Below are 144,179 nucleotides of genomic sequence, written 5' to 3' on the forward strand. Positions count from 1 at the left end.
TCAAATTACGGTTTAAAACGGTAATCTAGTACGGGGAAATTGCAGCCTGCGTTTGTTTCGAGTATAAACATTGTGCGTATGTTCTATTCTAGTAAACTTATCCCTATTTTTGTAAACATACATAATATTTTCATAAATATATTGCGAGGAAAAGGTAAGTATAATTTCCTTGAATTTATCTCTCAGAGATTACCTACATTTTAAATTATAGATTGCACTAATAGCCCTCTTCTGCAGTATGAAAATAGTTTCAACATCAGCAGCATGACCCCATAATAATAAGCCATATGTCAGCTGTGAAAGTAACTAAAATAGTCCAGCTGTATCGACATCAGTTACTGAGCAAATTTTTTTTAACCGCGTAAGCTACAGAACTAAGTCTCTTCGCCAATCCGTTAATATGAGGGGACCAGTGAAGTTTTGAATCCATGGTGATTCCAAGAAATACAGTTGTATCATCCAGATTTAATTCCTTATCATTTATAATTGGTCCAGTATCCATGGACGGCTGTATCCTGCCCGTATGCCTACTGTTACATAAAAAAAAATATAAAAAATGGGACACGGCCAGATTTGAGTACTTATTTAATGATTTTGTATGGAATTGTTTCTTAAATACCGACATTCTATGATATGATACCAAATATGAACAGAACACAAAAAATAAAATACTATCGCTTACATGCCACAAAACAAAAAAAAATAAGTCTAGAAATGAATATTTACGAATTCAATATTAACCTGAAATGTGCAAACTGAAATTAACTGGTAACTTATCAAGTACATTAAGAAATTAGTCCACAACTATAAAATCCAGTGAAAACACCTCTTATAATTAATTATTAATTACCCAGTCTTGCCTTCTTAGGAGATCCTTGGAACATAACACTGTGAACTAGAAACGTGCTCATAAAAGTGATAATTCTACAAATAGTATGATTGATAAGGTAAGTTTAATGATGGACAATGTAGACTTGATTTTTCTGTGGCTTCGTTCGTTATCTACTTCTAATTTATAGACGAATAACACATTTTTACTGAAATGTAATATGTCAACGATGAACGCCCGAAACTATCAATTTGAAGTATTCAGTAATATGTCTATGTAGGACGATGTTTTTTTTTTAATTTATGGCCTGGTAACAAGCCATTTAAACCAAGTCTTATTTTTGGACACTGATTTACACTTTTTTTTAAATGTAATTTTACATGCTATTCTAAACGACGAAGTTCTTCTACAAAACAATGGACGAATGTGCGTTTAATTGTGATTGGCCAAATAGACGTATGCCTATGATGTCGTTTGTCAACGCGTGAAAGACTGCTGTTGACCAATTACAATCAAACGGAGCTCTTAAATATATTAGTTTTCTATTTATTGTTAGGAAATTGTTTACGAAAACGAATTCGTGAGCCTGTTACTAATAGATAACTGAAAATACGTATAGAAAAACTTAAAAAAAAATATATATATATATAAATGTTGTGCACACGTGTATGTATTGTGATTTTTGTATGATTTGTGTATTTAAAAATAAATGAAAAATAAATCATCCGAAATGGTTTTAAAAATCTTGTGAAATAGTATTGTGGTAAAATGTGTGATGTTTAATATTAAACGTTTATTTTAAGTGGTATATAGAAGAGCCGTTAAAAAGGTAAGATAATGCGTAGTTCAAAGATGTAATATCATACAGTTAGACCTTAAAGGCGAAATATTCATAAACCTATTTACCATTAAAGAGAGGTTCAGTTTTTGTCTCATGGAATCTTGTGCGATCAATTATCTAGTTCGGGAGTGTAGTGTAGACCTGTTTGTTTTGATTTTATATAAAACGGTGAACATAATGTCAACAAAAGTCTTCTTATAATCATTTATTTAATAAGACTTTGTTGCATTAATAGTACATATATAATTAGATAAGATAATTATTTAGGAGGCAATGGGCGGTCTTATCGCTAACAAACGATCTCTGCTAGGTAACCCTGGTAAAGAAAAAGAAAGAACTAAGGGTAAAGTGCAAAAAGTGCATAAGAAAATTCATACCCGCCTTATACAATTACAAAACGAACGCATTAAAAAAAAGTTTTGTGGTAAGCATCAAAGCTTATAACGAACATTGAGTAAAACATTAAATACGTGTAATAGATTATAGAAAATCAAACAATTAAATTTGTGTCCCAATGTTGAACATTTTAAGACGCATTGTGGAACATATACACATATTACCCATACATTGTCTATGCTTGAAAACGAAATACTTTTCGAGGATTCCTACAAAAAATTAATACGTTATGTACTATTATTTTTGAGAAATTTACTTTTGCTCACAAATGCAAGAGGGATAAATAGCAGCTAATCAGCTTACGTAATAGTTGAACGGCCCCCTATGTCCATTGTACACGTAGTTTTATCCCAGCGTGTCGCTGGCGCCTTGCGGTGCTGAATCTAGATTGTACTAAGTGTGAGAAAAATGTCGTAACCCTCACCTAGTTTGTGACGCGGCCAGCCCTTATGTAGCTGACATGTCAAACGTCAAGTGTTGAGGAAAAATTTTAACGCAATTAGCTGGGGGCTTAGTCAAGATGCCTTAACAGTAGTGTATGTAGAAAGTCGAAAACAAAATTTGTATGAATGTTGAAATGTTTGAAAAAATTACAGTTCGTGTCGGCAAATTTAATTTTCACTTTCTATATACACCCCTGTTAAGGCATCTCAACTAAGCCCCTGGTCTTTTTGATGGCCAATCATATTTAATTATTCAAATCTCTCATTAACGAACGAAATCGTACGTCAGTAAATTAATTCATATGAAGTATGATTTTATTAATCGTGGCATTATCCCCATAAATTTTGTGGTTTGTTACTCAAGCTTTAATAATAAATACTGAGAATTGGACTCGTCTAAATAATGTATTACAATTATCCGTATTTTTATGGGTAATATTACGCCGTGCAAATTTTAACAAACCTTTCAATATACTGAGATTTTGGTAAACCTAGGGTTAGTTTCTTACGTTAATATAACTGAACAGTTTTTAAACGATTTAGGTGCATATTATATTGATAGATATTGATATATAATATATAAATAAAGCGAATGAGTCGGCGTCCACAAAACTGTATTAAGAGAGGCGTTGGAAAAAGCTGGTGGAAACACACATTCCGCTCAAGATATACCTCGACACAAACATGAGCTACCTGCTGCATATTATTTAATTTAAAATACAATTAAGCAATGCTTTTAATGAAGCATAACAGTATTGTCTAGTAAAAGGTAAATTCATTATTATAGTGGATTATAATAACCTTCGAGCTTTTGATAAGTCCATTCTCCAACATATAAAATTATAAGGCGGAGATAAACGTCGCCTTAACACCGAAAAGTATTTATTGGCTTAATGTCCAATAACCTAGATAGGGCAGAGAGGCGTCCACAGTCCATCGCGTTCTTGTCGAGGTCTTGAGCCTCGTATTTCACCTCGCTCCAAGTCTTTAAGGCTCTCTTTGCCTCATCTGCAACTGTATTACGCCAGGTTTTCTTGAGAAGGCCACGCTTCCGCTTTCCTTCGGGGTTCCAATCAAGCATCAGCTTGCAGATATAATTGGAATCTCTTCGGTGTGCCTATATATTCCATTTGCGTCGCTTGATCTACTAACTAATAGGTGTTTCTCAGAAGCGTTCCCAAAGTTGCTCGTTAGAATTTTTTCAGGCCAGTAGATACCCAGAATAGTAACCTTTCACGTGTGACACACAATAACAAAGGTTATGCATCCAAGAATCCAACCCTAGGACTCGGACTAGGGCCCTATCATAGTTATGGAGGTGGATAAGAAATGTAGTTCACAACACATGGCAAGCAGCTTTGTTGTTTTTCTTTCAATATTAAAAGTTTGTATTACTCAATAAGGACTATAATTCAATATTACTAAAATGGCCATCTACTTTACTTAATGAAGATTATAACAGTGATATTATAACCTTTCACTAACTTTGTTGTAGATATATATATATATATATATATATATATAAATATATGAATATTCTGGTTAATTACAAACATGTAACGAAACGTTGAGTTGCTAAATTCAAGGTGATAGAGTATAAAATTGCATGTGTCTAACTCGTTATTTATAAGATCTTACTTAGGGCGACTCTATATGTAATTTTTGTTTTCGTTTAAAAATCCCGGAGGTTTTTATCTAAAAAGGTTAGACAAGACGACCCGGGGCTGCGTTTGATTTTGATGCTACGAGTCCAATCACAAACTCGCGACACGTTCTGTTTGACAAATGACAATCGAAAGCATTGTTTCGTATTTTTTTCGCCATTGTTTTATGCTTGGGGATTAATTAAAAAAGTATAATGGATTGGTTCAAAGTTTCCAAGTTAATTACGTAATTCTGATGACTTAACAAATTGGTATATTGTTCCATAATACTTTTGTAAATACATCTTTAGAAATATGTAATTTTAAAATGGTCATAAAACGTGTTGAACAATAAACTATTTATGGTTACGTAAATGCCTTTATCTGTACAATATATTTTTTAATATTACTTTGTCTTAATTCAGTTTAATGTTTTGCACAATGTGACCACAGCCTAATGAACAAGATTAATTCGAAACATGTCACGACTATGTTTGTCCACCTGACATCGTCTTATAAGGAACAGTGAACGTGTGATTGGGGTAGCCTAGACCCGCTCATGACGTATTGTGCTAATATTCGATAGGTATAAGGTGCCCAGGTCGTGACTAAAAGACTATCCATCTATGAATGTAACTAAATTAATATTTGTTAACAATATGGCAGAATGATTACTTGAAATGATATATAAAGTCAGTGTGTAACAGCTCAATAATTTTTATCAAAACTTTTTTTAAAATTCTTTGATCGTTTTTTAATTTGCCTTTTAACCTCAATTTGACGATATTAACAAATTAAGTAATAGATAAACCAAAGACAATATATTTGATTTCTTATTGTTAATTGTACATGTACATTACATACATTTAGTGTACTCTTACTGTTTAATATAAAAAATTGCCGTATTGCAAATAATTATTTCTTACTAATAAGAATACCGTTTTTCCGATTTGCGAAAAAAGAAAAACGTCACATTATATACAATTACAAAAATTGTTCGTGGCATTATTGTCGATCATTGACTTGTGTTTACATAGCCGAATGTAACATAGCAGAATCCCTTTAGCATTTCGAAAGCCAAAAATCTCTCTATAAAAGGCATCGACCAGTCATCAACCGCCCAAAAAGGAAGAACACGAAAATTAAAGGCGTAAATTCACTCGTGTCGTTGAAACGTAATTAATTTCATATCGGTAGAAATTTTTGCATAATACCTCCTTCATTACTTCGACCATAGATTAAAACTTTTTTAATTAACAAGACAGCTTGTGACAGGCACAAAATCATTACCATAATCTTTGACCTCCTTAAAAACCGCGGATTAAATATCTTACTTTAATTATATTAGAATTTAAAAAAAAAAACTAATAATCATGTTAAAAATACTTTAACTTTAATAATTCTATGAATTTATTGTACGGTTTAGGTTTATTTAGTTAGTTTATTATCGTAATGATCTATAGTATCTTACGCAATTCATATTACATTGAAGTATACTATGAAGTTTCTAAAATACATTTTTTTTTCTCTAAAAATATGTCTAGTAGGTAGCTGTACTAGATTTAAATCGGACAAATATCTATTTAGTTTAACAACACAACGAAGGAATGTTTTAAATATAATTATAGATAACATTCTTTAAATCTAAAACTAAGACCTTAGTAAATAAAATGTAATAGGTAAAATATTATTAAGGTAAGGTTCCGAAGATACTGGCAGCGTTCCCTCTTTGAATAGGTAGACTAATAACCTATGAAATCGACTAACGTTACAATTACGCGCTTTTTTTAATTTAGTTGCGCGAGGATGACGCATTAAAAAATATACTTTACACGTATTTAATAAGTAGGTACCTACAATTAAACGAATTTATAAATTCGGTCAAAAGTTTTATTATTAAACACATAAATAAGAACAATTAAAATTTTAAGTGCGCAAGAACAACTTTGATATAGATCAAACCGAGCCATAATAGGCACAAAAGGTTTAAAATTGTCGTATTTGGATAAACAAAAATTAATGTCGCGTATTTAAGGTGAAAATCAAGTTAAAAGTGCATCCAAATATGGTAGTCACGTATTGTTGCCTCCAAAATCCCGGTACAGATGAAATCTCTTTGGAGTAACTGTCTGGCGCCGGTGTGCTTAATCACAGAGTGTTAAGACTTTGCGAATTATGGAAATTTTGAATTACTGGATTTCATAACAAGAATGTTATGAAATCATACTTAATGAGTGATATGATATATTGTTGACGTGAAAACATCTTTAGCTTTACTACCATACAGGAGCAATCCAAAATACGTAATGATAAAAAAATCAGGGCATACAGCTTGGCCATTATATTACTGGATAGCTGGAAGGATTAAGGAATTCATCGAAAGGGTAGAGCAATCAACGCGAAGCGCTGTCATTTTGAGGTTATTTTGTTGAGTATCGACTATCGACATTTGCAATTTGTATAACTTTTGACTCGGAGAATGTACAATGTTCGTTAAGCTTTAAGTATTACAATAATTATTTGTTTCCTTGCTTGTATATACTTAAATAAATATATATACGTACAAATTATGGCCGTGTCCGTGAAACAGCGAGTCCCACAAAATGTTTTTGCGTTATAGATTTGTTCTTAGTTGAATACTAATAATAACATGTGTATGTATATAATGTTCAATATATTTTTTAACGTAATGAATCTACTGTATCTACTAAATATTTTTATATGGAACTTATAATTATAGGCAGGCATTTGGTTTAATAAGCTACCTAGATATCATAAGAAAAATAATTCTTATATAAGTAAAATATGTTGTTAAATGTAAATTAATGGGAATTGTATTAAATTTACAATCTACTAGAAAATTTTCGAAGCGCGTTGACAATATTTCGTCCTAAGTTCGCATAAAAGTGGTCGCAAGATTCAGCATTATCGGGTCGTATGATTCACGCTGGGGTCAGGATATCCAGTTTGTGGCAAATGACTTGTACGTATTTCAACATATTACGCGTTAAATATGACCTTTCAGTATCAATTTTTACCCAGCGTAATGAGCGTGTCATTATATTTTGTCATTTACAAGAACGGACAAGGTATTTTGGTAAAGGTAAAAAAATAAAAATAGTTATATCTTGCCAGAAAACAAAATGTTTAACCCAAAGCCAAGCTGGTTTAATGAGTGTCGGGAATACATATTATAGGAGAAATAAAAGATTTTTTCAACACACACATACTTTATTATAAACAATTAAGAAATTAGCCAACAAATTAAGCGGACAGTGTGTTATATATAAAACTAGGCTGGCCATAAATACTGTTACATAAAAACCTTCTTTTTCTTCAACTTGTTAATTATTTTGAATTTGGAACACGTATATTATTTTAAAAACTTCTTTCGATTTTGCGCCATTTCACATTTTTTCGTGTATATTACCAAATATATAGAAAGAAAATAGAATTGCAGTGATCGCCTTGCACAAAGTGGGTATGGAGCGGTCGATCATATTCCAGACACTTCAAAAGCCGTATGTTCGTAGATCGGACTATGAATGGATACAACAACACTTCGCCTGTCGAAGACCAGGAAAGATCGAGTCGGCCGTGTGCTGTTAGAACTACAAAGGCTATTAATTCTGTTAAAGCCAAAATTCATCGAAACCCCATTAGGAAGCAAAAAATGTTAGCGCGTATTATAAATCAAGACCTGAAGCTCGGTGCTTATCGTTGATATAGGACATGCCCTAAATCAATAATTACAATTAAAGAGAGTGGACCGGGCACAAATCCTTCTGTCGGGATACGCAGGTCAAAAGCATATAAAATGTTTTTTTTTTTTAATTTCAAATTATTGTCAGTTTTAGAGGACATGGCCTGCTCCAAAACACACGGCGTCATTGAGTCTCTTAAAAAATCTTTCGAGCAAGCCGTGACGAAATGTCCCTTAGATACAGTGCATAAATCGATATACTCGTGGCCATAATAAAGGCCTGTACAAAAGCCAAAGTTGGCTATTTCGAATAGATTTATTTTTAATTTTTTGCTGTGACTTTAATAAATATGTAAGTATAAATTTTTAATAATATTACATTAGTTTTAAAAAATGGGTTTTCACTATACTAGGTATATGGGTTAGTAAACAAATAAATAAAAAAAACTTGGAGCTATTACGTCTTGGCCTTAGATTTTTGAATCTGTTTTGAGAGTATTCGTTCTTACTAATAGGCAAGAAGGAAAGCCTTCTGTGCCACTTGGGACTTTTGGATCTCATGCCGGTTTCACGATGTTTTCCTTCGCCATACGAGCGAGTATTAAATGCCCAAAGAGAAGTCCATTAGTGCAAAGCATGCTTAGTTTGTGATTTTTAATTGCGTTTTAGGTTAAGTTGCCGAGTTGAGACTAAGCGCGAAATATGACTCCCGTATGTCAAAATCGAATACTATCTCGACAACCACAGGTAAAAAAAAATACAGAACAGCCAAAAATGGCAGCTGCAGCCCATGGATACTGTTTTAGTGGGCGGATTAGCGGCCTTTAAAAAGAGGGGTTTGTTCTTTTCTTAAGTTTGGAGATCATTTTTGCCATGTAAGAAAACTGTAAGTCTATTCCACAGCTCGCAAGTTCGCAAAAATGCCTAGAGAAGCGGCTACGTCTCTATTCTGAGTATTTCCCCTTACCAACCCAACCACCAAGCATATTATGTCGAAAAGTAAACTCGGTTTTTTATTGGCATGTCCACAAAGGTAACATCATCATCTCTTTAAGTACTACCTGCAATAGACTGATCCACTTATAACTGTATGTTACGCTCCTCCAATAAATGTTAATTGGTATTCAATCCCATAGCTCATCCATCTTAGGCAATTCACTAAGGATCTCTGCCACTCTCTCACGATTAGCTACCATCTTTTAAAACTCTTTTGCACAAACATTTCTTAACCATATCCTATGCTGATCAATCGTGACTTGTGTAATTCTTGTATTTACTTTTCTTTTGTATTGCATCGCCATTCATGAATCCGTGAGATTAGCTTTTTAGTTTGTTTTATTCATATTTTTTTTTTGTATTACTTTAGATTAAGGTTCTATATTATATAACATTTGGTTATGCACTTTTTGCACTTTACTTTTTATTTTTTTAGTATTTCCCTTTCTAGGGTTACCAGGAGGTGATTGCTTGTTAACGATGAGGCCGCTAGTTGCCTCCCATATAATTTTTGCTTTGTTTTAATGCAACGAAGTGTGAATAAATAAAATAAATAAATCTACCCATTAGAGGGTTGCGTGACCATTGTTTCGTTGACCTCTGGACCAATTTAAAAAATAATGGCTACTTTAAACTCCTTAAACTCCAACTAGAGTTTGATAATTAAGACATTCTGTCTCGCACAATATAAAAACTATAACCATGAAAAGGTCTTTTACCTTTAATAGAAAAAAAACTATAATGCATGTATATATACCTATAAACAATTACTGTGATTTCCGAAGCGTAACAGACGTATATTTTATGACTCTAATCATTGTAATTAATACCGAAAAATATAATGTAGAATATTATATAACTTGACCAGTGCAATATTAAATTAGACAGACGGGGGTCATATGGGAGAATAGAAATACGATGTGGCATGTAAAGCTCATGGTAACAAATACCTCCTTAGTACGTTTTAATTCTCTGATTTAGATACTCCACACTAGTGATCCCCGTATTGTAGCATAGATGACAGACAGTTGTACTTGGTTCATTTTTAAAACAACATGAATAAATCTGATAGAAGAAAAAGTCTTAATGTTAAATTAAAAAAAAAATTATGATTAGCTTAACTGAGAGAATTGTAGTTGTGTAGCTGAGAGATGTTAAAGCTTGCTTGCGCTATCTGCGTCAAGTTTATTTGTAAATTAAACCATAAATTTCTTTGCTTTTAAGAGTATCAATCAACCTGCGGCAAATTAACATGTAATTAACATTTAGCAGAGCAAATCTAGAAAAAAAAAATTAAGGGTCATTGATCTAATTTTATACTAGAACCTGTCTTGCATTCGTTTCCATTTCATTTACAAAATCTTATAAATATTAAAGGCCTAGTGCAGTTACGGTTACAATATTCTCCTTTCATGTTTCATCTAAGCTAAGGACCTAAGGTATTTTTCCCTTAAAAGTTAGCCATCTCACTGTGAAGGTGAGAATCTAAGACAAATGTCGAAACAAGACGCGTTTTGTTTGATTGAGGTTAAACAAAAGGAAAGAGTTAACCAATCAAACGAAATGTCATCGTATCGTCTACACTTTACAAAGGCAATATATAATATATCAGACTATGTTTTTGGGTGAAGAGGAATTGGTCTTTCATTAATTATCTGAATTACTTATTGAGAAATGATAATTTCTCACTAAAAAAGGACGAACGCACTAGATTTTAGTCTGACATTTTGTGACTAATTACTATAATTAAATATTCATTAATTACCTACTCCTATAGTCCATGGCCCGGATTTTTTATAAAGATAAAAAATTTGCCCAAGGTGTTGTCAAACATCCAAACACGGTTCGTAATTAGAATTTGTCCATTTAAGTTTATGCATGCAAATTAGAATCTTCTTTACCGGCCAGCGTTTTTACATAATTTACCATGAATGTTGTTTACTTGAGTAATATGTAATTACCTGTACATGTACGATATATATAAAATTATCTTAAAGAGCAACAATTTAAATTGACAAATTCTCTGTTTTCTCTCCTCAATTTTATGTACATTGTCAATTTTGTATACTCGAAAGCATTAGCTTATGACGTCAACGAATACTTTTTACGCGGCAAACATTTTTTTATTGATTTTAGATAAGTTTTGGCTTAAAAGTCTCGTTACCAGGCCATAAAATCTCGAAGAGAAAAAAAACGCTTACTTTGCGTTCCCTACAAACACTTTGAACTATTTCTCGAAATTAAATAAATTAATAAGTTTAATATCCACATTAATAATATCCACATATTATTTCTATACTTTGTTATGTTTGTCGGCATGATTCAATTACCGACTAGTTAAGAAAACACTTTTTAAACGGATTGAAGCTATGTATTATTACTATAAACTTATAGTTATATACATAATTTTAAACTTAAATAATTATAAGTTTATAATAATAATACATATTCAATCCGTTTAAAAAGTGTTTTCTTCATGTGTAAGATCTATGTTTACAAAAGACAATACTATATCGACTAGTTTCTAGTTAAACCTAAAGAAATCAAAGGCTTACACATAAATGTTATGGTAGAGAAGAATTTAATTAAATCACTGCCGTTTCCAAGAAAAGTGTATAGAACTAATTGCCATTATGCCGACCATAATGGTAACAACAAATCTAAGATGTCACACATATGTGAAACGAGTTTGATTGAAAACGTAAGGTTTTTATCTTCTGCCAACAACTACACCGAGCTATGAAATCCTTTTGATAGACAATAATGGGACGTTATAAAAACAACATTATAGACGGTTACTTATTTTGTCCACATAAAAATGTATATATATATAATATTTATTATTGGTATATTTATTAATTCCTTTACTCATAGTTTACTATTATGTTTTATTTCTGCTAGTCTTAACAGCTCTTAATCATCAAAAATCGAACATACAAACTTTTAGATACACATTATGCTTTCATGCATTCGAAAAATTCACATAAAAACAAGTAATTTAAAGACAGGATTTCTACTAACAGTATATCATATTTCTTCAACTTTTAATGATGTGTTTAGTTCAGAAAATGCTTTTAAACGCATAACTAACTCGATTCGCTGTGTGATTTATTTTTTCTACACCTAATTAAACTGAGGTCCGTATGACATTCGTATATCGGGTACTAAGAGCAGAAGCATTTATTCAATGATACTGTTAAGTATATCAATAATTATGATAATCCAGTGGCAGCGATCAACTCAGATTGCAACAGTTTCATTGATTATTTTATTATTTACAGTTTTATATGATAGGATGTACTAGAGGCTATAGCAATTAAATAAAACTCTAAATAATACTTGAAAATTTTGTGTTTACTTGTATATGAGAAAAAAAATATAAGTTGACAAGGCTCATCAAAAGTAAAAAAACGTAATCAAATTCAAATGCAGAATATCATAGACAATTATAATTGGACAGCATCCCGACCTTCCATCATTATAAAAGTATTTATCACATAGTTTTCAAAGTCAAAAACAATGTAAAGTAAGATTCATGAACGCAATTGACGTACGGGAGTCATACTTAGCGCTAAGTCTAGAGAATCTTACAGTCAAACTTGGAGTTGTAAAAAGTAAATCAATACCTAAATTGATGTTTACCCATGGAGCTTTCAATTTCGTAGCTAAATTGCACTGTTGCTATAAATCTTTTAAAAACTAGTTTCACAAACAGAAAGTATTTATAAATTGAAAACAATTAGATAATTGCAAGAGCTATCTTTCCTGGTACACTAACGAAAACTGTGTCAGTGAGTTATACTGGTTGGTAGTAATTTTATGTACCTAAAAATAATAATAGACAATGTTGGAAAATGTTCTATGGTCAGTTCTCGGTGAAACAGTTGACACGGAATACGATCCCTTGCGTACAACAAAATTTCATATTAAATTAGTAGTTACTTTATATTAATAGACTATTTCGGTATTATTTATAAAAAAAAACTTTATCTTTAAGTAGCAAAATAAAATATAATTTTGCAATATTAATATTATTTAGCTCGCCAGCCGAAAATATACACTAGCTTTATGCTAAGATTAAAATGGTCAAAAATTGCAAACCATGTCGTAAATTACCAATAAAGTGATCAATCAATCAGCTATGAACATAAAACCGTCTATTTATCTACATCGTGAACGTTTAGACAGACTAGGCGCCATAAATGGAAAGGGTGCCACTTGCAAGGTTGAGTCATACTGGCAATAAAAATAATCGCTCCTCAACAAAATTGGGATTGATAGCGAGACATTTATTTGAACTTTGACCTATTAACTTTTACTTACTGGTTGAAGTAGGTAGATCATTTTCTATTAAATAATTATTATAGATTCTTTAGGTACGCATTTAATTCTCACTTAAATTGTATTGGATGATCTGGAGGAAAAGTAATGAAATAATTTATAACAACGCGAAACATATTTCGAACAAGAGAGTAACATAAAAAAGTAAATAACAACCGTTACTAAGCTCATATTAGATACGAAAAACATTTCCGGATTATACTATAGCTTTATAGGTTTACGTTTTACACATGTTCCAAAACCTATAAGAAAGAAACTGCATAAAAAGGCCAAAAAGTGTCTACAGATTGTGGGATCTTACATCAGACTGATGATAAGAGATGCTACGATTAATGAAAAATCTCTTAAATCTAGTCTTGAATAAGTATTTGTATTCCATTGACGAACGCCGAGAAACTAAAGAGATTTCTTTTCGAGAAGGTAATAAAACTGATGTGATCGATATGGTATACTTGAAAGAACATTTTCAAATAAAAAAATCGGTTAAGATTGAAATCGTTGAAATGGAAAATGATATAGAAGATTACCATGAAGCTGAAGGATTCTTTGAATTTGAATAAATCTGGTGGGTACGGTGATACTAACGAATGATAAAGCTTTTCGAGATCGATCATTAATTCATTAGACACTAGTAAATTCAACAATTTTGTTATTATTTATCGAGAGAGAAAGGTATCGACTGAAATGCAGTTAGCAGATTTTTTACTAGCAGTTTTTACTGGGCCAACATTAGAATGTTTATCATTAAAATAAATCTACAACGATAGGTGTTTCTCCTGTACTTTTTTCGTATTTAATTATACCTTAGCAACGGTTGTTATTTACTATTTGATGCTGTTACACTTGCGAAAACTCTCAGAGAAATCTGTTGTATGAAATAATGTTTGCCTTGTTATAAATTGTGTGTGTTATTGTTTATTTCCATCCAATCTACAGCTCACCTAATGCACAGCATAAAACATCCCTTTTCTCGTGTTAGATCATAAAATTTGTTTCTTTAAACAAACTTGTTTTATGTAAAATCTAACACTAGATAGTAGAAATGAAAACGGTCCTATGATTTTGAGTGTTAACTTCTTGATTGTAGAATAATATGCATATTCCAGTTGATTTTAGTCTGTGGACTTGTGGTTGAATCATAAATGTTGACAAAGGTGAATCGTGGTTATTTTCGCGTTAAAAATCGTTGCTTGCTCTTTACAATTTATAGTATTTATTTAATAAATTCATAATTATAATGATGTAATTTGGTTGGTCTTTTTAATACACCTAATACAATAATACATTCCACGTTTATTTAATTTATTATTATGGCCGGAACGCCGATCAAATTAGGATCTATTATAACCTTGTGTGTTGTATTATATGCAGTATATTATAAGCGAAATGATATTGGCGATGAAAGATTATCTCCCGTGAGAGAGTATCTTTTATTTTTGGAGAGAGAAAACGCAGTTGGCTCAGGAATAAGACAACCTAAAGTGGCACTTGGTTATGGAGCCTGCCACGATTTATTTGTAAATGCCACCTCATTCCTAAACTTCAGAGATTTAAAAGGAGCCCCAGAACATTTTAACGAAATTTCCACAAAGGACGAGTTTTTAAAAAGTTTTGCATATTTCTTTAAACATGGAGCAGCAGCAGAGTAAGTATTAACATAAAATATTATCCTTTATAATAATTGTTACAAATCTGTAGTAATGTCTCGTCAATGGAACATTATTGAAATTAAGTTGTCTCTCATACAGAGTTTAAGTATGTTCAGCTTGTTAATTGATATGCCATTAAATGATTACATTAGATTGAAATTTGTTTAATAAATATTTAAACTATTCCAGGCGTTTTATGTCAAATAGTGAATTGTATGATCAACTTGTGGAGCAAGCATTAAATTTACCAGATACAAGATGGGCAATTGGTGGAAATGCCCCTCTAATGGCCAGAAGATTTTTCATGGAAGGTTGGAAAGTATTACTTGCTGCGAAAATGAGTGATCAACTCAAAAAAAACATTCCCAAAGAAATAGAAATAGTGGGTGTTGATGAAAATGAGGAAATTAAAGATGATGTTCATATGATTTTGGAATATAAGGCAGATGAACAATTTGGTATCTATAAGTCACCAAGAGCAAACAGATATATAATGCATAATGATGAAAATAATCCTCTACTGAGCTCATTAGAAAAGCTTGGAGAACATTTAGGAAAATTTAAGCCAAGTTTACTTGTTATAAGTGGTCTACAAATGATGGACAATTTCCCGTTTAAAAAAGATGGAAGAGGTAATTTTATTAATACTCAAAGTAATATTTTTGCTATTGTCATAACTAAATTACCTCTTTGTTTTTTCAGATCTCAGAGCTGAAAGGCTTGACCTAGTCAAAGAACAAATTTTGTCACAGCCCCTAAATACATTATCTCATTTTGAAATGGCCAGTTATGTAGACTTGGAGCTTCTTACACATCTAACAACAAAAGTGTTACCTTATGTTGACTCTGTGGGGATGAATGAGCAAGAACTCTCAAATTTGTATAATGTTCTTGAATACGGAGAAGTTGTAGTTGTTGCAGATTCTAACCCAAGAGTAGCAACAGCTTTAGATCAAATGCGAAAAACATTCCACCTCATAAGAAAAAAGAACACAGAATATAATAGCAAAAGAAAATTAACCCGAATTCATGTACATACACTAGCATATCAAGCTATTCTAACAGTCAAAGGCTCAGACTGGAAGAGAACTCAAGCTGCAACTGCAAAAGCATCTCTAACAGCACACAGATATGTTTGCAACAACCAAAAAATATCTCTAGACAAATCAAAATTACTACTTGATGATAGTTTTTCCACCACAACTGACAATGATAATAATAGTAGAATATTCTTTGAACCAACAAAGCCTGTAGCTTGTTGGGAAGAAGAATTTGATACTACAAAAGTAGAGATTTGTGTTGCACCTGTACTTATTTGCACAGAGGCTCAGTTGACAGCTGGAGCTGGTGATAATATTTCAGCTGCAGGCCTTGTTTTACAAGTAGAAAAGTGAGGTTCACTGAAAAACTTAGTCATTAGTTTTAATTGGTTGTTGGTTCCCATTGAAATGTTAAATTATTAGTCATATATAATAAAATAGATGTTAACAGTAGTGAGCTTAGATGTGCCATGTGACAGTGTTCCTGTCCTATCAAACAATTGCAAGTACTATCCCTAAATACAGAAAATGTATGTAAATCATCAACTAGTACAATCTTAACCTCAATTTTATGAACCACAGTAAATATATTTTCAAATCATAAGGGCAATATCTATATGTTTGTATTTTAAACACAAACTTAGTTTTAACATCTTTTTTGTGGTTCTTTACTTAAATTATTTATAATTGTGTGAAAGAAGGTCATGGCTGCTCCTCCATTTTATTAAAATAAATATTCAATAACTTATAGTATCTATAAATTTGACTCTATTATTATTTTAAAAATTTTGTAATGTTTGGATCACAGTTGTAATTTTGAAATATTCTTATTGCTCTAAATACATTCCTTGTTGGTATATGATTTTTATTAACAAATCTGTTTATTTATGTATTTTTATTAAATCTTTATACATATGTAGGTGATTAGTATGTGTCGTCATGAAACAATAATTTGTTCTGAAAAGAACAGTTAATTGCGTTACCGTTAGGACAACTTTTTGCCGCGCCTCAATTTTATTGTCTACGCACCCTTCGCATCTTGGTACCACATGTTTACCACTAGTGGCCAGGTAGGATAATTTTTGTATATAAATCTACCGTTTTTAAAAATTAAACACATTCCACATTCCATCTTCACCTCTTCTCAACGAATTATTAGGAAGTTTTATTTTAACCAAACTAAACCAAACAACCTAAAGTAAAACTACCCTAAAGTGGTGACCCCGAGAAGAACACCAAGAAAATTGAAGATGACGAACACAGAAAATTCCGGTGCAGAGCGTCAAGTTTCATCACATCCGTCGAGCCAAGAAGTCTCCGGTATCTCACTGTCACTCCGTGTGCCACCTCCAGAACAACAACCAACCATCGACACCCTCATCGGTGAAATAAGAAGGTTGTTTTTGGAAGTCGCTGAGATACGAGCACAACCGCGCGACAACTACCGCAACAGTCGTTCTCGCTACCATTCACATTCACAATCACGCTCGCGGAACGCATCAACAAAGCGCAACGAAAACCGACGAGAGTCACAGATGGAAGATCGAAGCCGGAAAAAATCTCCAATGCCGTACTGCTATTACCATCATCGCTATGGTATGGACGCGAAGAAATGCGCACCACCATGCCCATGTTTCAAGCCCATAAACCAGTCGGAAAACTAAAAGTAACGCTGGCCGCGGCGGGAACCGGCGTTACCGAATCATCACACCGCCTTTTCGTTACCGACAGGGTAACGAAACTTACCTTTTTGGTCGACACAGGAGCCAATATCTCCGTGCTACCAAAGACTAAAGGCTCACGTGAAAAACCACTGCCATTTCAACTCTACGCCGCCAACAACACGGTCATTCCAACATACGGAGAGAAGTCACTCCAACTTGATCTTAACCTCCGAAGACCATACATATGGAAATTCGTCGTAGCAGATGTGTCTAAGGCAATCCTGGGAGCAGATTTCTTGCAGCACCACCACCTCATTGTCGATGTAAAAAACCGAAGATTGATCGACGGGAAAACAAAGCTGGTAACAAACGCTCAACTCAGTACAGCAGACATACCTACAGTTCGTAGTATTGACATTGAGCAAAATTACCACAGCATACTAGCAGATTTCCCAGGCACAACCAGAATCACTTCAATGAAGCTTAGTCCCAAACATTCCGTTGAACACTTCATTGAAACAAATGGACCGCCCCTTCACTGCAAGCCACGCCCCATTGCACCGCATCGTTACGAAATGGTCAGGAAGGAATTCCAAAACATGATCGATCAAGGGTTATGCAGACCAAGCAAAAGCCCTTGGGCATCACCTCTTCACGTCGTGCCAAAGAAGAATGGAGACCTACGCGTGTGTGGCGATTACCGAAGGCTCAACGCCATAACCAAGCCCGATCGGTATCCCATACCACGTATACGTGACTTCACATACCAACTCGCAGGGAAGAAAATTTTCTCCACACTCGACCTCAATCGCGCGTACCAACAACTGCCAGTCAGTGAGCAAGATGTGGAGAAAACCGCCATCATCCCACCTTTTGGTCTTTTCGAGTTTCCGCGCATGTGTCCTGGTCTAAAGAACGCCGGACAGACTTTCCAACGCTTTATTCACGAAGTACTGCGCGAACTCGACTTCGTATTTCCTTTCGTTGATGATCTACTCATAGCATCAATCGACGAGGAAGAGCACCGAAAACATCTACGCATCGTATTACAGCGACTAGAAGAATACGGCATCACCATCAACCCATCAAAATGTGTTTTCGGCCAGCCAACTGTGAAATTCCTCGGTCACCAAGTCACAGCGGAAGGAATACAGCCACCCCAAGAGAAGGTACAAGCTATTACAGACTTTCCAAAACCACAAACCGTAGAAGAACTACGACGTTTTCTCGGTATGATAAACTTTTACCGTGAAAATATCAAAGATGCCGCCACCATACAAGCGTCGTTAAATACCTACCTGCACAACGTCAAGAAGCGTGACAAAACTAAGATCGATTGGACCACTGAATCAACGCAAGCTTATGAAGCATGTAAAGAGAGCATAAAAAACGCCGCTTTACTTGCTCATCCGTCTCACCAGGCGACACTTGCTATATTCAGCGACGCTAGCGACAAAACAGCTGGTGCCGCACTCAACCAATTTATCAACAACTCATGGCAACCACTCGGCTATTTCTCGAAGAAATTCACCGACGCACAGACTCGCTACAGTACCTACGATCGAGAGCTACTCGCTATCTACATGGCTGTTAAACATTTCCGCAAAATGTTCGAGGGACGAGAAATAATTATATTTACCGACCACAAGCCGCTAACTTTCGCTTACACAAAAACAAATACAAACAGCGAATCACCGAGACGCACCCGACAGCTACTTTATATCAGCGAATTTACCACTGATATACGACACGTCAGTGGATCTCAAAATGCAGCCGCAGATGCATTATCACGTGTCGAAGCAATCACCTGTCCATCGCCGATTGACTACAATCTACTTGCAGAAGCTCAAGAGCGCGATAGCGATACCATTAAAGCACTCAGTCTACAGAGCAACTTATGTTTCAAGAAAGTCAACCTGCCCGTCTCAAATATCAAATTACACTGCGAAACTTCAACCTCACAGTTACGTCCGTACCTACCAGAAGAATACCGACGTACCGCATTCAACGCAGTACATAACGTTAGCCACCCTGGAATCAAGACTACGAGAAAATTAATTACGCAACGTTACTTTTGGCCCTCAATGAACGCAGACGTCGGCAAGTGGGCAAAAGTATGCCTACAGTGTCAGCGCGCCAAAATACAACGCCACACATCAAGTCAATTATGAATTTTTTCACCAACCGAACGATTCGAACACGTTCACATTGATATCGTTGGTCCGCTACCTACCGCGGCCAGCGGTCATCGATACCTCGTGACAATGATCGACAGAGCAACAAGATGGCCCGAAGCATACCCATTATGCGAAATATCAGCTGAAGACGTCGCCAAAGCGGTATACGAAGGTTGGATTTCCCGTTTCGGTTGTCCTGTAACAATAACAACGGACCAAGGACGCCAATTTGAAAGCAGAGTATTTGCATCTCTTTCTCGCTTACTAGGAATCGAAAAAACGCGTACAACTTCATACCACGCACAGTGTAACGGTATCATCGAACGATGGCACCGTGTCCTTAAAGCCGCATTAAAAGCAAGACTACAGACCGCAAGAAGCTGGATCAACGAGCTACCAACCGTCCTACTCGGATTACGCGCCGCTATGCGAAGTGACACCGGCGTAAGCGCCGCTCAGCTTACCTACGGTTGCAACATACGCTTACCCGGTGATTTCTTATCAACGACTCGCAATGACGTCATCATGGACTCTGGCTACATCGATCAGCTGCGCGACGCAATACGTAACCTGCAACCAATGCCGAGTCAACCACACAGCAACACAAAACCCATATTTGTACACCGCGACTTGCAAACATGTGAATACGTATTCGTACGCGTAGACGCCGTAAAGAAGCCATTACAAGCACCTTACGACGGACCCTATCGCGTGCTGAAACGAGACAGCAAGATATTCACACTGCAGTTACCTAACCGTGAAATGAATATCTCTATCGACAGACTCAAACCTGCCTACACTATCACCGAGCAAGATGTGCCTACTGATACAACCTCGAGTACCTGCAACAAGCAAATCACATCAAGTGCGAGCGAACTACATGAACCATCAAATAGCCTGAAACATCAAAATGACAACACCCTGAAACATCAAGATGACAACAACCTGAAACAACAAGACACTGGGAACACCTCAATACCTACAAGAACAACTCGCCGAGGCCGCGTTATACGCCTGCCGGTACGCTTCGCTAGAGGGGGAATCCTGTAGGTGATTAGTACGTGTCGTCATGAAACAATAATTTGTTCTGAAAAGAACAGTTAATTGCGTTACCGTTAGGACAACTTTTTGCCGCGCCTCAATTTTATTGTCTACGCACCCTTCGCATCTTGGTACCACATGTTTACCACTAGTGGCCAGGTAGGATAATTTTTGTATATAAATCTACAGTTTTTAAAAATTAAACACATTCCACATTCCATCTTCACCTCTTCTCAACGAATTATTAGGAAGTTTTATTTTAACCAAACTAAACCAAACAACCTAAAGTAAAACTACCCTAAACATACTTACGCTCCCCGCGTTCAAGTATTACGCCACGCAATTTTTGGAGATTCTTTATTATCTTTAAACAGATTTGGGGCTTACCTGGCAGAATATTTTAAATGCTATGGTGGATAAAGATATATAATTTGACAGTATAAAAATATATAGGATATACCTTGTCCAGCGATAGTAATATAATATTATTAATAATACAATATTATATTCAAAATAGCCACTTTTGGCTTTTACACAGGCCATTAATCTGTTTGGTCACGAAACTATGGATTTACGCACTGTTTCCAAGGCAAATTTCACCACTGATTGCTGCAAAGTTTTGTTAAGAGAATCAATGTCGTTTAGAGCAGACCATGTTCTCTAAAACTGACCATAAATTAAAGAGTTGAGGACAGGCCTGGATGAAGCCCAGTCTTCAGCTGTTAAAATTGTTCCGGTGGTTTCAAGTCAGGCTTGGGTAGTCGTGCCTTGTACAGAATCCTGCTGGAAAGACTACGGTATATTTAAAAAAAAATGTATTGCTGAGAGCTTTCACAACATGATCTAAGACTGTTTCTTAACACACTTTGGCTGAAGTTTTCACTCCGTTTTAACAAAAACATAGTTTAAGGGCTCCTTCATAAGACACCCCAAAACAACCCAACCAAACCATCACTGACGTAGGATGATAATTACATTATAGCTTTCCGAAATTCCGATCACCCTCGCAGCTTCTTTAGAACTGGGAGCGTAGACTTTATCATTTAGCTTCTATTGTAGTGTTCTTCAATCGTGAAAATGTTGTCATCGAATATTTCTATGCTTTTCCGGATTCGCGCGCAGGTACGTATGAGAGAGCATGTCCTGTATGTTTCAAATTCAAAATAATTAAAAAGTTGAAAGAAAAAATTAAGTTACAGATAATTCCTATGAAGTTTCTGCAACAAAATGTAATTCTTGGCAGTTAAGACACATTAATTAAAGCTAAAGAATTATCTTTTACCAACAAATTTGTCTGCCATAAAATTTAGTGAAACCTTCATCAGGTTTAGGTAAAATTTTCTAAAATAGATCTCGACTACTTAATCTTCAAAAACAATTATAGTCCTATCACTTGCTGTCTAATGAAGTTTGTAGAAAATTCAGAGAATGTTAGATATACATAATCAACTATATGATCCTTTTTACTTTACCAAACATACTATGTTAACAAAAACTACTAAATTACTTTTCTCGTTTCATTCTATAAGAATGTAATTCAATTAACGGTTAAACAATTTTACTGTCATATCTAGAAATCTGCTTTATTAAATTTAAAACACAAATAACTTTTCTGGAAGTTTATAAATAATTAAAAATATTATAAAATAACAATCTTTTATTTTAATTAAAAATACATAAGATTAAAGTTAAAATTTGTTTAGATTTTACTAGCTTTGTTGTTTAAGACAAGATTTATTAACAGAGTTTTTACAGCCGCATATTAGTTTTCAGTAAGCTTATTTTTCTTGGCAACTGGTTCCTCTGAAGAGTCTGGACGTGCAGCACCCTGGTAGCGATCATACAAGCCACTTCTAACAAACCTTTTTGCAACAGCGATATCAACTGTAGGCCTTTTATTTTTGTCTTTTACTGCTTGCCATTCTTCCATGACCATTTTAATTCGTACCAGCTCATATTTTATTGGATGCTGTGATGTATCCATACCATTTAACTTTAATTGTATCCAAAATAAGGTATTTAATGTTATAGTTACTATTAGATCTATGTCAATTTGAGATGGCAGTGGCATCGTATCATACTTTGCTCTTAACGGCAAAATATTTTCAAGTAATTGTTGTAACTCCATTAAACTCGTTTTAAGGCCCTCAAAATTTGTGACAAAGGCAATGTCAGAAGCCAGCTCACCATAATCGATGTTCCAATTAGTATTAATTGCGTTTCCAACATTAATTAGCATATTAGCATTTATTTTTTATTAATAGAAGTGTAGTAAAATACAAGCGATCACGTTTTGTTTATTCTACAAAATTATTGTAATACATAATTCATATATATTTGAAAGTTTGAACCACACTTCGGTTGTTTACGAAGTAAGTGACGGTTGACAATTGATATTTGACACTATGCGTGATCGAGTTCATTGATAATATTATATGCTAAAATTAATTTTCTAGTTCAGAAATTATCTAAATTTAACATAGGTTCTATGCTATTAAAAGTTCTAAAATTATCACCTCTATCATATCTAGAATGCGTTTAGGACATGTACACCTCATCTTTAACAAGAAGAAGAGTGTGAAGAAAATATTCACGACCTCGACAATATTTTCTTTTCCCAATATGACCACACCTCCTTTCTGTATTACTTACAATTACTACATGTTCCGTTTCCGACTAAAATCTTCTGCCTTTTGCTTTATCCTTTATTGTATTATGTATTATCTTCTTTCATAATCAATAATAATATTAAGATGCAGTATGTTTATGTACATATTTTGTTTTTAACTATCTTATCCCTTTGTTTCCATTTGATATCTTTGTTTATTTATTCTCGCGTGTAGTTTCCCAACCTACTATACGTGGAACTGGTATAAAGTTTATTAATTATTGCCATTATATTTTTAAAAAATAACATACTCATCCCACATTCAAAAGTAACGATGCTTACCAAAAATAGATGAAAATTGTTGTAATCATAAGTTATTTTATAGACAGCATTTAAGGCAATAGAACAACTAAATACAATAGTTAAAATCGACGGCGGTGTTTCAGCAATAAGTATGAGGATAGTTGGCGTTGCGATAAGTCTCGACTTTGAATCTTACCCTTAGTTATTAGAACTTAATTCATATTTGCAGACAAAATAAAATAATAATTTGAATTAAATGTTATTTATTTTCCACAAATGAAATTATAATTCAATAATTAGTGTACTTTTATGATTATTGTACATTGATAATACATTTCACTAACTTTTAAAACTTCAATATGCACGGAATTAATCATCTAAGTATTCAAAGGGTTCCGGAGGTTCAGGTTCCTTTTCTTCTTCGGTTTTTGGACCAAAGGCGGCAACTGGTTCAACAAGGGCTTGCTCACCATCACCGGTGTGGTTTAACATTACTATTCCACCAATAGTAACGTCTTTCAAGGGCGTAAAGCCGGATCCATCAACTACAGAAACTCCTTTGAGTTGTTGACGCACAACTCGAGCTGGATTGCTAAGGATTTCAAAGTTGGGTTCAGGTTCCTTCTTTTCCTTAGTCTCTTTCTCCTCTCCTTCTTTATCTTCTTTCTTAGTATCTTTCGAAGACGATGGCTCTTTGTCCGATTTTCCGTGAACTGTAATGTTAGGGTTAGGGGACTTGGATGGCTTCTTTTCTTCTTCATCTACATCCATTTTCGATGTTGATGATGACGTTAGGCTAGAAGAGGCATCAGAACCATGCGCGCGTCTTCTCGCTCTAGCAGCTGCAATACTCAGTACTGCAGTAGTAACTCTTTCTCGCTCTTCACGTTTCTTTTCTTCTAATGGCGCAGGATAGGCATATAGTGATGGTTTGGCATTGGACTTCAACTCAAGTAGTGGCATTTTTAAATCAGAGTTAAGTGCAATTAGACATGTTGGAGTAAATGCCAAGGACAAGCAATGGGCCAAAGGGAACCAGTACCAATATTGTGTAAAAACAAGCATGCCTACCACTGCAAGCATGTTCATATGACCTGTCCTGTTCTGTAGGGAAACCGTAACATTTCTACCGCCAGCATCTATAATACCTTGAGCTAGTATTGCTCCAAACTTTGCCATGACATCCTCATGTTTATTACTAATAACTTGAGCATAAAGCTGACGGAAGTAGGTTACTTTAGGGCATAAAGCTTCAGTCTGTTGGATCAGAATCATAGCTGAAGCAATAAGAGCCCCTTGTCGTACAAAGTTTACAGGGTCAAATTTCACCATTGGCTCTAGTAGACCAATGGCCTCCCTATTACCAGTTCCGGCACAAGCAATACCCAAAGCCATAGCTGCTCCATAACGGACATGGGGGTTGTATGATTCAGCTAATAGAGACACAACTGATGGACATTGTTCTGGTGTACGGAATAATAGGAATCCAAGAGCTGTGACAGCAGCACGACGAACATCATCGTTTACATCAGACACGGCAACATGAAGCAACGTGCGAATAGAGTCGTTATTGCCTGTACCACAGTAAGCAGTAGCTATAGTATAACAACCAGCACGGCGAAGTAAGGGATCTTTGTCACGTAACAACTGTTGAACAAGAGCGTCAGCTTCCTCAAGGCGACCATACATGGTAAAAGAAATGCCAACAGCTAAACCTCTTAAAATTTTCTCGTGCTGTGTTTCCTGGGCATAAGCAACCATATCTTCAATTGCTGCAGCATTCCTGGACCCCAACATGACCATACCCATAGCAATTCCAGCAGCCTCTCCAGTTACAGCATCATCTTGATATAAATTGAATTTAAGTTGTTCATACACATCTTGTCTATGAGTACCCATTGCAGCGAGTCCTAGTCCCAAACATCCCCCATGACGTACCATTTCATTTTGAGCATCTTTTAACTGAGTTAAAAGGTAGTCAATGATATTGGCACCATGATTAGCGTGAATTAAACCAAGAGCGTAAAGCCCACCACCCTCTGAATACCCAGATGAGGGTCCAGCCTCCTTTGGCAAATATGACTGCATCAATGCTAAAGACTCACCTTCGTGGCCTCTATGAATAACACCAAGAGACGCAGTGACTGTTAATTTTGCCCAATTAGTGGCTCTAGCAAGCCATTCCAAATTATCTCTTAAAAACTGATCACTTGTAGTTCCAGCGTGCATAAATGCATTGGCAATTACTGTTGCTGTGTGACAGATTGATACTCTTATTGCATCTTTTGTATTCTTTAATATCAGCATGTCCGCGTGATTGGAACGAATTAAGAACTGTAATTGTAGCCCTATAGATACTTCACCACCTAAAATTGATATTAATTTTTCGACCCTTTGTTGATGCTCTTTTTCTTCATCACTTAAGCTTTCCATATCTCTTTCTGGTTTTTTTGATTCTTCTGCTGGTGTTTGGTCTACTTCCATGGATGATTCTGGAAAGGGTCCACCTTGAGGTTGTGGCTTTCCACCAAGAGCGCTTGGTATTGGTGCCGTGACCCTGAGAGCTTGCAGTACTCTTCCTAAAAACTGTTGTGTAGCTGAGTCATATAGGTCAAAAGCAATTTGATATGCCATCAGAACTGATTCTTGAGGGCCATGGGTCAATTTGTCCAGAATTTCAGCAACAGAAAGAGGATCTTCTAAAAAGATTAAACATTGGCACATATTTACATAGTCAGGGATATTCAGGCCCCTGTAAAGTCCTACTAAAGATCTAAGAACTGTACTACGGAAACCTCGGTTCTGCAGAAGGCTCATAGCCACTTGAAAAGCGTACTGTAGCATTCCTGAAATAAAAAAAAAACAAATATCATTTATACATTTTCTATACTTCATTATATTGTATTCTTATTAATTAATAAGAAATCTATATAATAAATAATATATATATATAGTACTGTGTATTATATATACAGTAATATATATATATATATATATTGTGACACTTTTAGGCTATTACAAATAGTATAAACTGTATTTTTCTTGATTTAATGTGAAACTCAATTTAAAAAGTCACTCTTCCTCTCACTTTTCTTCAAAATCAGTCACTATTCCTTTAAGAAAATGCCTTTTCAAACATGCATTCTGTAATTATATTACCATACAATCTATAATCATAGTAGGACTCTTACCTGGTATATCATCAGATTTCATAATGGATTGTTCAAATATATCCATTCTTCGGGTTTCGAGTGCTAAACCTAGAGCTTGTCTATACTGTCCATCATCTAAGCATCTCTGGAACATACGATTGACAATAGCCTCCAATCTAGGATCTATCGTCTCTGTTGAACTATCAATGAAAATCGATTTACGCTTCTGTGTATAGAAGTCGATCGCTTTTGCAATCGTTGTATCTACATACTCGTTCCTAGCGTTAACATCGAAAAGATCACCAGCTCCTAGGGCATACGTAAGCGAGTCCTCAAACGCTCCTAAATGATAGTACACTTTACTAGCCACAAGCGCTGCTAACTGATGCTGGGAAAAAACCTTATCCTCGTGCAAGATTTCAATCTTCTCAATTGATTCAGATATTTCAGGCCAGAATTCGTCGACAATGGTGTCCAATCTTTTCAGTGCAAATTCCTTAACTTCATGCATCGGTTCATCGAGCAGGGATATGATCCCCGCTGCTGATGTGATGTTCATTTTTATTTTTTAAGTTGTTTTACAAACTTAATCACTGTAGCTTACTACCTAGCTTTTATTTTTATCGCTAATATTCACTATGCACAAAAGAGGACAAGCGAACACAAAATTTTCACAAAATACGATGTACGATGATTTGACAAATTCATGAGATCCAGTCATAGAGAAATAATATATACTGGGGATCCAGTATAGGAGATAATATCACAGATTATAAAACGCGTAAAGGACTACAATTTTGAAGTCAATAAAGGATGTAAGACTAAAACAGATAAGGAAGGCTGAAATATCTGCTCAAACCATAGGTTAGGTCTTATAAGTCTACAACATACTTTTGTGTTAGTAAATTTGGCCTACCTTTTATTTTCGGGTCTAAATTTTTTTTATTAACCGTGTGTAAATTACTTTTCTTGTAGATAAATTTTATTTTACTTATTCAATAGTCTACTAAAATGACGTTAATATAAACACTATACAATGACCAAAGATTTATTTTTAATTAAGTTCAGCAGGACCATTTTTCCAAAACCAAAGGTTTAATCACATATTATTACTGTGACGCTTAGGAAACTTGAAAGATTTAACACGTCGCATATATTTATGAGACGTCAACAAGGTATAAAATGTCAAATGACTGAAGTTAATCTACTCGAATTGTCAACGAGGAGTGTGTTGGAAGTTGGAACTTGAAAGTTGAAACATTTTGTCTGTGTTGAAACAGCTGCTCTTGTGTTAGCTCACTTTTTTAGTTAATTAATACAAAATGTTAGATTTATTTAGCATTTTTAGTAAAGGAGGTATAGTGCTTTGGTGTTTTCAAAGTACGAGTGAAATATTTTCACCGTCAGTGAACGCTTTAATAAGAAATGTAATCTTACAAGTAAGTACGCGTTCGCAAAGAAGCCTGCTTACGTTAATAGTATTTGGTGAAGGCCATCTTCTAATCTATTTAAGTTAATTATTTTCGATCATTAATCATTTACATATTGTTTCAGGAGCGTTCAGGGAATAATTCTTATAATCATAACTCACTTACACTACAGTACAAACTGGATAATGAATTTGAGTTGGTTTTTGTAGTCGCTTATCAAAAAATACTCCAACTATCATATGTGGATAAATTCCTGAATGATATCCACCTAGAGTTTAGAGATAAATACAAGAATGACTTACAAAGTGGACACTTGGCCACAGATTTTAATTTTAAAGCATCGTTTGATAATATACTCAGACAATGTGAACAATGGGGTAAGTGATTTAAACTATCATTACTTATCAATATATACCCTGTTGTATATTTGTGCAGCTATGTGTATTATATTGAATTTGTTACAAGTCATGTGTATATCTAATAAAATAGACCCAGATATAATATTAATTTCCAGGTAAAGTAAAATTCCATAGTATACTTGTATCATTGTTTAATAATAAAAACAGAGGTCCTAATTGTATAACATTTTAATTTTGACACCTATTTTAGCTAAGTCACAAGCAAAACTACCAAAACAGATGAGGACTTTTGAAGACTCATTTAAATCTAAAAAAACTGTTGCATCAATGATTGAAAGGAAGGGTGATGAGAAAAATAAGAAGACAGGTTTGTACAAGAATGAATAAACCTTCATACAAAATTTAACAAATATTATAATAACAAAAATTTGGTCTTATAGCATTGGATTTAAATTTCTTATATCGCTTAATGTGGCATGAGTTTCATGCCTTAGGTTTTAAAAATATATATAATTTAATGCATAGAGAGTAGTGTAAAACAGCTTCTAATATAGCGAGTAGGAACTCGGCCTCAGACCACTTTTGCTGTCACTGGTAGCTTTCCCTATTTCATATATATGTAAAAATTATCCATTCATTAAATGCATTCGTTGTTTCACTAGAAGTTTTCTCATGTAAATGCAACTTTGTATTTATATGATTCTTTAAACCATTAGATAATGTAAAAAAATCTGTTTTGAAAGCTTATAATTTACTATAGCAGAATTGATTTGATATTCAATTAATGGATTATCAAATGTTACATACATATTTTATTTGTTTTACAGTAAAAATAGTTGAAAATAAAAGCATAGCTAATGGTAAAGTGGAGGAGTTTGATTATGAAGATGATGTCATTGTAGCTAATCGAGCGAAGCTGGCGCAAAAACTTGCTTCTAAAGGAAAAAAGGATGTTAAGTAAGTAGATGGAAATTCACAATATATATTTGTTACATTTAAACAATAACAACTATGTTATTGTTTAAATAGTTGAAATGATATTAACATATATTTTATTCTAAATACAAAAAGAAATTTAATGTCAATTACATAATGCAAAGGCCTTATCAAGTTGAAAGAATTGTGAAAAAGTTCTCGAGTGTGTAACCTAATTTATAATACAAAAATGAAAGTAATTTTAAAACTAAACTAAATCAGTACAACTACAACAAGAGAGAAATATAATTTCGACGGCGATATATAGGAATACGATTGAGTTATAATTAAAGAAACATTGTTTACGCTATATCTAGTTTCTGAATCCCACTGTCATCTCGTGTCAAATCCCCATTCTTTTGGGTCCACCTAAGCACCTAGCTCCATCTCCAAATCGACCGGATTTCAGCGTGCTTTTTGTTGTGCATCCATCTTGGCGGTAGGCCCGCTGAAGTATTTCCCAACCAATTCGACTTAGGATCCTTCAAGAAAAGAGCGTACCAATTCGTAATAGACCGACAAGGCACTCGCGAGCTCTCTGGCATTGGGAGTGTCCTTGGGCGGTATCACTGAACATCAGGTGAGCCCCCTGCCCATTTGCCCCATGTTTTAAAAAAAAGCTATCTTAGTTCTCTTTTCTTGAAGGATCCTAAGTCGAATTGGTTGGGAAATACTTCAGCGGGCCTACCGCCAAGATGGATGCACAACAAAAAGCACGCTGAAATCCGGTCGATTTGGAGATGGAGCTAGGTGCTTAGGTGGACCCAAAAGAATGGGGATTTGACACGAGATGACAGTGGGATTCAGAAACTAGATATAGCGTAAACAATGTTTCTTTAATTATAACTCAATCGTATTCCTATATATCGCCGTCGAAATTATATTTCTCTCTTGTTGTAGTTGTACTGATTTAGTTTAGTTTTAACATTACTTTCATTTTTGTAATATAATTTAGGTTACACACTCGAGAACTTTTTCACAATTCTTTCAACTTGATAAGGCCTTTGCATTATGTAATTGAGATTAAATTTCTTTTTGTATTTGGAATAAAATATATGTTAATATCAATTCAACTATTTAAACAATAACATAGCCCATTGCCGTTTGAGCGTATACGCTCTTTTTACTATGTCGGTTACTTTAATTCTGCTACGAATCTTTTCATTTCTAAATTCGATCGCGTAGAGAAACACCGCAACCCTACCTCATTGAGCTTAAATAGAGACTTTAAATAGAACATGATAAAAGGACTGATAAAAATTTCGAAATTCCTCTTTTCATTGTAGAAAATCACCTAAAAGTCCAAAAGCAGTAGTGGAGAACCGTACGAAGAAGCCCCGTGTTTGGGAACTGGGTGGTGACTCCCGCGACCTTCCTACGTTGGACTTCAGCACTGACAAAGAGGGTGACGTTGAAGTTTCTGCCGACACACAGGTATAAAAATAACACTATTAACAGATAACAATAACTACTTTTTGTCCAATAGATAATACTAATTTAATATCCATTAATACGAGTTCTACCACGTTGAGCGGGTCAAAAGTTTTTATTTCTAAATGAGAAATAACTGGCCACTTCCATTAACATTTAAAAAAAACGATTGCGTAATTTTTATTAATTGTATTTTGATCGAGGTTTTGTGTTTTTCTTATAAAATTATACAATACAAATGTTTTATTTATTTAAGTAACTTTTGGATTTCTCTGGATTTCTCTGGATTTTTAAGGCCCCAAAGGTGTTGAACACCTTAATACAATAAAAATAAACATATACATTAAAAGTCGATTTGAAATTCCTTTCCGTTAATTTCTTTTTAATTTAACTAGATACATACTTTCCATTTAACATTTTGTCACGTTAACCATATTCTCTATTAATAAAAAAAATGGCGACGTCATTTGATTAATATAAACACCTCTATACTAACTAAAGAGGCATATATTTTGTAGAAATGATTACAAGATATTATTATAGTTGGTGGGTCAAATGACTGGTGCTATCCGTGATCTGGAGGTGGAATCTGATGATTCCAGCTCTGAGGAAGAGGAACAAGGAAAACCCAGCCCGAAGAAGACCGGTGGCATGTTCAGCATCTTCAAGGGTATGCATTCTTAAAATATTTGATGCAGCTGTGTTCAATATTACGAAATATAAACAAATACACCAAAAACCCTTTAATATATTTATGACCAGAAAACATTCACTTTTAAAGAAAAAAATTATTTAACCGGATTAAAGCTATTTGTATTATTATAAACTTATAATTATTTTACATAATTTTAAATTTAATTTTTCCGACGTTTCGGTGGTTTACAGCGTGCGTCGACGATGAAGTCTTTTAGTCGATACCAACTCCGGGGAAAAAAATACATATAACCCAACTATCTCTACAGCTGTGATACTTTTGACATTCAACACCTTTTGTGTTCAGTCACCGTGACCACGCACGCTGTAAAGCACGCGAAACGTCGGAAAAATTTAAATTGAAAATAATTATAAGTTTATAATAATACAAATAGCTTTAATCCGATTAAAAAAATGTTTTCTTTCAATGTGTAAAAGCTATGTTAACCAAAGACAATACAATACTATTCACGTTTAAATAAAATATATTGGCAACTTGATATATTGCTACGAACATAAACATTGCTATATTTAAAAAAAACATATATAGTTACAGTACGTTTTTACTACGCATTACTTTCGCAACAGGCTGACAGTATGAAAAATATAGTATCATTGCTAGCAATCATAGATTTTTTTTAATTATGACATTTATAATAAAAAATATAAGTCACATGACACAAAATGGCCACAGATAAATCGATTAGATGACGTAGCTTCTAAATAATGTTTTCGCCTTTCTAATCCTAATACTGTATTAGAGTTTAATTTCGTCTGACTGATTTTGATCGATGTTTTTTTGTAATTCTTAAGATAGTTAAAAATAACAATTTCTGTAGGTTCTATAGCCACCAATGAATAATCTGCAAGGTTTTTTTAATCTTGTCGGATAGCTTATCTTCAATAAAAATAAAGGAACATCAAGAAAATAAAAATATTTAAAATTAAATAAATAAATAAACCGAATACTAATTAATTGATGACTAATTAAATAAGTACCGATGTTTTATTTAAAACCCAGGTCTAGTGGGCTCTAAGGCTCTCAATGAGGAAACAATGCGTCCAGTATTGGACAAGATGCGTGATCACCTTATTGGGAAGAACGTAGCTGCGGACATTGCTAACAAGTTGTGTGATTCTGTAGCTACAAAGCTTGAAGGAAAGGTATTTAATAATATAAAAACTAACATAACATCAGCTATAACCTTTTTAGGTAGATGGGCCTCATATTTCTGTTTCATGAGCATTTCTCAATCTAAGAGGCAAGTAAGTAAGAAGAAATAATAATTCGTAAATAGAACCTTAAAAATTAAAATGTCAAATTAAATAATAACGTGTGTGACATGACATGACATCTGACATAATTTTTTGACGTTTGACGGTTGTGTTGACAGATCAGTTTCTCTGTATATCTATGCTTATTATACATAATTATTTAGAACTAGTTTGACAGGTACACCTTGAATAGTGAAAGGTAAGATACAGACAAGTTACGTGTAAAAAATGCCAATTTAGAATACAATTCAGAAACTTCTAGAGAGACCTTTAAAAAAAGCGTACCCATTTCTAAAAGGCCAGCAACGCACTAGCGACCCCTCTGGTATTTAGAGGAGTTATTTATTTATTTTATTCCTATACAAAAAGCCTGTATTACGTATTCAAGAGAGAATGCTTTGTTAGTGGTTCCAACGACCCATAGTTGTATACCGTTATTTCCAGGTCTTAGGTACATTTGACAGCGTGGCTAAAACAATAAAAGCGACTCTGACGGAGTCCCTGATGCAAATTTTGTCTCCGAAGCGGCGTGTGGACATCCTGCGGGACTGCCTCCACGCGAAGCAACAGGGAAGCCCGTACGTCATGTCTTTCTGTGGGGTGAGTGTTTCACTGAAAATTAATTAAATTATCAGTTATAAGGGTTGCCTGGAAGTGATGGCTAAACGGTTCAGCCGGTGAGTATTTTTTTTTAAATTTGCACAAATAAATAAAATCCGTTTATACAAATTGTATGGAAAATAATAACACTAAATCACGATACTATTGGTCTAAAATTTAAATCATACAAAAATATTATAATAAAATTTACCTATACTATAAATATAATTATAGATTAATTTCTGCAGCATTTTTAGACATCTAATTGTTTCGAGCTTGGGGATCGGATAGAAAACTATAGATAAATGAGGAATTTGTTTACACTATAATAGGAAATTACGCGCCAAAATGCACTATAATTACACACAGACAATACGGTCACTTCGCACTTTATCTCTTTGATGATAATCTCTCGGAATTGCAGTCGAAAGTCGAAACTGAATTCATTGGTCGCGTTTCGGCTCGCTTTAGTATCCCTGGGATTAATCTTGAACGATGTTCAAGAACTCTCTAGGCAGGATTGGTACTGAGTAGCGATTGCACGATTCTGGAATGTACGTACTCTTATCTCTTTCGCACATTGCTCCGTCCTTGTCGTACGGCGTTCAAGAAGGTTCTGATCGTCCTTCTCTCTCGCGTATCACTCCGTCCTTGTCCCAATTCGGTCTAGAATATTGCTTCATCAAAGGGGTAGACTTAGTCCTGAAAACGGGTTTCCTGAAAACTGTACCACTCCACTACACGTGTTCAGAAACTATGTACCTTAAAAATTGTTTCAGCCTTCTGAAAACGTCCCTAAATCAACGTAGCTAACTTATGAAAAAATCGAGAAACATTTCAGTCAACCCATCTTCGTCATAATATACTAATAATCAATGATGCTACAACCCTTGGTCTTGGCCTTGGATTTCTTTGTCTGAGATTGTGTCTTGTCTTGGATTGTGCGATGTTTTTTCATAGAGCCTAGTAGGTGTCTGACAGAATTTTTGGAAATCGTGTTCAAAGATTTTGTTGTTTGTATAAAATGCTTTTAATTAAAGTCATTATTAAAGATGACCGAACCTACGGTATTAGGAAAGATCTCACTCGGCTAACATCGCCGTAATTGATTTATGAGGTAATCTATTGTTCTAGGTTAACGGTGTGGGTAAATCCACGAATTTGGCAAAGATTTGCTTCTGGCTTATCGAAAACGATCTATCGGTTTTGATAGCCGCATGTGATACATTCCGAGCTGGTGCTGTTGAGCAACTGCGGACTCATATGAGACGGTTGCTGGCCTTGCACCCGCCGAGCGCGCATAACGAGAGATGCATGGTTCATTTGTATGAGAAGGGATATGGTGAGTCAACATATAAACGGAACGGAATAATGGAAGCTTCGATAAATATGATTTAGTTTAAGTAAGATAGAGGCAGTGATGCCGACTCCTAAATGTTTCCCCTAGGAGCAACTTCAAATACCCATAAATATCGATCGAAAACCCCCTATGTGTATTTGTTGTACACTTGGTTTGAGAGGTTATTTGATATATGCGATAAAATATATTTAAGTAGCATAAAATAGCTGTTATTTTTAGCAGCTTTTGATATTTGGTTTATTTTGTCAGTTGGGTATGAGTTTTAATATAAATTGTGTAATGGTGCGTTAAAAAAATCTTTCGAATTAACTGCAGAAAAATCCTCTTAAATAAATGTACCATCTAAATTCGGAGGGAGAACCTCTAAGTTGGTATCACTGAATAGAGGAGTGTAATGCCACAGACTAGAGAGAATAAAGGTAATAAAAAATGAATTAGTGACATTTTTCAGGCGCGAAATTTAAATTGACATTTAACAGGAACTCAAAAACTGGACCAATTTTAGTTCATCATTAGAATACTGTGTAACATTTTATTTAAAGACATTTATTTAAAAACATTTGTATTTCCGGGATATGCCTCTCATGTTCGTGGATCAAATTAATCTAAATTTATGCTTTCAATTCTGTATTGCGTAGTTTCTGAGTTGTTTTTTAACTTCCAACCTTATTTTTTTGTGTTTTTGTTTCGAAAATCTACTAGTGGTTTTCAGAAAAAATTGCAACTTTATATCACTCTGCAGTTATTTGTCTAAATTCTGTTTAAAACATGGTGAAATACGCATTTCACACTTCGAAAAGTTTTATAGTGCATTTGATTTACTGTTATAAAGCAAATACATTTGTCGTTTAACCCTACTAACACGAAATAGTTCGCTACGAATCGAACCGGGAACCTTTGATTGAAAGTAAACAATAAAAGTAGTAAATATATAATTTTGTTATATAAGAATGACACGTATTCATAAAAAATTTCAGGTAAAGACGCAGCTGGAATCGCCGCTGAAGCAATAAAGTATGCAGCAGATGCAAAAATTGACGTGGTTTTAATCGACACTGCTGGTCGTATGCAGGACAATGAGCCGCTCATGCGCGCTCTAGCCAAGCTCATAAAAGTCAATCAGCCAGATTTGGTTCTATTTGTGGGCGAGGCTCTTGTTGGGAATGAGGCGGTCGATCAGCTGGTTAAGTTTAACCAAGCGTTGGCGGACTATAGTTCGTCAGTTAACCCGCACGTGATCGATGGGATTGTCCTGACTAAATTCGATACGATTGACGATAAAGTTGGTGCGGCCATCTCCATGACGTACATAACGGGACAGCCGATAGTATTTGTTGGCACGGGACAGACGTATACAGATTTGAAGGCTTTGAACGCGACTGCTGTGGTACACGCGTTGATGAAGTAGATTTGGGACCGGTTTCTGGGATTTTGGTAGATTAAGTATTTTTTGTTGAAATCTGGTTGGTTGGTTTTTCAGTTGAGAACTTACTTAATACTTAGAGTCCTTCAAGAGCGTACCAATTATTAAAACGCCGGCAACGCACTTACGAGCCTTCCGGCAATGTCAGTGTCCATGGGTGACGGACATCACTTACAATCAGATGAGCCTGCCAGTTTTTCCCGTTATATAAAAAAAAATTGTTTATTGGTCGAAAATGTTTTGTATGTGTAGTGTTCTGTAAAAATGTTGTTTAATTATGGGCTATCACTAATTATTTTGACTTTTTTATTAGGAATTTATATCACTTCATTTGTCATCGTATTCTTGGGTATATTAAGTATTAAATCATTATATTTAGAACCGCCGAAATGATTTTCATATTTTTGTATGTTTTTTTTTATTCGATCACAAATTATGTAAGTATACTCTATTGTTGCTGGTAATGGATTTTATTATGTTAAATAAAAATTATTTTCCCATTATTTTGTTTTTTTTTGTTTTTTTTTTGACGTGACAACATCTGTTAAATCAATGAACGCCGGCTGCACGCACGAAAAAGCATCTCGGGACTCATTGTCCCGTTACGCTTATTGTCCTGTTGCGGTTATAGTCCCATTACTCATTACATTACTCTCTTCCATTCGACTTAAGTATACAATCATTTCATTAATGTTTTGATATGACGTTGTCACGTTAAACGTTCGTAAAGCGACTTTACAGACAACCATTTTTTATGATTTATTTCTACATAAAATCATTCGCTTATCATGGATTTTATTAGAGTAGAAGTGCCTTGTTATCATAGTGCAAGGCTATTAAAATGTTTAGCAAATTTTATATTGACGATTTTATTGGTTTGGTAACATTCCCTTTATACATTTCATAGAAAAAAATTCAGCGCTTACATATATTATGAAAACAATTAAAGTAAGTTGATGTTATCACTTTAACTAGGCTTCCACATTTATTTGGAATCGCTTTTAGGCAACACATAGTCGGTACTCTGTGCAGTGCTATTGTAACCAGGGCCATTTAGAGGTTTGGAGGCCTCGGGGCAAGAAAGGATTGGCCCCAATTTTTATTTCAAATAAAATGAAAAAAAATACCTGTCGATTTTTGATTTGATTGATTGAAATCAATAATTGATTGTGAAACCAAGTAGATTATTTTTCTATTTAACAAACCTATGAAAATATATCAAAAGAAAAGTTGTTTTCTAGTGTTTAATAGTCTGAATTAAAAACATTTTTTTCCGAAGTCTCTAATGTGGGTCTCTTTCGTGGAGGCCCCGGTTTCCTCCCCTAGATGCGGCCCTGGTCGTAACCTTGAGATCGCGACTGGGTGTTATTGTACCGGTGCTCTATAATCTTTGAAATTTCTTAATTATTTATTTTGATTGCAATTGGCAGCAAAACTATAGACAAAATTTGACAATCTTTTGTATTAATGTACGTTAACACTTGTATTGTTTGTATACATGTATATTTATATGTTTGGCTTAACAAATACATACTATATTCAGAATAGTAAATACAATTATTCCTCTTATAACACGGTAGATTTTTTCCATGTTATAGGAGTATTAAGAATATTAAAAAGTAATGTTATGGACGAAATAAATACGTTTAAAGCATTCTATGTACAGAAATATAACGTGTGCAATTCCCGTGTTAAATATGGGTACCGTGTTATAAATGGGTATACTGTAATACGAAATCAATGGAATCTATTTAATTGTAAATGTTTACTTATTAAAGTTTTGTACTAAGCCGATTCCAACTAAATCTAGTTTAGGACTGCAGTGAACAGATGAGTGAGATTCTGGAACTAGTTCTAAGTGTATATCGTGTTTAGTTACGCGCGTGCTTTGATAAAATTAATGTATATTAATAAAGATAATTCTGATATATTCATAGATTAAGGAACACAACGGACATCGACACCAATATTAATGTTTTTAAATCTATATTTCGATTTTGATTAAATTTTACATTAGCAATTATGTATTTATTACAATTTGTTATAAATAAAGAGTTTTATTTTACCTTTAACATCTCGGGGGATGGTTTATGGCTTTGATGTTCCACCTTTCCTTTAAAAAGTTATTTTATACAGACAAGAAATAGAACTTCGACTTGTGACACCACCTTTAATTACGGAGAACTAAGTTGGTTTTATAAAACGTTATGGCATTTTTTACAGTGCAATATGCATAATATTGTAACAGCCCAAGGAAATTATCATTAACTAAAACCGCTTTTTTATCATACAAACAAATTGAGCGATAAATTTAACACCATTGCCAATACATTAATACTAGATGACGGTCAAAAACGGCAACCCCGCCCATTGGGTGTCTGCGAACACACCACAGACACCCAATGCAAATTTTTTTTTGCACAAAAAAAAAAAGAGTTCTGGCAGCAAACACAATAGTTTTAGAGTTCCTGATAGATTTAGAAAGAGTTTTGCACTTTTAAGTCTTTCAGATGTCTAGACAAAACTCCAAAAGTATTTTTTTTTAGATTTTTTCTAAAATTAGTGAATAAATTGCCAATTTTCGTCATACCTCTATGAGAGATGATGCCCTGCTGAGAGAAAGTGAAGAGTTCTGGCCTAGGCTTTAATTGTTTTGCCTAGACATCTAATCGAAATCGATAAGAATAAATTCAGAATAATAGCAAAATTCCTTTAGGTAATTAATAGAATCACAAAACATATCTTCAGTTAGAAAGCTGCTACGAGACGATAATGGCGTTTCTATGATTCTATGTTTCGCGCCAATTTTCTAGAATTAGCGATCTATAAGTGATATTTATTTTTTTGATTTCACAATACGATAAATGTTTTTTGTAATGAATTAATTAGTTCAAGTATGTTTAAATTGGGGTAACCTATGTTGTTAAACTTTTTTAAATGTAATCCTATTACTGCTGAACTGATGTTAAGCGATACCACCGCCCATGTACACTGACATTGCCAGAAGGCTCGCAAGTGCGTTGCCTTCCTTTTAGGAATGTGCACATTCTTTTCTTGAAACCCCAAATCGAATTAGTTCGGAAAAACATCAGTGGACAATTGGGTCCACATAATAGTTGTGCGCGCTAAAAACTGCCTTAAGAAACGTTCGTGGAACGACGGACGTCCGAGTTGAGACAGATGGTATTTTGTATTCTGCCTTAACGTCCTATGATGAAACTCCGCTACAGGTATTAGTCCAAACAACTCTGAACACTCCATGATAAATGCGGTAGAAGATACAGATACACCCCACATCTATACATCTTAATGTATTAATCATACGTAGCTTCATATGATTTTGTAATCTTACATTCCTACTTGAAGTGCAAAGCACAAGGCGAACGCGTGAGTACCTTTGAACTAGAGCTGTCAGCGACATGAAACAAAATACTTTGTTCAAAATGTTTATAATAGTATAACCTATAACAAATGTGACTATTGACATTATGTTGCATGTACGACCATATTTTATATATGGAAATCTATTAAGTACAAGTTCTTATTAACTGACTTTGACTTTAAAATACACTTATGGAGCAAATACAATATGTACCTATTAAGAAACTAATTGAGGTTATTACTCCATTTTTCAGCACTTCACAGGTTAACTTTTAGTGCAAGTTGTTGTAAAAATTAATAAACATTATTGTGACCAAACGGCCTAACAGATGTAGATGCAAAATTGTTAGCAAACCCATCTCTAAGGTGTTTAACGGTGGTTTTGTGTGAGTTACATCCATGCTTGAACTTTGGAAACATTGAAACTACAGCAGTGTCGATACCTTTTCAGGTTAAATAGTTTAATATTTGACTCCAGAAATAAAGCGGTATATAAAGGCAAGAGCTAAATGAAAGACAGGAGGGAATTTATGTTTTATTGATTGACAATGATAATTGTGTCGGCGTCCTATTACTCGATGTTCGAAGCCGTCTCAGTTGGTCTCGGCGAATTTTCTTTCTATACTTATTTGACAGTTGACTTATGTTTGTAAGTTTACCACAGCAAATACACATTAAAAACAGAAACAGACATAAACAAAATGTCAACTGTCATGAACAATATGTCAAATTAATAATTTAAACACCGACTAAATATTTTAACGCATGTACGAACACGCCACAAGCTATATCTATTTTAAGAAATAAATATCTTACTTAAATAGCTATTTCTCCTAACATTTATATAGAAAATATCTCTTAGGTAACATTTTGTTGGCAACACATTTGTGAGAAAGGACTAATTACAGCGTAAGAATTACAAATAGTTTTTTTTTTTCATTTTTAAGGTCAATTGATAAGCCTGTTTTTTAGTAATACCAACATTTCATAATATCTACCCTTAAACCGTATCAAACAAAACAGCTTATAGAAAATGCGTCGAAAATGTTTGAAAATTCTGGTAGTAACAGCAAAAATTGTACAAAGGAGAATGGTAGGTATCTCTCTATATAAAAAAGTGGTATAGTTTGGCTGTAAACTGATTAAAATATATCTTTAATGTCTTTCAATAGATGGCAATCTAATTTATTTCAATTTTTGTTTAATATGATATAAAATTTACTAATCAGTTGCGACTAGAAAGTATAATTTTTTTTTAAAAACCCGTTCAGTCTGTTAGCTTTAATAAGAAATGTATGTACTAACATTATTCATAACGGTCGGTTGCCATGGCAACCAATCATTTAGGCTTAATCTACACTTCCACTGATCGGCATTCGGATACCGAATATTATGAACCCATATCTTTCGTTTCCTCTGATCAAATACAGCTGTATTTGTAATTAGCTAATTACAGCAATATTCTCGTCACTATTCTCCATAATGAAAATACTGAATTCGAATGCCACCCCATCCGCATTTCATAAATGAAGGTTGTTGTAAATTGTAGATAAATATCATTAGATCATTGCGGTTTTTTTATTTTTTTGTATAATTAATGTCAGCGATCGTTAAAAATATATTCAAAATACAATGTCAATGTCATTCCTTAAAACTTGGGTGGTCTGGATACTGGATTATCAACAACATCTTATACAAATTAAAAAAGAGCGCACAACGTAAGGGTTCTTAAGCTTTATAAGTAAATAAAAATCACAGAATTCGCCGCCATTAGAATGCCATTTCCTGACAGCTTGTGTTTATGTCAAATAAGATTTCATTTCGATACTTTATTAGAATTATTAAAGAGCGTAATAAGAATACAATAATAGACTAAAGGACGTATTTACGTGAAAAAATCTTCTCAAAACTGCCAAAGGAACGACACATCTTGTGACAGATGGGAGTTATGAGGCGTCAATGTCATTCTTGTTTATCTCTAAAGACAGCTGTCAAGTGAACCCTCCCATTTGACGTTTCTAGTCCTATGTATTACATATTAAAAAAACACCTACAAATAATAATTGCTTAAAGCATTTACAACGTTTTATAAATGTTTAAGAAAAAAAAATCATCTTAAATATGAGATATTTAAGTCTCTGTCAAGTACCGCTTAAATTTAATCACATTTAATAGTTAAAATAACGTAATTTTTAAATAATATTTGGTTAAATTACTTAAATTTACTTTGGCTGTTGATGGAGCCACTGCTCTTACCTGTAAAGAAGTTTGTATCATATTAGTCTAATGTATTTACAGCTCCAAGCGTACCCTTATTGTCGGAATTTTAATGATTTTGTATGAAAACCTTGATCATCGCTCTGTGGTCGTAATTTAAACTAAATAGAAACACGAAACGCATCGGATCGCAATCATGTAGGGAACTAGATAGAACATTATATTATATTTATATATAAAAATAATTATGTGCGGGAAATAAATTGGTAGCCCTAATACCAACAACCTGCTCTATTGAGCAAACCACAATGGGGTCATGTGTTCGAATCACGTGCATCAATAAAGTTTGCTTTATAATCAATTCTCTCATACGGTGAAGGAAGTCACCGTTAACAAACAGAAACGCCTATTTCGAAAACAAATCACGAAACATATAGAAATCTAAGGCTCTAGAAGTTGTACCACTGGTTTTTTTTATGTTTAATTCAAAGAGACCACTGGTTATTCTGTCAAATACAGTGTAAACTCCATGTAACGTACATCGACTTAATGACGAACTTCCTAAACCGTCGAAATTAATAGGCTTTGGTTGGTTAAGCTGATCTACCATACAATGATAAACTCTACAAAGCATTACACCCACTCTCAATAACGACAACAAATGAGTAATAAAGTACTTTTTATGTTGCTAAAATTAGTAAAAACTGCGGAGCTGTGTACGATGAGTGCTTTATTATACTAGCCCGCAATAAACTCGAATGTCGGCATCATGCATACGAACTTTCTAAGATATTTGTTCTTTTTTTAACAAATTGGGATTGCTTGCACGTGTAGACTGCTGTTGACCATGACTAATAAGTAGGAGTCATGGAATATTAAGTTTTTCTTCTCTCTTATCGACGCCATAAAATGCACAGTCAGTGTCGTTATATAGAGTTTACACTGTATTGTGAAAACTACAAAAAAAAGTGTATGTAAAGATTTTAAGTAAGATGTTAAGTATTAGATATTTTCACCTTTAATTACTGAAACATATTAATACTCACCACGACCTATTGATCTCGATAGAGGAGGAAAGTTTTCATCCAAATCAGGTGCAATTTGCAGTGCGTATTCTGTTGATTCATTCATTTGTATAAGAAACTATTTCTAAACAAAAATACTTCGAAACACTTATAAATCCTACTATCACATTATTTTATGATTAATTAGTTATTTTATATAAAGTTAACAATAGATATACTTACGTATATCAACAGGTCTGCGTAACGGAGTCATGACGCGTTTGTTTTGAGCTGAAAACGAATTTTAATATAAGTAAAACAAAGCAAAACCATTACTTATATTACCATAGACAAGATTTCGCTATAACAATAAACAATAGAAAAGCTAGAACGGAAGTACCGTATGACAAACCCCAACATTTTTTTAATTGAATTACATACAGTTAAAACTATTGCCATAATATATAAACAAGAGCCTAATGTTTGACGTAAGGGATTCAAACTCGACTGGACTATAGGTATAGGACTTTTTTTTATATAGAACATGGGGCAAACAGGCAGGAGGATTCCCTGATGTTCAGTGATGGAGACTTTAAATGCCAGAGGTTACGCGAGTGCGTTGCCGGCCTTTTAATAATTAGTACGCTCTATTCTTCAAGGACTCTAATTCCAATTGGTTCGGAAAACCTTCAGTGGTTACTCGTTACTCGTGTCGAAAAAAATTAATAAATTGCGGGTAGTTTATAATTTTTTAAAGCTAATTGACACTCAATATAAACATCCGAGGTGAATGTCTCAAGTATTCTGGGACTTCCTCTAATAGTTTGTAACGGTTATTTTTATAATTAAAGACACTGCCTTGAATTGCTATAAAGTTACGGTATGTGATACCATGGCAACAAACACTGTACAATCCACGTTACGGCCATATTAACTTATATAATAAAACGATATAATATTAGGTTAAATACTTATAATACACATATTATTTGTGTTTAAAATAAGAAATTTTTGTTGAAGGAAACAACAAAAAATTGGCACTTATAGTTATAGTTGATTAACAAATAATTCATGTATTGGTATGACGTAATGTAAGATTTTAACAACACTTACAGGGTGCAGGTGTACTGGCACTGCTGGACGCTGGACTTGCAGATGCTTGCGAACTACAGCTTATAGTCAGAGCACCCATTTTCGCCTGTGAAATTTTAAAATTAACATTTTTGATTATTTATAAAAATAAATCGGTCTGGCATCCTTTTATTTCCTGTCTCTTTTCATCGCAGCATTAACACAATTCGACAGAAAGGGACTTTGGTGAAAGTTCCATAAAACCATAAAATTACTATTTACGCTTAAAAAAATACGTTTTTATTAAACTTTCTTGTCATATTCTTTCACTTATATGAGATTTCAAGACAAATGTCCGCTTTTGGAACGAAGTTCCTTATCGCGCGTTGAGAAAGGGTGCTAGACGGAAAAATTAAGACCAAAAGTTGTAACGACACTTTTTGCTATAGTAAACCGTGCGGCGTTCTATGTCTATCTCTCTAACTCTCTCATAGACAAGCAAACAAGTATATACTACTAACATCGATGCAGTTTTTTGAAGAAACTTAAATAAAATATAATCCCAAACATGTTTCCTACTTCAGTTACCACAAGCAAATTATTACTAAAATTAAGTTTATATTACATTATATTTGTTAATAATAAAAAAAATATTATTATGACTTAAAAAAAAAATACAATTCCTTTACCAATTAATCGAAAGGAACTTCGTTCCATCCGGGTGTCCTTTGACACCTCTCAAGTTGTATTTTTCTATTACGATTCGACCAGTGTGCTAAACTGTTCGGCACAAATGTTCATTTTGGTCTACTCAAGCGAACAACTGCACTTGTGTGCGTGAACACGGTACAAGTTGGACTCGTGCCGACGCGCACACGCTCTTTGTTCGCGAACTCAGTCTTGCTTCCGCTACCAAAGCGAACACATGGCATACATAATACGCGCACTATGTCAAGTAATTTTTTGAATGATCAAGAATATATTAGGCATCCACATCTAGCGAGTATGTGCGGCACGCTTGCGGTCGCGTCTTCCTTCCGCCCGCGCCTCAAGCCCCGCACCCCTAACTTACACGCTCAGTTCGTTTCTGATTTCTGGAGCCTAAGTATGTTATGAAGTGGACGGAGGAGAATTGTTTACGCTTAATTGAAAACAAATAAGATTTCCGGTTTTAGTTCTTCAGGAATAATAATACTTTGCTCTTCTAAAAAGATACTGCAAGCTTGTGTAGGAATCTCAAGTGGCCAAGAATCTTAATGTCAAACTTAATTTATTTTCAACTGAATATGGTAAACTAACTTTGAACGGTTGAAACTAACCAACTGTTATAATTGGTGACAATTTAAAAAAAATATTGCATAGTATCCGCTTCATTGATGGCTTTTCAACTCTTTTTTTTTTCTTGTTATCAGTAATATAATAGCTAATGATGCCGCAATTATATTAAAAGCACCAGTGTCGTCCGACATCTTCGAAAGTACTGATCCAAAGCACTCTTACTCACTTAAACGAGCCTTGGATGAGTTGCGCTAGTTAAGTTACTCACATTATTGCCGGTGGGGACTGACGCCAAACACGATACGCGCTTAGCATAGCATATACTGTTATTGTTTGCACAAAATGTTTGTAAACACACAAACAAGCTCGCTATTTTGGTGGAATCGTACCTCTACAAACCTTGTCCAGAACTATTGCACAGACTGAGCTCAAATATGAAAAATTGTTTAGTCTTATGTCGGGTTAAGATAAATCCAAATCGTTATCTTTCACTATATATTTACATCAATTCGATGACTCAACAAAATCGGCCAAGCAGTTCCCGATTTAGCGTAATTTATCGTTTCCTCTCAGTGGCGAGGACTACTCCAAACCGTTATTATCGTGGTTAGTCCGAAAGATTTGAGATAATCCCATCACCTTGAACCTTTGATGCTACCTGTAGGGCTCCATCTGTTACCTTAGGTATTTTGATGCAGACATTTGTTGTTCATTATATATTCACTATATGTGTTAGGGTACATCTGTATCCGCTCATATATTTGGTTGATGACTCAACAAAATCATTTAATGTAATTTATCGCTTCCTCTCAGTGGCGAGGACTACTCCAAACCGTTATTATCGTGATTAGTCCGAAAGATTTGAGATAATCCCATCACCTTGAACCTTTGATGCTACCTGTAGGGCTCCATCTGTTACCTTAGGTCTCTTGATGCGGACATTTGTTGTTAATTATATATTCACTATATGTGTTAGGGTACATCTGTATCCGCTCATATATTTGGTTGATGACTCAACAAAATCATTTAATGTAATTTATCGCTTCCTCTCAGTGGCGAGGACTACTCCAAACCGTTATTATCGTGGTTAGTCCGAAAGATTTGAGATAATCCCATCACCTTGAACCTTTGATGCTACCTGTAGGGCTCCATCAGTTACCTTAGGTATTTTGATGCGGACATTTGTTGTTAATTATATATTCACTATATGTGTTAGGGTACATCTGTATCCGCTCATATATTTGGTTGATGACTCAACAAAATCATTTAATGTAATTTATCGCTTCCTCTCAGTGGCGAGGACTACTTCAAACCGTTATTATCGTGGTTAGTCCGAAAGATTTGAGATAATCCCATCACCTTGAACCTTTGATGCTACCTGTAGGGCTCCATCTGTTACCTTAGGTCTTTTGATGCGGACATTTGTTGTTAATTATATATTCACTATATGTGTTAGGGTACATCTGTATCCGCTCATATATTTTCTTGATGACTCAACAAAATCATTTAATGTAATTTATCGCTTCCTCTCAGTGGCGAGGACTACTCCAAACCGTTATTATCGTGGTTAGTCCGAAAGATTTGAGATAATCCCATCACCTTGAACCTTTGATGCTACCTGTAGGGCTCCATCTGTTACCTTAGGTCTTTTGATGCGGACATTTGTTGTTAATTATATATTCACTATATGTGTTAGGGTACATCTGTATCCGCTCATATATTTTCTTGATGACTCAACAAAATCATTTAATGTAATTTATCGCTTCCTCTCAGTGGCGAGGACTACTTCAAATCGTTATTATCGTGGTTAGTCCGAAAGATTTGAGATAATCCCATCACCTTGAACCTTTGATGCTACCTGTAGGGCTCCATCTGTTACCTTAGGTCTCTTGATGCAGACATTTGTTGTTAATTATATATTCACTATATGTGTTAGGGTACATCTGTATCCGCTCATATATTTGGTTGATGACTCAACAAAATCATTTAATGTAATTTATCGCTTCCTCTCAGTGGCGAGGACTACTCCAAACCGTTATTATCGTGGTTAGTCCGAAAGATTTGAGATAATCCCATCACCTTGAACCTTTGATGCTACCTGTAGGGCTCCATCTGTTACCTTAGGTCTCTTGATGCAGACATTTGTTGTTAATTATATATTCACTGTATGTGTTAGGGTACATCTGTATCCGCTCATATATTTTCTTGATGACTCAACAAAATCATTTAATGTAATTTATCGCTTCCTCTCAGTGGCGAGGACTACTTCAAACCGTTATTATCGTGGTTAGTCCGAAAGATTTGAGATAATCCCATCACCTTGAACCTTTGATGCTACCTGTAGGGCTCCATCTGTTACCTTAGGTCTTTTGATGCGGACATTTGTTTTTAATTATATATTCACTATATGTGTTAGGGTACATCTGTATCCGCTCATATATTTGGTTGATGACTCAACAAAATCATTTAATGTAATTTATCGCTTCCTCTTAGTGGCGAGGACTACTCCAAACCGTTATTATCGTGGTTAGTCCGAAAGATTTGAGATAATCCCATCACCTTGAACCTTTGATGCTACCTGTAGGGCTCCATCTGTTACCTTAGGTCTCTTGATGCAGACATTTGTTGTTAATTATATATTCACTGTATGTGTTAGGGTACATCTGTATCCGCTCATATATTTTCTTGATGACTCAACAAAATCATTTAATGTAATTTATCGCTTCCTCTCAGTGGCGAGGACTACTTCAAACCGTTATTATCGTGGTTAGTCCGAAAGATTTGAGATAATCCCATCACCTTGAACCTTTGATGCTACCTGTAGGGCTCCATCTGTTACCTTAGGTCTCTTGATGCAGACATTTGTTGTTAATTATATATTCACTGTATGTGTTAGGGTACATCTGTATCCGCTCATATATTTTCTTGATGACTCAACAAAATCATTTAATGTAATTTATCGCTTCCTCTCAGTGGCGAGGACTACTTCAAACCGTTATTATCGTGGTTAGTCCGAAAGATTTGAGATAATCCCATCACCTTGAACCTTTGATGCTACCTGTAGGGCTCCATCTGTTACCTTAGGTCTCTTGATGCAGACATTTGTTGTTAATTATATATTCACTATATGTGTTAGGGTACATCTGTATCCGCTCATATATTTGGTTGATGACTCAACAAAATCATTTAATGTAATTTATCGCTTCCTCTCAGTGGCGAGGACTACTCCAAACCGTTATTATCGTGGTTAGTCCGAAAGATTTGAGATAATCCCATCACCTTGAACCTTTGATGCTACCTGTAAGGCTCCATCTGTTACCTTAGGTCTTTTGATGCGGACATTTGTTTTTAATTATATATTCACTATATGTGTTAGGGTACATCTGTATCCGCTCATATATTTTCTTGATGACTCAACAAAATCATTTAATGTAATTTATCGCTTCCTCTCAGTGGCGAGGACTACTCCAAACCGTTATTATCGTGGTTAGTCCGAAAGATTTGAGATAATCCCATCACCTTGAACCTTTGATGCTACCTGTAGGGCTCCATCTGTTACCTTAGGTCTCTTGATGCGGACATTTGTTGTTAATTATATATTCACTATATGTGTTAGGGTACATCTGTATCCGCTCATATATTTGGTTATCAAATACACCTTGCTCATACATACTCTACATATACCAGAGTGGAATTGATAACTTTAACTTCAAAGGAATGGCAACGTAGTTAAGTTTTCGACTTAACAACAACTTCTAGACACATATTTTTTTTTATCTTTGATTATTGTGTTGTGTTTCTGTGTGTGTTTTGTTAGTAATAAATGTTATGTCTAACTGAGTCTCCGTTTTGAAATTCGAGTTATAGAGTATAAATATCAATACTTCATGACGACATCACGAGTTACAAAGTCTAAATAATTCGATATATTGCGTATTAAGAGGTTCAGTACATGGCAATTTTTTACGACTTAACGAGATTCGAGGTATCGAGATTTCACTGTATACATATACTTCTAACATTTAAGACATATATATACTCAAATTATTTACACTTAAAAAAAATGTGGGCACTTACAACTGTAGCTATAGGATCAACTTGTCTTTTCTCTTTCATCTCCATTATTGCCTGAAAAAAAAAACCTTTTATCACTACAATAACATTGGATTTGTTAATGTATGTCCGTGTACAAATTTCTCCAAAAACAAACTCATATCAAGATGGTCCTTTTTTAATCATGTATATTTCTGACATACCTACTTATCATTAATTTTTTTATAGTAACAGGAGGCAAACGGGCAGGAGGCTCACCACCCATGGACACTTACGATTGCCGGAAGGCTCGCAAGTGCGTTGCCGGCCTTTAGCATTCTCATTGACAAGTATTTGAAAAATGGGTTTTTAACCAAGTACACTTATGAACCACAACAGACAAGATGTTAAATTGCTTCTAAATTTACATTTACTACCAGTTCGCAAGTTCAGTGCGTAGAGTTAATCGCCAAGTTTTGAGTCATGCAAATTGTTTGAACTGGAGCAAAACAATCCCAAGGATTATGATCATTTCAATAATCGTCAAGTAATTAAAAATCTATTACAACAACTTTTTGAAGACTGGACATTTTTTTATGTTAAACATATTTATTAGTAAAGGTTAAATTATTGAAGAAAAAATCTTACCTCCAAATCCACGTCAGCAGGTAAATGCTTTCCCAGTTTGAGCTGAATCGCAAATCCATAACAGCAATGGTCCATTATGGTGAACGCTTGACGAGTCACGCGAGACTTGGAACATTCCTGGGTCATATCTATACTGTTATGGTGCTGAAAAACAAATATAACCTTTTTTCATAGATTCCAAATAGCACTAAACAGTTTATGTATTGCCAAGAGAATTTGATTACATAGAGTACTAGTAATATTAGATTTATTCATACTTCGTTACATTTCTACAAAACAAATAACACACAAATTATAAGGGATGCAATAGGTGGCCTTATCGCTAACAAGCCATATCTTCCAGGCAACCTTAGAAAGGAAAAGAACTAAACAAATGTGTACATCTGTACACACGTAAGAAGTGAAACTTATTTACTGACCTTATTTTTCGAAAAATGTCCTACTATATGCAACTTTACAGAAATTGGTTAAATAAAGTTAAATTAGATAAAGTTTAACAAAAGGCATTTATTATCATAGACATGAATACAAATAATACAATTATTTCATTTTAACTTATTACTACTGAGATTATTACAGAATTTCATTAATAATTGTTATAGAATTATTACTATCATTGTTATTATATATTTTTGTTATTAATGGCTTTGAAACTCTTCGAATCAATCGTGGTAGGGACAAGAAAAAGATGGTGCGTAACGTAAAAATGTGACGCGTAACCAAAAAATGTGACCGTATTTTTTTACAACGCTTATAAAATTTATAAACTAAACTAAAATGCTCGTCTCACGGATTCATGAATTGCGATGCAATACAAAAGAATACGACATACAAGAATTACAAAAGTCACGATTGAGTTGGATAGGATGTGGTTAAGAAATGTTTATGTAGGAGAGTTTTAAAAGATGCTAGGGAGGTAGCCAATCGTATGGAGTCTGCCAGCCTATTCCACAACTAAATGGCGGAGATCAAACGGATTGCCTAAGACAGATGAGATTTGAGATGGAATTTCCAATCAGCATCTATTGGTGAAGCGTAACATATAGATATAAGGACCTGTTTGTGGAAGTTTAAGACAAGTCGTCATGTGGTCGAACCAATAGAAGCTTTGTGGGCATTTATCATTCACATGTACGGTGAAGGAAAACATCGCCAGAACATCATGAACCGGCTATCATAGTCATTTTATTGTATGGGCGCACTAACAATTAATTTCCGTACTAAAACTGGGGCTGCCTATTAGTGGTAAAATTACTAGTTTAATTTTAATTAAAAAAAAAAATATAATTCTTCGGCTAGTTACCCTATTTGTAGTCGTAAATAATTAATAACATACACAATACTTTATAATGTTTAGAGCTCCATACAAGTATCAAACAAAAGTACAAAATACCAATGGCGTCTTACACCGGACCCAGGCGAAAACTACTCGGGGAATATTCTCATAATATTTAATGCGAGTCGAGCCCGCTGTCCAGCGCTACCCGCCTTGCTTTTTACGTTTTACTCTTGCAGCAGAATTTTTTCAGCTGCGATCTGTTCTCAAGCAACATGTCGCATAAGCCCATCCCGGGATACCCTCACGCCAGTCTCGAACTCCAGATCGCATCTGGCCCTTTCAAAAGTCAGCAAGTAAATGAACCACAGTTTGATCGTTTCTATCGTGACAGTCGCACGCCGAGCTTGACTTCAGTATGAGTCTGTGTAAATAGTGTCCAAAAGCCCCGTCGTCAGTCAAAATCTACGCGTGAGGTGCGAAACGCCTCGTCTTGTATGCCGCGATCTTTAAAAACATTTTTGTGACTGAGGCCCCCCGTGACCCCGTCACACCGACGGCAACCCCAGCGAGAGCATCTGCCCTCTCGTTTCCCGGTGCTAAATACTTACATCGCATCCAATTTGCGGTGTGTACAAGAACAAATCCTTCTTCAACATACTCAATGCAATGGCCTCTGTTGGAATTTGTTTCTTGAATGTTTCATGGACATTTGCTAAGTGGTATAGTAAAGTGTCCAATCTGTACACACGGAAGATCGATTCCTCTTCCCCTATGTTAAAACAATTATAAATATATCGCACAGCATTTAAACATAACAGTAAATTAATTCTGTTATTAATATAATTTTAGTCTTCAATATGGTTTAAAGATAATAATTTCAGTTTGGTAGGCTCCAACAGCTGATGACTTTTAAAATTATTAAACTTAAAATGTAAAGAAAATTGAAAGTTACTGTTTACATTGTTCTGATTTATAAATTTTAATGAACAGATCAGACATTTGCAACAAACATTTTTTCTACTAGTATTTAAATTTCTTACCGGCCCGTCTACACATTTGAGACAAAAAATTGGAGACAATAGGCACTTTATCAGGCATCACAAATATTGGAGGCAAAACATCAACACTTGGGTTGCTCTTCTTAAGGTATTCAATGATATTGGCAAGAATTTGCATGTAATTACTCGGTTTCTTTGTCTCATCTGGTAGTTCTAATCCAAATTCTTGAGCACCAAGTTTAACATCATATGCATAGCCCATTGGAATGCCACCTGAAAATATACAATATTTTATGTACAAATTTATTAACATAAGAATAATACCATATTATGTATTCCAGGCTTTCTCAATTAAATCATAAACTATTGATTGGTCTTAGAAAGTAAATTAAGAAATTACAATTTAAGTTAAATAGACACACAAGCAACACACAACACATCACAAAAAATTAAATGAGACAAAGGTTGTAAATGAGAAGTCTAACTAAAAGCTAAATAATATATATAATAATTAACCCTATATACAATAGGCACAGAAGGCTGTTAACTTACTTGCCTATTAGATTAACAAATATACAGTATTACTGTATATTTATATACAGTAATTGTTGCAATTTTTTAATTTGTTAATATGAATTTCTGTTCATGAATTAAGAATGTTGATTGTCAGTCATTAGGAGTGCTTTATTGTAACACATATTTCTATATAGTAGCTGATATGGGATTCCTTTGTTAAACCTTTGATTAAAATGATGATGTAGTATTTTATCTAAGTTTAATAGTCTATTGTTAACCATTGACTTACCAGGATTAATGATCTCATGGTATACTTCATCTAAGCCATCCTTTAGAGTGAACCTTAACATGGTGCTTTCTCCAATTAAATAGTCTTCCTTTACTTTGCAATAATAATTCACATCCATAAGATAAATATCTATGTTTGGTGTACCTACAAAAATATGTATAATAAAGTAAGTATGACTGACAAAACTGTATATTTTTAAAAAATAATGTTCAAATTGCAGTCCAGATAAGTTAAAATAAGAAAAATTGGTTGTTCCAACAAAGAAAAAATCAAAGTTAAAAACTAATACTATTGTCAAATATTACAAGCTATAAATTTACCTACTGCTTCTACTGACATCCAGGGCATAAATTTAAAGAGATTAAATATTTACTTACCACCAGAAATCTTGTTAATTGCCACCAGATTGCTTATATCTTGTTTTTCATATTCTTCAGCCTGTTTTTGCTCTTGTTCTTGTCTGATAATCTCAGAAATTGGGACGCCATAAGCTGTGTATTTTTTTTGAGGCACTTTGTTTTTGTTCTTCTCTGCTTTCGCTTTTGCTTCATATTTTGCTCGGACGGATGGGTGTGCAGACTGAAATTGTGAGATCATTATTAAATACTCCCCATGATGTTATCACCCACAACATTATTTATATTTAAAATTTGTAAGTAATTAAAAAATGTGCTGATAAAAATACATGTTTGTTTTATTGAGCTTAGCCCCAAAATTGCATACGAAGATTTGTTACCGAAATGACATTGGATCATTTTCTTTTATTCCTGGCATTCGAGGGTCATATTATACGATTTACGAATTCTCGGTTCTCACCGTCCATACTGGTGATGCCGCTTCCACCGCCTCCGGCAAGTTCTTTAAATGGATTCCCTTTTTCGCTTGTTCTGCTTTATAATCTAAAGCAAAGTAGTAAAAGGCAGTTTTTGCTGGCTTTTTCGGCATTTTACCATGAAATAGTAATAATAAGGAAAGTTTACTAAAGTCGAAAATATAATCAAATTCCAGTGAAATTCAAACTGCTAACGTCTGACTATAGTTAAATTCTTATTGGGTATATCGTATAAGACATACGTTATAAGCCTTTTAATTGTATTTAAGGAAAGTACAGTATACGTTTATTTATTAATCACAGTAACTGACAGTGACATTAGACATTTGTGAGTTGTCGCTAAGTTAACTACTTCATTTACTAAGGTCTTTTCATAAGGTTTTGTTAATTAAGAATAAGCGAAACTTATCGCTAGTTGAAACTTATCAAATATAACCAAGGTTCGAGCAACGATAAAATATAAATATATATAGATTGGGATTAGATCGTGGAAAATATATTATAATCAGTTTTGTTACTGAAACTTACCATAAGCGCTTAACTCCAGTATGTCAAAAACGAATTGTGTTAAATGTTAATGACAGTCATTGTATTTAAATTGGAATAGGTTTTAATTTAAAGCAACTAATGCCGAGTTCCTTATTATGAATGTTTAATTTATAATAGGATTGCTTTATTATTATTGCCGACTTGTAAATTCTAACCACAGTTAATGAATAATATATTGCTGACAGTATACATAGATTGAAAATTGACTTCTAGTTCTGACTTCGTATTTCAATTTTATTTTAACAAAATTGTGTGATGCACGTCTCTAACATTAATTTGAAAATGCTAAATAGTTGTGATTTGTGACTTATCAATTATATTCAAATGATATAAGGAATATCAAATACATAACTAAAATAACAAGTAAATGTCTACAAAACTATATGTTACTAGTGTTTGTGCAGTGTAATTCATTTTAATTATTACTGGTAAGTAATTCATTTATCTAAATTTAATGTAAGCCGTTCTTAGTTTAAAATATATATACTATCTATTTGTCTTTCTTTTATTTTGATTAAAACTACCGTTCGTAGCTATAAAATTGTGTTTCATATCTTCAATATCTTGGTTGAAAATCTAAGTAGAATATAGTTTAGTTTGATTGCGAATATCCGGACATCTAGCCAATCTAATATAGAGTTAAGAATTACATGCTATACAGTTGTACATAATTTTAAGTTTTCATATTATTAATCTAATTTTCGGGTTTTTAAATCAAATGCAATAGTTTGTTCAGTGTGTCCATTTACTTTTAGAATTTCCAATGTTCAAAATTTGTATATAATTAATGATGGAAGAATGTGATTTTTATTTGTCTTAGCTTAGCATTAGTCTGTTATAATGCCTGCCTGGGATCATCTGCCTTCACATCCTTAGGAGGATGCTGTGCAGTAGTGTAGTGCTAGGTTTAATTCATGATAAAATTGATTAGATAGAAGCTATGTAAAAAGAAAAATCATTAATTTAATAGTTTGTGGTCCACATCCTATTTATATTTGTAAATGTTATATCTAACATATAATTTATTTTCCTAAGAAGATAGTAAATTCATAGTCTTTGATAAGATATTTTTAATGCAACAAATAATAATAGTAAAAAGTTCTTGGGCCTTATTTATCAGTGATAATTTAGCTAAGCCTTTAAATGTAATCTCATTGTGTCAATATCACATCTGGCGTAACTTTTATGAATAAAATGCACTAAAATAAATTTCAACAATGATTTAACATTATTAATAGAATTTAAAGTTTTAAATTGAAAAACATTCTAGAATGTATTATTATGATCGGTCTATCTATCTGTGATCCAATAGTTATAGTGAGTATTACAAACTACAATTTAAACATAGAATATTGGAAAATGTACACTTAGATGTAAAACATTTTTTTTCTTGTATAATTATAACTTGAAATTGCATTTTTCTTATATTGTTGCTTTTATAGATTTTAGATGTTTAAATTACACATTTTTCCATGCAAACAAAGTCATGAAATATTCAAATATTGAAAATATTCATTAGTTTTCTTTGCTATTTAATCTCTATATATTTAGGGTATAACCAAAGTAACTTAATTTATTGGGTTGGCCTAATTATCTTGCAGTTTCAAATATTTTATTGTCTTTGCTTTACTATATGGCTTTTAAGCACTCAACAAACAAGGAACTATGGCTCAGAAGAGAAAGAGTTCTCCTCAACAAGAGAAAATAATTGATAAGAATTCTGAAAATATTGTCATTAATTAATCTTTTACCCTTATTATAAAGATTTTCTTAAATTTAAAAATATATTAACAGAAAGTTTTTGACTTAGAGTTATTTTTAATTTTGTTATTGGACTATGAAGCCTGTTACTCTATTTAGAATTGAAAAACTTGTCGAGAATTGATAAAGTCATTAATCAAGTTAAGTGCATCATAGACAAAGACTTCCATATGTCAAAAGCGTCATAAATCTCTTTTAAACATACTTTATTTATTATGTATATAAAGCGAATTGTTACCTCGTTTTTTAAATAGAGTTAGGCTAAGCTACGTTGTTTTACGTTCTATTATGAGACAAGTGGGTCGTATGTGAAAAGACGTGTCTCCACAACGACACCGCACTGCAGTCGCATTACTATTTATTCACACTGTACGACACGATTACGATTTTTTGCCATAGTAAAAGATAGAGGCACTATTCTTCTGTATGTTGTTGTTACTATCATCATATTTGTATTAATGTCATTGATTGAACTATATAATTAATGTGTCAATGTTTACACCGTCACGTGATCTATTGAAATGAAACATAATTATAGAACAGTCATACAAAATAAGAAACTTAACAAGATTATTAAATATCGAAACTAAAGCTTTCCAATACTTGTCTACTACCCGACCTAACTCATGGATCTCAAACTTAGAAACAAGTTAGCAGCTGTCACTATGAAAATAATTTAATTAGAAATGGGTGGGGCACATGGCAAGAGGTGGAGTATCAAGGTATTTAACTGGTGTCTGGTGTCTAAATTACGGTAAAGCAAAAAAGGTTGAAAATTATGAAGATAGACCAGATTAAGAATACAGCCGGTCACAGAGTGGCACAGTGCAGACAGAAATGACGGTATTTGTGGGAGGCCTTTGCCAAAAAGCACACAAAAAAAAAGGTAGCAATAAAAGCATACCTAGGAATAAATGGGATGATCGAAACATAAATGTGTTTAAATGAAAAGTAACTAAAAAAAATATTTTTAACCTATCGACCATAATTAAATGAAATTCAAGTATTTCTGAACCAATACGACATCGAGTCATTCAAGAAAAGAGCGTAACAATTCTTCTTCAGCCATCAGGCATTGAGAGTGTCCATGGGCCCGGCGTCGGTTAAACATCAACTGAGCTTTCTGTCCGTTTGCCCACTATTCCATACTAAAAATTTTGATTCATGAAAAAAATTTAAGAAAATCGCGTCGTAGGCTGTTAAACCAGCCTTTCGCAGATTAAAATGGAGCACATAGTTGAAGCAGCGTCTGCTTTGGACATTGAAAACTTTTTCGCTTTGTTTTTTTTTATAAAACTTTTCAGTCTGATCTATTTTTAAATGCCGAAGGGTTGAAAAATTCTCGAGGCATTTTTCCTCTAGACATAAAAGCAATTGTTATCCACGTTTGCGTCAGAGCGTAATGTAAGCTGCGGGATTCTTTGTAATATTTCCACTATCTTTACTCGTGACAGTGTTTGGTGTAAAATATCTTCGATACTATTATTTGAACTGGAAAAAAAAATTAAAAAAAAAGGCGCTACAATTTTTTTAGGTCTGGGCCTCTGATTTTTGTTTGTTTCATGATAATTTGTTCATCTAATAGGCAAGTAGTTGTGTGCCTGACGCACGCCGTCGACTTTTTGGGTCTAACAAAGCCAGTTTCCTCATGATGTTTTCCTTCAAGGTTTGAGCGAATGTTAAATGCGCACATAGAAAGAAAGCCCATTGGTGCACAGCCATGGATCGAACCTACGACCTCATGGACGAGAATCGCACACTGTAGTCACTAGGCCAACACTGCTCTAGAAAGAAAATTTAATCATATTAATAAATTTGACATGATCGAATGTATGTGTATAGATAGCTGGTTTACTTTTACGTAACGTTCGTTATGATCATAAGTTTAGCTTAAAGTTAGATCCGTCACATACGTGACGAACGGATACGTTTGTGAAATATTAAGAAGCTTCAGTTCGTAACTGGAAGATTTCTCCAGTAATATAGTGAAATTCGGCATTCATTGCAACAAAAGCTTAGCGAAGGCGAGACGGCGAGCCCGAGAAAAAGTATTCGAACGAAAATGTTCCTTAATTTATATAACATATGTAAGTAAATTTCTTTATATATATATATTTGTGAAGCATAGGTGTATAAAATAAGGTCCCGCACCACAAGAGTCAGGGATATTGGGAAATTAATTGAATGCATTTGATGATCTCAGATGATGAGAAAATTCTAAGACGATTTTGGATGTTTTTAATTGTTATTCTTGATTCAGTTCTTCAAAAATCACTTGGTGTAATTGAGCTAATGAAGACACTATGTGTTTGTAATCATTTATTTCTGATTTGATAAATTGTATACTTGTTAAATTAAAAAACTTTTTTTTTTGTAGAGATAAATTGGGAAATACATATAATAATTGTTTTTAGCACTTAGGTTCTTATTCCATAAAAACCAACAGTCTTTGTGTATAACATATCAAAATGTTACATATGTTGGTAGGTAGGCTAAGTAAGAAAAACATATTGAGGCGAAACAAAGCCCCGGCGCAGCTGAATAGATAAAATATTATATTCTTATAACAGTTAAAGTAACTACAATGCGTTACTTAATATTTCATAATTGACTTGCAGATCCGACTTTCATACAAACAAATATCTAATAATAAAATCACAATCAAGAATGTACACAAAAAAAATTCATCAAAATATGTCCAGCCATTTAGGAGTTTAATTACGAACATATACACAGAAGATTTATATACACACCAGCTGTTTATTTGCTGTATAGATAAATAACCTGAAAGCAGCGCCATCTGCCGAACTGATTTGTGAATCTAAACCATCTAGGGTGACACCTAAACGCATACAAAATTCAATCAAATCGGTCCAGCCGTTTAAGAGCAGTTCAGTGACATACACACGTACAGTAGATTTATACAAAAATAATAAATACAAATGTGTTAGATCTTTTCAATTATTATATACAGATTTAGTAGGAACCCTCTAGGTCTATACCTTCTCCGAGGAATGCCATATATAATTTTCATAAGCCACCTGTACCCGGTATGGATCTTTGGATAGGTCGTCGTTACGACGTTTGCTATGTGACACATTTTGTTTCATCATCCATCTGTAAGCCTCTTTTCATTAATCGTAGTTTTCCATCATATTTTTTAAATATGTTGAAGGAAGTCAATAGTTTAGTTAAATTCTAAATTTTACCGTTACCACAGATTCCACAACAGGTTTTCAAAAAAGATGCATATCAAGAAATGTATTATATGTGTTGTAAAAACTAATGTATGGAAATTGTATTCGTTATTACAACGAGATCCCAAGCGTAATTAGAGATTTATTATTGAATAAATTCCAAACTTTTAAAGCATTTTTATAAATTTGACGATCATTGATATGATTGTTCAAACAATTATATGACTCAAAACGTTGGGATTAAAAAGTGTCGCGGAAAGTTTCTTGTCAGGTATTGCCCGCTCTACGCCTCTGACTTACGAACTGGTAGTAAATTTAAATTTACAATTAATTTAACTTTTTCAAAATTGAATTTCAAAAGTCAAAAATCATTTATTCATATAGACCGTAACACAATGTACACTTATGAACGTCAAAAACAAGAAATATACATTTACTGCCAGTTCTCAAATCAAGGACGTAGAACGGAAGAGAAGAACTGCCAATGAACTCTCCGCAACTCTTTTTAATCGCCAAGTTTTTTTCTATTACACAACGTTTGTAAGCAGCTGCAACCATTACACTATGTTTCACGCGTTATATGAATGAAGTTATTTTGACCTTGAAAAGGGACTTATATTGCTGGACTGCGATATTGCTGGCTACGCGATGGTGAGGAAGTTGCATGTGCAAGCGCTGTGAGTTCTTAAGTTCTCATGTCATCATTCAAAAATGAATAATAGATGAGTAGGCCAGAAGATATTAGAATATTTTCTACCGCCCTGTTTTCTAGCGAGAAGTGGTGAACTTATAGCTGACGAGCAAAACATAGACTATATGATTTGCTTCTGTGACTTATTTATCGATAATTATACAATAGGAATATTAAGGACCGCGTCTGCGACCACGGTAATGCTGTGTTGTCAATTGACACCCCCTTAAAAATTTGAAAGAAACAAGTATTCTAAATCATTGGGCCCGTGTCAGCCTTTAAGGGTGATGTTTTGAAACCTTGTCGAAATGAAAAAATTTGAAGAATTGTCGATTGTTGATAGATAATCAAATAAACCACAGTAGAAACCTTAATTCTTGAAGTGGATTTTTTTAATATAAATATCATTACGAAATAAGAGAAAATTATATTCATTCTTAAATTCTCGCCAGCTCCCTAGTTATTAGGCTTCGGATGAGCAACAATGACCCGTAAATCTTGAAAAGTGACCTCATGAATAATTCTAGATGTTGGTGAAGACCTCAATAAATTCCGTGCAGTGTTTTTAAGTTTATCGCGGCGGTGAATGATAGGATATTGTGTCGCTGTTTGGTGGCATTACGAAGCTCTACAACCACTCTTTAGAAGACAATTATATATCTCTCATCGGTAAGGAGTTTGTAAGGAGCATTTTCGTTCGACCTTTTTCTTCCAACTATGCAAATCCTACCTATCATTTTTATCGATTGTATGCAATCCTACTACCACGAAATAGTCTTTTTTGGGTTAATTTAAAGCCTCACAAGTAAACTGGCTATCTATGGGTAAAAGTATTATCATAATCGGTTCAGAACCAGAGACTATTCCTACAAACTTGCAAACTTAACCTCTTTATAATATTTGTATAGATTACACCAGGGAACAAAATTAAACGATTTTTTTGTAATATGAGGCATATGGGCAGGTGGATCACCTGATGTTAAGTGATACCGCTGCCCATGGACACTTACATTGCCAGAAGGCTCGCAAGTGCGTTACGGGTTAAGAATTGGTACGCTTTTTATTGTGGGACCCTTAGTCGAATTGGTTCGAAATCGTGCATGAAATTTTATGTAGGTTGTTAAATGGTTGTTATGAATCTGCCTTCATTTTGAGATATAGCTATCAAACACAATTTTTGTGCACATTTAAACCTCAAGTTGACCGAGTTTTTTTTTTTAAAGATTTTCTCCAACATTTTCAACGACGTGTAATATTTGTAGATACGATCTTTACTTTTTCGACATCTGTGGTGAATATACGTTCAAAATTGTAGACTGTGTCGGAGTTCAGGTGTAACCTTTGTAATTAAGTCTTTAGATTATGGGAGAATATGACCCCATTGTGAGTACCAATCACCAGTGTCATTGGACATCCAATAAACTCAACCCAGCTCTTGAAGTTTGAAATCGATTTTTCAAACCAAACTAATTTTTTAATATATGTATAAATATATATATTTTTAACTAAATCTTTGTTTCAGATAGTCAAATATGTGCCGTCTGCGTTCATGATGAAGCCGTTCGGTAGCGGGCCCACCGTCAATGGATATGTTATGATGTACATGTCTAGATGGAAGCGATTCGCGGTTGTGCTGCTGCTGATATGGATCGCTGTTACGTATCTCGTTATATCGCCACTGAGGTAAGGTTTATTACGTACTTGCTATTAGTATGCATTATACGTATTAAGGTATTGATGATAAATCTCTACCTATGGTATCCCCTGTGACTTATTTTCTGCAAACATATGAATTTTAATTGTAAGGATGACTGCCGGTGCCTCCTGTAGGATACAATATGTAGGTTTAGTTCTACTAGAGAGTGCTGTATGGCTTCAGCGTGCGACTCATCCCCTCATGAGCGCTTGAGCGAGTTTTGTACATTGAAGGAAAACATCGTCACAACATCATCATCGACAGGCACTTAAAATACAGTCACAGAAGGCTGATCACCTACTTGCCTATCAGAGAAAAGATATAATCACGAAACAGATACAGGCCTAAAAGGGAGTAGCTGGTTTAATTACCTTCTACTAGAGATCAGGTCTTGATACTATATAACCGAGAGTATTATTACTTGAATATATATATATTTTAAACACCTGTCTGTAATACAATAGTTCTAATTAATATTGGTTTGGCCTTCAAGGTGTTTGTACCTACTTCGCTAGAAAGCTCCTATATAAAGTCGGAAGTATAGTTTACTTAGCTGGAAAAATTCATAATAAAAAATTGTTTACGATTTTGTTGAATTTTAGGATAGAGGTAATTGGTTCAATTGCTTAATTCCTATGTTAAAGGCATAATACTAATGATATGATATTAATTAAAGTTTCTTGTTGAAATGTGAGAGATATTTTTTTTGGTAATAGCAAATTATAAAACTATGTTATCTGTTTGACCTATATATGACAGTGTTGGAGTTTAATAATAATAATCAGTTTTGTGTCTATAAATATCTCAAAATCATATCTACATTTGCAATATAATAATCATAATCCAGCGCTACAACCCTCAATTGTTTTTTTTATTTTATACAACAAGATATCTGTCATCATTTGTATTTGATACAAGTTTCCTCACGATGTTTGCCTGCAAGTGCTAATATCTATAGAATGAAAACTCTATTCACACAGCAGGACAGTTTAGTGATGAGGGTGGCACGCTTAAGTCACTAGGCCAACACTGCCCTTTTGGTAGAATAATGTAGTCACCCCATGTCTTTTCAGTCAGCTAGTAAATATATAATGTCATCGATATGCTGAAAGCTTTTTAATATATGTATACATTGTTAAGGAAATCTAGAAACAGAACTTTCATATGCCCCAATGGTTTCGGAATTAAAATGGTATTTAAATTTATTTTAGTATTAAAGGCATTCTAACTCAAATTTGAAAACATCGGTGGAGTCGAATCACGGCTCCTCCACCTTAAAACAGCTCCAATTTTTGAAGTGAAACTTCTTTATCGGCGCTGTAAAAAAATTACCGTCACATTTTTCGGTTACGCGTCACATTGTTCCGTTACACGCAATGCAAGAGATTCAAAGTCATTAATAACAAAAAAATATAATAACGATTACAATGATAGCAATAATTCTATTACAATTAATGAATTTCTGTAATAATCTTAATAGTAATAAGGTAAAATGAAATAATTGTATTATTTGTATTCATGTCTATGATAATAAAAGCCTTTTGTTAAACTTTATTTAACCAATTTCTGTAAAGTTGCATATAGTAGAACATTTTTCGAAAAATAAGGTCATAAAAAAGTTTCACTTGTTACGTGTGTATTTTTATTTTTCTATCGTTCTTCACGACTTGTAGGTATTACCTTAAATCCCCTTAAATCTGATAATATTACATACATCATGTTAATTATATTGTCTCAGTTCCCAGTGTATTACAATTAACATTTTCGATTCTAAATCCCGTTTGTTAGGGTGCTTAAGTTAGGGTTAAGGCAAAAATTTGTATCTTTTTTCATTAATTTCATAAATCATGATGTTTTAATTAATTTATATGGGGGTAATGGGCACGCGCACATTATTGCATGGTACAGCATTGTGTGAAAGTATTTAGAAAAAAACTTGGAGCTGTGATGCGACAAATTTACAATTTTTTAATTACTTTTTTCTTGGTATTTGGCGAGTGCGTTTTTAAACTTAGATGTATCCTATGATATCTGTAGCTTATGTCATCGTGTTTTGCATTTGAATAGTCTGCGAAAAATCCTTTCGATACAATTAATGTGGAAACCGTATACATTACTTGGAAACAATTATTTCTAGACATAAGATTTTAAATTTTATTTTTACATTTGAAGAAACGTTTCTCGGTCTTAAGAAGTTTTGGTAAATTTCACGTCTCGACCTTAAAACAGATCCAATTTTCTTCGTATTTTCATCTCTCAGCAGTGGTGTACCATGCAATCATTTGCGTGCTCTTTACCCCAAAGAAATTAATTAAATCATCATGATTTGTGTGATGATAGAAGGTATACATTTTTGGCTCTAACCTAATGATCACTAGGACCTGATGGGAAATAAGATAATAGTCTTTACATGATGTATGTAATTTTATTAGTTTAAATAATAAACTAATGTGGTCCAAAGGCATATGTCGTCTTAATATTACTATATTGAAGACTAGTGTACACACGTAAGCAGTGAAACTTTTTCATGACCTTATTTTTCGAAAAATGTTTTACTATATGCAACTTTACAGAAATTGGTTAAATAACGTTAAATAAGATAAAGTTTAACAAAAGGCTCTTATTATCATAGACATGAATACAAATAATACAATTATTTCATTTTACCTTATTACTATTAAGATTATTACAGAAATTCATTAATTGTAATAGAATTATTGCTATCATTGTTATCGTTATTATATTTTTTGTTATTAATGACTTTGAATCTCTTCGAATCAACCGTGGTAGGGACAAGAAAAACATTGCGTGTAACGGAACAATGTGACGCGTAACCGAAAAATGTGACGGTAATTTTTTTTACAGCGCCGATAAAGAAGTTTCACTTCAAAAATTGGAGATGTTTTAAGGTGGAGGAGCCGTGATTCGACTCCACCGATGTTTTCAAATTTGAGTTAGAATGCCTTTAATACTAAAATAAATTTAAATACCATTTTAATTCCGAAACCATTGGGGCATATGAAAGTTCTGTTTCTAGATTTCCTTAACAATGTATACATATATTAAAAAGCTTTCAGCATATCGATGACATTATATATTTACTAGCTGACTGAAAAGACATTGGGTGACCCCTATCACTGTAACAGAAATAGTTTAAGTTTAGTCAAATCTGTGGAACATATACAAGCATCGGTTCAACTGTTTCGGATAAGTTTAGTTACCAGTATTGCGACATGAGAATTTTAAATAGATATTCAGATTTCGTTTCCCTGTTTACAGTGAACCCCCGTATGACGCGGTGATATCTCAAGTTTTTTTCTGTAGTGTGAAATTTATAAGTCCATAATTAGTTTTGTATACTTTTACACCTGTTTCAATGGGGTTATTATAAAAATAAACTAAATAACTTAATTCATATGTACCTAGTTTTTGAATTGTTTAAAAAATGGGTTTTGCTAGAATACTCCTACAACGCGGTAGACGAGATAGATTACTGTATAATGAGGATCACAAGCGGTTACAAGTTTCACAAAAAAAAAAACATTTTTAAAAAACGGGACAAACGGACAGGAGTCTCTCCTGTGAACACTCACACGAAGAAGACACAAGTTTGCGCGTTTTCCGCGTAAAAGACATGCTTTGTCGCTACTCCTCTTTTCAAAGACACTCTTCTTAAAGCCACAGCCAGCATCGGAATACTTGGCATTGACATATCGAACGACGTTCAGTTTCGCGGTCAATTGGAGGGAAAGGCTAAATTAGCCTCCAAAAGGCTTGGTGTGCTCAGCATGCCTTGCTTACGGTACTTTAACCCGGGCCACCGCTTACAACTCGGGAGCTCCCCAGTTCTAGCTCCTTCCACTTGACCGTGTTCAACGAAGAGCGGTTCGAATCGTCGATGACCAATCCCTCTCCGAGCGGCTCGATCCTTTGGCGTTGCGTAGAGATGTGGGGTCACTCTGCATCTTCTACCGCATTTACCGTGGAGAGTGTTCAGAGGAGTTGTTCGGATTGATACCTGCAGCTGAGTTTCATCATCAGACGTCGAGGCAGAATACAAAATTCCACCCGTATCACCTCGACATCCGCCGTTCCACGACTGAGCGTTTTTCAAGGCAATTTTTGACGCGCACCACCGCTTGTGGAACCAGCTGCCCACTCAAATATAGGCCAATACTTCATTGGGGATCTGGTTCCATATAGTAGTAGCGCGGAAGTCCTTAAGAAACCTGTAATTGAACTTCCTTTTCAGATGCGAAGGAGGCACAGAAGATGTTTCGGAGTTCCAAAATAGATTAAGAACGGTGTCGATGCAATTAGAATCTCTCAAAATTCAGCACAATAAACTTATTTCTCAGGTTAAGAAATCCGTAGGGTGAGTAGTTTTAAGGTATTTTTATTTATTTATTTACACTTCGTTACATACGTTATATTTATATCAAAATAAATAACATAATGCATAAAAAATATATGGGTTGCAACGGGCGGCCTTATCGCTAACAAGCGATCTCTTCCAGGCAACCCTAGTAAGGTAAAGAACTAAAAAAATAAATATGATGAGTCATAACCAAATCTTAAAAAAATAATAAAATAAACTAAAAAGCTCATCTCACGGATCTTACATACAAGAATTACAAAAGTCACGATTGAGTTGGATAGGATGTGGTTAAGAAATGTTTATGTAGAAGAGTTTTAAAAGATGCTAGGGAGGTAGCCAATCGTATGGAGTCTGCCAGCCTATTCCACAACTAAATGGCGGAGATCAAACGGATTGCCTAAGACAGATTAGCTTTGAGATGGAATTTCCAAAAAGCACCTATTGGTGGAGCGTAACATGTACATAAGGACCTGAGAATTTGATTTCATTTTAAAGATAAGAGGGAGCTGATATCACGCGTTATTAATTTGTTAAGTTAAATTATCGTCAATTTATAATTTGTCTTTGATAATCGATCTAGTATATCATTTTTATCGCAATAGTTTTGACTCTACTAGTATCTGTTTGAAGATTAAATACTAGCAAAGCAGTCTAAGAATGCAGTAAATTTGTACGCCATTTTGTCAAAATGTTATAAAAATTAAATACTATACAATCATTTTCACTATATACTTCTGTTTATCTTAAGAGCGCGCATTGGGCTAGCAATATACATGTTTTCATCTGCGCGTCTTCCTACGCCAGGTCTAGTGACTAGTGAAACACACGTATAGTCGAAGTTTGCGTTTGATGAACCGGACGATACAATGTTTTGCGGAACAATATTAAATTAAACGCCAAGTTCTTTTTATTTAAACTCATAAAATATAAAATTGCTAGTAACAGCTCTCGGCCAAAATGTACTTTAATTAAATTTTTGTCACCATTATACTCGGCATGGTTGAATCAAAATGAAATTAGGCACAACTTAGAGGTGACTTTGTGTGTGTTTTTTTTGTATCGAAGAATTTATATTGTTTTGTGTTTTTAATTAGAGTCAACCAGAAGTTATAGTGAAGGATCAATACATATTTATTGTTTGTTATTCAAGCAACACATACTTATATAAAATCAAATCTACGATGAGTGATTATGGTTAGTGCGTCTCAGCAAGCATGAATATATTTATTGAATTGTTAGGTTGTGTTATTGAATTTTTATAAAAAATGTCTCGTAAACTCTCGTAAAAATGTTATATTATGAAATAATAACAAAGATTATATCTCGTTTAATTATCACAATAATGTTTAGTTTAGAATCATGTATTAATTGGGGTTTAAAGTTGTCAATAAGGTCGTTTCGAGCTTCGGCCAGTTTCAAACGTATCTTGTTTTTCAGTCTGAATCCCAATCTCAAAGATATAGACACGGGTTCGCTTTTCGATTCCGTGGGAGGACCTTCAGAGGAATATGAGAATCTCAGGAGGAGGGTGTTTTCAAATACGAAGGAAATGTGGTATTTTATCAACCATGAGCTGACGAAACTTAAGAAAGGTGATATTAAAGCAGAGAAGTTGCCTGAAATTTTGGACCAAATTGAACATAGAAAAAGGTGAGGATTGAGTATATTTTCTTTTTCAGTTAGTTGAATTTCAGTTTTATTATATATATTTAAAAATTTACTGACTGTGTTTCGTTAACTATTTCCAAGTATTTTTATCATAAAACCTATCATTAAAGTTTCTTAAGTGATATATTTTTTTAATATTAAAAAAATATGTATGTTACATAAGAATTTCAGAAAGGCTACGGTGGGGCAATGCACAAAAAGGGTTGTGAAACACAATAGATTATGTTGTAATAATAATAAATTGTTATAAATTTAAAAGTAAACAGGGAAATTTCTCCCAGAGAGACATTATTAATATTTAATAAACACATTTTAAATCTTGTGAAATATAAATTTCGGATCGAAGGACCAAAAAAAATTACCATATATTTATATTGCAGCTTTATACTGTCAGACCAACAGAAGCTCCCAGAGTTAGATGGATACCAGGATTGGAGGCAACAGGAAGCTGCCAATGTCAGTGACCTGGTGCAAAAAAGGCTTAAGTACCTTCAAAATCCGAGTAATTGTAGGGACGCTAGAAAAGTTATATGCAACTTGAATAAGGTAAGTGTTTATTAGTCTTAGGTTTCATATATTTATTTTTCACCAGCGGTCCCGACAGACGTCCTGTTTTTGTATTGATTTCGAATTGGTATGATTAACCAAAAATGCTTTATGATATACAGCAACATATAACAATTAATTATGAAAACAATTAGCGACTGTAATTATTTTATATGTTTTTTAATAATATAATAACTCCGATCGAAGCATTAATTTTAATGATTACCCTATTATCAGTGGTGGTATGGTTAAGTATTCTGAAATTTTCTGATTTTCCGCGCAATTTTCTTATTTTTTTCTTTGATCAGAACCTTCTCCTGACAATAACAGACACAACAAAAAAAAACAATTAGCGACATCGGTCTAGCCGTTCACGCGTGATGCCGTGACCAAGGGATCCATATTTATATATATATATATATATATATATAGATTAAGGACATTTACTTACGTGAGAAAATATATACTAATGCAAAAATGCGCTAATAATTTTTTTTATAAATTAATTACTTAAATGATACTAATCCTTGGGATTGATTTTCTCTTCTCTCTGCTCTGCCTTGCAAAGTGAGAGAGATTAAAAAGAGTGGCAGAGTTTCTTGACCGTTCAACGCTCTTGACTTGCGAACTGATAGTAAATGTAAATTTAACATCTTTTCCATTGACGTTTACTTGCTTACCTATATGAATAAAGTTCTTTTGAGTTAATTTATTGTAAAAAGTAAAAAAAAGTACAACAGCAGGCATGATACAGAAGACTAGATAAAAATACAGCAATTGCAAATTGTTTAACACATACAGTAAGAGCCGTACCTCATCGATATGCCATGCCAACGTGGCCAGCGACATCGCCAACCAGTTGCCGCGCTTCCGAAATAAGCTCAATAATTCATCAAATGATGTTTGTGATTTTTTCAGATAATTGAACATTTTTCAGTGTATTTTATCAAATCTTCATAGAGTTTTAGAAAAACACCGCGTTGGCTTCGGTTTGGATGCAAACGGATTTACCCATATTTTATCCTTTTTTTCCTTTGATCTTTTTGCGACGCTGGTAATAATATAATAACAGTGCAGTCATTTCCACGTTCATTTCTGACTGTCGAGACAGAACTGAAAGCATTGGCGACGCAGCGATGCCAGACGTAACCATGGTAACGTCGCTGGCCACGTCGCCATGGCATCTCGGCGAGGTATGGCCCTAACAGTATCAGAAAAATAGTCTTTAACTATTATTGTATACCAATTCGAGGTCGCTCTTTTTTTTGATAATTCTCAAAGGATTAGAAAACCCCTCCAGCTAAAAACTATATTCGTTTGTTGATTTAAAAAAAAACACGTGTGGCTACAACCCTTGGGGGTTGCAGATTTCTGTATATGTTTCGTGAGCATTTGTTTATTGTAATAGGCAAGGTGATCAGTCTTCTGTGCCTGACACTGTCTACATTTTGGTGCTAAGGCATGCTACTTTCATCACGATGTTTTCCATCAACGTACTAGCGAGGTTTATATGGGCACACATCACATCAGTACAGTGCATAGCCGACGTTCGAACCTACAAAGGTTGTACTATTCTAAACATTATAGAACTGTAACTCTGGGTTTTTCAACAAGATGTCCTGAGAATAAAATACAGGATTTTATGTGCCCTTGGCTCCAATAATTTCTGGGATATAACTGTATATGTTTGTGCTTACACAATAAACATTTTGTTTTTAAATCGGACAACTTAAATATATTTAGAAGATTTATTGTATCTAAGTTTACAAATACATCATCCAATTAAAATCTCAATTACAGTGATAACTCTAAAACAATATTTAACCGCCTGGTTTAACGTTATCAAGACCGATAAGAGTTTTTATTAACACATGAAGTTAACTACGATTAATTGTTACGTAGTACGTAAGTTTCATTTATTACATTTGAATCTTACACTGCGTTATAAATATAATATAAAAATTAATATTATAAAATAAAATAATGCAAAAAGCTTACAATTTAGGAGGAATTCGTATCCCCAACTTTCTTACTAACTACTAACTGACTGACGTGAGACTTATCTTAAATTATCGTGATTTATGTGTTTTTACTTTTGACTTTCTATTTTTAATGTATCATCTTTTAGTCTAGTTTGTTTTTTTGTTCCTGTTTAGTTTTGTCTTAATAACTGTGTATAACATGTATTTTTGCACTACTTGCCTATCCTATGTAATTTAATACATTTTTTTTTCCTTTACTCACAGCGGTTGCCTGGAAGAGATCGCTCCAAAGCGATAAGGCCGCCTTCCTATCCTTTTGATTTAATTATGTTCAATTTTTTTAAATATGGTAATGTAACGAAGTGTTAATAAATAAAATAAATGCCAGTTGTTTTGGCCTGAAATGAAGCCTGGTTCTAAGTTGTGAAGTAAATGTTGTTAAGTTATGGTGAACATAACTCTGTGTTAAATATTTTTTTTATAAAATGGACAGGACGATGTTCAGTTTCTGTGTCTGTGTGGTGGGTGTGTACCTTGCTTTTCCTTGTGTTTAAAAATGGTCGGCAATTACGAGGTATGGAATGCAGTAGTATCCTACTGTGAGCCAGTAACCCACAGAAGAAGACAGCAGAATGAGAGAGGTAGCGCTTTAGGTAGAATCCTAGGTTAAGAAGACGCGGAGGAAATTGGTGAAGTTATGCCCATTTCCTATCTCCTATGTAGTGTCCTCCTCCTCCGCCAGTTGCCCTGCTTTTGATTTAATTATGTTCATTTTTTTTATATTGTAGTATAACGAAGTGTTAATAAATAATAAAATAAATAGCGTGTACTGCATCCGAGGTTTTTGTGTAAAACACGCCATTGAGGTAACACGACTTTGTAGGAACTGCTTAAGGTGGTTTTAGTGGGTATTACATACCCCGTCTCTGAATAGCAGAGATTCCAGTGCGGGTCGGTCGGGCGGTGGATGTGCAAAAGCATTTCCACAAATAGGGTAGGCTCGTTTGCGTTTATTTAAAAAAAATCTCCCCGGGGTTTCATATGTAAGCTTAAAAAAGTGTGAACAAAGAGATGCATGTTTAGTAGGTATAGAAATTAATTTTTATCACAAACCATCCTTTTGAATAGCTGTCTGTCTTGTGAACAGCTAAAAATTCCTTTCTTAGACGGATGGCGAAGACGAGAGTCCTCTTTGTAACTTAAAAGTTTAATTTACGACGACTCAGAGTCGAGACTTAGCGCAAAGTATGTTTTAACTTACAAACCTAAGGCCTCAGTTTTCTGGATCTCATAGGCCGACACTACTCTCGACTCGAGGACCTTTTAGCCTTTATCGTCTGTATGAATTGTTGACTTGTGAGAAATTTAATATTAATAAATATGGGTCGGAAATTAATGTCGATATAGGAAAGCATATGGTATCTTTTACGCTTCCATGCACCTGGTCACGATTCGAGCGGAGGATGTGGCCCAATTTTTATTTTTAAACATTTTTAATCGTAACTTTGATCTCGTATATATTAGAATGAGGCTTTGTAAATAATAAACTGTCATTTGAGGAATCGCCCTATTTTCCCGTCTAGAAAGAGTTTAGTGTGTTTATTATATTAATAAGAGGATATTTGAATATATATTTATTTATTAGTAATCTTACAACTAACATACATATTATAATACAAAACACTTAGACAATGTACACAGCTAAAACAGATTATACAATATATGTAAAACAGAAAACATAAGTACATCGATACACAACAACAAAATTAAGGAAAACTGAAATTTAACATTCAACCAACGACAGTTAATACTTAATATTTCAAAGAATTCGAACTGCTTAACAAAGTCAAAGTCTTCACGCCTTTTGAAATAGTTTCTTACATCCCCTTTGGTGAGGTGGACAAATATCAACATCAGCAATTAGTGTCAAAGTTAGCTAAAACCCGAAAAAAACATTATTATTTTAATAGTGGAATCTGCGCCAATTTACAATTGATTGTTTCAGAACATTATTCAGTGTTTAACAGTGGGCTAGCGCAATTGTAATAACGTAATTGTTGTCGAAATGTCCAAATAAATTTCTTAATATTGCAGACGTAAAATGTTCGAAGCTATACAAATGGACAATACATACAACGCGATTTAATCACTTTGTCAAACAAATGCGAAACAACATAGCGGAACACAAAATGCTCGACATGACATGTTCTGTTAAATTGGATTGCTCTAATTATAATAGTCAACAACCGTGTTTACAGTATTCAGAGTAATTATTTACATTTAGTAGATTTATCTACCGATTGGAAGTAAATAGTCTGTCAGGTTTCCCTATTTAAGTGTGTTAGCAGTAGTTGATTTAGTTCTTAGGGTAGAAAATTAAACACTTCAATGATGACTTAATTCACTATAATTTACTTCACTGATTTTACTTGAACTGTATTACTTCAAACTTGTACGAAGAAAAGGCCCGTGCGCATGTGTCACAACTAGGGAATGCAATCCCGATCTCGCGGGATCTCGAGAGATCCCGTGTAATTTTTCGGGATCAATCCCGAAGCATAATATGACGAGATCCCGTTCGAGATTGACGGGATTGGGCTGCAATGGTCAGCGATTCTACACACATACGCTCGGGACGCTTCACGCGACATTGCACATTAAATAGGGTACATTGCAATGGACATTAGATGCCGGTTAGCAGATAGCACTCTTGAGACACTTTAGAAGATACTCTTTTTTTAGAAGTTACTTTCAAAATCACCAATTTTAATCTCCTTGAGCTATACCTACTTTGTATTGATTATGTTCATGTAATTGAAATTGTTAGTTGTTTAGTTGGTAATGTTAAAGGATAAAGGGTTTTGTTTTCTTTCAAATAATATTTTATTTTAATTAACCTCACAATCACAAACATGAAGTTTTCATCGTATTCAGTCACGTGAATTATTTTTTTAAACTATACGACATCCCGAAAATTTCGGGATCCCGAATTCACGATCTCGAGTCGGGATTGCATTCCCTAGTCACAACCTCTTTTATAATCACAACTCCCTCCTCCGTCTCGACCATCCCACTTCGGGAAAATGGTCGAGTCAATTCGTAACAATTCGTAAACAACCGAACGAGTCAAATGAATAACTATTGCACATGCGCACTTGTAGCAAGATTCTTAAGAATATGTTTCATAAAAATGTTTAGAATTTAATTGAATTAATATTAGAAGCTAACAAGTGTTAATGTTAAAAAAGCTGTTTTTATGGAAATTATTATAGCAGAACCAAAAAGTTAAATTATATCTAGCCCCTCGATATCCATCGTTCCACTACCGCGCACTACTGCTATAGAACCAAGTGCTCACCGAAGTATTACCTAAAGGCCGGCAATGCACTTGCGAGCCTCCTGGCTATATGAGTGACCATGGTGTATCACTTGACATCGTCCTGCCCGTTTTATATAAAAAATATTAAACCGTATGTTAACCGTAACTTAACAATTAGTATTTACTTCACAACTTAGAACCAGACCATTACTGGAATTCTCCTGAATTGTAAGCTTATTATAAGCTAATTGTAAGGTTTGCGATGGATCCGCTTCCACAATAGCCTTCAATACTTCATTATCAACTTGGGTCTCAGGCCGTCCACGGGGCTTGTTCTGCAGGTCGAAATTTCCAGAACGAAAACGTTGGAACCAAAAACGAACTGTGTTTTCTTTTGCAACATGACCGCCATACACATCATTCACCCTTCGAGTCGTTTCCGCAGCACTAGTGCCACGGCGGAACTCGTACTCGTAAATAATGCGATACTTTAAGTTTTCCATTTTGTAAAATGAGTGACGCAAACAGAAAAAAAAAACAGAAGAAAAAACAAATGAATGACGGTCATCGAAGCACAAATACATGAGTAAATAGCTGTACAAATTTCAATTTGAAATTCCTAACCAAAGAGGAGGTATTTGAGGTCAAAGTGGCCAGTACGACAAAACGCCAATTTCATATGTAAGGACCTAATATTTATTTATAATAAGTATAAGATTCAAATGTAATAAATGAAACTTACGTACTACGTAACAATTAATCGTAGTTATTTTCATGTGTTATAAAAACTGTTATCAGTCTTAATAACGTTAAACCAGGCGATTAAATATTGTTTTAGAGTTATCCCTGTAATTAAGATTTTAATTGATTAATGTATTTGAAAACTTTCTAAGGCCCGTTTGCCTCCTATTGCATAAACAATAACAAACTGATTTAACCAATCACGCGATCGACACGTCATACCTAAAAATTGCTAAGACAGTCCTTTTTTGAGGCCGACTGACAGTGACAGTGACAAACGTTATTTGTTTATTACATTGGTTGGTACATTTAGGAACTTGTGTATATACTCCTAAGTCATATGTTATAAACGCGTTAAGAAAATGTTTTGTGTTCGTAAAAGATGCTGCTAAATCTGTAATTTAGCAGCATTTTCCTTATTTTGTTTTGCGATTGTTATATTAACAAGGAAATAAACAAAAGTAACTCGAGGCAGTCATCCGTTTGCTTCCAGACGTTATGTCCAGGTTTGATACGTTTCTGTCACATCGAAATCGGGATATAGCTAAGTGTTCTCTTGACTTTAAAGTAGCGTAGTAGTAGGTTATTTCTAATACCAGCATATCATTTGATATTTTTTTGTCCAAATCTGTTACACTTTTAACACTCGTAAGGGTTTTATATATTTGTGGACTACAAGCTAGGCGGTTGGCAAGTGTCAAATCTCCTCTTTCATTAAAAGGAACATTATTTGATTAATCATGCAGGTGATATGTACTCTGGAAATATATTCGATACCCGTGTGAGTTTTTGTGCTATTCATCTTAGTGACAGATTTGACGATTCTGTGGCAGAATTTTGCGATCTCTTTCTGTGGTCGAACAATATCTTAGGATAGCCCTTCCTGGGATACCCTGGCCTCTTCAGAAATTCGAATAGTCAACACGTAACTTAACCATCCTTTGGTCTTTCGTCACAATCGTACGCGGGGCTTGTCTTCAGTATTTTATCAATTTAACTGGATAGACTGATGTCAATGGTTTGTGCGATAACCTTTACGGAAAGGTCGCTATCGTAATTATTAATCTTGGCCTCCAGTTAGTAAATAATATTTCTTTTCTTACTGAAAAAACTCGTACTTATAAGTCAGTGTTTTTGAGCCTTTCAATAAAGAAACTTTTGTCTCCGTCAAATTATCTCGTGGATAGTTTAGAAGCATGATAACAGGCTGTATGGGATACGAGTTTCCCGGGATAGACATTGTAGTTAGCCAGAAGAGACCTAGGTGTCCCAGAACACAGTGTGGACCAAATTATTTGGTTTATATTTAAAATTATTGTCTGATGACAAAAGTATTTTATTAACTAATGGGTTCTAAATATCGATTCTTATTCAAAAATTCCGTATCGCGTAACGTTATAACAATTTTTCAATTTTATTTTTTTACGAAATATTGAGCAATTTTATTTGCAATTTAACGATATAAAATTTAACATTGGAAGTCCGAGGTGAAGGTTTATAAAAAAAAATATATTATATTAATATTTATTCAAGGCTTAAAATTGATCTTTTTTTTTAATAAAAAATAATAAAACTAAAACCAACCATGAACTTATATTGTTTTTACTGTGGTTTGACTGCAACTAATCCCAGAACTATAACTTATGTGTAAACAAGATTTGGAATGGGCTCCCCATATTTGTTGCCATACTTGTCATACAACTTTATGGGGACAAATCTACAATGCCGTTTGGTACTCCCAGTATTTCGTGCAAGTTCCCAAACCATACAACCGATGTACGTTAAAAGGCCGGCAACCTACGGCCAGCCCCGGCGGGGTACCACTTAAAACCAGGTGCCGCCTGCAAGTTTTCACCCTGTTATATAAAAAAAGACAAAATATTTGGATTGGATTAGATTTCACATTCTGACCTTCAGCTTAATCTGTTTCTCATGATAAGACTTTAACCACCTCGGATTAACGTGAAGTTTGCTAGTTTATTAGTATATATGCCATTTCCAACACATGCCTGTATTCGTGTTTGGAAACTGCATACCTGATCCTGTTATCATCGCATGCATAGCATCATATTAGATTCATTAACATTACCTTGTTCTTTACAGGGCTGTGGCTTCGGGTGCCAGCTTCATCACATAGTGTACTGCCTGATTTTCGCGTACGCCACGGAGAGGACCTTGATCCTCAACTCTAAGGGATGGCGATACAACACAAAGGGCTGGGAGTATGTCTTCTATCCGATTTCCGAAAGCTGTCTCACGGCGTATGATGATAAAGTCATTCAATGGCCAGGTAAAAATGTTATTTGTGTTTTTAAACAAACAAAAGTCCATCACTCCAAACAATATCTCACAAACTAAATAGTACGTGTGTTTTGAAGGTTACGCCTAACAAAAGTTATTAATTTTATACTAGTAGCGCCATCTATGTTCAGCCTACGAACTTCTCAGCCCACCCATGTATATAACAATATTTACTATACTAATTTAACCACGGCGGCTGGGCTACATTGACTGACTTCTGATATTGAAAATCGTCGAGCACTGTAGACCAGTGGTCAATCGTGTTGTGCGCATGTATACGTTGTAACGTGCGAATACGTTCCCATACGTATTCATGAACGCGTACAAATAGATTTTCGTCAGTCTTAGAGTTTTGGATTTAATGTAAAAGGGTGATTAAGGGTTTTTAAGTCCGCTCTCACTAGTATTTTTTTGCTTGCCAATAAAAAATTAGCAGTAAGATCTAAAATTGGGAATTAAAAATTTTTGTAACGTTTATGTTTCTTATTATTGTCATTTATTTTAAAATAGATTGCTTGTAACAAAAAGAAAAAACAAACCAAAAAAAAATATATTAAGAAGTGTGTTTGGTTGAAAGATCTAATGTCTGGAACTAGTCCTAGTCTTGGGCTGTATAATGTTTCTCTTCTACCAAATGAACTTGAGAAAAACATCAGTGCTTAGGTAGGTTCAACTAAAACTCTGCATTATTTAAAACACAATTTGACAAATTCATATTTTCTGACTTAGTTCTGACATAGTTTCTGACAAACTGAACGTTTCTCAAGACAGTTTTTGCCATGCACCACCATAATATGAAACCAGCTGCCCATTGAATTATTCCTGAAGCGATTCGACTTAGGGTCTTTAGTGATAAGAGCGTACAAATTACCAAATGCCGGCAACTAAACGCCTTCTGGCAAGAGTCTATGGGCGGCAGTATCACTTAACATCAGGCGAGCCTCCAGCTCCGTTTGCGCGGTTACAAAAAAATATATTTTAGTTTACAGTAATTATACTGATTTAGTCATTATTTATATTGTGAACACTTAGTTGTATTAAGAGTACAAATAAAATCAAGTAATGTCTGAGCAATACAATAAAAACCCTCGTCATATTGTGGAAACGTATTGGAAGTTATTTCTTGAAATGATGTCATTATTGATGGTTATTGTCTTAATCTGTCAAAGTTAAGCGTTTGCTAAATTTTGCGTATAATTATTGGATATTTCAAATTAAAAAAAAACCGAAAACGACTTAGACAGTTAGAAAATCTTAATATAAGGAAGTGTTTGTCGGAAATGGCTATTGGAATCTATCTCTTTAAATAAGATCTTGGTCATCCTCGAAGGTATTTTATTTGATTGGCGGATTTTTGCTTCAATTGAAAGAAGCAGCCTTATTAAAAATAACAATTAATTTATTCATATAGGTAAACATATACGCTTATGAACGTCAAAAGAAAAAGATGTTATAACGATTCTAAATTTACATTTACTACCAGTTCGCAAGTCCAGTGCGTAGAGTTAATCGCCAGGTTTTAAGTCATGCAAATTGTTTGAACTGGAGCAAATCAATCCCAAGGATTAGAATCATTTGAATCATTACTTTATATCATCATCAAACATTGTCAATGTAGAATTGTACACTTGCGAATAAGAGTTTCTTTATATGTATTAAAATGTTTTGTTAACATTTCAGCCAACTACGATCCAAAAGTTGTGTCTCTGCCCTTCATAGACTCCATCTCACAGAAGCCCAAATTTCTACCGCTCGCAATACCCACAGATCTGGCACATCGGTATGCTAATTTAACAATTTTATTTTAAAATAAATGCCGCCTTTAAAAAAAATATGACGCCTGGTTCCACAGCAGTGCGTTTTTAAGATACTTTCTTCTGTGCTTTGGGGAATCAGCTGCAAGTAGAGGCTAGTGGCTAGTGTCAGATATTGCACCAAAGGTTGGCAAACACCCCAGGCGTAATGGTGTCCGTGGGTAGTAAGCACTATATTGAAAGTTGACTTCCTTCTATCTTAAACAAAAATAGAGTAAAAAATAACTAATAATAATAATAAGCCTTTTTAATTCCTGTTTTACAATAGTTGCTATATTACAGTAAACCAAAATATGGATTTTATTTATGAATTCCCTCCAAAGATGCCCATTTATGTCGGTCTTGTGCTATGGAAGGCCAGTTTATGCCAGCTGATCTTTTCAGGTCATCTTCCCAGCGGTCTAAGGGTGTCCCCTTCCGCCTCTTGCCTGGTGCTCCTTTTGCATTGGGTAACACGTTTGGTCCACTTTCTGCTAGACATTCTCGCCACATGGCCAGCCCAATGCCATTTCAGTTTTTGAGCAAAAGTTGAAACGTTTGTAACTTTAGTGACGGCTCTTTGTTTTATTTTGTCCATTTTGTTTATGTTTAACATGCTTCGCTCTAAACCTCTTTGACATACATCGATTTTATTAACAGCTTGTGTAGAGAATTTCCAGGTCTGGCTCCCATAAGTTAAGCTGGGAATTAGACATGCGTTCATAACTTTAGTTTTGCTAGCGTGAGTGAGTTACTCTTAAATATTTCTTTGAGGCTCCAATATCTATTCCAGGTTTGTTGGACCCTTTGCTCTATTTCTATAATGTTACTGTTTCTCTCGGAACGTATTCTTTTTTCCATAGTCTAACGGGTTACCATTGATAGTTATAGGTCGTGTATTAGTCGTTATCTTAGTCTTCGTTAGATTCATTTCCAATCCAACTTCCGCACTTGCTTGTTGTAGAGATTCTATCATGAATTGCATCTCGTTGACTGTCTCTGACAGAAGTATCAGGTCATCAGCGAACCTCAGGTGACTTAAGTACGTACAGGGTCCTGTTTTACTCCAAGCTATCTTGTTCATGATGTTTTCGAGTTTGGCTATGAAAATAGTGGATGATAATGAATCGCCTTGTCTTACCCCTATTTCTATATGGAAGGCGGGGCCTAATGTTTCGAGGTTTATTCTTCCTTTGTTGTTATTGTATATGCTTTTAATCTTCTTCTTCTTGTTCTTTTAAGCTTTTCCATATACTAACGTGTGTGACTGAATCGAATGCTTTTTGATAATCAACAAAAGTTACGTGAAGAGGTCTCTGAAACTCTTGATAATTCTTCATAACTAACTCAATGGTGTGGATGTGGTTTATAGTAGAGTACCAATTTCTGAAACCTGCCTGTTCTACCAGGTTGTTTTGCCTCTATTATCGTGCTTAACCTATTATTTATAATAGATGCAAAAACAAACTGATTTGATAACAAACTGATTGGTCTGTAGTTGCTGATATTTTTTGGATTGCCTTTTTTATATATAAGTAAGATATCTGCTTCAGACCATTCTATGTGCGTTTCAGAAGTTACAAGTGTAGGAGTAAAACGGTTCAGTTAATGGTTCTGAGCATATTTTAGCGATTCATTTGTGATGTTGTCAGAACAGCGACTTTTTTCGAATTTCAGTTTCTTTATTGAGTTTATTACTTCGGTTTCGTGGATTGGTTGTGTGAGAGTGGCAGTCTACAGTTTCTGTTACAATTTGTATCTAATTCAATTAAATTAAATCTCCAAATCATTTATCCAATTATTGTTTATATTGCGGTCATTAATGAAATGGTGCAATATGTATGTTTTGTTATATTTTTAGTATAGTCCGCTTCAACGGTGACCCATCTTCGTGGTGGATCGGTCAAATGCTCAAGTACGTGCTCAAGCCGAAGCCAGCGATGCAAAAGGCTATCAACGAGACGATCGCTAAGATGCACTTTATGCGGCCTATTGTTGGGTAAGATTTTTTACAGTACAAGCCAAACTAGTTAAGAAAAATGAACAATCATATTTGACAGATAACAGCTTACAGTTCAATCGAGTTTTGACAGACGACAGTTGACAGTTCAATCAAATTTTGACAGATGACGGTTCATAAGTTTACGTGAAAATTATTAACGGCTAAATTAAAAAAAATACTGAATTATAATATTATGATCACGTGGGTTAAATGAGGAGGACAATCATACGAAAGGGAGCTTCTTACCGGTTGGGTCCACCCTGTCGAGAAAATGCCGTGTTAATATAATAGTTCATAAGAAATTCATACCTACTTTGTTCGTCTCTATGCTCACTTTGCAAGTATAAAGTGAATTGTTTTATTAAATATTATTTAAAAAAAAAATCATTTGCACAAGGATATGTTTTATAATTACGGGGGATTGTGAGCGACCTCAGTGTTCTCCAAGAAATCTGGATCTTTATGGGACATGTGCGAAGGCCAAGGTTGTCTATTGGCATGTATTGGTTTAAGGAAATATGAATAAATACATATATTGTATTTATTTTCAGCGTTCACATTCGTCGCACGGACAAAGTAGGCACAGAGGCGGCCTTTCACAGTATTGACGAATATATGGTCCACGTTAGGCAATATTATGACCAGTTGCAATTAACTCAACACGTCGACGTCAGAAGAGTGTATTTGGCCAGTGATGATGCTAATGTGAGTATAAATATATAATACCAGCGGACCTGACAGACGTTGACCTGTCTTAACCATGAGTATTGATTTCGAATTGGTATGATTAACCAAAAACGCTTTATGATATAGAACATTCTTGCGTGCGTATATAAATAGTTTTGCTGGTATTCCGACATGGGAACAGGCGACATATAACCGGCTATGTAAAAAACATTACATAAAGATTAATGCCACAAACAAATAGCGACTGCAATTATTTTATATGAATTCGATCGAAGCATTTGTTTTAGACGATATTCATTTTTCTTACATCCCCTTTGACGATATTTGCAGCACGACATAAGGTTACACGAAAAAAGTTTGAATTGTAATAAATTTGCTACTATAACAAAAGTATTCTTAAATTTTCTAATTTTTCGTGAATTTTTTTTACTTCATAAGATTCTTCTGACAATAACGAACACAACAAAAAAGCAATTAGCGACATCGGTTCAGTCGTTCACGCGTGATGCCGTGACCAAGGGAAATCGGGATTCATTTATATATATAATTATAAATGAATCTATCTATCTATGCAGCGGGCCTGACAGACGTTGTCTATATATATATATAAAGATAGATAGATAGAAGACCCGCTGAAATTGGGGGCGTCTTTAAGAACGTACTTTTATTTCTTGACACAATATTTAATAAAGACAACATTTATTTCTAATTAAACACCCAAAATAATATTAATCAAAAAAGAAAAATAACAAAAAATCATGGAAAAAAAATTGGGTGTGCGTGTGTGTGTATGTTTGTAATACTTTGTATTACGGCGCTTTTAACGTTGTTTTTAACTTTCAACCGAAAAATTTACGCCCCATTACGGTTACTCCAATATTCTTTATAAGCTAATCTGGTAGAACTAAACTAATAACAATAATATAGCCTCTTGGCAAAGGCCTCCTCTCTTTCCCACTGCTCTCTATTCTTTGTAACTCTTCTCCAGTTGTAGCCTAGAAAGTGATTCAAGAGTTTTTAAGGTATTTAGCGATGCTAGATATATATTATGTTTTTTTTTTGTAAGAGGGCAGTGGAACCGTGGTGGTAAAACTAGGAACTAAACTATATCTGAATGAAAAAAATGACATAATATCTATAATTTCAGGTGTTAGGAGACGCTCGCTCAAAGTACCCGGACTACGAGTTCTTGGGTGACCCGTCTATAGCCAAAACGGCCGCTACGCACCGTAGATACACGCCCGTATCACTCACAGGACTATTGGTAGATCTGCACATGCTGGCCATGAGTGATTATATTGTTTGCACGTTTAGTAGTCAAGTAAGTAATTTTACTATGAAAAAGTCGAAACTCTGTAAATTCAGTACAACGTACCAAACTTTGTGGAATCTGGCCGTTGAAGGCTGATGATTGAGCTGATTCTGAATTCAAATACCGGCAACGTAACCGCGAGCTTGGAATTGTGTTCGTGGCCATATATAGGCGTAACTATTTTGTAAGTGGGTTTCGCCAATTTAAAAAATATGTGTGCGTGTACTAACGTACACATTTTTTACGTACACGTATTTTTCGAAAAATGTCCTACTATATGCAACTTTACAGAAATTGGTTAGATAAAGTTTAACAAAAGGCTTTTATTATCATAGACATGAATACAAATAATACAATTATTTCATTTTAACTTATTACTACTGAGATTATTACAGAAATTCATTAATTGCAATAGAATTATTGCTATAAGTTATCGTTTGAATCTCTTCGAATCAACCGTGGCATGGACAAGAAAAAGATGGCGCGTAACGGAAAAATGTGACGCGTAACCGCAAATGTGACGGTAAATTGTTTCCAACGTCGATAAAGAAGTTTCACTTCGAAAAAAATAGAATGGAAAATGATTATTTAACCTAACAATAGACTAAAGAATGGGACATAACCTTATAGTTTCTCTGACATTGTTTTGGTTAGACAATTTATATTTCACAATAATTATCAAATGCATTGTGTACATGTATTTCTGTAATTAAAATATAATCATTAACACTTAACAGCCTTGACGTTTACGTTTGTACAAGGAGAATACGTCATAGTCTAGTCTAACTAGTCCCTAGTTCAACGCCATCTTGTCTAGAAGCGTTTTGGCGGGTTTTTTTGAAATTTTAAAGAAGAGTTTAAAGAGAGATTTAACGTCAAATAGCTTATATTAATGTCTTGACTTGACTACTCGTCGAACCCTTATTGGACATACACGCCTAACCCCAAAAAAATTGCAGGTCGGCCGTGTAGCGTATGAAATGATGCAGACGAACAGAGTGGACGCATCTGATAGTTTTTACTCTTTGGACGATATTTATTACTTCGGGGGTCAAAACGCTCACAATCGCCGCGCTATTATGAACCATACCCCGCGGTCCAATCAGGAGATCGCATTTCAGGTATGTTATGTAATTTTTTTTTATTGATTATTCTTTATAAAGGGTAATTGGTAAAGTTTTTCTGAAATTTCCACGAGATAGTAATTTTTTGAAAAAAAAAAAAAAAAACGTTTTAGGTTATAAATGAAGTACATAATAGAAAATTAAAAAAAGTACATAATTTTGGTTTAAACATTACTTTTGTAACAAATGTTAGCTTTTCAACAATTTAAGTAGTTAAAATTAGTCCCTCACTCAAAGGCCGGCAACGCACCCTACTATGGGTGTCAATGGGCTGCGATGACTGCGCTGGGCGCCCCGTGGGCTTTTTTCCAATAATAATAAAAAGTCATTGTCGCCGTGGTATATGTACTAATCTGAAATATAACCAAAATTGCTTGATACTTAAATTGGTCTGTTTGATTCCAGGCGGGAGATCTGATAGGAGTGGCTGGGAACCATTGGAATGGTTTCGGCCGAGGGACCAATAAAAGAACTAACATGGTGAGTATTCACGAAGTTTTGAGAAAATTAAAAAAAAAAAAAGTAAAGTGCCGAAGAGTGTTAAGTGATACCGCTCATCGACACTTAATGCAAGGACTCGCGTGTGCGTTGCCGGCCTTTAAAGGATCTGGTTGGTAAAGCAGCTGGTTGCTCATAGTGGTAAAACTGCCTTTCTGTGTAATTTTAAATTATATATAGAGAGATAAAAACATTTCCCTTATTTCCCATACCGTGCATAGGCCGGCAACATATCACTGTAAGCTTTATATAGACTAAATTTGTATTGTAAAAAAAATATTTTTTTTTTTTCAGAATGGCCTAATCCCGTGGTACAAAACGGCTGACCACTTAGTGCTTTATCCTTTCCCCGAGTACAAACACGCAAACGAACATCAGAATGAGTTATAGGTGTTTTATAAGTACAGTCAGCAAGTTAAATGATTAATTTATTACAATATTTATATAGTTCAATGGTTTAAGTGCTTTTTTGTGAAGTCAGAAAAAAATGACATTTTTTTATGAATAAATAGAAATAAATCCAAAATGGCGGCGTTAATTGCTTGAACAAGGTTGGTATGGCCTAGTTTTCTATTTTAATATTAATTTTAATTATATACATGGTTTTGTTGTTTTATAATTTTTGTTGCTGACTGTACGTAGCCGATTAAACCCATGTTGTTAATATTATTAATGAATTTATTCGAATAAGCCTAGTAATTTGTAAAAACATTTAAGACGGTGTTATCGGGGTTCCTATATTAAAACTACGGATCTCAATCAATCGTTTTTGTAATAAGCTTATTTGCTGTCTCTATCCGGACAGTTCAGGAAAGTTCTGTGTAGTCTTGCGTTGGTCTTTTCTTCCTATAACTTTAATTAAGTATCGTTATTGGAAGTAAACTTAGGGGTAAAATTCAGACTCAAGATTTAGCGAGACTTAAGTATGACAAAACTGAATTTTGATATACTGGAGTCTGGAGAATTTTGATATGTTAAGAGACTGTGTGGCCTGTTCTGGTTGTAAGGCGGTCTGATGTCTCTGTCTATATTATACCAACTGAAAGAGATAGCTGTATGTTAAGAGACTGTGTGGCCTGTTCTGGTTGTAAGGCGGTCTGATGTCTCTGTCTATATTATACCAACTGAAAGAGATAGCTATATGTTAAGAGACTGTATGGCCTGTTCTGGTTGTAAGGCGGTCTGATGTCTCTGTCTATATTATACCAACTGAAAGAGATAGCTATATGTTAAGAGACTGTATGGCCTGTTCTGGTTGTAAGGCGGTCTGATGTCTCTGTCTATATTATACCAACTGAAAGAGATAGCTATATGTTAAGAGACTGTATGGCCTGTTCTGGTTGTAAGGCGGTCTGATGTCTCTGTCTATATTATACCAACTGAAAGAGATAGCTGTATGTTAAGAGACTGTGTGGCCTGTTCTGGTTGTAAGGCGGTCTGATGTCTCTGTCTATATTATACCAACTGAAAGAGATAGCTGTATGTTAAGAGACTGTGTGGCCTGTTCTGGTTGTAAGGCGGTCTGATGTCTCTGTCTATATTATACCAACTGAAAGAGATAGCTGTATGTTAAGAGACTGTATGGCCTGTTCTGGTTGTAAGGCGATCTGATGTCTCTGTCTATATTATACCAACTGAAAGAGATAGCTGTATGTTAAGAGACTGTGTGGCCTGTTCTGGTTGTAAGGCGGTCTGATGTCTCTGTCTATATTATACCAACTGAAAGAGATAGCTGTATGTTAAGAGACTGTGTGGCCTGTTCTGGTTGTAAGGCGGTCTGATGTCTCTGTCTATATTATACCAACTGAAAGAGATAGCTATATGTTAAGAGACTGTATGGCCTCTTCTGGTTGTAAGGCGATCTGATGTCTCTGTCTATATTATACCAACTGAAAGAGATAGCTGTATGTTAAGAGACTGTGTGGCCTGTTCTGGTTGTAAGGCGGTCTGATGTCTCTGTCTATATTATACCAACTGAAAGAGATAGCTATATGTTAAGAGACTGTATGGCCTGTTCTGGTTGTAAGGCGATCTGGTGTCTCTGTCTATATTATACCAACTGAAAGAGATAGCTATATGTTAAGAGACTGTATGGCCTGTTCTGGTTGTAAGGCGGTCTGATGTCTCTGTCTATATTATACCAACTGAAAGAGATAGCTATATGTTAAGAGACTGTATGGCCTGTTCTGGTTGTAAGGCGATCTGTTGTCTCCGTCTATATTATACCAACTGAAAGAGATAGCTGTATGTTAAGAGACTGTATGGCCTGTTCTGGTTGTAAGGCGATCTGGTGTCTCTGTCTATATTATACCAACTGAAAGAGATAGCTATATGTTAAGAGACTGTATGGCCTGTTCTGGTTGTAAGGCGATCTGGTGTCTCTGTCTATATTATACCAACTGAAAGAGATAGCTGTATGTTAAGAGACTGTATGGCCTGTTCTGGTTGTAAGGCGATCTGGTGTCTCTGTCTATATTATACCAACTGAAAGAGATAGCTATATGTTAAGAGACTGTATGGCCTGTTCTGGTTGTAAGGCGATCTGTTGTCTCCGTCTATATTATACCAACTGAAAGAGATAGCTATATGTTAAGAGACTGTATGGCCTGTTCTGGTTGTAAGGCGATCTGTTGTCTCCGTCTATATTATACCAACTGAAAGAGATAGCTATATGTTAAGAGACTGTATGGCCTGTTCTGGTTGTAAGGCGATCTGGTGTCTCTGTCTATATTATACCAACTGAAAGAGATAGCTATATGTTAAGAGACTGTATGGCCTGTTCTGGTTGTAAGGCGATCTGTTGTCTCCGTCTATATTATACCAACTGAAAGAGATAGCTATATGTTAAGAGACTGTATGGCCTGTTCTGGTTGTAAGGCGATCTGTTGTCTCTGTCTATATTATACCAACTGAAAGAGATAGCTATATGTTAAGAGACTGTATGGCCTGTTCTGGTTGTAAGGCGGTCTGATGTCTCTGTCTATATTATACCAACTGAAAGAGATAGCTATATGTTAAGAGACTGTATGGCCTGTTCTGGTTGTAAGGCGATCTGGTGTCTCTGTCTATATTATACCAACTGAAAGAGATAGCTATATGTTAAGAGACTGTATGGCCTGTTCTGGTTGTAAGGCGATCTGGTGTCTCTGTCTATATTATACCAACTGAAAGAGATAGCTATATGTTAAGAGACTGTATGGCCTGTTCTGGTTGTAAGGCGGTCTGATGTCTCTGTCTATATTATACCAACTGAAAGAGATAGCTGTATGTTAAGAGACTGTGTGGCCTGTTCTGGTTGTAAGGCGGTCTGATGTCTCTGTCTATATTATACCAACTGAAAGAGATAGCTGTATGTTAAGAGACTGTGTGGCCTGTTCTGGTTGTAAGGCGGTCTGATGTCTCTGTCTATATTATACCAACTGAAAGAGATAGCTGTATGTTAAGAGACTGTGTGGCCTGTTCTGGTTGTAAGGCGGTCTGATGTCTCTGTCTATATTATACCAACTGAAAGAGATAGCTATATGTTAAGAGACTGTATGGCCTCTTCTGGTTGTAAGGCGATCTGATGTCTCTGTCTATATTATACCAACTGAAAGAGATAGCTGTATGTTAAGAGACTGTGTGGCCTGTTCTGGTTGTAAGGCGGTCTGATGTCTCTGTCTATATTATACCAACTGAAAGAGATAGCTGTATGTTAAGAGACTGTGTGGCCTGTTCTGGTTGTAAGGCGGTCTGATGTCTCTGTCTATATTATACCAACTGAAAGAGATAGCTGTATGTTAAGAGACTGTGTGGCCTGTTCTGGTTGTAAGGCGGTCTGATGTCTCTGTCTATATTATACCAACTGAAAGAGATAGCTATATGTTAAGAGACTGTATGGCCTCTTCTGGTTGTAAGGCGATCTGATGTCTCTGTCTATATTATACCAACTGAAAGAGATAGCTGTATGTTAAGAGACTGTGTGGCCTGTTCTGGTTGTAAGGCGGTCTGATGTCTCTGTCTATATTATACCAACTGAAAGAGATAGCTATATGTTAAGAGACTGTGTGGCCTCTTCTGGTTGTAAGGCGATCTGATGTCTCTGTCTATATTATACCAACTGAAAGAGATAGCTGTATGTTAAGAGACTGTGTGGCCTGTTCTGGTTGTAAGGCGGTCTGATGTCTCTGTCTATATTATACCAACTGAAAGAGATAGCTATATGTTAAGAGACTGTATGGCCTCTTCTGGTTGTAAGGCGATCTGATGTCTCTGTCTATATTATACCAACTGAAAGAGATAGCTGTATGTTAAGAGACTGTGTGGCCTGTTCTGGTTGTAAGGCGGTCTGATGTCTCTGTCTATATTATACCAACTGAAAGAGATAGCTGTATGTTAAGAGACTGTGTGGCCTGTTCTGGTTGTAAGGCGGTCTGATGTCTCTGTCTATATTATACCAACTGAAAGAGATAGCTGTATGTTAAGAGACTGTGTGGCCTGTTCTGGTTGTAAGGCGGTCTGATGTCTCTGTCTATATTATACCAACTGAAAGAGATAGCTATATGTTAAGAGACTGTATGGCCTCTTCTGGTTGTAAGGCGATCTGATGTCTCTGTCTATATTATACCAACTGAAAGAGATAGCTGTATGTTAAGAGACTGTGTGGCCTGTTCTGGTTGTAAGGCGGTCTGATGTCTCTGTCTATATTATACCAACTGAAAGAGATAGCTATATGTTAAGAGACTGTGTGGCCTCTTCTGGTTGTAAGGCGATCTGATGTCTCTGTCTATATTATACCAACTGAAAGAGATAGCTGTATGTTAAGAGACTGTGTGGCCTGTTCTGGTTGTAAGGCGGTCTGATGTCTCTATCTAAAGTTCACTAACAGAAAGAGACAGTTATATTTTAAGGAACTGTTTGGGCTATTATAAACAAATGTTTAAATAAATACCTATTGATTAGTAAAAAAATAACAACGCATGTCCGTAGTTTAAATATAGGAAGCCATTTACGTCAAAAGGTGATAGTTTTCTCCACTTTTTGATTCAATAAAAAATTTCGAATCTCAGATTAAACTCAACATTCCGTAAATAGGCCGGCAACACAACACTCAGCTTTATACAGACTAAATCTTTGTTATATTTGACATGTCTGGCACAACCAAACAACCAACCGTAATTAAAAATACAGATGATGACCTATTTAACATATTACTAATTAAAAAATATCTCTAAATAAATAAATAAAAAATTTATGATTAGAAATAATTACTGAATTTTTTATTGGTCAAATCATTACTCCACAGATTAGTAAAAAAAGTAATGTCAAACCAAAAACAATAGAAGTCATACATCTGTCATCATGCTTCTGAATATCATTCGGTAAACTTGGGTCATTCCCCCTCAACTTTGACCGTCTCTGAATCTCAGTCTCAGACTTACCCACAAAAAACATTGTTTCATGAGTGTCGCTAGCTGTCAAAATGTCAGATGTCATAACTAAATCGGTCTAATTGCACACTTTTTTCCAATTGTGTCTACGCTGTGGTCGAAAGAGTATTATATTTTATATAGAACGCAGCATTTAGACTATAATATATTTTAATGAATGGTTTTCCGTTCTTCATTGGCAAGTGTTACATGGCAGAACGCCTACGACCTCGGAGGGTCAAATTATCAAGGGATTAAAGTCAAAATTTGGATTATATGTGTTGCCTGTGCCTACCCAAGTGTACCTGTTTTACAATAGTAAACCTATTTGAGAAACTACCATAATCATACATCATAACCGATTTGTATATTAATTAATCACTTTTCATACTTTAAAGTACTAAAATATATGAAAAAAAGTACTACTGCTCAAAGATCTGCATTTTGTGATGTATTTTACGTGTATTGTATACTGAAAAAGTACACTGCTTGTAATGTGATCGGCGTAAATGAATTTCGTGTGATTTGGTAAGATTTTTACGACCACTTTTAAAATAAACCTATCAGTATTTTATATGACAACGGTTATTTACAACAAACGTCAGGAACCGCACTATTAATGAGGTTATCGTACAGTGCTAGAATATCTTGGAATTTATTAAATTCGCTTAAAACAAATTCTTAAGAGGCCAACGCACTCGCGAGCCCTCTGGCATTGTGAGTGTCCATGGGCGGCGGTATCACTTAACATCAGGTGAGCGTATTTTATTAAAAAAAACTTACGCTTACACTCATTTTATCACAATTATCCAAACTAACTTTATCCATATTTGTAATATACTTATGAACTGTTGAAAGAGAAGATTTTAAATTTACAATTACATTTCCCAACTCAAAGGCTAACTTCGTCTTTTAATCGCCAAGTTTTGAGTCCTGGAAGAATAGTATCTAATGTGATATTTATTTTAAAACGTAGACTGACGATTTATCAAGTTATATGTCTTGTCTGTGAAATTTATAATGATTTGTCAAATCCATAATTAGTTTTTCGTAGCTTTGGACCTGTTTCAATTGTGTTGTTATTAATTTAATATTAAATTCGTGTTCATAGATCTCAATAATCCTATAACGTGGTCATATGGAGAATTACTGTACATGCCTATGCATCAATGACAAGTGTGTACGTCAATTAAAGATAAATACCATGAAAAAACAAATTTATGTATCGCACAAATATTTATTTATTTACACTCGTTGCCATAATGTACAAAATCATACATATAAAATCAGGTAACATAAGTAATTAGCAACGGGCGTTAATAAATGTACAGTTATATCCGGAGGTCGTTACAAACGTAAAGATACAGACACACATCTAAGTTGTTAGTTAAAATTTGTAACTGAATCATACATTTAACTGTACACCCTTACATACCTACTTAGATAATATCTATAACAAAAGTTCTCCACCCGAATAAAGCTCTCTGTGAATTTAAGAAGTTAGTTACAAATGATTCATTAATAACAGGCGGTACGAAGTCGGTACATATTTTGTTTTGACTCTCAAATATCACACATGTTAAAACGAGGTTAATCATATATTTAAGAAAAATTAAAAAAGGATATATAGGTGTGAAAATGACATGAGAGTTTAGGAAGGCGTCAGTCCTCACAATTGAGTAGCACGCAATATCGCACCACACAACTTTCGAGGGTTTTTTTTTGTATTACGAAGTCACAAGTACGCAAAGTATCTACGAATATACAATGTAAATACATAAGTATAAGCAACATATAGGAAAATAACAGCCCAAAAGAAAATAATAATAATAATAGCAAATAATTAACACTGGTTTCTTAAAATGTCAACCACACACACTTTACAATCTGTTAACTGCTATAATTAAGATCGTAGTAAATGGAATCCACTGTAATCTTCTTTTTTAACATTGTGCCAAAGTTTGACAATTGACAGCCACTGTAATCAACCCAACTCTATGCCAATTTATTGTAGTGTATCTATGATCATCCATTACAAACAGTGTATCGCGATGTTTAGCCAATAATAAACAAATATATAAATTGTGTAACCACAGCCTTATAGTGTTAAAGGAATTTTCCTTAAAGCAATATTATTTTAATATTCAGTTTTTATCACAAACATTGATGTTAGCAATTTTACCGTTTTAACCCAATAAAATTGTATTTTAATACCTTTTATACATTTAATATTGAAATAATGCTTTGTGCTTCGAATACCTAATGTTATTCTTGTACGAATCGTGAACATGGACCTAAACTGTGTATATATAGCTTTATATAGTAATTGTATATAAAATGAAATTAATATATGTATAAGTATTTTAAGCTTTATGGACTTTAATTACACCCTTTTATCGTAACATAATAATGTGACCTTTTACTCAAACAAACAGTCTTTATACAAAGAAGCAAAACTGTTAAAAAATACCTACTTTTAGATTTTCAAGTACAAAAGTACTTCAGGTGGTGTTTAAGTATTCCCTACATCTTAGAGGTGAGCCTAGAAGACCTTTCTGTTTATAGTTCTTTTTTAATAATAAATGGCCAGTTTTGGACTTTGAATCAAATAGAAATAAAAAAAGTATCAGTGACGCTACAACCTTTGGTTTCGTCACAGATGTCTGTATTTGTTTCGTGATCATTTTCTGTTTCAAATAGGCAAATGGGTGTTCAGTCTTCTGTGTCTAACACTCTACTTTTTGTGTCAAAGGCCGGATTTCTCGATGCTTTTCACAGTAAGAACGACTGTTAAACTTTTGTGAGAGGTTGGAGAGAAGAAATATTTTCGTTTGATACATTTTATTAAGAGATGTGACAATGTTGGGTTTTACGTGATAAAAGAAATCTCGGAAACTGGGTCAGCTGCACTCGCTTTTCGAGTTATTAATCGGCGCCGGCGTCGTGTTGTGGTTACAAAAATAGCGATTTCTTTATGAATCATTTTTTTTTTTGGTTAAATGTTTGCTAACGTATTCATTTCTTTTTTTGAAGTGAAACTTTTTTTTGGCGTTGGAAAAAAAATTTGCTGTTACATTTTACCGTTACGTGCCATCTTTTTCTTGTCCCTAACACGGTTGATTCGAAGAGATTCGCACCCATTAATAACAAAAATATGTAATAACGATTACAATGATAGTAACAAATCTTTTACAATTAATGAAATTCTGTAATAATCTTAATAGTTATAAGGTAAAATGAAATAAATGTATTATTTGGATTAATATCTATGATAATAAAAGCCTTTTGTTAAACTAAATTTAATTTAACTAATTTCTATTAAGTTGCATATAGTAGATAATTTTTTGAAAATTAAGGTCATAAAGAAGTTTCCCATCTTACGTGTGTACACTACTACACGCATACATTTTAATACATGACAATTTGTTTATGTCTATGAACAAAACTAAAATTTTATGAATAATAATCAACCTAATCGGTTCCTAATAAAATAAAATAAAAATAATTTAATTACTGAGAAAATCTTCAGTCTAGCTTCAAAAAGTGTATATTTAAACTTACTTTTTGCGCAAAGTAGTACATTATCTCGACTTTATACATTGTCGAATATTATATATTTTAAAATGCGGTCAAGACTGAACTAGCATATTTAATGGCCGCGTAAAAGTCCGGGCGAAAGTAGTCTCTCTTAAGAGTCAAGTTCAATAACACAACATAACAGTACCGCGTACCAAGCAGACGCTTCCGTTTTATCATTGCCGTAATAACACATCAGGCGTTAAAATTTCTATAGAGTGTTAATGGAGTAATAATGAAGAATTGCATATTTATTGTGGTTTTGGCGTGTGTAACGCCAGCTGTGTTACCAGCTAAATATATGCTGCCAAAATGGAAGAAACAGGTAAATGAATATTTATTTATATTCCACGAAATAAACACAGTACGTGGTCTATCGAATCTTCATCATATTTAAGTTAAATTTTTTAACATATATCTTTACTTTAATGCCCGATTAGTTAATTACTATTTTATTTAACGTCCGAACTTTGAGTGATACGTACTTGTGCTTTTTATTTTTTTCAATTATTAATATGTATCTGATAATATTTTTATAACACACAAATATTTATAAATGTTATATAATTTGAACTATCAAATTTGCATTTTATGTATTACACAACGAAAAACTTTTAATCGTTAATGTTAAGCATGTTTCTAACTAACCGTATAAGCCTCTAATATATTATACGCAGAATAAATAATGTTTTTTCGTATTATTCTGAAATGCGTCAAAGCCTTATACACCCGACACCGTGTAAGTACCTTTCCGGTACATTTCAACTACTGGTAAATATATGCTAAAACATACATAAAGGAAATAGCCATGTCGCGACATTTACTTTACAAATTCTTGTATTACGTATTATCAAAATTCAATAGGAACTATTGATAGGGACATATATCCCAATTGTTCTCAAACTGAAACTGTTGTGTCGATCGAACAGGCATAAGTAAGCCGAAAACAAATTCGTTTTAAATCACTTCAACGAAACATTTGGATCATTCTCCTAATAAACTAAAAAAGTTAGTCCTAATCATAAAGTAAATACACTCCGTAGTATTTATTATAAGTTTAGTACATACATTATGTTTATAATTGTTCTATATTCTAATATTTGATATTGATTTTTGGTTTGGTATATAAAAGCAAACACAATTACAACAAGTAGTAATATATTTGTTAATAATAAAAAGATCTACGAAACAAAGCAAACAACGTTACATAAAATATCTATTGTTTATTCTTAACAGGATTTCTCGTTCCAAAAATGGACACAGCTACACTTTCGATTACAGTTAAATGAAAGTAAAATTATATTGTTCTAACGAAAACGTGCGGAATAAAATAAAGCTTATAAATGATATGCAAACTGAATCAGAATGATCCAAAAAGTTCAGAGGTAAACATGATTTCTAGTTTTCTTTGTACAATACAAAGTTAACAAATAAACAGACTCAAAAATGTGTCGGATTCATGACCCAACAAGTTACTGAACTTGCAAATTTGTATAATTTTTACTAAATATTTTTATTTATTTATTAATGAGATAACTAAACTTTTAAACGCCAGTGTTAAAAAGCTACAATAGCTGGCCTTCGGTCCTTCAATTGTGCATTCTTTGACTATTAAGGGCCTTAAAATTAATAAAGTAGTCAAACGTCAAAGTCAAAAATCATTTATTCATATAGGTAACACAATGTACAATTATGAACGTCCAAAAACATACATATACATTAAACGCTTCTAATTTTACATTAACTGCAAGTTCTCAAATCAAAGACATAGAACGAAAGAGTTAAAGAAGTATATAAAAACGCGTTAGAATAGTTTGTTTATATTAAAAACCCTTTGGCATTTATTACTGTTAATAATACTGATTATTTAATATTTAATTCTGTATTGTAAAGATTTTCCTTATATTTGTAACAGAATCTGTGGTTTGTATTGCATTTTCTCTTGAGCCGACTTTCGCGTGACTTTCTACAGATATTAGAAAGTCGTGAGTCAACATCCTGATAGGATGAAAGGAGCTATCGTCAAATTGAACACAAGCTAACAAAAGCCTTAATTAACAGTTCGCGGTTTGGACAATTCGCATTCAAATTATTGGGGTCACTTTCGTCAAGTTTTATTCAAGAATTGATCTTAATCTTAGATGGCTTAAGAATGTCGCCTAAGTTTTTTCATTGAGCTATTAAAAATTGCAACTTTGCTTTAACGTGCAACTCTGTGAGATCGTAGTTTCGATCCCCCCCCAAAAAGTCGACGGCGTGTGTCAGGCACAGGAGGCTGACCACCTACTTGCTTATTATATTTTCAAATGATCATAGCGCTACTGATTAATTTTTGATTAAAAATAAACTATATTACTTTTAATATTATAAAACCAATCTATTAAAATATTATAACTTCGTTGAAAAAACAATTGTGATGACGTTTTCCGCCTTGTTTTGTTCAGAAATAAATACATTATATAATAATAACAATTATTATTTATTTACAAGAAAATGGTACAAATATTATGGTGCTACAAATTTGTTTTAAAAGGAATTCTACATACATTATGAGTATAGTCAATTTTTATATTATTTGTAGTGACAAAATATCACATTATTACACTATCAAATTAATATGAATAAATACACAATATTAACAAATAAACACATAATATATTAAATAAAATCTTTTAATCATAAAACTTCTCAAACCCAATCGGTTTGTGGACTCATTTATCCAATTTAAATACATTCTGTCTCAGCTTGTGCAACTGCATATATTTGCATGTCATTAATAAATAATCGATTAGTTGAAATGTATCGACTGATCTAATTAACCCGGCTTTTTTACTGACTAATGTATAAATGTATTAATATGTAAACGTTTATGTTTTAACCTTTAATTTCACCAATTTATAAGTAACCAGATATATAGATTATAGATATGATGTATTTTTTAACGAACAATTTAGACTACAAATATCTTAGTAAACCAAGATAGTTATAAACAATTCTTAAAGGCCGTAACGCACTCGCAAGCTCTCAGGAATTGACAGTCAATGGGGAGTGATATCACCTAACATGATATGCCTCCTGTTTTATAAAAAAAAACGCTATATTCTGTATATGTTCTCGATATATCACTAACATAAATTCTTGTCTGGGTTGTTTGGAAGTTGTTTTATCAGTAACATTTATGCTTTTCATGTTTTTACACTGTCAACTAAATCACAAATCAAATCAATTATCACCTTATTACACGTTAACAACCTGTACTATAAAAACTCTATTCACCATGTGACATCCAGACTATACGTCACCTCCTGGGTGTCACCCACCCTGTGCTAATCACTATGCACGTAACTGACTATCACCTGCATGTAGCCTTCGACGGTGGCTCTATACGAGAAGAGTGTTCAGGCGTGCGAGCTGCCTGCAGTGCAGAGTGAACACAGCCATTACATCTGTGATGACAAGGGAGAGCCGAAGTGCCTGCCGGGGTGGCAAGGTGATCTCTGCGACGTGCCCATTTGCAGGAAGGGATGCGATCCTCTTCAAGGTACATAGATTGAAAAAAAATATTAATGAATTAGTGCTTATTATTTACAGTTATTTAAATGAAATCAGTCACGTTGTTTGCAGCATACACAGTAACAGTAATGTACCTGGCCCAGATAAAAGCATCGCTCTACTTATTTCTCATTAAAAAAGTTGTTATTTAAGGTTAAATTGTAAATCAATTTATCACAGTAAATTTTAACAACATTTTTAACTATTTAGGTTATTGCAAAAGGCCAGGGGAATGTAGATGTAAGATGGGATTCTACGGCGATAGATGCAATAAGTGCATACCTCTCCCTGGATGTCAGCACGGTTACTGCAATGTGTCCTTCGAGTGCGTCTGCAGAGATGGATGGGATGGAATATTCTGCTCTGAACGTAAGTTGACAGTTCTAAGATTTATGAGTAGAAAACAATCTTAAGAAAATATTGTTTATACAACTTTGTCTTAATTTTTACTTGTAGCAATCTGTCGTTCGGACTGTCACGCGACCAGAGGATTTTGTGAGTCACCAGGGGAATGTCGTTGCCGGCTAGGGTGGGCTGGACCGACATGTCGGGCTTGCCAACCACTGCCCGGATGTCAACATGGTTACTGTGATAAGCCCCTTGAGTGCAAGTGTCTTCCAGGATACACAGGACTTTTATGTCAAACACGTAAGTCATTGTGGTGTTGCCAACTTTGATACAATATTAATATTGAATTCACTGTTGAAATTACGTGGCAAGCAATAAAATTATCAGGAATAATAATTTTATATAGGATATAACCCAATCTAATGTCAGTACAAGAAATTAGCAATGCAATACCTAATTTATTCATATGCCAAGACGAATCCTTATCTCAAGTATTTTCAAGTACATGTTAAAAACAAATGAATGTCGTCTATTAACAGAACAAATGAATTAATAATTGCTTTACAGCGATCTGCTCCACTGGTTGCCATGGAGAGCGCGGCTACTGCAGACGTCCAGGAGAGTGTAGATGTAAGGTTGGGTGGACGGGTCCTACCTGTTCCCAGTGCCATTCGTACCCTGGCTGTGTTCACGGAACCTGTAACAGACCATGGGAATGCATTTGCAAGAAGGGATGGGGAGGAATGCTCTGTGATGAAGGTATGTAAAAAGAATCTTCATGTTAGTTAATACAACAATAATACAAGTATCATGACGTTTTTAAAGTAGGTCAGTTGTTACATACAGTGTAGGAGACATCTGCATTCTTCGTTGTATGCTTGTGGTCCAAAGAAAGTTTGCTTTTTCTTTTTTCGATATTAATATTATTGTATAACAATATATGTACAGTCACTATATTTGGAGCCTGGAATACGTATTTGGTATGTTACCATGATATCTAAAGATCGGCTTCTAGCAGTGTGAATGCCCATAACGAATTCTCCAATCTGGAACAATTTTCTGACATATTTTATTGAATTTCCGCGCTACTTTACGTAGATAGCTGCAGTTCAAAATATAGCGACATTTTCGTTCAACGCACTTTCAAATGAGATCAAACTTTTACGACATCTCCTTATAAAGTGCTATCATAATTGACAGCTGGTTTTAATTTGATGCGAAAACTACTTACTGGTATTTCAATATCAGCCGATGGAGAAATTACAGATTAAATATCAAAATGGACGAGTTGATGAAAATAATTAGAATGCCCCAGATTTATGGAGCTTATTAAATACATTTATAGATAATTTATGGTGTAAATTATTGTAATAGCTTCAATAAACGTATATCTTATTTCTGAAGATAATATTTATTAATCTTTTATTTAAGAATAAACTATGATATATTATATGAATTCTGTGGTGAAAGAAAAATTAATGGATATACAGCCGAGACTGACCGGCAGAGACGAACGCACGGCCTAATAAGTTGCGCGCTTCGTATTTAATTCTTTTTAATTTTTATTGCAGAGCTTAACTACTGTGAAAAGAACCTTGACACCTGTAAAAATGGAGGAAAATGCCAATCTCTGGAATCGAATGATGGTTCCTTCAGATGTCAATGTCCACCAGGCATAAGCGGAAAACATTGTGAAAATATACCAGAGAATATGACTACTCCCAATAGCACTGACACAACTACTGAATCGATAGTCGTAGAAGTTTCTACTAAAGCTGACGATGAAGATGATGATGAGGAGGGCAGTGATGATAATGAGACTGAATGAATTATTTACAAGTAATTTTTATACATATTAAGAGGATAAGCGTTCTTAAATAGCGCGTTATAAATTACTTGGACGATGTTTTAATTATAAAGACGTTTCGAATTACACTAAACACACATTTAACATGAATGTAATTTTATAAAGACAATTTTATATTGTGATCCATTAAAATTGTGTGACTGATATTTTATCTTAGTACTTAAGGTAGATTAAGTATTTATTTTAGAAATAAATTATAGATATCTATTGTATTCTTTCATTATTATTATAAACCTGTTCGATGAAGCTGTTACAATTTGTATTCAATACTATGCTTTGCGGTAGCCTAAACGTTCTCGGTAAATAAATGTAATATCTTTTAATTTGTTAGACTGTAGCTTTTGTATATATCGATATATAATAAAAAAGTCCTATCAAGCCTATAAAGAATAACATAGGGTTCTATTGTTGAATGAATTGTTCGAATCAGTATTTTATAGCCTATTCAATGCAAACAAAGAATCAGATCTTTTTTTTCATAACATTAGCATAGACAACAAACGATTTAAGTATCACTCATTATATGATTTAACAAATTACGACTTATGCTGTAATCACGAAATGGCTCACAAGGCCACTTTCAATTAGTCAGGCATGTGATTGGCCAGTTGGCCCAGAAAAATGCGACGCCGATAATTAAACCCAGGATCTCTGGAGTAACCTGTTATTATTTGATTGATGAACACAGCCTATCAAATATGAAATATAAAATATATATTTATATAGTTTCTTCTACAATTTAATTGTCACCATGGAAGATCAGATAAGATCAGTTCTTCCAGTTAAAATGAACCGCATTCCGTCAGAAAAACGAAAGCGTACTTATTTCGGTCAGTGTTCTATGTTTGATCCAACCGCATATATTACTCCTTTTGGATATATACCTTACACGAGTCAATGTATTCAACAGATCAAGTTTAATAAAAAAAGATGGCTGCTGTTTTAAACTGGACACTTGGTTCTGTACTGTCTGCTAATTTTCAATACAGAAATAGTTTAATATCAAGTCTCAACCTGAGGTCATGTTAATTGATTTATATGTTTGAATCATCAAAGAAGAATTTTGCATTGATGTAGCTACTGGATGGAGTATTATAATGCTCGTACGAAATCTCTCTTTTCAATCAGCAGCTCATGTCTGAGCTCCGTGCTTAGAAAGGATGTGCAGTGCATCTGGAGCGCACTATCTGTTTCCACCAGTTTCTGTCCAGCGCCTGACAGTACATAGTTGCGTGAGTGTTGTTTTGAGGACTATAGGAGGAGGTTAGGAGGTCTTTCACTTGATGGGTCCAGGTTGGTGAACGGTCACGTGATAGCATTTTTCTTTTAGTACGAAGTTGTAAGCTACAAAACACTCGCCACATCTAAGATTCCTGTGTCTGATTTTTGTCATTACTTGGTGATCAGCACCGTCTACACTGTCCAGTTTTGGGCCGGTTTTTTCAATGATTTTCTTCACCGGTCCAGCGAATAAAAGTTTGAATGGACTACCGCAGAAATTCGTTTATGGAGTCACTAGACCAACCCTGTTTATGAAGCTCATAAGAAGGTTTATAAACATCGTTTCTATGGTAAAAATTATTTTTAAATAATGTGATTTTCGGTCGTTAGTTTTGAATGGACTACCGCAGAAATTCGTTTATGGAGTCACTAGACCAACACTGTGTATGGAGCTCATAAGAAGGTTTATAAACATCGTTTCTATGGTAAAAATTATTTTTAAATAATGTGATTTTCGGTCGTTAGTTTTGAATGGACTACCGCAGAAATTCGTTTATGGAGTCACTAGACCAACACTGTTTATGGAGCTCATAAGAAGGTTTATAAACATCGTTTCTATGGTAAAAATTATTTTTAAATAATGTGATTTTCGGTCGTTAGTTTTGAATGGACTAGCGTAGAAATTCGTTTATGGAGTCACTAGACCAACACTGTTTATGGAGCTCATAAGAAGGTTTATAAACATCGTTTCTATGGTAAACATTATTTTTAAATAATGTGATTTTCGTTCATTAGTTTTGTATACTGTCACAATCAATCAATACAATCTACTTATTTGAAACAAAAAATATAAATATTTATAAAGTGTTTTTATCTCTCGACGCTCAACTGAACAATACAAAAGAAGACTTCAGCAACACGTCAAACCCCTAACTTCGGGCCTTTTGAAAACGGCGGTCTGCGTGATTCGGCTTGAATTTGCATTCCCTATTTGCCTCAAAATCTGATAAAAGCCAAAAGTTTGATTGCATTCACTGGACATATATTGAAATATATAAGAACGAAGTAATAAATAAATAATTGCTTCTATGCTACATATTCATTATTTGTAAGGAGTTGTCATACAAATCGCGTGTAAATATAAAGTTTATCTACGATTTATATGGATCTCTAAAATGGTTAAATTTACGAGTTACTTACCATAATCGCTCTGATTTGGATAGACTTCGCCTTAAAAAACTTGCAGAATACCGTGTTAGGAGATTTAGATGCGAAAGGACATGCTTGTACACCACGCCTGGTTCTTTATAGTTTTATTAACAAAGATGAGTTGATGGATGTTAACGCTATCTATATATGCATATACACATCAAGAGAAAAATTTTCAACACATGCATCCTATCAATTCTCACATACGGCTGGCAAACATGGGCACTTACTAAAGTACAATGTGAAAGATTAAGCGTAACCCAAAGACCCATGGAAAGAGGTATTATAAAGAAAAGAAAAATTGACAAAATAAATAACAAGAATTTAAGAGATACAGGGTTTGCTGACGTTACACATAAAATAAAACAAGTAAAATGGAAAAAAAAGCAGATAAATGGAGCAAAATTGTAACACTATGGCAATCAAGAGGCCAAAAAAGTAAAAGAGGTAGGTAATTTAAAAGGTGGACTGATGAAATCATGGAAATGGCTGGAAAGACCTGGACGAAATTAGTATACAATAAAGAAAAATTGAAGAATAATGAGGCAAAAGCCCATTAAAGAATCGGTTATAGTAGATTAAGAACAACAATGGTAATAATGTATATATTTTGTATTTCTGATATAAGGCAATAATAATAAATAAATAATAACGCTATCTATATGAATTTAATTTATTTAAAATTGAAGAGAAATGTTGCCATAGTCGCTTCAGCGTGCGACTCTAATCCCTGAGGTCATAGGTTCGAGCCCCGGCTGTGCACCAACGGACTTTCTTGCTATGTACGTATTTAACATTTGCTCTATCGGTGAAGGAAAACATCCTGAAGAAACCAGCTTGCCGTAGATTCAAAACGTCCGTGGAGTGTGTCAGGTACAGGACGCCGATGAGCTACTTGCCTATTAGATTGAGGTCAGACCTAAAAAAAGGTTGTAAGCGCCAAATTTTATTTGTGTATATGAATGAAATAATCAAGGATATTGATATATGTACAAGGAACTCTTATGTATTACCTTATTTACCATAAATAGAGCATTAGTTTAGGCAATATTTGAGTTTTATATGAGATGCGAGTGTATAGTTAGAATATCTTTTTAATAAATTCTATTGTAACTGTGTTGATAACTACTTATGTACAAAGCTGATTAATTTGGTGGAATATTTTTAAATTACTAATAACAATAATTTGTGTTGGATCCATTTATCAAAGAAAGTTGAACCAGACATGAAAGTTGACCGTATTCAACGAAGAACGATGGAAAATGTCGATGATCTGTCACTTTCAGTGCGTCTTGAGCCCTTGGCGTTGCGTATGATATGGAGTCTTTGCATCTTCTACCGCATTTACCATGGATAGTGTTCAGATGAGTTGTTTGGAGTAATACCTGCAGCTGAGTTTCATTATCGAACCTCAAGGTAGAATACAAAACACCATCCGTATCACCTCGACGTCCGCTGTTCCACAACTGAGCGTTATTTAATGCAATTTCGGCCGCGAATGCTTTTTGAGTTAGGGTCCTTCAAGAAAAGGCATTTCTTTAGAAGCCGGCAGCGCTTGCAAGCCCATAAGTGTGAGTGTCCATGGGTGAACCTCCTACCCGTTTGCCTCCTGTAACAAAAAATAAAACTAATCTATTAATATTATTTATTTATTATAGCGTCTACGTATAATGACTCAAATTCAATTTTAGGCAAGAGGCTCATCTGATGTTAAGTGATAGGACATAGACACTCACTGCGAGAGGGCTCGCAAGTACGTTGCTGGCCTTTTAAGAATTTTAGTGCTCTTGAAGGACTTTAAGTAGAATTAATTCGGTAATATATCACCGGGCAAAAACTGCCTGAATTACGCTTAGTTGTAGAACGGCGAACGTGGAGTTGATATGGGTGGCAGTTCGACTTCTGCATCCGTCGATGATGAATCTCAGTTGCAAGTTAATCCAAATAACTCCTCTGAACTGTGATCTGTATTGAATAATACTTTAAGATATTTATTTATAATTAACATTAAATATAGTCCAGCTTATAAACTAATTCTAAATCTATCAAAAATGTATAAAAATAATAGTAGTCCATATATCTCGGAAGTCTGCATCACACCTGCTATTAAATGTTACGCCTTAAGTACGTCATTACAAAATTGTCTTTGAAAACATTATGGTATAATAGTTAACAAAACACTTAATGTAATATAGACAAAATAATATAGACCTATGCGCGTCTTTGTCGCGGGAGATAGCTAGTTTATGTGTCTGTGGGGTCCTTTGCGAAATATTACTGAGTCTATAAGTGTTTTTCTTAATTTCATTTTATTGTTAAACTTTTATGAAATCATATAAACGATGAATGAAAAATTAAAATATTTCAGAAACAAAGTTTTTAAACAACATTCTTTGTTTGTTTTTCTGGCGCGTATATAAATAGTTTTGTTGGTTTTCCGACACGGGAACAGGCGACATATAACTGGCCATGTGAAAAACATGGATTTTCAAGATGAATGCTACAAACAATTAGCGACTGTAATTATTTCATATATATTTTATCAATATAATAACTTGGATCGAAGCATTTATTTTAAACGATATTCATTTTTCTTACATCCTTTTTGACGATGTTTGCAGCATGCATTCTGTCAATGTTATAGCAAACGACATGAAAAAAATTGTAATAAATTTGCTATCGTAACAATAGTAATCTTATTTTTTTTTAATTTCCGTACAATTTTTTTCTTTGATAAGAACCTTCTCCTGACAATAACAAACAACAAAAAAAGAATTAGCGAATACCGTGACCAAGGGAAATCGGGGTTCATTTATATAGATAGATTAAACGTCAAATAAATTAGCTGTCATGACATATGTCCAATAATTTTCTTGTTTAAAGCATTTAAAAATTGACTAATTATATTTAATTACGCTGCCAGACTAGCCAGCATTTTAGAAACGAGTAAAAAATTAAAAGGTGGTATTTGAAGGTAAATTAATTCCTATCATTTCATCAGACTGCGACGGAACTATGTTGCATATTAGGTATTTTACCGCTTTATTATAATAAATGATTTAAATATCTAAACTAATACATAATAGATATGAAAACTAGGATAAATTAAATAAACCAGCGGCGTTTAAACCTTTTTAGGTCTGGGATTATGATTTCCATATTTGTTTCATGAGCATTTGTCAATCTATCATTTGTTCGAGATCATTTTTTCTGTGACGGCATGCGTCGACTTTGTGGGTATAAGAAAAATCGGTTTCCTAACGATGTTTTCCAACAACTTTCAAGCGAATGTTAAATGCGCACATAGAAAGTCCATTGCTGCACACAGCCGGGGCTCGAATCTACGTCAGGGATAAGCGTCGCTGCTGAAGCAGCTAGGCCAACACTGCTCTCACTAAAACTAGGTTACATTAACTAAAGTTAACCTCTATAAAATAAATAGAAATGTACCGTTGTATTATAAAAACTAAAATAAATTTAAAACCTCAGCTATTGCAGTACTTTGCTGCAGCCAGCACTGAGGAGTACCTTTTTCCCCACTGTACGCTGACGTAGAGGGAGAAAAGTACCAGCTCTCGATGTTACCAGAGCTCAAGAATATATTAATCCAAAGAAAACAATATGAGGCGAGGAAAGAGTTGTATTACCTTCTTTTATTTGATACCTATAATTTTTCATAAAAAACTCTAAAGTCTTAATAGTTGAAGGGCAAAGCTTTTTGTTGTTTATGAATATGTTACAGTTGTTCATATTATAATTATAAGTATATAAATAAATAAACAATATTTAAAAACAATTTGGGCCCCACCTTGGCGGCAGATATCTGAATCTTTTTTATGCAGTCAAGTAGATGATAAACCTATTGTGCACACACGCCTATAACTTTTCGGTTCTAAGGCAAGTCCGCACATACAACGTTTATTGGTGCAAAGCCGGGGTTTAGAACCTACGACCTATGAGATGAGAGTCGTACGCTGAAGCCACTAGGGCAACACTGCTCCAATAACAATATAAGAACGTTGCTTAAACTGTAAAGATTATCTCCGTTCGTTATTCTACTCTTGAAATTAATTTATTGATATGGTTTTATATTCTTCTTCTTATCCGGTACAATCTTGACAAAGCAGTCGTGATCGCTATGTAGTAGTGGTGGTGATAAAAAAATGATGTAGTGAAAATCTGCCTCAGAGGGATTCTCTATATGGAAAGCACTAGTGGAAATCCAACGAAATCAGAATTAGAAATAGACTCTTAACTAAAGTACTGATCTATCTCTTTACATTAGAGCGTTTGCTTGAGTTGAGACAGAGGGAGACAATAGAGTACTGGAAACAAAACATTATTTACTATCTCTTATTTCGCTCCAACGTGTAGAGTGGTTCCAGTGGTTCCATGAGAGAGCATCCATATGGGAAACGGAAAAAGCCACAAAAGCCAGTTGAGAAGATTCTGGACTGAGAGATTTCTCATGAAAAACTACAGGAACGATCCACACACGTCGCCAGTAGAGATGGATCTACCACATCTCCAAACAGGCACTAGATTATAATTCCCAAGGAAAAAAGAAACGAGGCTGCACTAGACAATCCTGGCGACGCTCAGCTGTAGCACGAGGGTTGACGTGGTCCGAGGTTAAGTGCGCTCATAAAAGAACCTGGTAGCGAATTATTTTGGACGCCCTCTGCCTGCCTCCTCTGATCTAGGAAAATAATTCAAGAATTAGCGGAGTTTATGAAAAATAATACACACATAATGTCTCTTTTAAGTTGTTTAAATGAACGCTCGTTACACTGCATAATATCGCATAGAAAATTAATATTATTATTTTGAATAAATAATAAGATAAAAACTGTCAATATTTAGAAAAGGACTAAACCTTGTTTGTACTCTCCTAATAGATTTGCTTTAATGAAGAAATCATGGGAACATGTGACACTGCAACCATTGTTTCGCCACCAATAAAAATTATGTTTTAGATGTAAAAAGTTAATCTCATCATAATCTAAGCTAACCTACTAACAAAAATCTATATTTTTGGTTACTGTAATATATACTATCAACTTATAATAACTATCAACTACTGTAAAACCGGAAATAAAAAGGCTTATTATTATTCATTATTAGAAATATAGAGTTATAAAAGTTTCTATTACTATTGTACATATTCTAATGCATTGTTGGCGTGCCTTAATAATAAATAAACAAATTTGAGGATTCAAACCGATGTAAAAAAAATCCAGACGCAATCAACAGACATCTCCATGTCCTCAACATTAGAGCAACCGGTCATTTAAGGTAACGTTAAATGTAAGCCTGCGAAATACGATCGCAGTTCAAAGTATATAAGCTCTTAGGTCCTGCCTTATCAATCAGACTGAGTGCAACCGTCTAATCCACAACCAATGTAATTTTGTATATAATATTAAGGATATATTTAAGATGGCTTCGGTACACATATTCATGGTGAGTGATTTTTTCTATACAGGTTATTACGTGAGGAAAGATTAAAATAGAATTCTTTTTTCAAACTGGGAAGGCTTGATAGTTTTCGTTGTTATATAAAATATAAATCTACATACGCTGTGCAAAAATTTAAATTATTTAATATTATCTATGCTGAAATAGGTAAGAATGTTTAGAGATAAATTTAATGTAAAATACAAAATCAAATATTGTTTATCTGTTTCGATAAAGAGCTTTTTTTTTATTTTTCGACTAAAGTCCATATTATTGAATGACTGCCACGTTTAGTATTATATTAAATCAAATCATTTAGGTAACACAATGTTCACTTATGAACGTCTAAAGATATATGAAATGCTTCTAATTTTACATTAACTGCCAGTTCTCAAATCAAGGGTGAAGTACGAAGAACTGGCAATAAACTCTCCGTTTTTTGTTTTACATAATGTTTGTAAGGACCTACAACCATTACACCATGTTCCACTTTAAATCTCTTAAGTCAGATAAAAACGGACTTGTTAATAAATAGAATGTACAGCGAATATCAGTAAACACCACTGAACCAGTAAAAAAGTTATCAATAATTAATTAGTGTAGACTAAATCAAATAACCAACGTGTTAGTTTATTTTTAATTATTTCACTGTTTACAAACATTATATTGCAAGTTTCAGAAAATAATACGGCTATTTAATTCATAAGAAATTAACAGACGCTATATTATATTATCATGAATGTATATAGTTGTCATAGTGTAGGAAATTTCAATTTTAACATTAAAATTTTGACAACATTGCGCGTGTTCAATTCCTAGCTACATTGTCGTTCGTTTTTCGTCGGGGTCGTAGCATTATTTATATTACATATTAAGTATGGGGACGATTGAGCCGCGAGAAATCCTTAGTAAAAAAACATGCATAAATCGACGGAGTCTCAGGCAAAAAAGGCTCTCCTAGAAAGAAAATTTTTAAAGGAAACCAAGGGTTTATTGTGATATAATTCATTTCTCGCAAACGCAACAGTTTATTATGATATAATTCATTTCTCGATTAAGGTTATATGTTCTTAAAACTAGATAGGTATTACGTAATTTCGTTCGCCTGGTCTAACTTATATCCTATTGCCCTGAATGTGTCATATTGAAAATAAACAAACGCAATCAATAAATTGTTACTTGAAATCTATGGGCCGGTCAAACGGTCTCACATATACACTTGTACTTAATGTATAGTAATGATTATATATACAGTGGTACCTCGACATACGAGTTCAATTCGTTCCGTAATCTTGCTCGTTTCAAAACATCACCTCAGTTGTTGTTAAATGCTTTAAATAGGAATATGATTTCACGCCTAAAATTAATAGACATTCTTCGGACCCGTGGTAATAAAAATATCGAATGTTTTGTAAATGTAGAAAGAGCAAAATCGTGAGCTTATCAAAGATGCTCCAAAAAACGAGAGAAACATGCATACAGACTAAGGGTCTGAGGTGGCAGATATTGTCACTGTAGTGTGCCATTCCTTGTATCTCAAATCTTTCTCTCATCTTCATACACTCGTATTCGTCTTAAAAGTAGTTAATTATCGTTTGAAAAGTACCCCACACCACAGTTTATGTTTATTAGTAGTCATAACAATCAAATATAGAGTATTTAGAATTTTCGTAACCGACATAAAAATAAATTAAAAACTCATAAAAAGAAAATTAGAACAGATTTGAAAAGTTTGGTCTCTGTGACAGTGTTTAACGCTGTATTGTGATACATATTCGTTGAGCGAGCAAAATGCAATAATTTTTGTTACTACATTTCAAATAAAAAACAAAATTGCGGCTTCTAGAGAGAGTAGTTTACAGTATTACCTTCTTTTATACGATTACGATTACACAATTCTGTGTGACAAATCTAGACCCCCCGGGTTGAGATTTACGAGGTTCCGTGTGATCTAGATTCCTGAACTATATATGAGATAACTTAGCGATTAAATAGTTTTTACAGTAATTAGACGATTTACTGTGGAATTAATGTGAAATATGAATTATATATTTTTAAACTGAAAATGAAAGATAGATGTTGCGTTGTTGGCAATTGTATACATTAAGTCAATAATTATTCAAAAAAGTATATTATTTAGAAGCCCATCTTTCTGATAAAGGACTATTTTCTTTAACATTTCCTCCCTTTTTATGTTTTAATAAAATAATTAATGTTTAAAAACAGTTATTTGACATAACGTAAACTGTTTGATCAGGAGAATTAAAGCAAATAGAATATTGATTTTTAATGAAGCTTTTAAAAGTAACTCACTAAGAAATTCTTAAAAAAGGTTTCAGTTAGAATTGATTTCTTTGAATTCCAAGATATCATTATTGATTAGAATCTAACCACGCACCATACGAGGCTTGGACTTCGCCTTGACCTACGGTAGTCTTAGCTGGTAGACATTGATCTACAATACTGCATAATATTACCTTCTATAAATAGATTCCGACTGCTTTAATTATAAAAATCTGAGTATCTTAAGAAGTTATTGCTGTTCCAGGTACTCCTACTCGGGAGCACTCTAGTACTGAGTAAGGAAATAGAACAGAAAGCAAAAGTATCTGAGCTTTTAGAAAATGGAATCAAAGATGAACCATCCGGTAAACCAGTTAAAAGAGGAATCATTTCCGGCGGACACGGATATATTTCAAGCGGCATTTCTCACGGAATCGGTTATGGTGGTGGATTAGGCTACGGTGGCGGTATCGGCATCGGCAATGGACTAGGCAGTGGAGTGGCCATCGGCAGTGGAATCGGCAGTGGAATCGGCAGTGGAATCGGCATCGGTAGTGGAATCGGCATCGGTAGTGGAATCGGCATCGGTAGTGGAATCGGTGTCGGCAGTGGGATCGCTGTCGGAAGTGGTACGTACAAACAACATTATTGTGATAAAAATATGTGATCTGAAAAATCTATTAAAGTAGGTAGTAGACTTCTCCTAGACGTATTTAACTTAAGAAAGAAAGAAACTATATCAACAGAATCTTGAAAATAATATTATAAAAAAATATATTTTTTATGAATCTTAATATATATATATACGTTTATAGTGGACACATGTTAACTTATTTTAATGTTCAGGCATTGGAAGTGGTATTGCCTTGGGCGGCTCAGGGATAGCCGTTGGAGGAGGAGCAATTGCCGCTGGCCCAGCTGTCGCCGTAGCAGCCGCCCCAGCTGTTGCAGTAGCCCCCGCCCCAGCCGTTCAAACATCAGTCTCAGTGCAGCCAAATCCTGTTATTCTTCGCCAGGAAATCCCACGATACATCACGAGGACCATCACCCATAACGTACAAGTTCCAGTCCAGGTACCCGTCCAAGTACCCGTGGACCGACCAGTGCCAGTTCCGTACAGAGTCTCAGTTCCTGTACCAGTCGACAGGCCAGTTCCAGTCATTCACAAAGTGCCAGTTGAGATCACCAGACAGGTGCCAGTTTACTACGAGAGGAAGGTGCCATACCCAGTAAAGGTGCCAGTTTCTGTACCCGTTCCATACCCGGTCACGGTTGAGAAGCAAGTGCCAGTAGACCGTCCAGTCTACATTAACCGTCAAGTGCCAGTACCTTACCCAGTCCACGTCGATCGCCCAGTGAGCGTCCCTGTACCAGTTCAAGTTGACAGGCCTGTACCAGTCCCACAGCCCGTAGTTGTTGACAGACCTGTGGCAGTACCACACCCAGTCGTTGTCGACAGACCCGTAGCAGTACAAACTCAAGTTGCCGTCCCAGTTTCAACTGGTCTCTCGCTTGGCGCTGGTATCGGACAAGGCATATCTCTAGGCTCCGGCGTGGGCCTTGGCGGTGGTTACAGCTCTGGCGTGGGCCTTGGCGGTGGTTACAGCTCCGGCGTAGGCCTTGGCGGTGGTTACAGCTCCGGCGTGGGTCTTGGCGGTGGTTACAGCTCCGGCGTGGGCCTTGGCGGTGGTTACAGCTCCGGCTTGGGGCTTAGCGGTGGTTACGGCTCCGGCGTGAGCCTTCACGGTGGTTACGGCTCCGGTCTCGGATCATACGCCAGCTCATATGGCTCTTACGGCAGTCTGGGCAGCATTGGCCACTCTTACTCAAGCATCGGCCATTCCATACACTAGATTATAAGTCAGTATTTATACAAAAATACGGATTGGAATTATTATATATTTATTAAATATCGTACTATAGAATTTTGTCAAATAATAAAATCATGTAATGTATGTACCTTATAAATGCACTTTATTATCGTAATTAAATAAATTTAATGCTTTTAATGGTATTATTTTATAAAACACACGGCATTAAAAATAATAAGCATTATTATTGTCATTATTGTCGATCTTGTACTTCAGTATCAGATATTACGACTAAAAGATGATACAACGCTTGTTAGGATTCATTGGAGAGCCAGGGGGACAGTGCCATGTCTTGGCAAAGTCTGGGTTATTCTGTAAAGCTCCTCGAGCTCGTAAATGCTGCGGCGTATGCTCATCTTCCATATCTGCTTTTAAAGCTTCTATTGTTGTTACTCCGCACCACAGCTGTTAAAGGATAATTTTAGAAAAATACTATGAACTTTGGAAGGCAATAAAAATTGTCTACGCATTCAAATGTTATTAAAATTTACTATAAATAAACAAAGATAGAAATTTAACGTTTCTATAGGTAAGTCTTCTATGCTTACACCGGGCTTATTAAGTTATAGTACTTACATTGCCATATGACAAGAAGAAGAGTTGCTCTGAAGTGAAATACTCAAATCCCGCTAGTTTTAATTCAGGGCTGGTTTTTCTCAAATGTGCTTTTAAAGCTGCATACGCCTCTTTCACGCCACCATTATCTGCTATATTCTCGCCTAGTGTCTTTTTACCATCAACCTGAAATATATATACTTTGAACTTAATATTTGTGGATACGATTTTGTTTTCAAACTCATATTTTTTTGGCAGTCAACTAAACATAAATTTGAATGTGTGTCATGTCTCAAAACACCCTCACTGTTTATACAATTATTTATTTATATTTCGTTGAAAGACAATTAACATTCGAAGATAAAAATGTCTGGAAAAAGTTTTGGTCCCTAAAATCTTGATAGGGTAATTTCCCTTTAGACATAGCGATAACATTTATTACTAACTTCACCTAAAGAAAATTGTATTGGACTCTTGTATTCCTTCTCTCATATTCGGCTACTAAACGTGGACATGCAACACAAAAATACAAACCAGAAGTGGCAAAATAAAAGGAGTTAGAAGACAAAAATATGGGAAGGACCAATATTAGGAAAAAACTGAAGGAGACCTTTACCCGTGAAGGGGTTCCGATCGACGATACTAAAGGTAGCGAGAATATAGGATATATGGTATAAACAAAATAAAAATAATGTAAAAATGTAAGCTGAATATAATTTGTCTGTAATGATTGGCTTTTATTATTATTATGAGAATAACCGTTACTTTTCTTTGAATTTTGAAAATGCTTTTATAATTGTTCAGTAACGTATAATCGGTATATGTATTCTGGTATTTATTAGTCTTTACAATGAAATCTTCAATTAATTGATCATTAAATGTTTTAAAAAAATATTTATTTTACATTATATAATAAAATATAATCACAATATGTTACATTAGAAAACCGCAGTGCTTTGTATTAATGTGACCATAGCAGTCTTGTTTAGGAGCGCGACAATTGCATATAAAAGTAGTTAGTGATTTTTTAAGAAAATTGTTAACACTTTATATTTGTTATTTTTATTATATTTCGTTGCAAGAAATACAGTACAATAAAATAAAAAGGTCTGGCGCGTCCTTATCGATTTTGTGCGATCACTTTCAAGCAACCATTGTATGATTTTTTTAAAATTAAATAAGTCGAGCAAGAAGTGCAAAACTTTAATTACAATTAGACATATATAATGCATCGAAACGAAGCAATAAAACATATGTACACGATGAAAAGGACAATAAAAAAGGACACATGAATCATGATAAAATCGCTAATATACGCTTAAGGAGTCTTTAAAGATATTTGGAGTGCACACTCTTTTCAGTACTAGGCAAACTATCAAGACAATCGAATTATATAGATTATAAAGGGAGTAGTGTTGTCTTAGCTTCAACATATAACTCACATTCCTAAGGTCGTAAAGACCAAAGACCACCAAAAGATTTTCTTTCTATGTGCCTAGTAATATTCTCACGAACTGCTGGCCTTAGACCCAATAAAACCAACGGCGTGTTTCAGGCACCTACTTGCCTATTCGACTGACAAATGATCACGAAACAGATACATCTGAGGCACCTTAAAAGGTTGTAGTTTTTTTTTTAATTTATAGATTATAAACAGGATCCCAATGCTACAACCCAACAAAAAGCAATATTAGCGTTACGTTTTTAAGCGCCTCAATATAAGGGATGGTAATATCAAAAAAGTCAACATAAGGTAAGGAAATATAGATATACTATATTAAAGTTTTATAACTCACATGTTTCCCAATTTGGGGAACGTAGAATGAAGAATACTGATCCACGAAGCATTGGGTCATATTGACAAATGATTTAATTGTGTCGTTCGACCACCATGGTATTAGATTGCCGTTCTTATCAAATTGTCGACCTAAAGAATGCGTAAATAATTATTAGGTTTTAATTAACATACAAAAGATTGTCAGATAGATGTATTTGTTTTGATGATATGTAGAAGATCTGCCTTCTATTACAGATACAGTTAAACGTGTCTGAGGTTTTTGTCTATATCAGTAAGCATTTAATGTATTGAAATAGTGATTGTTGCACAGCCGAGATGAGAGACATTATTATAAGCCAAGTAAACAATATCGTATTCAGAATCATTATTCCAGTTAAACTTCGCTTAGTCTGTACAATTACATAAAAATCTTTTTAACCATGTGTAATGATATATGAAATGTAATAATACATCTATAGAAAGACATATTTAAACATATTAATCTTAAACTGCAACTCAGTAATAATTATATAAAATATTTAAAATTACCAATAAAAAGGCGAAGTTTTAATTATAAAAATATAAACGGATTAATTTCTTTATTGTAGTAATATATTTTAAGTTGTATATGTGTTAAACATTACATCAATCATTATTATCTGTATTTTTCTGGTGCCCAGATGCATTATACATGCTCTCTCAAGTCGCCTATTTCCATCGTTTGATGTTAACTAAGACTAAGTTTGACTTAGACCGTTTCTGATTACGGAAATACAATTTTGAATAAGTGGAAGATTTTGGTGGTTCCGATTTTAGCGTTAAAATAATGTAATAGTTGACGAGCGATATTTTAGTGTTAAACACATCTAAGTAATAAAAACAAACAATAAACAGGCTATTTATAATTGATTTGCCATAGTTATTTTGTCTGATGATTTGCTATTTTAAAAGAGTACTGAGAGTTTTTTACGCTGGCTTTTTTTCTCGGCCTACACCCTCAGCTTCTTTGCCGATGAGTTCTATGTCTACGATATAAATTTAATGACGTGGAATAAGTGATATTATATTCCATATTAAACAATTTTTTTAATGTTATTTCTTATATATAACGGGACAAACGGGCTTGTTTTATTTAAATAAGGCATTCAAAAATTGGTACACTCTTTTCTTTAAGGATTTCTTACCAAAGTTGTCAAATCCATGAGTTATTTCGTGTCCGAGAACAGCTCCCAAGGAGCCATAGTTTAAGGAGCTGCAAAAGATACGACATCAATCAGAACAACATAATATTCCTTAAAAAATATTATTAATAAGTGAATTAAGTTTAGGAAGTATTGATTACAAGAATAAATTCTGATCTCTGACTTACGATTCTAGAGAACTTTAGAAGCTAATAAATAGATATTTATAATATATTTTAAATTAAATAAAAGCATTCATCAGTGTGCTAAAGTGTATGTGTGTAAAGGAATTACTTGTTTTATAGCACCTCATGGATATATTAGATGGCTATGTGTCTAAATAAACATGTACTTATGTATATACATACTCAAGTCCTAAATCGAAGAAGGGATATTGCAGCATCACCAAAGGCACGGCTGCGTCCGGATTAGGAAAATCTTAATTAATTAAGGCTGATTCAATTTTCATATTTTGTCCAGACTATATTTTGAGACCAAGGTTTAGAACGGTTGTTTTCACTTTTCTGATCGCCTATTAACGAGACTCAGCGCTTAGTTTGACAGCAGAATGTCAAAAAATGATTAGATTTTGACACGCGGGAGTTATTAATCGCACTTAGTTCTCACCCATAGTAATCACCATAGTGTCAATAAAACAAAAAAGCGGCTTGAATGTAAAAAAAAAAACTTAAAACTACCTATCGTCGGAAAACTTTACACCAATTTTTGTATCTATCATTAGAATGTAATTACTTATTTATGACGCTATGGACGACCTATTTATTTTCAGTATTAGATTATATAATATTTACAATATATAGCGTAACCGTGAGCTTGAGCAGTGTTCAGCGTGCGACTCACATCCGTGAGGTCGTAGGTTCGACCTCCGGCTGTGCACCAATGGACATTTTTTCTATGTGCATATTTAACATTTGCTCGAACGGTGAAGGAAAACATCGTGAGGAAACCGGCTTGCCTAAGACCCAAAACGTCGACAGCGTGCTGATCACCTGCTTACCTATTAGATTAACAAATAATCATGAAACGGATACATAAATCTGAGGCCCAGACCTAAAAAGCTTGTAGCACCATTGATTTATTTATATAGCGTAACCAGGTTTTTATATATGTTTTGTGGAATTAAAAAAAAAGCAGTTCAGATAGACATCCCCCATCGATTCTTGGGTCTAAGGAATACCGATTTCCTCACGGTATGAGCGGGTGTGAATCGCGTAGTAAAAAATATAGACCAGTCGTCAAAAAGACCTCAGGATAAGAACCCTTTCTGACCCTCTAGGGTCTTACGCTTGAGCCGCCTATTAAGAGCGAAACTAATAGGATGCAACTTTTACAAATGCCAATGAAGTATTCTGAAGTTATATACACTTACTTATAGTATTTTCTTGATAGGTATGATACGCGTTCACTTCTGTTGGATCAGTTGCCCACGTGTAATTATTTCCAATACGAAATTTATTTAGGGCATTCTTCAGTTTAGATTGAACAATATTTATGAGATTTTCTAAGTAATGTTTCGTGTTCACTTCAATCCCTTTGTAATATTCTTCCAAACGTCCATCTTCAAGTAACCAATCTGGGAAACCTACAAGGGTTTTCATTTCGACTATTTTTTTATATGTGGCCAGTTTAGTGTCATCATCCATCCACTTGGCAACTCCGACTAAATGCGCTAGGGCATTTTTTAACTCGTTTAACATTGTTTCAATCTGGAAATACAAATGAGAAACTAGTTCTTGTAGATCATACAAGTTATTGTTTTGCATAAAAAAACTTTTTAACGGAATCAGCCAAGGTTTTCATAGTAAAGCGTTACTAAATGTTTTTAAACAAATGATAGCTTCTACTATACTTTAATGTTTAATAATCTAGCTTATCTACAGCACTTTATAAACGCTTTAAAAACAATTGTGAATAAGTTCAAGTAGGCTGCGCAAACACTATCAAACGCAACGTCATCATTTCGTCTTGCGGTTATATTATCACCCTTCGTAGAGTTGTAAATATAAAAACCTTCGGTTTAGTATTATTAAAAAAGTTCTGATCCACAATCGCATAAGAAACTGCCATTCCAAGTAAGTCATTAACAGCGTTTGCGCAGTGAAGGCTGCGTGACAATGTCATGTGTCCAGACTGAAGCTCTTCCGAAGCTCGTTCATATAAAGCTCGGAGCTCTGAGCTAGTGTGCACTGCCATTACTTCTACGACCTGCAAATATTATCAAGTTCCCGTGTAACTGTTTGTGTTAAAAATTGCTATGTGTTTTTTATTGTTACATCATTCATGTAGAATAAATAAATAATAATTTCTCTCATTACCAAGGAGTTTATATTTTTCTGGCAATATTAAAATAGTTTTTAGGGGCTTCTGTAAAAATGATTTTGGATGAATTTTCAATTTTAATTTCAATTGAAAAACATTGAAGCAGAAATCGTCTGCCGTACTTTGATTTATAGTACCTTATCAAATACGTTAGAAAGATCATTTTATAGCTATAATTATCGTAAATACTATAATTTTAATTACCTTCATCCAAACGAAGAGTTCAATCAGAACGGGAGGCATCTTCGAAAGGTATGCAGCCATAAGTGACATATATTTTAAATCCGGTTCTGATATCAATATTTTCTCGTTTCCAAAATCTAGTCTAACATCACTTATTTCAAATACTCCTTCGAGATACCTCCTCCAAATAGGTGAAAACGTTTCGTTATTGATTTCGACTATAGAGTCTGTATATTTTTGGACATCGTCAACGGTATAGTCAGGTATATTTAGATATAATTCATCTACGTTTGTACTGTTATCTGATTCAAGCTGAAAAATTGAATTAATAATTGAAAGTAAATAGTATTGTAGTTGTGGTCGTCGTAATATTACGATACAGAGCTATAATTCTAGAAAATTAAAATTTATAACGCGTAAAGTTTAAACTGAGGTGAAAATTGTTACACAACCTAAGGCTCTCTTCAATCCAATTCTAAATTTAAATGAATTGAATTGGAACCTGGCTGCAGATTGTAGAGTTTTGTTGGTAAGTGTTGCTTTTTTCCAGTCAAATTTTGAATTCTAGTAAAATATTACCTCATACATATCTACACTCATAGAATAAAATGCATCAGCGGTGTGAACAATAAGTTGATCCAGTTCCGCTTCAGTAAAATTTGATCTTACATCATCATCAAGAAGAAACAATTTTATAAGATGTGCGTAAAACATTTTATATACTTCTGCTTCTTGGTCTTCATCAATTTTCTGAGCGTGTCTCGCGTTTATTAAATTTCTTTGAATCATATTTTCCTGCTTAAATCTGTGTTTACGTTTGTTTTCATTTAACATGCTGAAATAGAAAATATAGTTTTAGAATAGTAAAGACATTTTTATATGTAACACTTAACCGTTAGTCTAGTTTAAGTACGGCTATAAATCATAGCACATACGGTTACGTCATACTACGCTTTACAATAAGTCGCTGTCCGGTGAAGAATCAAAAAACTTTTCAGCTACAAGAAGTGGCAAATGAGACCTTGCTGGCGCTGCACTTTACAAACATCTAACAGAACAAAATTAACTATTACTCTCCAGAACTTACAGTTTCATCAGTATTTCTAACAGGTACTCGCTTTCTATTATTTACTATATTTAAACCAAATTTGAATAAAAATTATAGTGAGTTAAAATATTAATTTCCGGTCTGAGTTGCTTTTAGTAACATATTTGCGCCGATCGAAACTCGAACCCCAGGCGTAAAGGAATCTATAGGACACATGTTTAGCCTATATAATTTTTTATAGTATAGAGAACAGTGTTACGTCCCTGGTGTTCTTTAAATATGGAAATATTATTCTTTACATGCTACTATCAGTGGTAAAAGCCGAGGTCATAGTCCTCCATAAATAGGCCTTGCTAAGCTCGCTGGCAAAAGGCCCAGTTAATTTGAATATTATCTTACTAGTACTTACGCGCGACACGGTCTATTCAAATTATTACACCTTCAGTACACATGATATCGGTATCGAAGAAATAATGGCCTATAACTAACCAAAGGCTAATTGTATGAAGTGTATGAAGGACGTTGATGAAAAGAAAGCAAAAATGAGTTGCCCCTTGCCAGAAGCAAAAAAAAGAGGTGTTGTATAACCAATAGGTTTTCTAGGCCTCCTCACCTCACCTCCTCACCTCATAAGGTTCCAAACCTCTGGTATTACTTATTATATTGTTTATGATATAAGATGGGTAGGGTTTGTTGTTAAATAAAATAAAGCAATTGTTTTACCTAAGACTTATTTAGAATAATTATTTTAAAGACATAAGAAGGTTGAATGACCACCGATCATGGTTGCTGGGCGCGCGTTTAAGAAGGACTTCATATGTTATACATGATGCAAATAAAATATGATTTAACACATATATTATAATCACTTAACAAATATAGTCAAACTTGAAAGAATCTGCAATAAGGCCTTTAAAAATAGGTGGATAGAAGAAAAAGAAGTGTTAACAGGAATGGAGAAAGAAAGCTATGGAAAGAGATATTTGGCAAAAGCTCGAGGAGGTCCTTACCGATGAACGGGTTCCAATCAATGGTACTGAAGGAAGTTAAGATATCAATAATACTTGAAATGTATATAACAAATCTATAAAACTAAACTGTACAATCTATATTTGTCAAGATTGGAAATGAACCCGACTTTATTATTATTATTAACAAACATAGTTTAATTCAACTACTTGTGGTGACTGGTCGGAATTGAATTCATGTATGCGGTGTTGTTAGTTATTTCGTATTTGTGTGTTGTTCCCACGAGAATGTAAGTTCTCCTGTTTGACCATACCTACTGCTGATAGAGGACGAATCATTGTTCTTTTTCGTTTGTGTATATATTTTATTTATTATAGTTAATTACTTAATGATGTCATGTGGAACATAGTGTAATACTTGCAGCTCCTTATAAAAAAAACTAAAAACTTGGCGATTAAAAAGAGTGGCGGAGAGTTTATTGCCAGTTCTTCTCGTCCGTTATACAACTTTGATTTGAGAACTGGCAGTAAATAAATGTAAAATTAGAAGCATTTAATATGTTTTTCTTTATTATAATATTTTATAGAATAAAATATTTTGAATTTGAATAACATACCTTGGAAATGGATTTGTGGTTTCGGGAGACCCCATTATAAGTCTATAAACTGATGAATTCTTTGGATCTGTTACTATGTCGAAACCTATGAGAACATCCATACTTAGTTGTGTCTTTATTTGTATCACGCTTTCAACCCAGTCAAATGTAAAATTAGTGTAATCCATTTCCGTTATATTCAAAAAGGACGGATGTGAAGGTAGCGCTAATTGTTCCAATATTTTAATAATCGGTTTCAGACCGCGTTTATCTAAGGTTTCTGTAAAAATAGTTACATTGTAAAATACTTATTTAAGATATCAGTCGATTACTCACTGATATTATTGCTAAAATACTGATTTATTAAATTGATATGAACTTCGTTTCGCCTAAGTTTTTTTACTCTACCCTTTTAGTAGCAACATATGGAAGCAACATATGAAACCTTTTCTATGCTATCCGATAGATACTGTACGCGTTTCTGGAATAAAAAAACTAAGAACTAAAAATATATTTTTTTGTTTTTTAACCTTCCTCAGAGTTCAGGAATATATAATTATTAAACTAAAACCTTAATAAGAACATTTTTGTTTTACTATATATTAACCACTCGCGTACAGCAATAGAATATAAGCCAAATAATGAAATGTTAATTGCTATGTAACGAATTAATGCAATGTAACAGACGAAGAGAGTGTCTGGCTGTACTCTCGGGGCGTAATTCCGATTTAAGAAATTCCCACAATTATAAAACTAAGAAACCCTGAGCGAGGAAAATGTACAGCTTTTGATCTTACAACTCTTATATTTGGGCGTATATTATAAAAATATATTACACCAATTATGTTGTGTATACGACGTTGTGACACAAATTATAGAGTTATAACAGTAATATTAGTTGTTCTTAATAAAAAAAACTCCTAAAGACAGTTTATCTATTATTTACACTTTATTGTTTGTTATTAAAAAAATTGATAGCTCTGGTTGTGAAAGATAGTAAATTGTTAATTTAACTATTTCAAGAATAAATTAATGCTAAAGTCTTATTTTTGCCCGGGTTTGATGATTTACTCTAAATACAAATAAGCAAGAGATGTACTGAACAAATATATTTCCTAACAAAGAATTCCATTGAGCTTGTTTCAAGTTAATATTGGCTTAAAGTGTCTTGTGGGCCAATTTCCAATACGTGGGGTGATGCGGACAAGGTCATTCTGTTACCGTGTCCTGCATTGGGAAAATGCTGGCGGAGCCGTAGGGTTTTAGTGGGTGCACAGTAGCAAAGTCCCATATGGGTTATATGGCAGTTGTGCCACTGGAGCGAAGGAAAGGACGTCACGCCATTTCAGATTTCATAATGTATGTATGTATGTGTACCAAACTACCTGTGTCCATACAAGATGCATAAAGATCCTTAGCTTGTTGTACGGGTTTTGGCTGAAGGCTGGTATTTCTACTCAGGAAGTCTCGCACTACTGTGTACACTTTGGTTTGCTTGTCTCGGAACCAGTCGTACGAGTGGTATGCGTCTGGTCGAGGGTGCTCTTCAGCCCAGTTTCCACACACGTACTATAAAGGGTCAGTTTAAAGATTTTAATTTTAGGGTAGTCGGGAAGCAGTTACTATATTCGCCGCTTTTTAGCTTGTATAAAATACAGTAGTATCTACGATATGCTACAATTCTTTAAAATCAGTTTCTTTAAAACATTCTGGCTTTGAGGGTTTTTCTTCTGACAAAAAAATTTGAGCGCAAATTTAAAATAATTCTTAAAGTTGCAGAAATATATTTGTTTTAAAGGTCTGAGGTCAAGGCTTACGCAATTAGGGATAGACAACGAATTGTACCTAATTAGTCTAATCGGGTTTGTTCCGTATATGGGGATATTAAATTAAGAAAAACACAGCGGCAATATTCAAAGAGCTGTATTTTATAATCACGATTTTTACGATAGTCTATTCAAGTACAGTGCCACATACTATTCTTCTAATAAAAATCTAGCTTAAATGTATTTATTTTTATTCCTTTTATTATTTACTACAATGGCAAAGTTTTAATTATCTATCAGTTCTAATTGGTCTGACAGGTAACAAAACCTATCATATCAGTTGTTCCTAAGAACAACTGAACAACATACTTAGGTATGTGTCACGTTTAAGTTGGAAACACATTAATGAATTCCACACGACGCAACGTGTTGACACCCCATGTGCATCGTGCTCAATACCAACACGCGACATTATGACACGCTTGCAAATTCAGAATTTACTTAGCTGACAATACTGATTGTGTATAGTCGTGTGCTAATTGTGCTATGGATTTAATAAATAACGAGTCAGGAATTATTAAAAATTAAAGAAGATCATGCAAATTTTGGGTGAATATCTGATACTATATATTTATTTATTAACACTTCGTTACACTGTATAAAAAATTTATACAGTGTAACGAAGTATTTATATTGTATAAAAAAAATTGAACATAATTAAATCAAAAGGAGGGCAACTGACGGTCTTATCGCTTTCGAGCGATCTCTTCCGAGCAACAACTATGAGTAATGAAAAAAAAAGGAATTAAATTACATAAGATAGGGAAGTAGTGCAAAAATACATGTTATACACAGTTATTAAGACAAAATCTAAACAGGAACAAGAAAAAACCAAACTAAACTAAAAAGATGATACATTAAAAATAGAAAGTAAAAAGATACATGAATCACGATAATTTAAGATAATTCTCACGTCAGTTAGTAGTTGGAAAGAAAGTTAGGGATACGATGTGGATAATGTTTGTACAGAAGAAATGTAAAGGAAGATAGAAAAGGAGCTAATCGAATAGGGACGGAAAGTGAATTTCATAGCCTAACTGCAGAGACCTTAATATCAATACCTATATATGACCAAAATTGTCATTAAATGCTTTCAAACTGTACTTATCATGCTACTGTTCACATTCTACCTCTACTTCTGTATTTTCTTGATGTCATAGAATGTGTGTATGTGACATTTGTGCGAAAAACTCGAACGACTGACGAAAGGCGTCTGGTGTCGGGTGGCCACCACCAACAACACATCGATCTGGAATGTTATGATCGGGTGGCGTGTGCTCGCATAAAGTCGTGTCGGATGTTCAAAGTGTGATTTTAGTTATAGAAAATGGTTCAATATGATTCGCGTCAACACGCGTCGCGTTTCGTCAGGTCGCGTGGCGTTATAATAATGTGTTTCTGCCTTTATTTTAACACAGAACTGTATTTTAATGATAGTATACATTGTTTTATTAAGAACTTATTAAGTTAGCCTGCATGATGCCAAATTATTCATCATAATGGTTAATTTTAGCTGACATATCGACCTTCCATACAATTTGTATATTACTATACGTATTCTATTGGAACAATGCATGTTCAAGGTTTTAAATAAGCAAGCAAAGTACATGTTCCTTATTAACTTCTCATTGCTATTGTTTTTAGCAATTAATACTCCACTTTAATTAAATATAATAATCAATGGTACCTGATAAAAATCATAACAGGGATCAGCACTTCTATCCATCGACAATGCTAAATTGGCAGCTGAACGTAGACATTCTTTACTTTCGCAAACTATTTCTGGTCTGTGGCGCTTTTGCTTGACATCTGTCAGAAAAGTTAACTTATGAATTCTATAGACAGGTAGAAATCAACTTGAAGTACGTGTTTACAGGATTAATTTTTAAGTAGTATCTAATGGCTTGAGCGGGCGTCCCCAATCCTGAGATCGTAGGCTCGAATCACGGCTTCCGTTGAAGGAAAACTAACATGCGTAGATCTAAACGTCCACGATGTATGTCAGGCACATATAGCTGATCACTTACTTGCTTATTATCAAATAATGACTACAGATACAGACATATGAAGTTGCGCCAAAGAGTTTATTTTAGTTCAGTTATAAACTGAAAATTTTGGAAATTCCAAATCTAAGATATAACCTTGCTTAATATTTTCTCATTTTATATTTGTATATAATGTTGATGACACTAATTAATCATAGATAATAGAAAGATTTGATCATTAAATACTTACATAAAACAGTCATTGTTATAAAAAGGCACAGTAGAAGTAATAGACAAATAAATAGAAAAGTAATCATTATTTTGTTTTTGTGTTTTCTTCTGAATCTGTAATGAAATATATTTTTTGTATATAGTATACGTAAAAAACATAATTTGAATTAAATTATTTGTATTTTTCTGTCAAATTGCGTGTACGCTATGATAAAAAGAGATAGATGGTAGTTAAAACAATGCAATTAAATTAATTTAGTTGAGGTTATATTAATATGTACGTGTGTTTGTTAATTATCTAACCAGCTTAGGGTGGCAACTTTAATAACCGTCACTGACACGCTTATAAACAGAAATAGATGTAAAACTAATATATATAAATATACGTATCAATTGAAACTTATACAATTATCTAAGTTGAAAAAAAGAGTGACGGAGAGTTTATTGCCAGTTCTTCTCTTCCGTTCAACGCCCTTGATTTGAGAACTGGCAGTAAATGTAAAATTAGAAGCATTTAATGTATATTTATTTTTTATTGAAGTTCATAATTGTACATTGTGTTACCTATATGAATAAATGATTTTTGACTTTGAACATTACTGATTAAAGAAAGATGTGCTTTTTAAATTACGAGAAATTGTGGACATACATTTACGGAACTTTGCACATATGCTTCGTAAGTATATATCGACTGCAAAGAACAAATGGCTATCTGCAGTATCACTTGGTTTCAGGAGAGCTTTTATATTTATAATATAATATCTTTTTACAGATTTATTAAAATTTATTTCACCTGGCAGTCCTGGAACCGACAGCGATCAAGTATCCAGATTCCCGTAGGTCACTCCCATTTTTCAACGTCGGTGTGGATGCTAGGGCGCTACCTGTGCCTGCACATGAGACAATTTAATTAATAATACAAGTACAAAACAATTCCGCTATATAATCTATCAAGAGTTAAACTTAACCGTTTAAAATTTTTGACGGTATCTGGTTTTGGGGCCAAAACGGTCAATTCAAGCTGGTACAGTTTTAAGGTAAGGTCTTTTTTTAAATAGACTGATCTCGATTCTATCATCAGCAATCTTATATTCATCCACGACTGGATTCATTACATTTTCTTGTGTTGGCAATCTCCTCCTCATGAGCCAAACCAATACCAGTACTCAATGTTATGAACTGTCAAACGTGTTGCCCATTACTAAAGAACGTTTACGTTTGTGTTGATATTCTAAGGTATTTTTAATCAGCTGTTTATCTGGATCCAAAAATAAACGTTTCTTAAGGCACTTTTCTATCACCGCTATGTGGAATTAGCTGCTGAGGTATTTCAAAACTAAGAAGAACGGTCCGATGCCGAAAAGGCTGGCATTCCCAGGTTTCTGGCAGTGTAAGTCCATGGGCGGTCACTTGAGATAACTAAACACATGTGGGCGCAAGGAGGATTATGGTTTATACTACCAAACCTATTATATGTGGTTACGTACCACATAAACAAATTTGTTAATTTATCATTCAATAATGAACATCTCATTTGAGAGCGTTTCCCAAAGCTAAAAAGAAAGAAACATTTCAGATAGCTTCACAACAAAATAAAACCAAATCTTAAAATAATAATTAAAAAAACATACCCCTCAACACAGTTATTTCCGATATTCAAAATTATACATCACACCAGATACAATTTATGTCTTTAAAGTGTCGAAAACACGGCAATCACCGCCCTTGCCTGTTTTCTGCCTACCCTCATCCTATTATAACCCAAAGAAATTTGTAAAATATGTATTTGATATTAAAAAGAATCGAAACTGTAAACATATTTTTGTAAAACCTTTGTTTTGTTTATTTAGTAGTATTATTTTTGTATTGAATTTTGGTTGAATCTTACATGTAGTGTTCGTTTGTTAACTTACGTGTAACAGATGGTCCCATTCCGTCACCTTCGCCTTGCCATGCATCCATTTTATCACTCATAAGTGACATAAAAATATTAATTAAAAAAGTGTATTGTAATTTTTTCGTAGGATTTATATATTGAAGTGTTTTCAGTTTGAAGGCATTTTTGTAACTGAAAGCTTGTTGTGGTTACGGTATTTTCATTCGCGATCATTACTGTGCCCATGTCTTTGGTTGGACATTAACGAAACTTAGGTTTAATGAAGTTTATTTTTATTGTATGTCACTGACATGAAAAAAAAATATTAAAAATATAGCACGCCACCGTTGTACGCTGTCATTGCGATTAGAATCCACCTACAAAAAACTTCGCAGGCCACACAGGCTATTCGAAACGGGTCAAATAAAGACTCGCTCCGAAATAGGCTATATTTCCGTGTTCGCTTCTGATCTTAGGTAGATGTATATGATTAGTTTTATTGCGTCTCTGTGTGAATCTTCAACGGATATAACGAATATGAACAAATCGGAACTGAAAGCCTAGAATCTATGAATCTACCTATATCTATCTATCTATTCTTATTAAAAACAAATAAGTGGCACTACAACCGTGTTGGGTCTGGGCTTCAGATTTCTTTATCTGTTTCACGATAATTTTTTGTCAATCTAATAGACTAACGAAATTTTACCGATCACTTATATCAGCCCCCTGAGCGTCTCGAAGTTTTCCTTTACCGTTCGTTATGAAGGTTCGACCTCAGGGATGAGAGTGGCACATGCCATGACACAGATGATATTTATGAGTCAGCCTTAATGGTCAATGGTTAGTGGGTTCAGTTTCCGCCTCTCATTAGGTCCGTTGTGCGTAAAGTCCTGGTTAACTAAGCCAGCCTAGCTGCTTATAGCAGCACAGAAGTCTCCTGGACACTTGGTAGGTTTCACGGAGTGACCTCACTCCTCCGAGGATTTCTATTCTATTATATATACTATTTCGTTGGTTAGCCACAGCCACGCATTATGTGTGAGCCATACTCATGTATTTCATTTCTATTTATTTATTCTGACACAACGATAACTGTTAGGTCTTAGATATTATATACCTCAGCCATAAAGTTGTTATGAAGTTGAATACGATCCCCAACTCCATACCATTGGCTACCACTCTAACTCTCTTTATAAGTCTTCTACATAAACACTTCTTAACTATATCCTCAATCGTGACTTTTGTAATTCTTGTATTTATTATTCTTTTGTATTGCATCATTGCATGCATGTATAGCATTTTTTGTATTAATTTAGATTAAGGTTGGTGATTCTATATTTTTTTAAGGTTTTGTTATGCTCTTTTTGCATTTACTCGTCATATTTTTAAAATTTCTTCCCTTACTAGAGTTGCCTGAAGCGATCGCTGGTTATCGATAAGATCGCGTAGAACCTTATAATTTATGTTGTTTTTATTTGTATTGTTAAGTAGTTTTAATTAAAATAATAATAAATATTCCGTCTTCCACCATACAAGGAATTATGATCGAACAGGTTTTACAACAATATTTTCGTGTCCGGTCCTGTCATGTGATATTGGTGTTTTGTATACAAGGACCACAAAGTATATATTTTTAAATAGAATATATTTAATTAAATATGCATTTTACCTTGCAAGAAGTTATCGAAATTTCGAAAAAATGGTAATCTGTTGGAGCAAGGTCCGGGGAGTACGGTGAATGCCTTATACATTCTAATTCAAGCTTGTCTAATTTAGTAGCAGTCTGTTGGGCAGTGTGTGGTGTAGCGTTGTCGTGAAGCAGCAGTGACCTAGAGCGATTAACGAGCCTTGGTTATTTAGCCGCTAGCTTTTCCAGCTTGGTGTGCAGTTGCTGACAAAAGACATCTGCCATAATCCTCTGGCGAGATTTTAGAAAGTCATAGTGAACTACCCCGGCACTTGTCCTCCAAACACTGACACGTACCTTTTTCAGAGTCAATTTCCGCTTGGGGTACAATTTCGGTGGTTTGGCTGGGTTCAGCCATTACGATTATCGTACAGGATCCCCTTTTCATCACAAATAATGATTCGATTTATAATCCCTTCAATAAACAAATTATGTTACGAAACAGTTTTCGAAAAACAAATGCACCAAAATTGAATTTGGAAATTCTAACCAAAGAGGAGATATTTGAGATTAAGTCAGTTGGACAAGACGCCAATTTAATTTGTAAAGACCTAATATTATATTGGATTAGTTCTAAATTCAAAATAGTCTCCAAACCATGGAAAATGTGTGTATTTTGGAACAGTAATAGTAAAAGCACGCTTAAAACTGCTCTTTTGTAAGCTTAACATTAATCGTCAGTTTTTAAAATACTTAGTAGAAAATCCATATTAATATTAAACCATGGTCACATTATAGACCCAGGTCAAAGGACAGTAGGGTATAGTAGAACACGCGATGAGTAGTGATGTGCTGTGATATCGATCTAACAATAGGAAATGTCAAATAATATATTCATTTATGCATAAGGTGATATTTTTGATGATTTGTAGGTTTTATGAAGTGAGGCTGTACTGATGTATAAGTTATACTCTTTTAAGTGCCGAATAGTTTTATTTTTTGTCTGAAAATTGCATAATTATTAGGAGATTTGTTGTAATACCTTTTTTTATTAAGGGGATGGGCAGTTTATAATGTACTGAATTAATCCTGTTCTTTCTCTTGTTGTATCTTGTTGTAATGTTCTTTTCTCTTCTGTCTTTTGATAACCAATTTATAATAAAAGTTTATCAGTACGACGATTGTTTTTGTAGTTCATCAACTTGGCTAATATTTAGTTTTAAAAAACGCAAAAAATAAAAAAAAAGTTTGGATTATTTTTTAAGTTAGGTTAGGTTTTCCGTCCATAGCGAGCAGTTGGGGCTGTCGGATTTGAGTTGAATGGATGAATGCAATTGATTGCACCTCAAGGACCGACCCCCACACTCGCCGCGTCACTTACTCCGGCGTGGAGGTCTTAAAATTGATTTCCCAACAATAAAAAAAGATTTTAAAATATAATTTTCCTTCAATATTTTTTGAAGTGAAACTTCTTTAGAATCGTTGTGATTTCAAACCGGATGCAACGAAAAAACGACAGGTAAGAGACACAAATACAAAAATGTGTAGGATGAAGCCAGGGGAAAGAATGAGACAGAAATATACATACAATTTGTATATTATCGGTCTCTCCTCTTTGTGCCATACTTCGTAGCGTCCCCACTCCCGTCTTCTAAGCATAGTCGCCTGTAATTTGTGAGCCAGAGCGAGAGAGCAGATGTCAGTGTGTATGTATATTGCACACTGTTTAATACGTGCTTGTATTTGAGCATTTAACGTGTGTAGTGCATGTGAAAACTACGTGAGCTTACTGTACACTGTATGCGGCTGCGTATTACAGCGTTTTAGTAAGATAGCGTGGTGTGTTATTTTTTTAATTAAAAGTTTTATCCTACTTTTAGACATTGAAAAACGTCCAATTTACATATTATTAATAATAAAAACATTGTTTTTGAAGGTTTCACTTCTAACACGTGTGAATTGCACACATGTTTTTTTTTATAAATAACAGTGTCTATTATTATACTAATAATCGAAAAGGTTGATTACAACCACCACTGCGAACATGAATGTAGTGAGTGCGTCGCCTTGAAATCCCTCAAGAAAAAGGCACTCGAGTCTAAGTCAAGATACCTATTCAAAACCCCCAGGACTACTATATTAAAATGACAAATAAAACTCAAAAATAATTGAATATAAATATTTATTCACCCGCCAAACGGGCATGATCTCAACGCATTTATAATTATTTAAAATTACTTCTAACCCTTCACCAACCATGACCCCAACCATGGCCGTAGGACGACGCGTAGGTGGCCAATGGGGCATGGGAAATGACCGCTGGGGCCAAAGCTGGGGCGGCATGGATCACAGGCTGGGCAATAGCGACTGGCGCAGCGTGAACTACTGGAGCGGCCTGGACAACGGCGTGAGTTGATGGGTGGATCACCTGAAGGAAAAGTAAACTAGAATCAGTAGGAGATCATTTTGTATGAAGAGTCTATTATCATCATAGGATCATCTAAAGCAATAAATTTTACTGAGGGTAATTGGCTCTCCAACTAAACTCCAAAACGCTGAAGATGCGAATCATTTGACTTAATCATTGACATGTAAATCTCATAATTCTAGGAAGAACTGTGTTAATAAAAGAATTTTAACACTATTGGGTATTTAATAGATGAAAAGTGTGTGTTAGATGCCGAAAGAGTAGATCCATTTTACAACTTTAGATTGAGGATAACATTGAGGTCCTCATGCTTTTGGTGAAGAAAAAAACTTTTTGCTCATAAAACAGTAATGTTATTTATGTCAGGTTTAAAATAGCTATTATCTTATGTTTTCTATTGACTTACCCTCTGGAAGGAGGAGTAGCTACTGGCTGGTGCATGGGCAACAGCAACGGGAGCGTGGACGATTGGTGCGGCCTGGATGACGGGCGCGTGCGCAACCGAAATTGCTGGTTGGGCAAAAGTGAGGGCTGACTCGTGACCGAGGCTCAGCTGTGAATTTTATAAAACTGATTTTATAATATAGAACATATATCTAAATAGAAATTTTGGAGATTATGACTAATGTCCGGCATCGAAGCCTTCTCAGACGAAACACTTCATACGAATGGGAATTAAAGTTGTGAAACCACTCCTATACTACCCGTATTGATTTTTTTCAAAAGATTTTCTAATATACTTACAGCTCCATATCCGCCTAATCCTTCATAGCCTCCATATCCTGAGAGGAAACCTGGAGTTGGTTTGGCCGAAGCCAACGCGACGAGGGCAAAGAAAATCTGAAACAAAAAAAAAATTAACGACGGCCAACAAGACAAGGCATCTGAGGATTAGAAGAGTCGAGACTTAACGTCAAAATATCAATGTCAAAGGCGTATTAATTTTTGACAATGGTCATGAACGCACCCACCATTACATAGTTAGTAAGCATTTTAAAATAAATATTTTACCGTGTTTCCTATATGTAGACAACTAATATTACAACCTCAACATGTGTATATTTAAATTATTTTTTTAGCCTTTATTCCTCCACATTCACATACACATACACACATCTTATTCACATACATTAAACAAAAATAAATAAAAAATTTACTACTCTAAGAAGCGACCTTTGTCCGGGAGAAAGCCTCCTCCAAATTTCCGATTTTCCCTTCTGTTTCGTTTGACACATCTAGTGCATGACTTGGACCAATGCATATATTATCACAGTGTGTACGCAAATTTGCCCGAATTTATTGCTACTGATTTCGTATTACATTTAAAATATCATTCGTCGTATTGTATATACAGATTCTTAATGTCTATTTATTTTATGTGCAAAATTATCCATAATAAAACTATTTTTGACGGAATAGGTGCTGAAAAATGGTTAAAAATTGTCGAATAAGCTATTGAGCTTATAACCATTGGATTAATTCAATGCTCTTAAGCAGAGATTTCCAATGGAAGGAACCAACAGTGATTTTGGTTGGGTGGTTCCAAAGGATCTTGTCAAGGAGAACGAACAATGTAATAGTTGCAATCTGCCCCTAAATTGCCACGTCATTTTATTCCATTTTTTTGTATGACTCTTTCATAAGGTTTTAAAGGCCGGCAACACATCCGTAAGCCACCAGACATTGAAGGTTTCCAGGGACGTCGGTAAGCCTCCTTAGTGACTCTCCTGGTCGTTTGGCTATTATCCCACAGAAGTTGATCTTCTTCTGTATCTACCCATCAATTATGGGTCTAAGACAGGAACTGTTATTGCCGGAGTCTGAACGACCGAACGACAAATCTATTTGTCTATAACATATAAACGCGTACGATTTATAAATATAAAATGACTTACGAATGCACGCATGGTTGAATCGGCGTAAGAATGCTGTATGCTCAATATTAGACTAACGCGCCTTTTATACGTTTAACTATTTCGTATGTAGGTATAAGATAAAGTGCATATGAGCTATGTCCGCAAGGGCGTTGTTCACTCCATATACGAGTAACTGTGATTTAAATGTATCAATATTTTATAAGGTAAACTTAAGGATATACATATATAATCGCGACAGTTTAAGAATTGATGGAAATTGTTTTTTGCAAATGTTTTGAATGAAGATTCTGATTGCTGAAAAGCTCTTAAAATGTGAAATTATGTTAACATACCTGATAATAAATTATTATTAACTATAGAGTTATATATAGTACGGTGGTACGATCATGATTTTATATTAACCGTACCGAAACCCGTCGTTTTGTGTAAAATATAATGTTACAGTCGTGATTCGAACCCAGGATTTATAGGTCGACGGGCGCACATTTAAATCACTAGGCCTGCACTGCACATCCATTAAAGAAGTTTCACCAAAAATAATGCTGCTGTAAACTGTTAGTTCATTAAAATTATTAAAGCAATAAAATTAATGGTAAGAAGTGTATTAGTCATTTAATAACAGCCTTTCCAGGTAAGTTGTTCACCATACAATATTCCCATTTAGTATAGAGACATGCCCTCTATTTGAAAACGAAATTTATCCTCATACTTACAATATAGTATTTAAGTAGAAAATTTCTAAAAGTAAAACTTACATTTGTAGATCAAATGATTTTTTATTTAAAAGCTGATTAATACAGCTTATTATGCTTGTGAGCTTTCAGGAACAAGTTGTCTAATATTATTGGGTCACCTACGCCTTCTTCAAATCATTAAGGACAATAACAAGGACAAATCTAAAATACCCGTTGTTAGCATAAAAATGATTGTTCGCATATGATAAACTAAAAATAATGTAGTTAGGAATAGATTTTTTGATGTTGACACAAAAATACTGATGCTAGTAAAAACAAAATAAAGCGAATTGGATAAACATACCAATAGCTCTTAAAGTTTTCCCTTGATATGCTAAAGGTAGACTATTTAAAAGAAGACCAGTCGATGAGACTCGTATCTAAAGTTGCGAAATTAATCAATCACTAGTGGAGGGAATTAGCAAAAAAACATACGTAATGATGTTTCGTTACCTCACATAACAATTTCTTTAATATGGTGAATTTATAATGAAAACATTTATCGCAGTTAATTGCTTAAGAAAGAATAAGTGGTGAAATTTAATTGTACTTACCTAACTTTACTTTCCTGAAATATATCGCAACAACCATAAATATGAAAAAAGTAGATTGTAATTCTGTCAAATAATCATAAAAGTTAATGCGACAGAACAAAACTGATAAAGAGTGGTGAAAACAGATCTCTGTTTCACTAAGGTCATGATATTTCAAAAATAGTGGTAATAGAGTAGGTCTAAACATTCGTCAAAGTGTGCCGCGGTGTGTGCGGTTACTGTGTCGTCCGTAATTATATTTTAACAATGATACAGTCGTAAACGCAATTGCTCTTCAGTCATATTAGTTCAATCAAAATGATAATATACATTTAGTTATTTTTTCATTTGATATACGTACATAATTGTAAATGTAATGTAAGTACATTATATGCTATAAGCATATAATGTACTTGTGTACATGCTATAAGTACTAACTAGTACTTATAGCATTACCTTTTTTTTCCTGAAAAAAATAATTTTGCTTTTACGACTTTGTTTCTCGAAGCAAGCGATTTTTCTCCGTATTTTGGTATCTACAAGGATTTGATATGTCATTCGTTAAGATTACTGTTCTTTGCCGCGAGCAGATCCTCAGATCTCCGTTTCATTTGCCAAATGTATTTATGGCGTATATTAAACTAAAAATGACCGTAAACTCATACCTATAAATCAAAAAGTTTGAAACGGTTTTCATAATCCATAAATATGAAGAATTTTGCAAGAACTTATGTAATGTTATGAATGAAAATTGCCGTCGAGTTTACTACTAGACTGTATAGAATGTTTTATTTATTTTGATTGCGAATAGCTAAGCTTTTTTCAACCACGCTCGAGTGAATTTATGATGCAATAATTACATCACAAGGATTGAAAGCAAGCCAGATTGTAGTAACGCAACTATTAATTAATATTTGAGCTTTACAAATAAAATTTAGAGCTTTCATGTGTGTTTTCATGACTTTATAGTGCCTATATATATTTTTCGGTGGCACCTTTCAATTGGCATGTTATTGAGAGCCGGAATTGCTTCTATTTACTAGGAAATTCACCAGTGCTTTAAGTAAAGCGTTATGTATGTCTCCTATATGTAAAAACGTTTTGAAATAGACTAAGAGACAGGTCATGTCTCGACACAGAATTTTACTCAAAATCCGACTTAGAATTCCACGTTTGTAATTGCTGTTTGATGTGTATTTAAGTTCTTAATTATTAAAACTTATTTATTTCATTATCCTATTATTAATATTAATCCATACAACAATTCAACAATTCAACAACAACAATTCAACAACAACAATTCAACAATTCAACAACAACAAAAGTTTAGATTCCTTAATATTAGTAGTAGTCGTGTTAGTATAAGTTCCAAAAAAAAATTGTTAGATATCTTTTTCTTTGTAATGGTCTAGTTTTTGTATGGGCCCTTTATGGGTAAAAGCCTCCTGTATATTTTTCCAATTCTCTTTGCCTTGAGCAACATTTATCCAGTTTTTCCCCGCTATTTATATAATGTTATCCTCATTCCATAGCTTACAAAAATTATATACAATTAAACGAAACAGCCAAAGCTGGATTACATAATTTATAAAAAAAGGTTCTAACATATATAAAGGTTCTAATAGGAAAATATCAATAAACATAGAATTCGGCTTTTCTGTGTGATGCTGCGAGTGTGAGGGTATATGTACGTGAGATTGTGTATGTGAGACATGTGCTCATGATGTAGGAGCTTTAGCGCTATGGATATTCTTAACTTGTTTTAAGCATATTGCAAGAGCTTAAACGAGTAACTATTGGTCGTTGTATGTCCGGGATGCACGATACAAGACTTAGATTTTTCTAGGTAATTTGTAATAGGTGAGTATAGTATATATATTAAAATAAATTAAAAATAACAATGGCGCGTTACCGTTTTAGGCCTGGGCCTCAGGTTTCTGTATCTGTTATGATCCTATGTTAATGCAATAGGCAAGTAGATGATCAGCATAGGGCAGCCGTCTGTGCCTGACGCAGGCCATCGACTTTTTGGGTCTAAGGCAACCCAGTGTCCTCAGGTTTTCCTACACCGAACGTTCGAGCGAATGTTAAATACGCACATAGAAAGAAAGTTCATTGGTGTTCAGCCGAGGATCGAATCTACGACCTCAGGCATAAGAGTCGCATGCTGAAGCCACTGGGCCAACACTGCTGTTAATGTATTAAAGTCAAACTAAAACTCAACAACGTCAACATAAAAGATGTTAAAGTGATTTTAAATTTACATTTACTACCAGTTCATTAAAGTCGTGGAACGGGCAAAAAGAACTGGCAAGAAACTTTTCGGCACTGTTTTTTATCGCCAACTTTTAAGTCATACAAATTGTTTGAACTGGAGCAAATCAATCCCAAGGATTAGGATCATTTCAATAATCGTCAAATTTATAAAAAGATTTATTGATTTTACGTTTAAGCAAGCTGCACAACATAACTAAGTATGTGTGGGTGAGAATTTACCATACAACTCTAAGTAGTGGAGCCCTACAAGCCTCTTAGAATTACTATGCTCATATTCAAGAATAGCGTTTATCTAATTCGTATCTGTACTTCTCAGGTATCCTGTTCACACGACCGGTACATGTAAAATAGTAACGGGATTCTATTTGTCCCTATCCTGTTCAATCACAGGTGTCTGTTTGAATACAATCTTTAAAAGATGGTCGTTTATTTGTTTTAAATAAGATAGAAAGTATGAGTTACGATAAATGGTACCCAAGTTTACAAAAAAATGTTATCTTTTACTAGAATTTCATGTTTGAATGAAGTTTTTTTCTTTATAAGACAGGGGGGGGCAAACTAGTCTACAGCCCAAAAAGGTCATCTTGAACAGCCTCAGAGGAAGGATGCTTTCTTTTCAAACAATTGGAGGTCGTATGTCCCAGGGTCTTCCATACACCGGGAGTCGATTCCACAGCTCGCTAGTTCGCAAAATAAAATTGCCTTGTAAAGCGTACCATGGAAAATTTCCCGCCATTAAGGTGATGCGGATCAAATACGATTGTGATGAAACGAAGTATGAGTGATCAATACAAGCAAGTATTCAGAATTCACCATAGTAAGCATAGAGACGCAATGTCTATGTCACAAAGAAGGTCCATTTAAAAATGTAGATGGCTGTATTTACCTTTTTTTTCGACAATTAGATTCACTAAAGACAGCGCTACTTTATACGAATCTAGCCTAAATAATAATTCTGGCTACTGAGTCATTATGTTGACTTAATTTTTTACAATACTAGTAAACACCTTAAACCAAGGTCTTAGTGTTCTATAATGTTTTTACATATGTTCGTGTGTCCGAGATACCGCACTTGCACAGTTATATTCACTACACCAGGTTTATTATGTCTTTTATGTTTTGTTCTTTATTTCTTGCATTATAATTACAACGGCTAAGTTTTAATTATCAAATAGTTCTGATTGCTTATAAGATTTTATTTTATAGTACAGGTAAAAAAACCTATCATATTATTGTTCCTAAGTTTGTGTCACATTTGTTCAAACTTAGAACGGATCTAACGAACGGAAACCAGGTACTAGCTACTACTACATTGTTTTATTAAGATATTTCAATAAATTATTAAGTTAGCCTTCAAGACTTAAAATTATTATTGGTACCCCTTATAATGGTTAATTTTATTTACTGGCAATACTAATATCAATGACAGCGACGCTCTTACCGGCTAAGAAAAGTATGTGGTAATGTATATTATTGTCGTGGATATAATGTAACATAGAAAACAAGTTATAGTATCATACCGTATGTCAAAACTGTTAATACAACAGGTTAAAAACATATTATATATAACGTATACAGTGAAATAGTTTTGATCCTTGTGCAACACTTTCATATAAGTCAGCCAAGCTGTTTCTAGATTTCGAAATGTTTTAGCTAGTATTTTCATCTGTATACATGACACGTACATACTAGTTGACCGATTAGGACCTGCATTAGTATTTATGATGATTAACTGTTGAGATGTAGGCCTACGAGCTGTCTAAGTGTGGCCCACAAACCAAAACAAAATATTTATGTAATACGCGTTACGAGTGTTAATAAAAATATTATGAATTCTAAATCTACGCGCCTGGCTCATGTCGTCCTTTTTGTCGAAAGTTTAGTTTCTATATCGATCAGAGACGATACTACGAGTCGTAATTGCTACGAATGGTTTCAATATAAAGTGTATTTCATAGCTGTTCAATTAAACATATATGACTCGTTATTACAACCATGGTAAGTGTTAATTGCGTGTGAAAAAGATATGTGAATCTTCAAGTAATCTTACGGCTAAGAAAATCATAAAAGCTTTTAGTATTTCTCCTATATACTTGATATTTATAAACAAGACATATTAATAATAATCTTTATTTAATATTCTCACAAAAACTTCATACATAAACAAATTACAGTTATTTATAATAATAAATAAATAATTTTCTTTCTTCTATTGAGGGAAATGCTTGTTTGTGTAAGACTGATGCCTGCTAAAGATAAAAGTGCCTATTCCTGTTACAGATCATCAGGCCTCCATCACTTATTATAGTATATTATAACCGGATTGAATACTTTGGCTTTCTTAAATCGACAGGCATCCGATTTGTTATCGCTTAATTATTCATTGCCTTTTTCATATCACAGGAAATGCTATTTCCGCACTTTTTCTAATTCTAAAGCTGCGATGGTATGTTATGTTTATCTCACATGAACTTCTCTTTTTCTCAGAGACTCCAATAATCAAAAATATCCAGGAGAGTTTTCCGGGTCCACATTTGCACAGACATTGCTTAACTTTGAATTAAATTGGATTTCGGCGCAACAAAAATTATGTCATAGTTAAACTTCGTAACGCACTGAACAATGTGAATACTTTTAATTGCAATTTTATAATTATAACACCTACACATTAATAAGTAAAACGCGATGGTGTATTGCATATTTTTTTGTTGGATAATTTTCGCATTACATACGCAATAAAATTCTATGTCAAACTATAATTTTATTGCAAAATTCCATAGATTATTTGCTATTAGCGGTTAAGTTGGTATTTATGTTTTTTCTAAACGATTTCGGTAGACATTACGGCGTTTTAGTTTTTATTAAACTTAATTTTTTGTATGGTTTATTTTTATTTTCAGGCTATTTTGTCAGTGAACGCCGGCTGCATGCAGGCTAAAGTATGAGTCATTGTCCCGTTACGATTATTGTACGCTGGCGCCACATCTATCTCTCTTTTTGTCTTAATTATTATTATATATTAATAAAAAGAAAATTAAATCAAATTTAAAAAGTTTTGTCGTGTTGGCAGAGGTACCAAACCTTGAATGCTGGCAGCATTTCCGCTACAAAAGAGAAATTTCCTAATGAAATTTATTTTACAATATGAGAGTATATTTTATTCATTTGACAACTGTATATGATATCTCGTTTGCACTAAGATATTACCTAGAATTCTAAATATAGCTAATCTCAATACTATCATTTCATTCATGCGTCATTAACCTAATGAATGCGACCGTTATTAATATGTACATTTATGGTAAGTAAAAAAAACTTCGCAATGATTTGGTATTTTAACGACGTGTAGTAATTGCTTATTAATATGAATTTCTGCGAGATAATAACATAATCTGTGAATAATTTGAATAAAGAATTCTTGTTTATGGACTTCAATTTGTGTGAAATTAGACGTATGGTATTATAGATTTTCGAGCCTTTTAAAACCAAATTTTAAAAACTTATCAATTCTAAATTAAGCTCAATATTTTGTTTTAAAAGTGTTTTTTCTATTATCTTTAGGGATTTTTTATAATAAAATATTTTTATAACTACACGTTTCCACACACACACACACACAATACCTATGCATTAGTAAATTTCTGGGATGAGCATTTGCTCTTGTATATATAAAAAAACTTATTTTTCCTACAATAAGTTTTATCTTGGATACATTTTTTTTTTAATTATAAGTTTTTGGATTAAGTTCAGTTTTAAGTACATCTTAATTGCTGTGTGGAAACTGGAAATTTTTCACTTAAATCTCGAATTGGTTTGGTAGAATTTAGATTAAGATCTAGGCTTCGTTGAGCCTTTGAATTACGCAAAAATATGCTCCACTTTCAACTGGACGACTTTTTGTTCGAATTCGTATAAATATAGCTATGTATGTAATTATAATTTCGTTTTATTTTGCAACATAGTCCTTTGAATGGATTTCATATATGAAATATATATTAAAAAAAGGCATCACAAAAATCATAAACACGAAATACATAAAACAAGGACAAGGAAGGAGAGAGAGAGAGAGGGAGATAGTTCGTCTCTATCAGGTTTATTATAAAACTTTCATTCTACTAAGAAAAAAAATCATTTTCCCGTACATTATCACCGTATTACATTGCCATAGATTGGAAGCGCCAGAGTCTTCAGTTTGGTTCCAATATTATACGATTACTCAAGGATTGATACAAAATATTTTAAATAACAATTATATAATATTAAAAGTTGTACCAATTTCTTCGTATTTTCTTCGATTTAGTTATTTTATGCGTTGTCAGAATGCAATTTATATTCGTAAGTTTAAATGAAAATAACACAAGCCCTACATAATTAACTTAGTAACGGATACGAAATTGTTAGATATCATATAATGGCTAGTAAAGACAGTCTGTGTTAGTCTTTAATTTATTCCATGTCTACAAGCACGCATTTTTTGTTCAACATTTCTTGTCAATGTTAAATGGTAATAAAGGAAGTGCAGAAAAATATATGGCCTAGTTAACAAATATAGTAAATGCTTATTTGGATTAACAGCAAACTGTTTATGTATTGATATATTTAACCTAATCATAATCCCTTGTAGGCCTTAGCCTCCTCAAGTACACTTCGCCATCGCAATCAAACCAGGGCTTGCCGCGTCCTTCGAATCCCTATTGTTTCGAGTTCTTTGACAAGTCCATCCCACCAACGCAGCCTCGGTATACCGGGTTTTTCTCTTGCCACCGGGTCGTGAAAGGACCTTGGGGTTCTGTCATCCGCCATTCGGTGCACTGTCCCAGTCACTTGAGCCTGTTGCATTTTATGAATTGGACAATGTTGGCGTTGTCAAGGATGGTATAAAGTTTTTCATTGTAGCGAATACCCAAAACACCGTCGTCACAAACAGGGCCAAAGATTCTTCGAAAAGCTGTAGCTCGAAATTTAGCCTGTGATGTTTTTCATCAACCGTCATGAAATTACATTTTAATTATTTCAACAATGGTTTGGTCAAAGCACCATCCAAAATCCAAAATTAAAGGAGGCTGTGGCGATCGCCATCATTCGAAAGGAGATTGCACTATAGGAAGATGAATTGATATATGCACTTGGTTACGTTATACCTATTTTGGAGCCTTAAGAACTCGTAATGATAATTTTATTGGCGCTATATAAACTGTTAAGTATCTTATTTTACTAAAGAATCTCATTTTAATATTATAATTAGGTGTCGTAAAATGTTTATTTATTTATAAGTGATCTTAGATATTATAAAACAATTACTAAGACAACAAACAACGCCGAAATAGATTACATAGATAAACAAAATATAAGTCAATTACCATTAATAGATAAAATTGATAACTGAAAATAAACATTAAAGAAACTACAAATTAACGTTTAAAAGAAAAATAAACTGTTACTACTAAACAATTTTTGGCACCTAGTCTTTCGTGGAATACTGCTAAACAAAGTCGAGTCTATTGGAATAATGTTTATGCCAAAAATGTGACCTAGGACTCAGTTATTGAGCATGTTATGGGCACAGATACCATCTTCTCCAACTTGAGAGGCGAGGAATTCGGAGTATCTGTTTCTCGGATATTCCAAAAAGGTTCTTTAAGGTTAGTAATTTAACACAAAGTAAGCGAGTTGATAGAACGAATTAATAATTTATAATAATCGATGAAAGTAAATAGTAAAAATCTAGTTCATGGAGTTATTATATTTGTATATGAGTTGGAGTCTAGTTTTGTTTATGGGTCGTCGGATCGAAGTCTATTAATAATGCATGGTTATCGGACGTTAGTTGAAGAGCTTGATGATGTCTTTTTATTATGAATTTTTTTTATCATAGAGCGCTCTTTGGATGAAGGACCGAATTGGTTCTGAAATACTCACTAACACTAATCACTTAACATCAGATGAGCCTCTTGCACGTTTGCCCCTTGTTCTTTTAAAAATAAACCTCGGAAAGGGATTGATTATCGACGGAAAGGAGCTGGTACTGTTGAGCTTTCACCCAGAGGAGAAATTGTGCTTTAAATAGAACGAACGAAATTGCGCCGAAACATAGAACATTTCAACTCTAGCACTTTAAAACGTGATGTATTTTTTAAAGCTTGAAATAAACTAACTATTCTATGCTATAACATGTTTTGGTACAAGAAAGGGAAGGAATAAACTTAGGAGAATCTACTTTGAATTTCTAATGCTTAAAAATTAAAAGTTAAATAGATTTTGGCCTTCATGACACATTGAGCAACAAAGACAAGTCTGATCACATTCAATTATGTTATCTTTCCAACTGGAGATTCATAATTCACTAATAGGTGCTATGCAACTTATAGGCAACTCTTGGTACTAGTTATCATGGTTGGTCATTACCCGACAGCGAATAGCCTAGATCGTATGATAAACGAAGCCGTCGCCTGCAATTTGTCTAGACATGTTACGGTGTCACGAGATATTTTAGTAAATATATATTTTTTAACATGGTTTTGCACTATACATACTTTAATCATTCAGGTAGCGCCGGGTAGGGGGCCCCGATTCCGACAACTAAATGAGAGTATTTCCGGAGTAGTTGTCACCCGGAGCTGGCGGGAGACGCCAACCTTTTAAGTGAATAAAGTCCCTTTTTGGAGAAGGTGAAATTTCGACACTAGCCTGATGCTTAGGTCGGTCACATATCTGCCTGGTTACGTGCTATGCTATGGTCCCTCTTTAAAAAAAACTGGAATGGACTCGTGAGCCTTCTCGCTCTCTGGCCACGGGCACTTAAAATCAGGTGAACATCCTGCCCCATGTTCTTTAAAAAAATACCAGAATACTGCTTTCGGGTTACTGGTTACCCATCATGACTTTCAATGGGCCTCAATGTGCACGACTCTTCCGTACTATTGCGTGGAAGAGCTATATCTAGTGTCTTATGTGTCTCGTTGGAATAGATCTGTGTTTAAAACGGAGGACCATTGACATTTTCTTGCGACAAAATTACAGTATTGGTAGGCTCATGCAACAGCCTACCTTTTTTATAGAACAAGGCGCAAATCTACGTCATTAGTCCCAATCGAAACATTAATATTGCCTCATAGCTTCAGGCATTTTAAATTAATTTAAAACTAAAAAAAATAACCGGCTTCAAAAGTAGGACATGGAATACTGTTCTCACCTCTGGGTTGGGCTCCCCAAAACCAGCTCCTTCCGCTTGATCGTAATTAATGAAGAGCGATTCAAATCCACGACCAGTTGCCGTCCCGTGCGGCTTGATATTATACTCTTGGTGTTGCGTAGAGATATAGGGTCTCCCTCATCTTCTACCGCATTTACCATGGAGAATGTTCAGAGGAGTTGTTGGACTAATACCTGCAGATGTCAAGGCAGAATTTAAAATACCATCTGTATCACCTCGATGTTAGTCGTTACATAATTGAGCGTTTAAGGCAGTTTTTGCCGAGCACCACTAGAATGCGGAACCAGCTAACCACTGTAGTATTTCCGTACCAATTCGACTTAGGCCTTAGGGACCTTCAAGAAAAGAACCAGCCTTTTGGCGATGTGAGTGTCTATGGGCTTCGTATCGTTTTCCTCCTATTACATAAATCAGATATTATATTATATTAATTATTACTTATTGTTTAATTAAACAAATTAAACAATATTTTTTTATTGTTAAGGCTTTGTGTTTCAATATTTTGTATTTAATTTACGGCTAAATTACTACACACATAATGTAATTTGGCGAACTTAGCTTCGATTTACGGCAACACAATAATAAGTATCATGAAAGAGAAACCTGTTTCTTGCATTGAGAGGTTCTCGGACTTCAAATACGGTAATCTTAGCTTATAGGTTTTGTTAGTATCATACAAGAAAGTTTAAAACTTTCTTGTGACCATTTTTGTAATTAGTACCTTATCAATTGTAATTTCAATTGAATTTAAAACAAAAGTGTAGAGTATGACGAGTTTGACGTGTCCCTTCTACGCCAATGCTACGCCGTAGAAGTAATACACCATTTGTAACAAACGCTATCTATGTTTACCTTTGGCCAACCACTTAGATATACAACGAAAAGTAGGTTGACCACTTTCAACTGATTAGATTTATATGTGTTTACGGTAGTGAGACGAGATGGCGCTTTTAAAAATGTTTTAATATTCAGCATACAGTAATACTTTTTATTATTGTGTCAGTTCGATATTAATATATATTTAAAATAAACTAACAGGGGCAACGAGAGAGTGGAAGTACTTAGAGGAGGCCTATGTCCAAGGACAAGCTGTTTATAGAAAACCAACCGGCTTGCCGATTAATTATTAGTACAATTTTTTTATTTTTTATTTTAGTATTTTACGTTTCTTATATACTATGTGTGAAAACTACAACAATGAAGGCTTTTATTATTTAACTGTGGCAACATATTTTTAGTAATTTAGTAATAGTAGTCATTATTAAAAATGAATAAATAAAAAACTAAAATTTTAAAAGGTTGTGGTGGTCCCTGTGGCTGTGTTCCGTTTATGCTTGCATCATTTCCTCGCTATATAGCGATACTTATACGTTACGTTTTATAAAATTATATTTACGTTATAGCATATAATCGTAATATTTTTTTTTATTTCATTCAATTTTCTTGATAATAATTTTTTGTCAGGACACAACTTATGTTCAGGCAGACCGAAAAGACATTAAAAAAAGAATTTATTTATTTATATGTCTTTACAATTTGAAATCTACTACAAGACTGGTCTAAATCTAAATAATACGAATACAATCATCAACTTTCAAATAAACTATAGTCAGCGAAATCGCTGAGTGCAACGTCAGCGATTACCAAGGGTTATGCCTTGGTCACATTTGACTTTTTTACGTTTGATTCGCTGTGGTTTTATTGAATGGCACCCTCATATATAATATAGTAAGTGTTTGTGCGTATCGTACACTATTTGTGATTGTAATTAAAGTTATTTGTTACAATGTAACCTCTCACATGGTTTCTGTACTTTTTCTTCCCTGATCCTACTGAAAGTTTTGAGCCGTTTTAATTATTAAGTTCGAGTCGAGGATATATCAAGGTGTGTTTTTTTTGGAATGGAATCTTGCTGTTGGCCTTAAGGGCCTTGATAGCTCAGCTCGGGCTGTTATGGCGAGCGTGGC

General features: G+C 34.2%; 9 protein-coding genes across 10 annotated transcripts; 5 read left to right on the top strand and 4 right to left on the bottom strand.

Moving 5' to 3' along the window:
* The first annotated feature begins 14,286 nt into the window (after nt 1-14,286).
* LOC123713242 (ADP-dependent glucokinase) lies at nt 14,287-16,765 on the top strand. The gene is made up of 3 exons (XM_045666828.1): nt 14,287-14,837; nt 15,031-15,473; nt 15,544-16,765. Exons 1-3 carry the CDS (start codon nt 14,503-14,505, stop codon nt 16,233-16,235), a joined length of 1,470 nt encoding a protein of 489 aa, XP_045522784.1. The 5' UTR covers nt 14,287-14,502; the 3' UTR covers nt 16,236-16,765.
* A 7,151-nt stretch (nt 16,766-23,916) lies between these two features.
* On the bottom strand, nt 23,917-27,557 carry LOC123708120 (26S proteasome non-ATPase regulatory subunit 1). Its single transcript, XM_045658642.1, has 2 exons — nt 26,866-27,557; nt 23,917-26,520 (listed from the first exon to the last, which is right to left on the bottom strand). Exons 1-2 carry the CDS (start codon nt 27,383-27,385, stop codon nt 24,044-24,046), a joined length of 2,997 nt encoding a protein of 998 aa, XP_045514598.1. The 5' UTR covers nt 27,386-27,557; the 3' UTR covers nt 23,917-24,043.
* A 493-nt stretch (nt 27,558-28,050) lies between these two features.
* Nucleotides 28,051-36,875, top strand: LOC123710617 (signal recognition particle receptor subunit alpha homolog). Its single transcript, XM_045662640.1, has 10 exons — nt 28,051-28,265; nt 28,381-28,633; nt 28,866-28,982; nt 29,443-29,572; nt 30,877-31,024; nt 31,565-31,691; nt 32,736-32,878; nt 33,434-33,589; nt 34,724-34,931; nt 35,927-36,875. Exons 1-10 carry the CDS (start codon nt 28,149-28,151, stop codon nt 36,355-36,357), a joined length of 1,830 nt encoding a protein of 609 aa, XP_045518596.1. The 5' UTR covers nt 28,051-28,148; the 3' UTR covers nt 36,358-36,875.
* Nucleotides 36,876-40,275: 3,400 nt separating this feature from the next.
* Nucleotides 40,276-54,203, bottom strand: LOC123712639 (protein maelstrom homolog). The gene is made up of 11 exons (XM_045665868.1): nt 53,902-54,203; nt 53,463-53,664; nt 53,086-53,229; nt 52,323-52,553; nt 51,891-52,051; nt 50,004-50,147; nt 49,401-49,451; nt 44,088-44,172; nt 43,218-43,265; nt 43,017-43,085; nt 40,276-42,009 (listed from the first exon to the last, which is right to left on the bottom strand). Exons 1-11 carry the CDS (start codon nt 54,028-54,030, stop codon nt 41,966-41,968), a joined length of 1,308 nt encoding a protein of 435 aa, XP_045521824.1. The 5' UTR covers nt 54,031-54,203; the 3' UTR covers nt 40,276-41,965.
* A 519-nt stretch (nt 54,204-54,722) lies between these two features.
* Nucleotides 54,723-91,785, top strand: LOC123716398 (alpha-(1,6)-fucosyltransferase). Of its 2 annotated transcripts, none has more exons than XM_045672131.1 (13): nt 54,723-54,894; nt 61,638-61,798; nt 66,064-66,186; nt 67,627-67,839; nt 68,238-68,403; nt 76,549-76,735; nt 78,427-78,526; nt 80,401-80,538; nt 81,093-81,246; nt 82,376-82,549; nt 83,500-83,661; nt 84,070-84,144; nt 84,457-91,785. In XM_045672131.1, the coding sequence occupies exons 2-13, from the start codon at nt 61,665-61,667 to the stop codon at nt 84,550-84,552; spliced, it is 1,722 nt and encodes a 573-aa protein (XP_045528087.1). In that variant the 5' UTR covers nt 54,723-54,894; nt 61,638-61,664; the 3' UTR covers nt 84,553-91,785. The 2 variants fall into 2 exon arrangements, with proteins under 2 accessions (XP_045528087.1, XP_045528094.1); XM_045672138.1 differs by having other exon boundaries at nt 61,642-61,798.
* Nucleotides 91,786-93,363: 1,578 nt separating this feature from the next.
* LOC123712620 (neurogenic locus protein delta) lies at nt 93,364-98,905 on the top strand. Its single transcript, XM_045665829.1, has 6 exons — nt 93,364-93,471; nt 96,537-96,687; nt 96,909-97,067; nt 97,155-97,346; nt 97,614-97,805; nt 98,618-98,905. Exons 1-6 carry the CDS (start codon nt 93,382-93,384, stop codon nt 98,872-98,874), a joined length of 1,041 nt encoding a protein of 346 aa, XP_045521785.1. The 5' UTR covers nt 93,364-93,381; the 3' UTR covers nt 98,875-98,905.
* A 7,853-nt stretch (nt 98,906-106,758) lies between these two features.
* On the top strand, nt 106,759-110,945 carry LOC123712560 (fibroin heavy chain-like). The gene is made up of 3 exons (XM_045665727.1): nt 106,759-106,806; nt 109,349-109,712; nt 109,930-110,945. The coding sequence occupies exons 1-3, from the start codon at nt 106,783-106,785 to the stop codon at nt 110,934-110,936; spliced, it is 1,395 nt and encodes a 464-aa protein (XP_045521683.1). The 5' UTR covers nt 106,759-106,782; the 3' UTR covers nt 110,937-110,945.
* Nucleotides 110,946-111,185: 240 nt separating this feature from the next.
* On the bottom strand, nt 111,186-125,606 carry LOC123713411 (EEF1AKMT4-ECE2 readthrough transcript protein-like). Its single transcript, XM_045667061.1, has 14 exons — nt 125,558-125,606; nt 124,438-124,534; nt 123,664-123,758; nt 123,116-123,237; nt 120,988-121,171; nt 119,624-119,882; nt 117,570-117,825; nt 117,012-117,302; nt 116,499-116,693; nt 116,058-116,194; nt 114,471-114,538; nt 113,306-113,436; nt 111,531-111,695; nt 111,186-111,359 (listed from the first exon to the last, which is right to left on the bottom strand). The coding sequence occupies exons 1-14, from the start codon at nt 125,604-125,606 to the stop codon at nt 111,186-111,188; spliced, it is 2,223 nt and encodes a 740-aa protein (XP_045523017.1).
* Nucleotides 125,607-129,398: 3,792 nt separating this feature from the next.
* Nucleotides 129,399-131,492, bottom strand: LOC123706776 (cuticle protein 63-like). Its single transcript, XM_045656206.1, has 4 exons — nt 131,474-131,492; nt 130,323-130,418; nt 129,985-130,131; nt 129,399-129,578 (listed from the first exon to the last, which is right to left on the bottom strand). The coding sequence occupies exons 1-4, from the start codon at nt 131,483-131,485 to the stop codon at nt 129,399-129,401; spliced, it is 435 nt and encodes a 144-aa protein (XP_045512162.1). The 5' UTR covers nt 131,486-131,492.
* Nucleotides 131,493-144,179: the final 12,687 nt, after the last annotated feature.

Source organism: Pieris brassicae, chromosome 1 (genome assembly GCF_905147105.1).
Source record: "Pieris brassicae chromosome 1, ilPieBrab1.1, whole genome shotgun sequence".
In the NCBI taxonomy this organism is placed as follows: Eukaryota; Metazoa; Arthropoda; class Insecta; order Lepidoptera; family Pieridae; genus Pieris; species Pieris brassicae.

Coding starts and splice junctions, on each gene's coding strand:
- LOC123713242 (XM_045666828.1), top strand. CDS start 14,503: ATGGCCGGAACGCCGATCAAATTAGGATCTATTATAACCTTGTGTGTT. Junction 14,838..15,030: donor AAACATGGAGCAGCAGCAGA/GTAAGTATTAAC, acceptor AAACTATTCCAG/GCGTTTTATGTCAAATAGTG. Junction 15,474..15,543: donor GTTTAAAAAAGATGGAAGAG/GTAATTTTATTA, acceptor TTGTTTTTTCAG/ATCTCAGAGCTGAAAGGCTT.
- LOC123708120 (XM_045658642.1), bottom strand. CDS start 27,385: ATGAACATCACATCAGCAGCGGGGATCATATCCCTGCTCGATGAACCG. Junction 26,521..26,865: donor GAAATCTGATGATATACCAG/GTAAGAGTCCTA, acceptor TTTTTATTTCAG/GAATGCTACAGTACGCTTTT.
- LOC123710617 (XM_045662640.1), top strand. CDS start 28,149: ATGTTAGATTTATTTAGCATTTTTAGTAAAGGAGGTATAGTGCTTTGG. Junction 28,266..28,380: donor TAAGAAATGTAATCTTACAA/GTAAGTACGCGT, acceptor ATATTGTTTCAG/GAGCGTTCAGGGAATAATTC. Junction 31,025..31,564: donor AAGTTTCTGCCGACACACAG/GTATAAAAATAA, acceptor ATATTATTATAG/TTGGTGGGTCAAATGACTGG.
- LOC123712639 (XM_045665868.1), bottom strand. CDS start 54,030: ATGCCGAAAAAGCCAGCAAAAACTGCCTTTTACTACTTTGCTTTAGAT. Junction 53,230..53,462: donor AATTAACAAGATTTCTGGTG/GTAAGTAAATAT, acceptor ATATTTTTGTAG/GTACACCAAACATAGATATT. Junction 43,086..43,217: donor ACGCAGACCTGTTGATATAC/GTAAGTATATCT, acceptor ATGAATCAACAG/AATACGCACTGCAAATTGCA.
- LOC123716398 (XM_045672131.1), top strand. CDS start 61,665: ATGATGAAGCCGTTCGGTAGCGGGCCCACCGTCAATGGATATGTTATG. Junction 81,247..82,375: donor TGGCCAGTGATGATGCTAAT/GTGAGTATAAAT, acceptor CTATAATTTCAG/GTGTTAGGAGACGCTCGCTC. Junction 83,662..84,069: donor ATCAGGAGATCGCATTTCAG/GTATGTTATGTA, acceptor GTTTGATTCCAG/GCGGGAGATCTGATAGGAGT.
- LOC123712620 (XM_045665829.1), top strand. CDS start 93,382: ATGAAGAATTGCATATTTATTGTGGTTTTGGCGTGTGTAACGCCAGCT. Junction 97,347..97,613: donor AGGACTTTTATGTCAAACAC/GTAAGTCATTGT, acceptor ATTGCTTTACAG/CGATCTGCTCCACTGGTTGC. Junction 97,806..98,617: donor AGGAATGCTCTGTGATGAAG/GTATGTAAAAAG, acceptor TTTTTATTGCAG/AGCTTAACTACTGTGAAAAG.
- LOC123712560 (XM_045665727.1), top strand. CDS start 106,783: ATGGCTTCGGTACACATATTCATG. Junction 106,807..109,348: donor CTTCGGTACACATATTCATG/GTGAGTGATTTT, acceptor TTGCTGTTCCAG/GTACTCCTACTCGGGAGCAC. Junction 109,713..109,929: donor TGGGATCGCTGTCGGAAGTG/GTACGTACAAAC, acceptor TTTAATGTTCAG/GCATTGGAAGTGGTATTGCC.
- LOC123713411 (XM_045667061.1), bottom strand. CDS start 125,606: ATGGATGCATGGCAAGGCGAAGGTGACGGAATGGGACCATCTGTTACA. Junction 119,883..120,987: donor TGCATCTTGTATGGACACAG/GTAGTTTGGTAC, acceptor CTATTTTTACAG/AAACCTTAGATAAACGCGGT. Junction 114,539..116,057: donor CTTGTAGGTTTCCCAGATTG/GTTACTTGAAGA, acceptor TATCTTTTGCAG/CTCCTTAAACTATGGCTCCT.
- LOC123706776 (XM_045656206.1), bottom strand. Junction 130,132..130,322: donor GATTAGGCGGATATGGAGCT/GTAAGTATATTA, acceptor TAAAATTCACAG/CTGAGCCTCGGTCACGAGTC. Junction 129,579..129,984: donor GCTACTCCTCCTTCCAGAGG/GTAAGTCAATAG, acceptor CTTTTCCTTCAG/GTGATCCACCCATCAACTCA.